This window comes from Drosophila grimshawi, unplaced genomic scaffold, assembly GCF_018153295.1.
Source record: "Drosophila grimshawi isolate 15287-2541.00 unplaced genomic scaffold, ASM1815329v1 contig_311, whole genome shotgun sequence".
Taxonomy (NCBI): Eukaryota; Metazoa; Arthropoda; class Insecta; order Diptera; family Drosophilidae; genus Drosophila; species Drosophila grimshawi.
The window spans coordinates 17479758-17583412 of NW_025063098.1; the positions used below are offsets into that span (position 1 = coordinate 17479758).

The 103655-nt window shown below is 37.8% G+C and overlaps 13 protein-coding genes and 2 non-coding genes across 22 annotated transcripts; 10 read left to right on the forward strand and 5 right to left on the reverse strand.

Annotated features, from left to right (window-relative positions):
• Positions 1-7984: 7984 nt before the first annotated feature.
• On the reverse strand, positions 7985-28928 carry LOC6567951 (ubiquitin carboxyl-terminal hydrolase 12A). Its single transcript, XM_001993903.2, has 3 exons — positions 28338-28928; positions 14503-14720; positions 7985-9590 (listed from the first exon to the last, which is right to left on the reverse strand). Exon 3 carries the CDS (start codon positions 9304-9306, stop codon positions 8008-8010), a length of 1299 nt encoding a protein of 432 aa, XP_001993939.1. The 5' UTR covers positions 9307-9590; positions 14503-14720; positions 28338-28928; the 3' UTR covers positions 7985-8007.
• LOC122322476 lies at positions 11482-12078 on the forward strand. The gene is made up of 2 exons (XM_043214764.1): positions 11482-11524; positions 11593-12078. Exons 1-2 carry the CDS (start codon positions 11513-11515, stop codon positions 11959-11961), a joined length of 381 nt encoding a protein of 126 aa, XP_043070699.1. The 5' UTR covers positions 11482-11512; the 3' UTR covers positions 11962-12078.
• Positions 15236-17462, forward strand: LOC6567949 (membrane metallo-endopeptidase-like 1). Its single transcript, XM_001993901.2, has one exon. The coding sequence runs from the start codon at positions 15313-15315 to the stop codon at positions 17359-17361; it is 2049 nt and encodes a 682-aa protein (XP_001993937.1). The 5' UTR covers positions 15236-15312; the 3' UTR covers positions 17362-17462.
• Positions 17944-20122, forward strand: LOC6567948 (neprilysin-1). Its single transcript, XM_001993900.2, has one exon. It carries the CDS (start codon positions 17959-17961, stop codon positions 20050-20052), a length of 2094 nt encoding a protein of 697 aa, XP_001993936.1. The 5' UTR covers positions 17944-17958; the 3' UTR covers positions 20053-20122.
• Positions 28759-30779, forward strand: LOC6567946 (O-glucosyltransferase rumi). The gene is made up of 3 exons (XM_001993898.3): positions 28759-28818; positions 29022-29275; positions 29332-30779. The coding sequence occupies exons 2-3, from the start codon at positions 29143-29145 to the stop codon at positions 30423-30425; spliced, it is 1227 nt and encodes a 408-aa protein (XP_001993934.1). The 5' UTR covers positions 28759-28818; positions 29022-29142; the 3' UTR covers positions 30426-30779.
• A 166-nt stretch (positions 30780-30945) lies between these two features.
• On the reverse strand, positions 30946-32182 carry LOC6567945 (E3 ubiquitin-protein ligase RNF4). Its single transcript, XM_001993897.2, has 4 exons — positions 31985-32182; positions 31763-31924; positions 31536-31701; positions 30946-31446 (listed from the first exon to the last, which is right to left on the reverse strand). The coding sequence occupies exons 1-4, from the start codon at positions 32030-32032 to the stop codon at positions 31118-31120; spliced, it is 705 nt and encodes a 234-aa protein (XP_001993933.2). The 5' UTR covers positions 32033-32182; the 3' UTR covers positions 30946-31117.
• A 30-nt stretch (positions 32183-32212) lies between these two features.
• Positions 32213-33191, forward strand: LOC6567944 (vesicle transport protein SEC20). The gene is made up of 2 exons (XM_001993896.2): positions 32213-32365; positions 32419-33191. The coding sequence occupies exons 1-2, from the start codon at positions 32285-32287 to the stop codon at positions 33019-33021; spliced, it is 684 nt and encodes a 227-aa protein (XP_001993932.1). The 5' UTR covers positions 32213-32284; the 3' UTR covers positions 33022-33191.
• Positions 33163-33432, reverse strand: LOC116805752. Its single transcript, XM_032739732.1, has one exon. It carries the CDS (start codon positions 33426-33428, stop codon positions 33198-33200), a length of 231 nt encoding a protein of 76 aa, XP_032595623.1. The 5' UTR covers positions 33429-33432; the 3' UTR covers positions 33163-33197.
• A 251-nt stretch (positions 33433-33683) lies between these two features.
• On the forward strand, positions 33684-35182 carry LOC6567943 (THO complex subunit 3). The gene is made up of 3 exons (XM_001993895.3): positions 33684-34013; positions 34073-34607; positions 34663-35182. Exons 1-3 carry the CDS (start codon positions 33924-33926, stop codon positions 35013-35015), a joined length of 978 nt encoding a protein of 325 aa, XP_001993931.1. The 5' UTR covers positions 33684-33923; the 3' UTR covers positions 35016-35182.
• An 18968-nt stretch (positions 35183-54150) lies between these two features.
• Trnat-cgu lies at positions 54151-54222 on the forward strand. Its single transcript has one exon. It is a non-coding gene; the product is annotated as a tRNA-Thr (tRNA).
• Positions 54223-54496: 274 nt separating this feature from the next.
• Positions 54497-54568, forward strand: Trnat-cgu. The gene has a single exon. It is a non-coding gene; the product is annotated as a tRNA-Thr (tRNA).
• A 4811-nt stretch (positions 54569-59379) lies between these two features.
• LOC6567841 (BTB/POZ domain-containing protein KCTD12) lies at positions 59380-62260 on the reverse strand. The gene has a single exon (XM_032740216.2). It carries the CDS (start codon positions 61874-61876, stop codon positions 61184-61186), a length of 693 nt encoding a protein of 230 aa, XP_032596107.1. The 5' UTR covers positions 61877-62260; the 3' UTR covers positions 59380-61183.
• Positions 62261-69416: 7156 nt separating this feature from the next.
• Positions 69417-77137, forward strand: LOC6567840 (glutamate receptor ionotropic, kainate 2). Of its 3 annotated transcripts, none has more exons than XM_032740142.1 (14): positions 69417-69531; positions 69587-69731; positions 70175-70338; positions 70594-71200; positions 71908-72065; positions 72158-72379; positions 72459-72665; positions 73482-73566; positions 73646-73922; positions 73986-74187; positions 75118-75340; positions 75423-75538; positions 76023-76169; positions 76842-77137. In XM_032740142.1, exons 2-14 carry the CDS (start codon positions 69626-69628, stop codon positions 77055-77057), a joined length of 2730 nt encoding a protein of 909 aa, XP_032596033.1. In that variant the 5' UTR covers positions 69417-69531; positions 69587-69625; the 3' UTR covers positions 77058-77137. The 3 variants fall into 3 exon arrangements, with proteins under 3 accessions (XP_032596033.1, XP_032596034.1, XP_032596032.1); XM_032740141.2 differs by having other exon boundaries at positions 69514-69531; positions 69597-69731; XM_032740143.1 differs by lacking the exon at positions 76023-76169 and having other exon boundaries at positions 69466-69531.
• Positions 77138-79454: 2317 nt separating this feature from the next.
• On the reverse strand, positions 79455-102813 carry LOC6567838 (probable basic-leucine zipper transcription factor R). The gene is made up of 6 exons (XM_043215222.1): positions 102753-102813; positions 101776-102519; positions 81185-81444; positions 80458-80656; positions 80238-80344; positions 79455-80148 (listed from the first exon to the last, which is right to left on the reverse strand). The coding sequence occupies exons 1-6, from the start codon at positions 102811-102813 to the stop codon at positions 80017-80019; spliced, it is 1503 nt and encodes a 500-aa protein (XP_043071157.1). The 3' UTR covers positions 79455-80016.
• Positions 82767-100785, forward strand: LOC6567839. 6 transcript variants are annotated; one of them, XM_032739768.1, is made up of 7 exons: positions 96857-96900; positions 96975-97173; positions 97235-97322; positions 97386-97749; positions 97904-98307; positions 99692-99772; positions 99838-100785. In XM_032739768.1, the coding sequence occupies exons 1-7, from the start codon at positions 96872-96874 to the stop codon at positions 99999-100001; spliced, it is 1329 nt and encodes a 442-aa protein (XP_032595659.1). In that variant the 5' UTR covers positions 96857-96871; the 3' UTR covers positions 100002-100785. The 6 variants fall into 6 exon arrangements, with proteins under 6 accessions (XP_043070776.1, XP_032595658.1, XP_032595667.1 ...); XM_043214841.1 differs by lacking the exons at positions 96857-96900; positions 99692-99772; positions 99838-100785 and adding exons at positions 82767-83130; positions 98507-99130; XM_032739767.2 differs by lacking the exons at positions 96857-96900; positions 99692-99772; positions 99838-100785 and adding exons at positions 85223-85246; positions 98507-99130.
• Positions 102814-103655: the final 842 nt, after the last annotated feature.

Below are 103655 nucleotides of genomic sequence, written 5' to 3' on the forward strand. Positions count from 1 at the left end.
GCGTCTTGGACACAATAGACACGCCCAGTTTACTTTTGGGGGTGGGGCACGGGCTGTGGGTAGTGTGGTTAATTGCGAAGACACAAAGGAAAATGCTCGAGACACTCGAAAATGCCGTGCACCCACCACACTCAAATTCGCAAAAGACCCATTCGGATTCAGAAAAGAGAAAGTTTGCTAAACAGCAAGGAAAGCAATGTGACTACACTGAGCAAAAACCAAGTGGACAAATATGAACTGCGTGATTTTGGTCAGTGTAAACAGGAGCAGCGCAACCGCAAGAAAAAGAGCTTGCAACAAGGAGGCAACTACACGCACAAGCACAAAATGGCTGCCTCGAGGAACAAGTGTGAGTAGGTGAGGGGTTAAGCCAACTGGCAGCTTGCCAAGTGGCAGACAAAGTGGCACAACTCTTGACGGGTGGACGAGGGGGAGTTGACTGGTTGACTGTTCATAAGAAAAAAACGAAAAAATAATAGAAGAAGAAGGAAAACAACGCGAAGCATCTCTTGCACTCAATCGATAAACGAAGAAATAATCATAAACAGGCACACAGCCCAGGCCCAGAGTGAGTTCTCGGGCATGCCGCATGCATTCAATGTTGCCACTGCCACCACATTTGGCACCCATTCTGGAAATAGACAAAAGTACAGCTACCTCAAGGTATTTAGCTGCTGCTAGCAATTAAGAAAAAAAAAACTTTAATGCACACACACACATATGTGTGTGTGTGTATGTGTAGGGTTCAATCACATATGGACCAAAAAAAAACAAATAAAAAAGGAAAACATTTTATGTGTTGGCATTTTTTTTTTTGTGTTGTTCTCCAGCTGGCCAAAAAGTTGTAGATACTTATTGCTGCCGCTACTAAATGCTGGCAGCTGGCAGCCAGCTTCAGGGCATGTCGATATAGAGAGTAGAATATAAGTTTCTGGCCTGATGCATTTTAGTTCAACGCACTTGTTGGCCTACATTGCTGCAGTTGCCAGTGGCCGTTGTTGCAATTGTTGCAGCAAAATGTACACTACACCCCCCATGCCACACCAACCATTCCCTCTCTGCTTGTGCTTTACCTCTATAGAGGAGTTTAGATTGCCAAATGGCAAAACATAGAATTGAAGACAGCCAGCTACAAATGCATATAAAACTATCTGCATCTGTAGCTGTATCTATAGGTGTATCTGTAGCTGTATCTATATATGTATTTGTATCTGGTATTGTTGTTGCTTGAAATTCTATTCTATTTTCTAACCGATTGCAATTAAGCAATCAAGCATTCGCAATGCGGAACAAATCAGCTGCAAGCAATGTGTCGATTTTCTTTTTGCATTTGCATTCTAGATGCCCCATCGATAAAGACTAATCCAATTGCCACAAAGCGAAATGAAGAAAGAAAAAAAACAAAAGCTCGAATGCATTTTCGCGCACACATTTCTTAGTTGGATGGATGATCTCATTTTTCCAGGCTGCAGAAAACTCAGGCGATTTATATTATTTTTTTTTAATATGGCCAACGCACTAAGTGCGTGTGTATGTATGTATGTATATATGTGTAAGTATATATTTGTATTTATGTATGTACCGTACGAGAAATCATTTAAGTTTGTCAACCGGCGGCGACGATAGCAAAAACAGATAACGTTCAAAGCCCCTTTTGTTAATCACACACACACACACACTCACTGATGCACCCCGTTATATACAAATCTATCTGAGACATATGTATATGTATGTTTGTTATGTGTGTGTATTGTATGTAGTAGTATTAATGCGTCACTTTGGAATTTAACGCGCTTTTCTCTGCTGATGATGATGCTCGCCACTCCATTCAATTACGTTTAACTATTATCTGCGAAAGCGTATCTTTTGAAATGTTATCTAAAGATATACATATATACGCTAATATGTAATATATATAAATATATATATATGTATTATAAAAAAGAAAAATAATTGCTTTCACAACAGACACGAGACGCGGCGTACATTTTCACGGTTGCACAAGCCCAAGGAGACTGACTGAGAGAAAAACAAATATGAACGTGCCGAGCTGAGCCGAACCGAAACGAACCGAATGGAATGGAACGGCGAGATGCGTCGTCCGACGACAACAACAACAAGAACAGGCAAAGTTAGCGGATGACTATAAAGCGACGAACGACGAGCGACAACCAACGCGACCAACGAACGATGTTGTCGTTGTGTGGCCATCTCTCCCGGCATGTCTGTATGTGTTTGTGTTTGTGTGTGTGTGTCAATGTGCATGTGCAAATGACACGAATGAGAAGCGCACGAAGTTAGCCGAAAGAGTTCCAATGATTATACAATGTGCATCAACGAATTAACCCCACCAAATGCGGAACAAGTGAGAAAAAAAATATCTGCAACAGTCGAAATTGGGCGAATACACTCGAAATAAATATGTAAGTAAATATCTATATAATAAAATGTAGTTATTTAGATTTATGCCTGGGCTAATGGGGCAGACCATAAACCATTTGCTCGGCTCAAGTGGAGCACTCGAGGCAATGAAAACAAATGAAGCGCTCAGCCGAGATAAAAACGAACCCTCTTTTGCCACACTCAAAAAAGGACAACACACAGCACACGCACACATCCACATCGTGAGGATCGTGATTGGATAGTGCGCATGTGCGCGTGCCTCGACTCAATAATAAAAACATCTGTGTTGTAAGCGGAACGGATGCAAGGAGGGGAAGGGAAAGCACTACAAACAGCGGCTGCAAGTGCTCATTAATGATGGCAACATTACCCAATAAAACTATTAGAAATGCGCATAAATTTAAATGATATCCAATAAGGGCAGCACAATATTATGGCATACTTGAATACACATTACATTCTATATATCTATCTATCTATCATTGGGAAATACATAAATAAACACAGCAGCGCACCCCGCACACCCTTCAAAAACAATAATTACTTCCCTCTCTTAACAACACAATTCGTTAACGAAATAATATTTGAGCATTTATGAGCGCAGCGAAACAAGTAAGTGTATTTTTATATATACGAATACTGAGTATCTCAGACGTATCTCTATGCCTCACAGACATTTATCGCTGCACACAACATGAAATAAAAAATCCACAATTTTGCCCGCACAGCCTTCAATTCCAACAATTCTTATGTGAAACAAACAAGTAAGAATGATGTAGTCGAATGCCTACTCGACTACGATATACCCCGGAACCCAGCTGATAAATATATTCTAGTTTTACTGTATCTTATCAGAACTTGATGAAATTTATACTGTTTATATGTATTTATATGTATATATCTTTGCGAGAAGTGGGCAGCTATCCATAAACTGATATGAGAACTTATATACCAAATATTAAGTCTCTAGCTCTTATAGACTCTGAGATCCGCGTTCATGCAACTCGACTCTTTGCCCTGATCAAGAATATATATGTTACATGCCTTTGCACAAAACCATTCTACCCATTTTACCCACTTTTAATGGGTTGAGGTTATAAACATACACAAGAAATAATCAATTTAATCCACCCACTCTTCGCCAATAATCATTAGTCAGCAGCTGATAGAAACAACCAGGGCGATAAATAAAATTTGATATAGCATAAGCAAAGCGAGAGAACAAGCACAAAAAACTTTTATATTGAATCAAAAATAAGTCATAGTCATAACTGCTCACAACTTACCAAGCCAAAATGTTGATTTCATCAAATTCTCATTTTACATGTTTGTTTTTATTCTGAGTAGTTGTTTTTTAAAAGATCTGAGAGCGGATATGTAAGGTCATACTCACTCATAAATCTCAAATTCTATTATGTACGAGCTATAGAAAAAATAAACAGATGCCCGCACTCGACGATAATTGCAGAATCAGGAAAACTAGCGAGTAAAAACTGAGAGAGTGGAAGCAAATACAAATAATTCTAGCATTCTTTTAGGTGCCGTACAAAAAGACAAAAGACGAGTAAATGGAAATCGTGTAGCTGGCACACAAGTAGAACAATAAGAAATAATAATGGCTATAATATTATGACAATCTGAAATTGTTTGACATATTTCAAAAATGTTTAAATGTCAAACATGGCGTGCCGATTTATATAAATTTACCAACTTGGTGCCGGGCTTACTCATAATCGAATTTTGCTTCTTTTTTTGCCACTTCCTGTGGCATGACTCATCGCGTGCATTTCAAAGTCATCTATGGCAAATCCATTTTCGCCTCCTGCTCCCCAGCCCGTGCCACTGCTTTGCTGAATTGGCGACAACAAGCCAGCGAGAGGCAAATTAGCGAAGAACTTTTGAACTATGTTCGACCACCCTCGGCTCGTTGGCCTCCTACTTGCCCAGAGTTTTAATTGTATCGCACAAAAATAAATTGTTTATTTGTTGGAAGAAAAAAAAAAAAAGAAAGCGAAAAAAAGACAAAACTGTGCATCGCTCAGAGTCCCACTTGGCTTGCGGTGGGTCTTTAAATATTGCACTTTGCTCTTTCGCCAGGGCTACGATTGTGACTCCATCAGCATTTTTATACTCTAAATCCAATACAAATGTGTGAAATGGATATAATGATTTTGGCAGGCAGACGGAGGCATCTATGACCAGATAAAGTATACATATTCTTGACCAGGATTAACAGACGAGTCGATATAGCCATTTCCCCTTGTATATCAGCTCATTACTATAGCAGAAGTAAGAAAGTAAATCTGAAAAGCTTTTTAAATTTGGCTATAAAACATGAATATATTTAATAGTGGCGTTCAGGGTATCTCGTAGTCGTAGCTCACCCGAGTAATTGTTTCAATTAGTGTTCTCTTATCGAATACCTCAACTATATAGTCACCTTTGTCATATCGTGATGTAATTTGTCAGTCAACAGTAATTAAAGTCATGAAAAAATACTTATTTAACTTGACAAAGAAACTAAATATCCTAGAGTATTGAATAAAGGGTCGTATTTTAATGACTGACAATTTGAAATACAATTTTAAGATGAATATTTAATATTATAAATTTAAAAATTTAACAAAAACTCGTATCAAAGCATACTCAAAATGAACCGTCAGCAATAAAAACCGGTTTGTTTTTAGCAAGTTTCAATAGTTGGAAGTCATCGAGGCGAATTACTATCGATTCTAGATTTGAAATTTGAAGTGCTTCGAAAAATATTTAATGACATACTTAATTTTGTAGCTGATCGTAATTATGTCAGCGCACAAGAGTGATAAATCCCACGGATGGTGGATGACGACACCAACTAAAAGGGGGGTGCGGCAGGAGAGGGGTGATTTGCACCACCAGCGAGCGCCACATGTGGTAACAAGCTAATTAAAGACATGATGATCGATTCTTCCAGCATTGAGTTGAGACTCAGAAGAAACTCAACAGTTTGATTGATATGAAATTTACATTTGTTTGCTTCGAATTCTTGACAAATTCGATACGAACCAAATTCAATACTTGGCAGTTTGTCGGCCACAGCTGCCACGCCTCAATTGCAACATATTGATACTTAACCACCGATTTGTGCATGTGCATGTCAGAGATGATGATTTATCTGTCAGGGGCACAGACTGTGGCACATGTTGCAACTTAGTCTTGACATGCCACAGCAGACTTTCCACACACACACACACACACAACGAAAATGTGTCATATATCAACAACTAGTAGGCATATGGCATATTGACAAGCCAAATACGTCAAATGCTTCAGATACCAAAAAAAAATCCCATCATTCCATGGCATCCAGTGAAAATTGCGTAAAGTTTTTCCTCAGCCGTCAAACTGAGTGAAAGTCTGTGCGTAATAACCGGGCCCATAAAATGCGGAATAGTCTACACGATCCATATACAAGATGCACAACTCAAGCAGCTAATCAATTCAGTGCGGCGGCGTTGCGGGGACCAATGCAACGGCGAGGCAACTAAACGACTCAGTCAGTGCAACATGACATGACGACAAACAAGCTTGACGCAGCAACAAATGTGCGCAACTGCAACATCGATTGTCATTTAGCTACACACACGCACGCACACACTCACAAATACGCGTTTTTAAATACTTGCGTGTGCGTCGTAAACTAATTTGTATATAAATTGGGCAACATTTTCAAATGTCAGAGTGAAAAACGAATAGCAACAACAACTTCAGTTATTCAATCGACTTTCAACCGGTTGTTGGCCACCATCCTTAGTTTTCACCACGACTGGCACTCAAAACTCTAATGAATAGATGAAAGGCACCCGAAGGCGCTAAAAACAGCAATAAAGTCAACATTAATAATGAAAAATAAAAGAGCGGCGGCATATTGTTGTCATTTATGGCTAATTAAGATTTATCGAAAAGAAAACATAAACAATTCAATTAAATTGAATTCTTTTTAGCATAACGAGCTGCAAAACTCCACTCCATATCGAAGACAAAGAAAATAACCAATAAGCAACTGGGAAACGAAACAAGACATCTGCAACAATCTTGGCTGGGCAGTGGCACCAGGTCGAAGACAAGCCAAATTTCCCTCGCTAGAATCAGAAACGATTTAAGTAGTTATCAGGAGACTACTCAGTGGTCTCTTGACAGGACACTTTTGTTAAGCTAGCTAAAATTTATTCAGTAGAAACTGCAGATTTTGTGACAATGGCAGTAAATCCCCAAAACACATCGCAGCGGATTATCCCAGAGCCCAGTTGTTAACTTGACTTGACACTTAAATGTAAGCATGCATATTAAAGCATACAGAATATGCTTCCTTTTGCTGAGAATAATGAGAATGTGTTTCTAATCCGATCTTCATGAAATTTGTCCAGTTGATCAATAATATTTAAAGTATATTAAATATAAATTGGAAAGCCCTGATCTGCGATGTATACGAGAAATAATATTCCAAATTTGAAGTATATATTCTCTTATAGTCTATCCATATCTATATCGACTCGACTGACGATCCCGATAAAAACTAAATACATTATATTATTATTATTCAGTTTGTCACACTTATTGCACATTTTTAATGGCTTCAGCGTATAATAGTAATCCTATTGGCATTTGCAGCTGAATCAGATTTTTTTCTCACTAAAACATGTTCAACATGCACGAAGCCAGTTATTCTAAGTGAACCTTAAGACAAAGCTCATTAAGTAAACGTGCCCTAATCACAAGTCCAATAATTATTTAAAACTAGGCTTACGACATAGAGTTACTCATTCCAATATGTAAACAGAGACACAGTCAATACACTGCACTGTGCATAAGCGTGTATTGAAGCAATGATGTATTGCTGATAAGATAATGCATAATATGGTCATCTGATGTGGCTGCATTAGCTTGTATTAGAAATCGCTAAGTTGAACGTCAGTCGGTTTATAAATGCATAAATCGGCGTTATTCTCTTCAACAGTCGCGTGACAAAGTCGTGAGCCAAGCCACAATTGTGACTAAGCTTAGAAAAAGACTTATGCAGGCTTGAGCAACTGGTGAAGTTCAACGGACGGATGGATTGGCCCACCTGCTACGAGCAGTAGACAACAACAACACCTGCATAGATCTATGGGAGAATTTCTATTGAAATGCAAAGCACGTAAATTATCTGGCTATTAGCGGTATTGACTACAGCCAAGCTGACTGGCGGGGAAAATCAAGAGATTATATTTCATCATCGTTTGCTATTCGAATCGGTCGGCAAGCCCCCCATCAATTGATTGCAATACTGACCTAGTGCAAGCGTCTATATAGTATATACTATCTATTATTTATCATAGTTTACAGCCCACTTCTGGGTAGTGTTCGTCTACTTGTAGTAGCCAGGGTCAATGAGCACACACTATTTTATTTATCTGATTTATTATAATAATTTAAAAATGTTGGCTTAGTGTATAACATTTGTTTTAAATCGATAATGAGAATAGTGTAAGTTAGCAAAAACTTTCAACTTAGAACTTATAATGCAATGAAGCCAAATATTTCCAATATGATTAATTTTTTCGGCAAATCAAAGCCTGTTTTTATTTATGCAGCGCAGTCACGCGATTGATAGAATAGAATGTAACCGGTCTCCGAGGATTTGTGTATATCGGAGGTGAGGCCATAAAAATCCTCAATGGTTGAGGCCTCAATCTTATCGACCATGTCATCGTCGAACAGTAGCCAGAGTCCGTGACTCTTCACAATGCTGATGTAATGGCCACGATTCGGACCCGAACCGCAATGAATAACGACAGCCGTTAGATCATATAGCCGATCCGGATTGACGGCATCGTCCGAGGTGTTAAAGAGCCGCAACTCAAGCGGAAAGACGACCCGATGCGAGACCTTGATGTGACGATTGAATTGTTCCATATACTTGAAACGCTTCAAGTGCAGCGCCAGTATCATTGGTAGCTTCTTGACACGCATGCGTTTCTGTGCCTCCTGGTAGCTGCAACAGTTGTCGCACTTGAACTTGTTGTCCGAGCAGAGGGTCTCGGTATTGCTGAAACAGCGCAAACAGTGCGTTATCGATGTATTCTGATCGACGTCCACCTGTAGATCGAAAAAGTTCTCATCCTTGCTGCTGACCGTCTCACAGTTGAGGCAACGTGTCTCCGATGTGAGTATACCCTGAAAGATCTCATGCACCCACGTCGGCTCCGTATTGGCGCCATTTGCCTGCACTACCGGGGTAGTGGTTGCCGTAAGGCCACCATCCAGTACACTTGTGGTGGCAGCACCACTCAATGAACCCGTCGAATTGCTGTTGCAATTGCCATTGGTTGTTGTCGAATTCGAAGTCGAGGTCGTTGTCGAATTAGAGGAGTTCGAGTTTGAATTGGAGTTGGTCGATGACTTTGCGGTAGTGCTGGTGCCGATCGATGCAGCAGCAGGAGCGGCAGCAACGGTATTCCCATTAGTCGTCTTGCCCGTATTACCCGTATTGTTGCGTTCGGCCAGAATGATCTCGTTGATGTGATTGATCAGGAAATTGAGAAATTCGTGCGCATCCTGTTGCATATAGTTGTCAAACTCCTCCTTTTCTTTGCGCAAACGCGTTATAAACTTCTTGGGCGCAATCGAGCCAACTTTCTTCTTTTGCGTCGCAATGCTATAGAAGAGATCCGCCAGGCACGAAAGCAATGTCTCTTTGGGCCGCTTATTTTTCGCCTTGTATTCGAGGACCTTCTCGCGAAAGGGCTTACAGAAATAGAGGGCCTGTAGCACAGAGTTGCTATAGCAGGTATTCCCAAAATTGACAAGCCCAAAGTAATGCTCGTTGGGCGGAAACATTTCCGAGCCGATCTCCCGCTCCAGTTGGGAGACATTTGCGCCCATGTTGGTGGCTACGGGCGCTGCCGCGGCACAGCGGTACAGAAAAGCCCACACTGTGGATGCTTTTTGGTTAGGTGGTCGATTGTTGTGCGATTAATCTATATCATTCATATATATATATATATTTATTTTTTGGTTGTGGTGGATGAGTGTTCGGTTCGTTATCGGAAATTATTGCTTTTGTTTTTGCTTTGTTATTTGTTCTTTACTTTTTTTTGGGAGCCTTGGCTCGATATTTGTCTACTGAGATTGGTTAGAAGATGCGCAAAACACTTTTCTATATTTGTCTGAAAATAAATAATTTTGAAGAGGGGATACACGTGAGTTTCTTTCGCATAACACAAACGACAACAAAATTAAAAATATTTTAATGTCTAATTTGCTTTCATCATTTGACGACATTAAAAACTAAGCATAAAACTGATAAAGTATATTACAACTAAAATTGGCATACGATAACAAAAAAATACAAAAAATAATTCTGCAAATATATATATATATATCCCCTCTCCAAAAGTATTTTCAAACAAAGTGTTTCACATGCGCATATTTTCAAGAGCACTTTTTTTTACAAATTTTTTTAATTACATCAATCATTTTTCTGTTCGTGAAAATATACATTAATTTTTTATTCTTTTGTAGCAATTTTATAAATTTTTAAATGTAATAATAATATACGAAAAAAAAAAAACAAATATATGTGAAATATTTTGAAAATAAGTGTAGTTAAGATGGTAAATTTGTCGATGACACACACACACACAAATTGATTATGGAGAACTTTAATGTATCATACCATAAGACGTCATACAAAGATGTAGGTTTTTAACTAGAACTCGGCAAAAATTCACTTTTAATACATAAACTATATTTTAAAGACAACTGATAGATACTCTGCCCACTATAGTTGCAAATATTGATTAAATAATCGCTGTTCAGCTGGTAACAACTCATTTCAATCTTTACGATGGATTGTACAACTTTCAGTGAATTGATAAAATAAGATCTTCTATGACTAAGCGACTAGCTAATGCTTAAAATAGTATCAATCCTATGTCGTCAATTGGTTTGGTTGGGTGATTTTTTTTTTTAACCGCTAGACGTACGCTGGGAAAATTCCGAGCAAGTGCAATGCCTCTCTGACGAGTGCCAATTTCCATTCCAATTATTAATGGCAACGAGCCGTCGTGTGCCATATGAAATGCACCAGAGACGTCGCCAAACTATAAAAGCCATAGCTTGCGCTTCGTATAATGCTTAGAATCAATTGCAAACTAAAAGTGAAAACATCAAGTGGGATTTATCAGTGAACAAACTAAAAGCTACCTAAAGCGATAAATAAAATCGCAGTTTTATTTTAACTACTAAACTAAAGGAGAACCTTTAGGACTACCTTCAAGTAAGGAGAAGCAAACTCAACTCTGCATCGCTGTTGGGAATTTGACACAAAGCTGGAGAAACAATTAATAACGGTAAACAATACTGAATACCTGTATGCATCTCAACACAAGAAAACCGTGTCTGGCATTAAGCAGTACCAAGCGGAAACAGTGAATCATCTATCTGGAAAACTGCTTAAAATTCTCGCCTAATGCTTAAAGGATACAAAAACAAAGCTAGTATTTGATTTCAAGATTAGCATTAAGTATGAAAATAACCAAAACGCTGTAATATCAAATTAAGAATGTGCCAAAAACTTTAACATTTAAATATGATGGTTCTTTGCTAAGTAAACAAGCTGAGCAATAAAATAAATCACTAAAAAGAAACTAATTAAATATGTTTTATTAATCACATTAGCAAGTAAGATCTGATGTACTTCACCTGCCTGTTTTTAAATATTCAAAAAGTATTTTTAAAAAGTGATTTTTATTTTTGTTTTTTGGAAAGATATGCAAATAAAGGCAGAGATAAATAAATTATATATAGACGTTCGATCAAATGCCACATTGATTTAATTGGGTTAATTTTCAAAGGTATTATTATTGAATCATTAAATGAAATCATCCCTACAAATGTGTCGTGCTTATCTTAAGTAAATCAGCTATGAACTTTTTCCAAACACAACTACGCCCAATTAATGAACTGGTAACGAGTATTCACTCGTTTGCACTCCCGTGGGTAATTTTATGCATTGCCAACTAGGCAAAATGGCAAGTATAAAACTAGCTGCGCTCTCAGATAAATTCTCAGTCCACCGCCAAGCAAAATGCAACCAGTTGTAAGTAACGAGATAAGTTTTCAATTTCAATTGAGCAGGTGGTTCTAATAGATTTTCTACCACTTCAGATTCTCCTCACTTTTCTGTTGAGTTGGTCGTCCCAAGGGATACAGCCACTCGAGCAAATGCGTAACTCGTTGGTAAAGTCAAATACAACTGCAACTGCATTCGATAAACTTTGGATAAACAAATCTACACCGATTTCACAATATGAGAAGTATAATGAAACTTTGACGGTATTCAATGCAATTGCAACAAATTTAACCAAAGCGAATTTAACAACAACGTTGAACCAGACAACAATTTTGACCAAGATAATACCAACATCAAAGCCGCTAAATTCAAGTATTGAAGCCACAACAATTGGCAATGATCCTCGACCACTTGAAATCGGAACAAGATTAAGCGCCAAACTATTAAGAATACTCACACGCTAAACTTGCGTTTTGAATACTTCTGCTTTAGTAATAAGATAATCCGAATGTTATTTATGTATCTATATTTAAGCTGAATCTATCTCCAATATACATCATTTCGAATTTATTCGATATATGACAAACAAAGACTATGATTTTTTTTAGTCCTAGCTATATCGTCTCTTGTACTTTTGTACTACCACCGCATCAAATACAAAATGGAGCACAAAATGAGGCGAGGCCTCAACTCCCTATTCCCAATAAAATTTGATTTTTTTTTATATTTTATATTGGGTAGTTTTATACACTTTAATTTAATTAATTTCAATTGATAGATGACTGCAGTGTATCGATAAGTATCGATTTCCAATAGTAATAAATTAAAAGCAGGGCCTTCAAATTGATATGTTACATACATTAACATATTATTGATCAACTAGACAAAGTTTCATCAATCGGATCGGATAACAAACACCCAAGTTATAGTCGAAAATATATTATCGTATTGATCTCACTACTATCAGCAGAAGTAAGCATTAGCTATATGCATGTATATAATTGAATGTGGAACGCTTTATAATAAAACTAAATTATATTTAACAACTGGGTTCAGGGTATATCGCAGTTGAGCTCCCTTGACTACAGCATTCTTACTTTTTGTCTTACCTGTCGATTTGTATTTTGTTTTAGATGGCACATTTCGGATTTTTACAATCCAAACTATTTACTCATTCAGTAAATTCTTCCCCAAATTCAGAATAGAAAATTGCAATGCTACGCCAACACACTCTGAAATGGATATTTTCAAACACCTGCTGTGAATTCATAGATCTAGTTTAGAGTGTAATGGGTAATTTATTGAATCGCTAATTAAGCAAGCGGTTAGTATAAAACTAGCTGTGTTGTCGGCTAACTAAACAGTACTCCAAGCGAAATGCAACACGCTGTAAGTATCCAAAGGTGTTGTTCTCAATTGCTGAACAGGCAATAATAACAATATTTACGTCCACAGATTCTCATCACTATTCTGTTGAGTTGGATATCCCTCGGGACACAACAGCCCCATGATATGAAGCAATGGAACTCAACGCTGACCGGTATGGAATTTCAAAAGATAGCTTCAGTTGAGCAATCCACAACAAAAATACTTCCCAATACGAGTTCAAGTTCATCTGAAGTCACCACACCTAAACATAATCATAATCAAACTGTGAATGCGGCTAAATCAAAGCATCAATCAATTGGATCTAAACTAAGTTTGAGTGCCAAGCTATTAAAACTAGTGAGAATACTGGGCTAATGTCAATTTTAAATACCCGTTATAGTAATACAAACAAAAAACGATTACAAATTAATAGCTGCAATCACCCAAAAATAATCGGGTACATTCCCAGACAAAACGATGGGATTTTTCTTTTAAGAACAATTGCAAGTTGCAAATTGACGTTAATATAGTTATTTGTACTGTTTAGTTTTTCAATCGAATTGTGAAATGTTTTCGAAAAGTATCAGTGATTTTCCCAAGATCTGTGTAGACGTGGCCACACGTATAGTAATAAAAACTCGCAATTACTGTCAATCATTGCTGCCGGTCAATGCAATGCAATTATGAATCGAGCTCAATACCAGCTCAATACTGATTTGCGAATATAACTGGTTTTTTGCCTAGCCATTCATTCAATACAAACTAACGGATAGAATTGTTGTGATTCGGAACTTCTCAATTGCAACCGGTCCGACTAGTTGCGAGTGCAAATTATCTGAGAATTATTGTAGTAAATATCGCATTGTATATATCAGAGATAGATAGAAATTCTATGCACTCAGTTCAACTTGACAACTGCAACTGGAATAATCAGTGGGTAGAAAAAGACAGTGAGTCGTGGTGGATAAGTACGTATATTTGTAAAATGTTACATTGTGAAATGCAACAGATATCTGTACAGTTGCTGTACTTTCTACTTGTGATTTGTATTGCTTGTATTGAGCACAATCATGCCGCCACCAAGGTCCTCTATGAATTCCAGTAAGTAACAACTCTGCAATAACAATAATAACAGTGACCTATTGATAATTGAAGTATTCGCGAGGCAACAGGCGAACGCAATGAAACCGGAATGCTCAAAACATCATCAGCGAACAACAATACAAGAAGTGAACCCGAATTGGTGATTACGGGTAAACGCACCTCACACGTAATCCTGCAATCCGGCAATGATGATCCGAATTCGGGCAATAGTGTCTACTTGGAGACGGCCTACTATACGGCCGATGATAGTGGCTATCATGTCACGTACAATTTTAGCATAGAACCTCTCGAGCTGGACACGCGACTCGAGGGCAAAACACTTAAAATAATTGTTGGCTAACATTTCGACAACAAGTTTAACAATAATAATAATAAAGAAGCAGACATCTGACTGAATATGATTATATAATAAGTGTCTATTGCCAAAATTCAAAGTGCATCTAAAGTTCGTTGAATGATGCATTGTGTAAAATGGCCAAGACCAATCAACATATTTATACAAATACAATAAAATAGTGAATTTAGTTGCTTACCGTTTTGTAAAGTTTCCTCTTAGTGTTGAATACGGATTGGATCTCTCTCGGGGTAATCTTCAGAAAGGGAATTTAACCCTTGCTCAATGCTCGTCACGCAATTTTCTAGACAAACACTTTCCGCGGCAAATTGGGCACAAAAACAAACAGATCATAGTCTGCTTAAATGAATGAATGGTTGCCAGTAATTTAAAAGTGTAGCAGAAGAATGCCTTTGCCTGCAAAGATATATATAGAGGAAGCAAATAAAAGGGAATCTCATTCATTATTCATATTCAAATAGGCTTAAGTGAGGAAAAGATTACTAATTTTAATTACAATCTATCTATGCATGTATAAGATACTCTTAATACTATGCCCAACCTTGGCCACTGAGAAAGTAGTAAACAAGCTCATTAGTACACATGAGAACCGAGAGCGAATTAGAACTAGAATTAGAATATAAAAAAAAAATGGAAAATAAAAAACTCGTGCTACCTTGTGGGTCAAGTGCGCGAGAGCAAAAACATTGAGATGCTCTGAGAGATTGGGCATGTTCATGTGAGTATAATAGCAAATAGCAATTGGGTCACTCGGATGGAGAAGAGTACAACATTTTGCTGGTACAACGATTAATAAAGCTAATTAATTAATCAAGAGGCAAACTGAATGCCTGGCTGGCTGGCTGGCCCGACTGACGATAAGCCTCCGCCCAAGTCAAAAATCGACGTAACGCTCAACTTGAGTTTAGTTTTGCGACGACAACTAAACGGAACATATCACACTAAAGAGCAGCAAAAAAAAAAAAAATAAGAAATATATATATTTGCAATGGAATTGTGGATGTGCCTGTTGTTGGCAGGATGTGCGCTTTTATCACTTGGCGCGACACAGCCGCTTGCCATCAACTATACAACGGATATCCTGCGCCTGGCCAAGGCCGCCCACATTAAGGCATATCTCAGCGAGGACGAGCAAAAGCCGTGCGATAATTTCTACAACTATGTGTGTGGCAATTGGCCACGTTTGCATCCGGCACGTATCAAAAATAAAAAGACCAACTATCTGGAGGAGTTGCAGGAGCTGTTTGTGCGCAAAAGTGCCGATATGTTAAAGACAGCCAGACCCGGCGGCGATAGCAGTGCGGATCGTTTATTAAAGAGTTTCTTCACCTCGTGCTATAATCAGGCAAATGACACACAATCGGCGCTGAGAACGCTGTTGCAGGTGACCGATTTTCGGGGTGGTTGGCCCGAGATACGGGTACCTTCGTGGTATTACTACGAATACGATTGGCTGCAGGTTATCGCGACGATCAAGCGACGGTTGGGCATCGACATAATCATTGGTTTGGATGTGATTCTCGATTACAAGGAGGAGCATATGCATCGTCTGAAGATCGGTGCACCACAACTACCGCTGGGTCATCGTCGTCAATATTTGGATGCAAGTTACCATCTGACACGCCTGAGATATCAGCGCTCAATTGCCGAGAAACTGCAACGTTATTTTCCGGAGCAATCGCAACGTTGGTACGAAGAGGTCTCTGATCAGGTGGTGGATCTTGAACAGCAACTGGCCAAGGGGTTGCCACACAATGCCGCATTGACGCTGGAACAGACGACACGACAACGTACGGCGGCCGAGATGAAGGCCGCATATGGCAGTTATGTGGATGTGAGTCGCTATCTGCAAATGATTTTCAATGATACGATGTATGTGGACCTGTATGAGACGCCCGAGGATTATCTATCGAATTTGGTGGACGTGATACGTTTAACGCCCAAAATGCAATTGGCCAACTATACAATTTGGCGTACACTGGACACCCTGGATCAGGCACGTGTCCCCCAAAATGTCCAGCCGGGCATCTGGTGTGTGCAGATGGTACGTGACCATTTCCCCCAGCAACTGGAGAGTCTGTTCCATCGCAACTACAACAATATGCAGATGATCAACGATTTGCAGTCGACATGGTCGGATATTAAGCGTGTCTTTCGCGAGCAACTGCAGGCATCCACAGATCTCCATTGGATGACACTGGAGACGAGACAACGGGCCATCGCCAAACTGGACGCAATTGAGCTGCAATTCCGTAATCATGACGAGACACAGCTAATCCGGCAGACGCATGGATTGCGTTTGCATCCAGATCAATTCTATCCAAATTTGGCTAATGTGCTACAGTGGCGCACACAGCGCCAGCTGGCAAAGCTGGTCGAGGAACCCCAACTGATGGATCAAGTGTACAAGGTGCCACACTATGAACTGACCAACAACAAGATGCAAATCCCGATTACTTTTCTGCAGGCCCGTTTCTTCTGGGATCCCGCCTATCCGAATGCGATCAAGTATGGCACCCTCGGAGTTCTGCTCGCTCGCCAAATGCTGCATGGATTCGATGATGTGGGCAGACACTATGATCGACACGGTTATCGCAACAATTGGTGGGATCCCATCTCGGAGGGTTCGTATTCGCGTCGCTCCCAATGCTTCCAGGAGCAGTATGCGATTTTTGAGGATTTCCACGGCAAGCCGGTGCACGATAAAGGACTAATTAGCCGCATTGTCGCCGATAATGGTGCGCTCGATATCGCATATCGTGCCTATGTCGAATGGCTGAAGAACACCGATGAGACCTCGACTCTATATCAGCGAGAACAATTGCCATTACTCGACAATACGCACAATCAACTTTTCTACATGGCCTATGCGCAGTTGTATTGTTCCGATTATCCGGAATCTGTGGAGATGTTTGATGAGCTGCCGGAACAGATACGCGTAAATACGGCTCTCTCCAATTCGGAGCATTTTGTGAACGCGTTCAGCTGCTCCCGCAGCGACAAGCTCAACGCTCGCTTCAAGTGTGCACTTTATTAACAACATACATTATCTTTATATATATTTATATATATATACTTATATTCAAACAACAAGTATAATAAAGCTTTTGCACATGTCTGTTTTTTTGCCAAGACGAACCCCAAAAGAACTTGCTCTGCGAGTCAGTTTTAAATTAAAAAAAAGTTAAATTCTACTCTTGTAAGATGAGCCCCAAAAGAACTTCCTCTGTTAAACAATTGTAAATTAAACCAAAGAAAAATACTAACCCCACTTTTATACGCTGTCTAGTAAAACTGCACAAGTCTGTTTTTAATATAATCATTTCTCCTATTCCCATCTGCAAGACAAACCTCAACAGAACTTCCGCTGTCAGTTGTAAATTAAACCGACAAAAAAATTCTACATTTCTCGCTGACTTACGCTCTGCCTCTCTCATTCTCTCTCTCTCTCTCTGGCTCTCTCTCCCTCTCTCTGGCTCTCCCTCTCTCTCTCTCTCTGTCTTGCTCCCTCTCTTGGCGATAACCCGCCTTGAACTCATAATCAGACTTATCAGCAACACTTTAAGTTCGGGCTTGGAGATGTACAACATTCGTGGCCAGTTGTTGACAGAGATTTACACAATGATGTAGCAGCATGTTAGCCGGATTCAAGATTGGGGCACTGATCCTGTTGCTGCTGCTGGCAGGCATCATCAGCTGTGCGCTGAGCAACGAGGATCAATTTCAGCGTGTCTTTCAAACGGCGGACACAGTACGTCAGAGTAAGTCGCAAGCGATGCGACGCCAAATGAATGTGGATGCAGATCCGTGTAATGATTTCTATGAGTTTGCCTGCGGCAATTGGAACACGGAGGAGACGCCACAATCAAAGCGAGTACAACGCATAGATAACGATTTGCAGCGACTCCTGAAGGAGACGGCACAACGCAAGGATAGTGCGTTGGCGCGACAGGCCAAGGATTTCTATCAGTCCTGTGTGGCTGCACCGGCTCAGAGCAGCCAAAAGAGCCAACAACAGCAATTGTTTCTCAGCGAGTTCATTCAACAGAATGGCGGCTTTCCGGCCGTACCCGGCTCCAATTGGCGTGTCTATCGCCAGGACTATGAATGGCCGCGAATAACGGGCGTATTGCGACGCAATTATGCCATGGACATTCTGATTGGATTGCGGATTAGCTACAACTATGCCAGTGTGCAAGAGAACAGCATCTATCTGACCGAACCGAGCACTCTGCTGCCCAACGAGCTGTGCAGCAATCACAGTCTGCAACGCAATGATTCCGCCTTCCGCGCCGTCGAAGAACGGGTGGCGACACAGCTAAGGATCTGGCTGGCGATGGGCAATGTGGAGTCCACGCGTCTCGCCACAACCATAATTAGTTTCGAGCATGAGCTATGCGGTGGCATGCACGATTGGGTGCCATGGAATTCGGATGATCGGCTCTACAATGCGAATTATACGCGCAAGAATCTAAACGAATTGGGACAGATTTACGGTTTGGATCTGGAGGCTTATGTGAGCAGCAGCCTGGGTCAGTCTGTGTACTCGCCGGTGTATATGACTGCACCGGACTACTATCGTCAGCTGCAGCGCACCCTGCAGGCACACAATGCCAGCCAGATAGCCAACTATGTGATGTATCGAGCCGTAGCTGAACTCACCTTTCCCCTGGATGACAATAAATCGACAACACGTCGTTCATCCTATTGCCTGGGCAGGGTGAAGAGTCTTTTGCCAGCGGCATTGGGGGAACTGTTTGCAGGTCAGTTTGCCAGTGAAGAATCGCGAGAACAGCTCGTGCAACTCTTTGCCCAGTTAAAGGATGCACTGCATCGCAGTCTGAGCGCCGATTGGCTGGAAGATGCAAGTCGACGTACTGCTCAGGCCAAACTCAGCCAGCTGGAAATCGGTCTGGCGAACTACGACAAACCGAAACCGTTGAAAGTGCAATTGGAACACAACAATTACTGGCAGAATTTGCAACAGATTTTGGCTGAGGTGCAACAACAGCAGTGGCAACGTTTGGGTGAGAATTATCCAACGCCAGCGGATGCAGTCGAGGCGTATGAGACACGCCTACAATATCGTCCGGTGCAACGGCGTATCGATATGTCGTGGGCGTTGTTGCAGCCACCCGATTACGATGCACGTTACGGTCAGGCTGTAATGTATGCCACATTGGGCACACAACTGGCCGAACAGTTGGCAACGGCATTCGATGAGTTGCATTGGTCGGTGGGTTTCCTCGAGCGTGATACTTGGGAACCGTTGACAGCTTTACGATATCGCAATCGCAGTGAATGCTTTAGTAGCCACGTCGATAACTATTTGCAGCACAATCAGAGTGCCACAGAGATGCTCATCCGGAACAGTGCCGGCTTGAATGTGGCATTCAATGCGTATCTCACGTGGCTGAACTATCAGGCGCCAAACAATGATTTTATCCGGCTCACAAGAGAAACACTGCCCGGCCTCAACTATTCGAATACGGCGCTGTTCTTTGTGGCCTATGCCCAGCAGCACTGTCAGCCCAGGGAGCGGAGAGAGCGGCGGATCGGTGGGAGACATGATGATCTACTCAATCTCACGTATAGTCTGCGCCAGCGGCACAACTGGACAAGATTGCGGGTGAATGGACCGTTGAGCAATATGTTCGATTTTGCTCGCGAATTCCGCTGCCCAGCCGGTTCAGCCATGAATCCGGCAGTCAAGTGTTCGATTTACTAAGTGGGCAGTATGCAAATCCTATGATTCTAACAACAATATTATAATAAAATAATATAAGAAATCCACTTTGCTTGATTGAGCATCATTTTTGTGGGGTAAATGCCGAAAAGTCCAACTCTACATTTGGCAAATAATATTAATACTAATTAATAATTATTTGCAATGGAAAATGATTTCCTGTTTATTGGCCTCAAAAAAAAGCCAAGCAAAGTCTCAATAATAAATAATTTGTAAAAACAACATTTTTGTTTAACACGAATATTTTGGAAAAGAACTTTCGTTTTACAGAAATAGCAGTTTGAAATAAGGGTTTGAACTGAGTGAGAAAATGGAAGCATACAGAAAATTCTTACTTCTGCTGATAGTAATTAGATCAATATGAGAACACATTGTCGATTATAATTTGAGCATTTCTTATCTCAATTTTATCTTCATAAAATTTGTCCAGTTGATCAGTAATATGTATATTAAATATTGCGCAGAAGCATTGCAAATTTTCGGAATGCGATATATATCGACATTCGCAAAGCAGAGCAAGTTTCGATCGAATGGCAGGTATTTACATATATAATAAATTGTATCCGATCCGATCACCTACGACATTGACCTTTAGCAATCAAAAAGGATGTATACCAAGTCTTTATCAAGATTGCACCTAAGCGCATGAAAGACTATGCTGATCAAGAATATATATTATATTATAATATACATAAAGGCGTTGCAAACTTGAAAATAAAATTGAAATACCCGCTAAAAACAAGGCAATCTCAATATATAAAAAAAAACAGATAATTGAAGAGTGGCGAGGTCGATTTTGTTTACTTCTCTCCAGACGCGGGAGAGAGCAGGCGATAACCCACTGTGTGCACGGACGGATTGGATTACAGGCATTGAGCGAACACTTGACCCAATTCGCCCAAGTTCAGGAGCGAAAAAAAACCACAAATCGCTTATCAATAATGACAGCTCGAACGAAGCTCAGTCGAATTTTTAGCGCTGTGATGAGAACTACACGAATTTGTGTGTTGATATTGTGGCAAGTCTGGCTGCTTATGCAAAATGTGGCAATTGCGCGCTACAACACCGTGAATCGCATGCCACAAGGCGGTCACTTTCACAACAATCATGACGACAACCGCCATCCGCTTGAGAGTAACAAGGACCGGAGAACACGCCAAACGATGGCCAGAGATATTAACAAGTATATGAATCTGAGTGTCGATCCTTGTGTGGATTTCTACGAGTATGCGTGCGGCAATTGGAGCCGCTATCACAATCGACAGTTGCGCGAGGGCCAGCTGATAACGGCCCAGCGTCTGGTGGAGCTGGGCATTGAGGAGCAGTTGCAGGAGCTATTGACACTGCCGCTGCCACCGCAAAATCATCCAAACGAGTATAGTGCGACCAGTGCGGCAAATGTGCGCAAAGTGCGCACCTTCTACGACGCTTGCATTGCCATCGAGGCAAACGCAGCCGAGCGTCGCCAATTTCTCATGAAAATACTGCGAGACCATGGCGGCCTGAGGAATATTCCGAATTCGCATTGGAAGCCCAACTATCATTGGTTGCAGGTGTTGGCGTCGCTGCGTCGCAACTATGGCCTGGATATATTGATTGGCCTCGATGTGGATCTCAATTTGCAACAGTTGCGCGGCAACAGTGTGTATCTGGGTGAGCCCCAATTAACCATTATACCGGCAGAGCACTGTAACGCTCGGATCACGCGACAATCGAACGTGCGTGACGAGATCTATGAGGAGATCCAGGAACAGGTGGCGGACAACATGCGCAACTGGTTCGCCATGGAGAGCGGCGAGGCGGCTCGCTTTGCCGGTGACATTGTTCGCTTTGAGTTCGAGCTGTGCAAGAGGATGCGGGAGCAGGAAATAATTCTTGTGCCGCCGGCTGTTGACAGTTTCCAGCAGGAAATGTTGCCTGTGGGACGATCGCGCATTGGACAGGATCGATTGCGACAACAGAATGGCGGAGCAGCAACTGGTAGTTCACTCTATCCCCGTATGACGCTCATCGAGCTGACCAGCAAACTGGGCAATTCGTTGGACTTTAAGCTGTACGTGGAGAGCATTCTGGAGGATACGTATAGTGATTATGTCTATCTGCGCTCTCAGAGCTATCTGCAGCATTTGGTGCGCACAGCAAAGGCGAACAATCAAGTGACTATTTCGGGTTATATACTGTATCGAGCACTGCTCGAACTCGATCAGCCACCGGTGGTGGAGCAAGCTATCCGTCGTCCGCGTCAGTGCGTCCAAGTGTTGCAGCGTCTCTTTCCCCAGGTGCTTGGCGACATGTATCAGCGGCATGTGCATCGTGACGATGCCCAACAGGACATGGAACAGATATTCACCGATGTGGTGAAAGCGTTCGAGCAGCAACTTCACGTCGACTGGCTGGACGAGACCGATCGACGAACGGCACGAACACGTCTCTCCCAATATCACATCCAATGGCCCGACTATCAGGATGTCAGCCTCGCATCGTTGCAATTCCTCAAAACCGGCGGCTACTGGCAGCGTTTGGAGACAGCGTTGCATTTCAATGCACGCGAACAATTGAATAGTTTGCGTGGCAATGATTTTGGACGCACGGCAACCGGATCGGAAGCAGTGAATGCATTTGAGGTGAGAGCATCTCTCGTGCAACGTCAACATGCTGTGCTTGTTGGCTGGGGCCTGATGCAGGCACCCTACTACAGCTACACCTATCCGCGAGCGATGCGATATGCGTTGTTGGGCCAACGATTGGCCAGTGCCCTGTTGCAGGGCTTCGATGACGAGGGCTGGAATCGAGATGCACAGGCGACGACACCGTGGAATGACATAACAATGTCTGGCTATCGCAATGTCAGCGAATGCCAACGTGCCCAGTACAGTAATTACTTGTCGAATGACCCGGACGAGTTTCGCAATGCGACGCGTCTGCGAGAGATTATTGCCGATGGCAGTGCTCTAAATGTCGCCTTCAATGCCTACTTGAATTGGCTGACCCTGATGGATCACAAGTCGAAGGCGCTCCTGTTGCGTGAAACTTTGCCCGGCCTGAATTTTAGCAATACACAGTTGTTCTTCATTTATTTTGCTCAGACCCGATGTTGGGCGAGGCGCGATGAGGAGCCGGCCTCGGAGGCATTGCCACTGATGCAACACACTCCACAACGCTGGGATGTCAACGGACCGCTGAGCAACTCGGACGAATTTGGAAGGGAATTCAACTGTGCCCTCGGCTCACCAATGAACAGCGGTAACAAGTGCTTAATCTACTAGCAATGTGCAACAAAACAACACATAAATGATAATGTAGACTTTAAGCAGATACAATTAGAAGGTCTAACAGGTCTTGGCAGGTGTAAATTATGAATTTGCTCTCAGGTTCAGAATAAGTGAAATGTTCTCAAGTCAAGCGCGAATATCGAATAAATATAATAATATTATACTATATTTTATTCCATTTTATTTATTGCCCTTGGGCTATTTCTCTATATATATTTCTTTTAATAATTAGAAAACCTTTTTTTTTATAGACATGCAAATAAAATATAACAAAAAAAAATATATACCTGAAAATCATAGTATGGCGATGTGCTTAAATCAGCACGATTTTTCTACAAGTGTGTGTAACAATTTAATCAATATTGGTCAAGATCAAACAGAGAATTTTCCAAGCTTCAATTGGTGCTGACAAAAATAAACAATACAAAACTGTTTATGGGCTGTGAATCCAGTCGTGCTCATAACATTTCCAACTATTTTAGCCAATTTTTTGGTGATTGGCCACACAGGGATAGAGTCCGACTCAATAAAAAGCGACAAGAACAAGAAATGACTATAAATAGGCTGGATTAATGGTATATCAGAGCGTCGTCAAATCGAATCGAAGCAGTTGAGCGTGGCAAGAGAGCTTTAGTTTCAACAACAAGCACTCGAGCACGCAGCGTATCGAGAGATGCAAAAATGAGAAAAAACAAGGGAAACAATATTGCCACATGTGCATATGCATAATAGCAACATATATATATATATGTATATCGATATATATTTATATATTTATACAGTACAAAGAGACTGCGTATGTAGGTCGTTGTTGGCCTTCAACTGTCAATCGATTACTGCAAAAGCAACTATATAAAAATCAAGAAGTACGCATTGCGTTTCTGACTCACCTATTTCCTATAACAGCAGTATTTTTAAGGCGAAGTAATGAATATTAAGTTGAATTCAATTTGAATGTCATCCGATTGTATGCCTGATGATAATGGTTTTAATTATAAGGCACACGTATTCTAATCGAAATAATATATAGATTCTATAAGCCAAAGTGTAGAAAGTGCAATCGATGTTTCAAAAATAAACTTGTGCCCCAGCCAGTTGACAGCCTAAGGCGATTTGATAAATCTACTACACACAAAATCCACCAATAAATCAACTATACCAAACAAAATAGCTGGAAAAACGAAGAAAAAAATACATATTCAAAAGGGAAACAGCAGCACTAAGCAAATGACCCAAATTTCTATCAAACTTGAAGTGGCAGCGAAACGACTCTTCGAATAAGAATCTCCCCCTGCACTTCATTCTAATGACGATCCCAGACTGGTTTCCCTCTGCTCTTGCTCTTTAAATATCGATGGGGTGTTTCGCTGCTTGGCTGACTTGGCACACTCAGAAAAAAGATCGCTCTGAATTTTAGAAAATATACCTAAAATGAAAATCATTAGGAAAACCAGAAATGTCCTCTAATTTTTACAAACAACTTCTAAAAATAAAAAAAAAATCGAAAATTTTAAGTTTTATTATTTATTTCTTGATAATAGAAAATATTTTTATTTTTATTATATTTGCAAAATGTTAACTCTCACAATTGGACATAATTTTTATAAAACTCAAAAAATTGTACCCTAAAATTAAGAGAAGAAAATCCATGTTTTTTTTTAAAGAAACAAGCGAACCTTTTAAAAATACATTTACTGAATATAAAGGTGAGTTACCATTGGTAAACAGAATGTCGATTTTCTAAAATTGAGGTTGATTATTTTGTCAGTGTATATTATATGCAATATAGATTATTAGATTTACACATTTTTGACCCCAAACATCTGGAATGTCTTACATTTGTTATAACAGCAGGGCGAACAGGTAAAAACACACAACTGTAAACAACCTAAAACTGAGCGTATAATTATAATTATTATTATTAATGTTATTATGGCAACCAACACATATGAGTGTATTTATTATGTGGGCGATGATGACAATTCTGACGGGTCTTTTATGGCGCGTAGATTCAGAAATAAATAAATGAAATTTTATTTCTGCATTCAATTATTTGTTGCTTGCTTACTGTGTACCAGTTAAAGTGTGCCCATATTTAGCAGCAACTTCAGCCAAAAACAGATTGTCACGGATATATCTATATATTTATGTACTATTTGCCATTACATATCATTATTTACAGTCACATTGACAAATATTATCTGCCATTGCCAAAAAAACATACAAATTTATTAGAGGTGTAAGTAATTCTGTGGTTAGTTTACAAGGAAATTGCTACTGAACCCCTAGAAAACAGCTGGCCGAAATAATGACCGAAGAGAGTAAGCGAGAGAGAACGAGAGAGCTCTCTCTTACACGAGAGCAAGAGAATGAAAGAGAGAGAGAGAGAGAGAGAGAGATAGAGGGGGAGAGAGAGCGCACGTACATATAATAATATAATGAGAAAAATCGATTTTTCAAAACAAACCCAACCTTTTTAGTGCATAAAAATGATTTTAAACTTCTTATGCTGATTATAATTCCAGTATGAAATGCACTTACATATATTAAAAGAGTAGATTATAACGCTGAACTGAAATAAATTCCGATATGATGAAGAAACACTTTGCCACGCACACTTGCCTTTTGTTAATTATAATTACACACGACTGTCAATCGATAAAGACTTCTCATGCGATAATTTATATATATACATATATTATTATATGTACACACATATATATAACTCCTTTGTTTAAAGCAATAATGAAATAATGTGCCACGGAAATTTCTTTGGCACTTGCCCTTAGATTACATTAGTTTTCAAAAGTGCACCAAAAGTGCTAGAAATGACAAACTCAACACGCTCTCTTTCTCTCTCTCTCTCTCTCTCTCTCTCTCTCGCTCTCGCTCACTCAATAAGTAAATGCGAGGGTGTGGGTGGGGGTCGATTCCGTGTGTGGTGAATTTCGTAGAAGGCGCGTTAAAAAACTGTATTCACTTATCGATTTGTCAATATGAGGAAAAAGAACAAATAAATAATATCTTGATTAATAGTTGAACATACACTTATTTCTTCTTTTTTTTAATATTTCTATACGTAAATTAAATAAACAAACGCACGAAAATCGACCGACAAGCAAAAACGAGCGACGAGCGTCGAGCAACCGTCGATGTGTGGCGCTGCTGTGTAACTCAACTCAACTCAACTCAACTCAAGACACTCTCTCTCGCTCCACACACACACACACTTCTCGTCTCTCTCTTATCTCTCGCTCTACCTCTCGCTCGCAACATAGGCAGCGACGTCGACAGATGCGTTTGCTTGCCACTTCCAGTCGCATAAGTTGTTTGACCAACATAAAAGCATAGAAATGCGCTCGACTAACGGAGCATTGACAGAGTGCGTGTGCGAGAGCGAGAGAGCACTACTTCTTAGTCACTGCACACAGTGTGTGGGAGAAGCGCGTGCTTGAAAAAAGATATTGAAATTGGAGCATTCCATGGATGGATGATGACACATCGACAGACAGACAGACTATCTGATAAGCACCGTTATAATAATTATTATTTTAAATACGTGCAGAAAATATAGAAAACTAATCTTGGGCAAATACTTTTCCATCTGATTAAATTTATTTGCAATGCATTTTTACTGAGTATGTAAAATTCCAAAATAATTCATAAATTTCACAGTGTAGTAGCAAATTTGACTTACAAGCAATTCAAAATACTAAATATATTTTCAATAAATAGATACTTTTATAAAATATTTAATTATTGCAATTCAAACATGTTCATTTCTCACATCATGATTTTAATTTTAATTACTCATTATCTGAGCTCGATCAAAAATACACCTGACGACAAATTTATCGCTCACCACGATGAGAAGGCATATCTCCAATGCGCAGACGCAAATCAGAAGAAGAAGAAACGCATAACTGCGATAAATTTTTTATGTTGGGGTGTTTCTTGCATAGAAATACATAAATACACACTTATATATATATTTAGTATTTATATTCATGCATATGCATAAAATGTGACACATCATTTCTTATTGTAGTTGAGGGCAGGAGCCTGGAATTGTGGGTTTGAGTCAATGGCCATTCCACAGGAATATGGCCGTTATGCCAGACTCAGACTACGCTCAGACTGCCTGTCTGCAGATAATAACGGCAATTAGGGAAGCAATCATTTCACATTTATATTTTGAATATGGCAACACTGGCAAAAAAAAAAACCAAAGAATTAAGAACTACCTTTGAAGTTTTTCTTAGCAAATGCAAATCACAATTTTTAGATATTTAGTGCTACTTTTTTATAAACAACTTTAAATGCGATTTTTGCTGAAGCGGTATTGAAAATGTTTTGGTTTCCTCATAGGGAATTGTTTATTCACAATTATAGGTGAATTGCGTTAACATTGCAATATATGTTTTAATTATAATTATATTTCGCATTTTTATTTATATAATTATTATTAGTATTGAAATCTTTGAATAGATGCAAAACTAATCAAAATCTCAACACTTAATGTCAATAATTAATTTTTTGGTCATAATAAATGAAAGTGCAAGCTTTTGAAATGCCTACAAATCAAATATCTCAATTTAGTCAGATAGGTCACGGAATTAAAACTAAAATGCATTTCCTTTTTTTAGTTAAGAAGCATAAAAAATGAAAGCAAAAGAAAAAAAAACGATAGTTTTGGGGAGAGTCTGATTGGAAAGATTTTCATAAGCTAGTGTGAGAAACGGAAGAAGGGATAAACAAAGAGAGAAGTGATAAAAACAAAATGCGCACAAGAAATCTTAGAGACAAGCGACAAAAATCGAAACAAAGCGGAACGGAAGCTGAGCTCAAAGCGGGAGCGAGTTAAATTAAATCACATCAAAGTGCGAGCGAGAGAGCAGCATATGTATTTTATAACTAATAATAAATGAGATAAAACACACACACAGAAACAATTGCACATGTGTGCGTTTGCACCTACAGGTTGATGGAATTTACCTCTTTCTTGCATTGAGTTGTGTGTTGGGCAATTATCTCAACAAACAACTGTGTCGACTGTTGCAGCTGCCAACGCCTTTGCCTCCCACTTGATGTTTTTTTTCTTTTTTGGCAAATTCTGCACTCCCTTTGCAGTTTTTCCAATTGGGGCGCGTTTCGTTTCAGCTTTCGTTGTTATTTTTCTTTTTCCTTTTGGGTGTTGCTTGCCTCCCGCTGTTCGATAATTTACTTTGATTGTATGTGTGAGTGTATATGTTTGCAGTAGTTATGTCAACTTTGATTGCTCTTTCAACTTTGATTCGCTTCACAATTTTGGTTTGTTGCAAAATACGTATGTATGTAAATTATGAACAATGGAATGAATAATCGCACACCCGCGCTTAATACGTTTGTACGTGTTTTCGATTTGGCCTGTGGGCCACACGCAGAATTAAGCGATTGCTAAATATAATAGCAAAAGTCGTTTGTCGTCCGAAATTTGGTGAATAAAATTAATAGTTTTACGCAAAAACTTTCGACGAAGTGTTGGTTTTTCTTTTCCTTTTAATTCGCACACACAGTGTGTACACACTGTTCGAGTGCTCAGCAGCAACTCTAGAGGATGAGCTGTTGCCAAAACAGTGCGACCAGAGTCCGAACACTCTCACAACAAAACCATTGATTTTGATCTACGTCTGCTTGCAGCTTCGCAAACGGTCCGCCACATTGCACAGCCGTTGAGTACACCCGAACGTCATGTTGTGCTTTCTGTGCTCAACTATCGATAACTTCCGATAACTAAAGCGGCCCATTGTTTACAACCAAAATGAACAACAATTTTGTATTACTTTTATTAACTATATTAATTATAAACTCAAGCTTGGCCAAGGAATCGACGCCGCAATGCAATGAAGATGGGGCGACAACATGTCTGGAATTGAACACAAATCTTAACGATAGTATGTAAAAATTAACAATTCTCTCAAAAAAACCAAATTAAATTTAATATTTGTAGAAATTACGCGCAGCATAAAAATAGCTGTAGACAGCTATGAGGCCTGCAGCAAGGATGCAAATGACGTCAATTGCACGTGCTATGCAGCGGGCATTAAACGCGATCTGGCGCCATACAAATCAATAGGTTTCAGCCGGCAAATGCTCGAAGATGCCGCCAAATACGGCACCCGCTACAAGATCTACGGTCAAAAACTGTTCCGCGAGGAGAATTGTTTCTTTCCCGCTCGTTGTCAGGGTATTGAGCACTTTCTGTTGGAACTGCTACCGCAGTTGCCGAACATGGATTTGGTGATCAACACCAGAGATTATCCGCAGCTGCACTCGAGTTGGTCGTCGAGTCGAATTGGGCCCGTCTTCTCCTTCTCCAAGACGTCCGAATATCGGGATATTATGTATCCAGCGTGGACATTTTGGGCAGGTGGTCCAGCGACCAAATTGCATCCAACGGGCATTGGACGTTGGGATCTGATGAGTGGCAAGCTCAAAGAGGTGACAACCAAAATACCGTGGCAGGAAAAGGAGCAGCTCGGTTTCTTTCGCGGCTCACGCACCTCCGACGAGCGGGATTCGTTGATTTTGTTGTCGCGCCAGCAGCCACAACTTGTGGAGGCGCAATACACCAAGAATCAGGCATGGAAATCACCAAAGGACACCCTGGATGCGCCGCCGGCAGAAGAGGTCTCCTTCGAGAATCACTGCAAATACAAATATTTATTTAATTTTCGTGGCGTCGCCGCCAGCTTTCGGCTGAAGCATTTGTTCCTCTGCAATTCGCTCGTCATCCATGTGGGCGAGGAGTGGCAGGAGTTCTTCTATCATCAGCTGAAGCCCTGGGTTCATTACGTGCCCCTCCACAGCTATCCCAGCCAGGCGGAGTACGTCCAGCTGCTCGACTACTTTAAAAATCACGATGTCCTCGCGCAGCAAATTGCTCAGCGTGGACATGATTTTATTGGGCAGCATCTGCGCTTCCAGGACATCAAATGCTATTGGCGCAAGTTGCTCAAACGCTATGCGAAACTCTTCAAATACGAGATTAAACCAGATCCTAGCCTGAAACGCATTGGCGGCGGCATCAGGAATGAATTATAGTACGCGATTATCCTTGAATATATCACAATTTTTGTTGTGGATTTTTATCATTTAGTAAATAATTTTTAGAAGTGCAAAAATAAGTTTAAAAATGTTATTCGGAGAGTACTAAATTTTGGTCATATATCTTCAATATATCAGAAATTTAACGTGGATTTTAACATTTAATATTTCCGCCCCCAAAAAAGTTATTCACTATTATTTATATTAATTTTTTGAGCTGTAGAATTTGTTTACTTTATTATGCATTAACTTTCCCCTTCTTGAGCGGGGGAAAAACAAAATCAGAAAAGTTATTCATCCTTGTAGAGGGTACTCAAACATATTTATTTATTTAAATATATGACAATTTTCACATAGATATTTTATTATTTATTTGCATTGTATTTAATATATCAATCAATATTGTTGTGCCATTATTATCATTTATAATGCAAGTCTTCCACAACATGCAGTCTGTACATGATGATCAGCATTACTAGCCGATTTTTTTAAGTGAATACAATTATATTGAATAAAGTTCAAACTAATTCGTTTATTGTAGTTATAATTTTGCTTATCGGAAATTAACAATACAAATACTGAGAAATAATCAAGGAACAACGCATTCGTTTGCCGTACATATATATGAATCGAATAAATGGCTTAAGTCTTTAAAATGAATGGATGCATAATGTGTGCGTGTGCCAGCCTTATATGTAAATGCGAAATATGGAGTTCCGGGAAATCTTCTTGTTGCACAGGGGGCACTTGTGTGTTGCGTGCTCGGCGGCTTGGATGCATATCTTGCAGAAGATGTGGCCGCAACGCGTGGACGATGGCTCCTTCTTCAGCACACTTTCCAAGCAAACAGGACACTTGTATGGCTCCTCGACGCTGGTGTTGCGCTTATCCACCTGTTGACGGCGACCGGAAGCTTCCGGTGTGCACAAATCAATGATGACATCGGGCACCAACGATCGGGCAGATCGCGGAGGCGGAGTATATACCTCACATAGATCAGTCAGATCAATCGTTGGACCTGTATATATATAAAATATACAAAATTAAAAATTCATCGAAGACATACAATATTTTTTATTGAAAATATATTTATATATATTTACTCACTGATAGTTTGAAAACGGTTGCGCGTAAAAGTGTTGAAATCGAGGCTTGAGTTGGAAGCATCATGCATAATGGAAGCCGTTGGCAATTCGCCACTGGAACGGCCGGCATAATCTGCCATGGTTGGGGTATTGAAGCTATCGCCCGAGCTTTCAGTGAGTCGCTGTGGCTATGTGAGCAATATTGGCATCACTTGGGGCACGGGCAATCGAAAAGCATTGCAAACTTACCGAAGTCGTAGAGTCCTCTATTGTTGATACATCCCAATAGCTTGAGTTGGAAGCATCATGCATAATGGAAGCCGTTGGCAATTCGCCACTGGAACTGCCGGCATAATCTGCCATGGTTGGGGTATTGAAGCTGTCGCCCGAGCTTTCAGTGAGTCGCTGTGGCTATGTGAGCAATATTGGCATTACTTGGGGGACGGTAATCGAAAAGCATTGCAAACTTACCGAAGTCGTAGAGTCTTCTATTATTGATACATCCCAATAGCTAGACATTTTGTTTTCTTTTATGGAAATTATTTTTACTGTTTAAAAAGCCATTGATAGCATAACTTTTTGAAACATTATAAACTTATCGCAAAGCATCTGTGCTCCGTTTATCAGTTATTAGTGTGCTACGATGAATGATATCAATGAACAGCTGTGTGCCGGCTAAAGTGTTGCAAAAGGCAAGCATATATCGATGGGCAGCCACACGTCACAACAAAACAATATTTTAGCTGGCCCGAAATAAAGCGAAAACTGGAAATGGACAAAGATAAATTTACACTGCAGTCGATACGACAGGATCTGATCGATAACAATCTGCAGGCCAAGGCCATAATACAGGTAACAAGAGCACAGGCAAAGTAAACAATATGCTTAACAGCATCTACTTCCAGGATATACTCAACAGTCGATCTTCGATCGCTGAACTGGAGGAACTAAATGAAGCCGGCAGAGCCAAATTGTCGGCGTTACGCAAGAATATCGAACGCTTGGACGACTGGGCACGCGACATGTCCGATCCAACGCTGGCCAACGAGGTGGACACGCATCGCGACCAGTTCTCCAAGACGCTGCAGGCATTCCGCAAGGCGAACGTGTCCACCATGCTGGAGATTGAGAAGGCGAATCGTGACGAACTGATGGCCATCACCGGCGAGAGTGATCTGAGACAGCGCCCAAATGCGGGCACGCGACATAATCGGGGCAGTCTGGTTTCCCAGGAAAACGATGTCACTGAGAAAATGTTGGCGATATCGCGCCATCTGTCGGAGACAACGCAAAAGAGTGCGGTCACACTGGAGAGCCTGCTTGCCTCCTCACAGAACGTGGAGGCGACCAACGATGAACTGCACAACACTGCCGGCAGCATCACTCAGTCAGGCAAACTCCTCAAGAAATACGGCAGACGCGAATGGACCGATAAAATGCTGCTTTTCTTTGCATTCTGCTTGTTTCTCGCTTGTGTCTTTTATATTGTGCAGAAGCGTTTGTTCTAAATGCTTACGACTATTGTAATTATTATTCTTCTATATGTGTAACGGGCATATGATGTCGGGAAATATGTGTAAAATGCTTTTCTAATCTAAGATTATGATTATTATATACTTAGGCACTTTTTAATTCAATTATTACACTTAGGCAACACAATTTCAATAAAAACAAGTCACTTAATCTAGTAAGGACATCGGGGAATATTGCCAGGATTTGAGAAGCCATTTGTGTTGACCATGCGGCAAATATCCTTATAGGATCGGTGATGCTGCTGCTGCTCTGGTCGGTCTCGGGATCTTTGAGGTTGTACGTAGTAACCCTGCTGTGATGCTGTTGGATAATAATACCCTCCTCTGGGTTCACTTTGAAAGAGCTGATCGAAAACACTTCTTCCTTCAATGGCAACACTCATCAGAAATAAACTAATTAACACAAATATAAATTGAATCTGCATCTCGGAACTTTTTTTTTTGATGCGGGAAATTAGAAGCTCACTGTTTGAATAAACGGAATTCGTATCTGTTATTCTACTTATGAGATTTTGGTAACCTTGGTCTGTAGTTGAAGGAAATTCAATATTAAAAACAACTGATAACAGAATTTATTCAAAAATTAAACTCTCACTCATTTAGACGTTTTGCAACATTGTGATTCAGTCGAGTGCACTTAAACAAATAGTTTAAAGTTAAAACGAGTTGCTTTTATGAAAGTGCTGAATATAATATAAATAATTTATAATAAACTATTATTATTATTTATTTATATTATTATTGTTTATTTAAAGTGCGCGTTTTGCAACACTGCAATGCCGGTGTGCAACAGCTGAGAGCTGACATTGTCACTGGAATTGTTTGTGTTTGGCTCACAAAAAATTGGCGGAAATTAGATAAATCAAACAATAAATACAATGAGTCGCAGCGAGCAGACTTTCGAGGATTTGAAGTCGTACTTTCGAAATCATAGCAAAGTACGCGAACAGCGGCCACATACCGCAAAGGTAAACCTAAAAAAACAAAAATTTTGGCTTGTTTTGTACATTTTTGGTCTTCTTTTTAGGTTCATTCGGTTTGCTGGAGCGCAAATGGTGGCCATTTGGCGTCTGGTTCGTTTGACCGGACCGTCGCCGTGTACGCCTTGGAGCGCGATCGTTTCGTCAAAAATAATGTATTCCGGGGACACACAGCCTCCGTGGATCAATTGTGCTGGCACAACACGCATCCGGATCAATTTGCCACCGCCAGCGGCGATAAAACGATGCGCATCTGGGATATACGAGTCGCCAAATGTGTTTCCGTTACAAATACCAAGGGAGAGAATATAAATATTGCCTGGTCACCGGATGGCAAAACGATTGCCGTGGGCAACAAGGAGGACTTAATCACATTCATCGATACGCGCACAAACAAAATCCGTGTGGAGGAACCGTTTAGCTTCGAAGTGAACGAGATCTCGTGGAACAATACCAACGATCTGTTCTTTCTGACCAATGGCCTGGGCTGCATTCATGTGTTGAACTATCCCAGCCTGGATCACCAATTAACGATTAAGGCACACACAGCCAATTGCATATGCATCGAATTCGGACTTACTGGTATTATAAATATATTTATATATATATATTTATTAGATGTGATTAAATTTTTCAGGTAAATACTTTGCGGCTGGTTCGGCGGATGCGCAGGTTTCGCTGTGGGATGCCAATGAGCTGTCGTGTCTGCGCATGATTAGTCGCTTGGATTGGCCGGTTCGGACGCTATCCTTTAGCCACGATGAGCGACTGATTGCGTCGGCTAGCGAGGATCTCTTTATTGACATTGCGTACACAGAGACCGGCGAGCGGGTGACCGATGTGCATGTTGACGCCGCCACCTTCACCGTTGCGTGGCATCCCAAACAGTATCTGCTCGCCTACGGCTGTGACGAGAAGGAGATCATCGGCGATAGACGACGCGAGGTGGGCAATGTCAAAATCTTTGGCTTTTCCGAACTGTCCAATTGAAATACATAAAGTAAAATAAGAATTTCTTTTTTTGATTTTAATCATCATTCATTCAATCAAATTCATCTCAAGCTAAATAATGTAAATGCTAAGTGAGCTAAGTGTAGCTTAAATAAAAATGTAACAATTGCATACAAAAAAACAGTTTGTCATGTGCAGGATTAAAGATTATAGACTATATAATATATACACATATCTATAGACTATAGATTATAGACTATATATAATATATATACATATCTATATGTCTTTAATATAACCCGGCATTTGTACAGAATATTCCTTTAATGATTTACGACAGCATTTTGAGTGGATTTCTGATTCGGTTCGATGGTTTATTTGAGATCGAAAATGCATAAATAATGCCCATTACTGAAACCCACTACGTAATTAAGATGTGGTCAATAATAAGCCAAAGCAATTTGCACACATTCCCACTTGGCTCGCATAATACCAATTATAAAGAATCACATGTCGACCACACCTCCTTTTAAGTACTTTCGATTGGGTGTGGTGTGTGTGCGTGTTAATTATGCTCATAAATACTGAAAATCCCTTTTGGCAAACGGCTCAGCGTCTGGCAATGTGAAGAATTTCATTGTTTTGGTAAATGAGTTAAGTTGGCTTACTGAAACAATGACACGCTGCATTCAGAGACAACGCTGCTCTCAATTAAAGCACAACAACGACAAATTTACTACTGCTCTGTGCTTTAAATGTATCAGAAAAATGTTAATTTCAAATTTAATTCTATTAACATTTACAGACAATCATTTTTGGCAAACAAATGGGAGAAATATATCAGAAGAAAGTATTTTTAGGTGAAATTTAATAAAAATATTAAATAATTGAATATTTATAATAATTGAGTATTCTCCAAAATATGTGCTTCGTAGTTTAATTTGCACTTGAAGCAAACTTTTGGTAGATTTGGCTCATATTCGATTTGCAATCAACACAAAAACACATTATTTAATTTTCCTCCATACGAAATCTCTCAGTGGAAATTACTTAAAATTCCAATTATTTTAAGCTGTTTTTGCAACGAGAATCAAACTGTTTCTAAGAACTTGTGTTCAAAGGCATATTTGTTTCAGTTTTCAATCATCAAAAATCTCAGTGTAGTAGTGAAGACGATTCAGCTTAAAACCGCGACATGCACAAAGGATTTAATTATTTTGCCCCTTAACGAGCAGCATTTTAGCTTTGTGTCTACTTAAAGCAAAGCACAAGAACATCTTCAATAAGATGCCAAACCATGCAAAACCAAATATAAAAAAAAACGCCCCAATTTGGCCAACAACAAAAGCTGCAACCGCAAGAGAACAAATGTTAACAGGATTCTCGTGTCCTTTTAATTAAAAAGCATTGCAATTTGCGAAATTTGAATTGCTCGAGTTTCAGTTTTGATTACTCTGGTTTCGCCTTGTTCTCTGCATAGATTCCTCATGTTAATTAATATTTCTGGCACACATAAAGTGAATATATATAAATATATATATACAAGGATGTATGTCGAACGTCTAAAAAATATCTATACGATACAGAGTAATTCGTGGTCGAACTGTCTACAGTTTCTCATTTTGACTCTTTAATAATTAATAATTTTTTAGTGTAAAAGCAAGCTATAAAAACTTATGTTAGAATATATAATAAAAACAATGATTATTGAATTTGATCTCTTTAGTTAAAATAAATTTTAACCTTTTTATTTATGTATAAATCATATTCAAAATATATTGGGATATTAAAAAATACTCTTAGCCTGGAAAAAACATAATTTAATTATTAAAAAAGAGGTCACAAAAAAGAATAAGGAAAAAAATGTATATCAAAAACTAAATAACTATGCTCATGCGGATCTTGATACGTCTTTTCAACATTTTAATTAAATAAACATTGTGTAAGTACAAAAGAACTTACAGAATATAGAAAAGTACTCATTATATCATTTCTTTTTCTTTCTTTTTATTTATTTATTTATTTTTTTTCAATTTAGAAGTTTATTTTTATGTGTTGCTGCATTGTATAAATTTATTTTCTAATAAAAAAAAGGCTGCCAAAAACATTTAAGTTTTCCATCCGATTGCTTTTACCAATTAAGTTTATTGCTTCAGGATATGACGATAAAAGAATCACACGCACACGCATTTAACATGGTAATTACAGGGTATAAGGATTTGTTATACAAATGCCACCGGATCTCAGTGTCAAGTTAAATTAATTCTTGGCTAAAATGGCAACGTTGCGCCTCCGAATCCGATATTCGAAACTCTTACAAATTGCACGACGGCAGTCGCCAGTTTTTATAGGCGGCTTCAATTCACTTTGTAAGCCATTCTACGGCAATAAAGACTCAAGTGAGTGCCTCTAATATAAAATTGAATTTAAATAAATGGAGTCGAGTCGAGTCGAATCGAGTCAAGTCGAGGCGGCCGTAAAAGCCAAAAGCACGACCCGCCGCGGTGCACACGTTCCGAATCTGATTTGATTTGTTTGCAGTGGCGAGGTATTGAACCCTCTTCCACCACTCCACCTGCCCCTCCCCGCAAGCGATCCTTTGGCCATGCATGGGAAAAATTGCGCCCAGCACTTAGCCAACATTTAATATGCAACAATCTTTGGCAGCAGCAAAAAGGAAGGCGTATAATCAACATCATCAGCATCGACAGCAGCGGGAGTCAAACAGCCCAAGGCTCCTACACTGAGGAAAATTGCGTAGTCAACTTGATATGACGAGCACTTAGAACTTAATTTAAGTATGATTTCAGTGGTCAAAAATTTGCAGTAAAGAATCAATGAAAATTCCATAAATCAATCTCAAAAAGATTTGCAAAAATAAATATGAACTTATTTTAAGTATTTTGACACTAAAAATGTATTAAAGGTTTTTTGTGTTCAATTTATATACATTATTCAGGCGTATATTTGATTAATTTTAGTACGAAATTTTTATCACTGCGCTTTGTAATAAATCGCTGTGTAAAAATGTGATACGAAATATGTGAATTTAATTTATTCATGCCACGCGCGCGATGTTGCAAGTAGAGCGGTAGACATTGATTAAAAATGCAGGCAGACTGCACTGCGCCGATTCCTGCTGCCTTTTGCCTGCTGCACACAAGTGTATGGCTCTCGTTTATCTCAAAGCCAAAGTACTAAGCCAAATTATGCAAATGTTCTTGGCATGTGGCTGATTAGGTGCAGAAATTGTCTACAAATTGGCAGCTTGCCTGCTTACCATGTGGGATTGATTTAGGCAATTAACAACCAAGCAGCTAGCTAGCCAGGTGTTTTAGGTGTGTGTGTGTGTGTGTCTACTGTTTGTAATAGCATTTAAGCCCATTCTCATGCTAACAATGTTTTTAATGTTCTTAATGGCCAGAAGCTACATGGTGTCTCTGGCAAATCCATTCGTTCTCTACACATATCTGTGCCACCCACAGATGCTGCTGCTGCTGCTGCTGCTCCTGCAACTTTGCCATGTTTACTTGTCTTTGATTGTGTTATTTTTCAGAGTGTTTTTTAAAACGCTAAACAAGAGGCAACAACAACAACAACAACATCACAGGTGAGTCTATTTAAGACATAAGATTTAAGTGCACATCCGGTATGAACATGTGTAATTTGAGGCATAAATTTACTGTATTATTATTATTCCAGGTGCCTGTTTGTTTTCGTAAATAAATCACCATAATTGCTCATTAAGCTTGTTATAGAATTAATTAAAGTATCACTTTAATTACAAAAATGAAAGCAAAGATTACAAATTAGAGCTACTACTAATAATTATTACATATTTTTCGCTTATAAGAAATATATGCTTAAGGTGATTAAAAAAATAATTGAAACAGGACTTTAATTTAAATAAAAAATATCAGTTTACGTACAAGATATTATAGACCAGGTTTTTTCTATTTTTGATTATATAGTTTGAATATACATAAGAACTACTACTAAGAATTATTTTAGCTTTGTTTGATCAATAATTATATATCAATTAGAAGCCTCTGCCTTTATATACATACTCGTTCAGAGAATGAAATAATTACTACTAATAATTATTTAATCTTGATGAAAAACTTGAAGTGCTGCTGCAAAATAAATGTAAATTTGTTAAATGTATCAACTAGTTGTAATATTACTTTTTATCATCATTTGGATCAATCATTTAAAATGATTTATTGTCTTCATTATATTGTAATCAACACTCAGATATAATAAATTAGTGGGGAAACCCACACGTAACTCACAGAAGAAGACATCTCTGACCGCATACATATTCTCAATCAATATCCTGCATTAATTTAGTCCGGCTTATGTATCTATCTCCATCTCTCTTAAATGGCAACTAGCAATAAAGAGCAAATTTTTGCCAAAGCAGGAGCTTTGCTGGAGTCCTGGCTGGCGTCTGTATCCTGCGGCTTCTTAAAGCGCTTTCTAAGGACTTTATGAAAATGTAAGCTCTGTTTTTGTATCACACTGCTGTGTGTGTACGAATGTGTCTGTGTGTGTTTGTGTATATATATATGTGTGTATGTGTGTGTGTGGTTATGTTATCGCACACATCGCCTGATTATCGTGTGACAATGTGAACGCAAAATTAAATCAGCATTTTCGCCTTCTTCCTCAGCCAAGAATGCGAATTTGTGTGCGTGTCTGTCTGTCTGTCTGTCTGTGTGTGTGTCTCTCTCTGTCTATGAGTGTGCGTGTGTGTGTCTGTGTGTGTGTGTATGTGTGTGCCACATCTGTGAAGGTCCGCAGCTAAGCAGAAGTTTTGCTTCCAACTGTTAAATACATATCCTGCCAGCTCCCAACTGGTTGAGTCATGTCTTGCCCCATTCAGAATGTCCTTGCCACAGCAGGCACAAAATGTTCTTGTTAACATTTTCTTCTTCTTGCTGTTGCTTGTTGTTGAGATGGAGAGACTAAAGTGTGAATTTTCCTTATAGCATTGACTACAGGAAGTCTCTAGGGAATTTGTCGTACTTTCGGTGTGCGTATTGAATAACATATTATAACATTTATTTGAGTAGCTTTCGCCCCTGTAAGTTTTATAATTAGATTTCTAATTGGAGAGTTGTAGTTAGAAAAATGTGTATCTAAAATTAATATGTAAATGAGAAGTACGAACACAAACTATATATTTCAACATTTAACCTTTCCGAATAAATAGACTTAATCTAAGACAATATGCCACTCTTACAACATTTGTCTTACTACGATTTGTAATTGAATTAAGAATACATTTTTAATTACCTTTAGCATTTCTAAAAAGTATATATAAATTAAAAGCTTTTATGAATTCCAATTAATGATAAGTGTTCAAATTTTTAAGATTTTCTTTGATTTCTTTGTGCACTTCGAAATAATTTCCAGGAAACAAAATCTAATTATTTATAATTTTTGACGATTCAAGTTATGGGACGTTAAATAATATCATTGAATTTTTCAGTTTAAATGGACTCACTTAAGTGCAGACCTGCAGCAAATTCATGTGCTGTATCTTAAGCCATTTACTCCAACTGCATGCCACCTGCTAACGCAATATAACAAGTCCATTATACCGCACTTGCAACATCTTGTGTCGCACAAATTGCAAAAATTCAATCTCGGTTATTTATGACTGGGGTTAATTCGAATGTGAAAATAAGACACAACTTGGGGCAGCAACTAGAGGCACCCACAACAACCCACACAAATTCGCCAACACCTGTGCAGAAAGTATTATCTATTTCATTTATATTTTTGTTTTGTTTTTCCTACGTAAGTGTAATGTTTTTAGGGTTTTTTTTTTTTTTTGGTTGACACGTGCATTGCATTCTTTTGTAGGAGAACACCTTTCCACGTATTTATTTGAAACTTGTTGGATGTCACTGTTTTTTTCAGAGCGCATAAAGGCGCTTTTTACAGCGTGTGTATCCTTTTTGCAAGTCGGCTTACAATTTTACCTTTGATTGCATTAGACAAAAACGTTTCCTGAGCACGTCCAAAACAGATATATACAAACAATGGGTTTTACCAGATCGCAAAACATCTAAATCTCTGCAAAAGCTTGACAACGCTATAGGGGCAAAGTTTTCACTTTTGCGATACCCTAAACTCATTAAATATGACAATAATAAAGGGTATATTGAAGTTGTGGAACTAGTTTACCTTTTTGCAATCGATAACTACAAATATCAATAAATATATATATCTGAAATTAATTTGTAAAAGTGCTCTAAATTTCTGGCATATGCCAAACAAATTGTATGATAAACACAGAGTATATATAAAGATAAATAATCTTTGGATTTGAAAGGGTATCTTTTAGTCGTACAATCTCAATTTGTGCACTTTTTTGCTTGCTTTTAGTTTTGTTGCCTTTGGCTTTCTTTGCCAAATACGATGTGAGGATATATATCGAAGTGTAAAATGATCCATGAAAATATAGAGAATTGGCATTGTATGAAGTAGCACTACTATTAATGTGACCGCAACTGTATGTGTATGTATGCAGCATATGTTGTACACAGAGTATTTATTAGTCGGACAATCTGATACATGAGCAAGAGTGCTCGAGCTCTTGCCTGCTTTTAGTTTTGTAGCCAGTACCCAAAGGGCTTGTCTTTGTGTGCCGAATGCTTGCTGCTACCTTTTGCTAAAATGACCTTCGGCTTCTCTTCAATTCACACTTAGATTACCCGAGTCTGCTTCAGCCAGCTGCTTGCCTCAAAAAGTAAAAATAAAAATAAAAAAGAAGAAAATCTTGTGTTGCCTCCGGGTTGCTGGGTCCGCAAATGGATGACCTAAGGTCCGAGGGGCTTATCTCAGGCAATACATTATGAGCACGTACATATGTATGTCGTATGTTGTATGTTGTATGTTGTATGTTGTGTGTGGGAGTGTACAGAGATGGGCTGGCATTGGGTTGGCTTAATGCATCGATGGCCAACAACATTTGAAAAATAGTGTGGAAATTTATTTTTGGTATGTTTCCAAGTGTCCTTATGGGATTTACACATTTGTTCGGAATTTGACAGTTTGCACTTCATTTAGTCCTATGCCTTGAGTGTGTCATTCGCCCAAATATCCGATGTACATAAAATTGTCCATTTCCGAAAAAACGCTCCTCCCCCTGCAGTCTCCTGTAATCTAAAAGTTATAATGAAAGGCACAAGTTGACCAAGAGTTCAATTCATTTGCCGGCGACGAGGCCAATTTTCTTAGGGACGCCCTCAACTTGTTCTCTCTCTGACTGTTTTTATATGAATTTATTGGTTTTGTGCACATCTAAGTGGATCAGCTTTCGTTATTATATTTTGTGTGTGTGTCGTTATTCAGCAGAATTCCATATTGTTATGTAATATAGAGCACATCAAGCACTGCTTAAATTGCTTTTGGCCTTTGTTAAAGCATTAAAGTATTGTACTAACATTTTGTTGACCTTGAAGTAGACATTTGCCGAAATTTATAAAGGATTTTGTTAATAAATATTAATATTTATTTATTTCATTATTATTATTATTAATGATTATTAACCCAGGCATCAAACTAATCGATTTAAAGGCAAAATAAACGCGAAAATAAAAAACTCTTTAAGTTCACACAAGTTTTTCTTTTAACTTTAATTGCTCTTAAGCAATCCAATTAAACTTGCTAATAAACCTGCTGGCAAAAGTTTGAAGTTGCAATTGGGTTAAATGAGCGTAAAAATAGATATTTCATAATTATGGAACCATAGAATTATTTACATTTTCCCCTGTTTGTTCAAGTCAACATCAATTCATCATAAGGGCCATAAATTCGATGACATTGCAAATTACGATGGCAGCAAGTTAAGCCAAAGTTTGAAAAGCTAGCAACTTTTCGCAAAATTGAATCATTAGTCTCTTGCGGAAAATCAAACTAATTAGCGGAACATTTCCATAATAATGTCGCCAAACGCCGAAACATAATAAAGCTAATATGATATTTCAGTTAGTCAGCATAAAGACCAAGTTGAGAAGAATATGTTAATCTATAATGCACTGTGATTAACAGAATGATTCGATTTTTTTCTTCTTCATATGTTTATATATTATACATATTTATACATATATATTTATACTGAGAATAAGACGCTAATTTTAGTTCAAGTATAACAGGTTTTAAGTACTATTTGCTTATAATATTTCAAGCATTCATTAAGGAAAGCAGCTTAACAAAGTTTGTAGTTGATTTGTGTTTAAGATTCCATTTTTTATGTTCGGAATAGTTTACTGTTGCAAAAATTAAACGATAATTTTTAGAAATCAACAAAATATTATAAAACGTTCTAGAAAAGAAGTCTGACAACATTTTGTTGTGAGTTTATTGCTATTAAAATAAAAAGTTAAATTTTATAAAACGTTTCTAGTGAAAGAAGTTGCAGAACTTTTGTACTTCTGTAACTTTTGTAGAACATTCTATATTAGTTTTCTGAGTGTACACATATAGTTCATGCTGAATAAACACAGCCTTCCAAGAAGCGAATGTGTCTCACAACGAAGAAAATGCTTTGGGGCATGTGTATAATGACAAATGTTGACGGTATTTTATGAACTTGTGTGTCTCTGCTGTTGCCATGCATGAGATGGCCAAATAGCATCTATAAAGTTGGCCTGCCCTGGACTGGCCTGCCCAGTTGCCAGTTGGTAAAATCAAAGTTGTGACCCGCAACTGTAATGGGCTTTTGTTGCCGTTGGTGTCGTTTGGCAAAACCCACTCAAAAGTGAAAAACACAGGCATTGACTTTCTGGCACGAAACTTTGCCATTTTGCACGAAATGCTTTTAATCTGACAACAAAGTTGCTTAGCAGCTGGGAGTGCTAAGCCAAAACTTGCTGTTAAATTTTTGTTGAAATGTTTTCCAATTTGGCGCCCCAAAAACATTTAAGTTGCCCTTGAACCGGATGAAAGGATATATTGTTTTTGCTTGTAAGTATAGACTTTTGTGTATATGTGTGTGTGTGTGCATTTAAATGAAATCCAATTTCAGTTTGTTTTGTTTCGTTTAACAATGTGAAAACAACTACAGGTTTTTATGTGTACTAACTTTTTTTACGCAGCAAAACGAATCGAAACAAAACGGTTGAGCAGCATTTAAGAGTCTCATACTCGAGTAAGGTTGAGGATGTAACGACGTGTATAAGTAAAACTCAAGTGTTTGCCAACAGTGCTTATAGTCTCTTCACAGAATCCTTGCATAAATGCCTCTTCACTTCATACTTAAGGTCTTAGAGCATCACAAGCTGTCTATAAATACTGGCCCAAAGCAAACTTAGCTGCCAAAAAAAAAAAAACAAAAAAAAACAATAATTAAAAATGAATGCTCTCGCTGTCAAATAGAATTGTGTAACATGGCATTTTTTTTTTTTTTCATTTTTACTCTCAATAAAAATTAATTAGCGCTGCGAGTCTGAAATGTTTGCCTTAATTATGACGCCGGCCAACAAAAGTGTGGGCCAACAAAAAGAAAATCAATAAGGCAGTCAAGCTTTCTTGGCAGACCCAAAAACGTTAAAAGACGACGCGTTTAAAATATAAAATGCGACATTGTCAGGCTTAAAGTGGTTTTTCATTTAATCCAGCAACTGAATACCCTAAAGCGGTAAGCTCTTCAAAGTATTACACTGGGGGTTTTTCATCTTTGCAATTGCAAGATTTTTGAATTTATGTATAATCTAGCCAGATAAATTATTCTTCATATTTTTTTGCAAATTAGCTGAACAATTGAAATGCATAAGTTCCTCATTTTATTTAATTGTTTATTTTAGCTGCTTGGCACAATTTTAGCAGCAATGTCCGTGTCCAATTAAAAGTCATGAAAATATTATAATTCTTGTGCAGCTCAAGAGGTCTATGCACTCAAAAAAAAATCGGCAAGTAAGTGCTCAGCTAAGATTGACAATCAATATTCTAATTTATGGCACGTTTCTTATCATTTTCTGATGATTAATTGACGATTTTTCATTATTTTGAAAGCTCTCAATTCTATATCAATTCCGGTACTTTCATAAAAAAAGTAACTCGACTTAAGTTACAAATCTATGTTCTAAAATATTAACTAGAACTTTGTACTTGGGTCAATAATAATAATAATAATAATAATAATAATAATAATAATAATAATAATAATAATAATAATAATAATAATAATAATAATAATAATAATAATAATAATAGTAATAATAATAAAATTAATAATAATAATAATAATAATAATAATAATAATAATAATAATAATAATAGTAATAATAGTAATAATAGTAATAATAATAATAATAATAATAATAATAATAATAATAATAATAATAATAATAATAATAATAAAAAGAAAATCTTTGGCATCAAGATTGATTTTTATATATTTCAAAACATTTTTATATACAAATTGTACTTCAACTCTTATGAACACCGTCATAAACATGGTATTTCTCTGAGTGTTGAAACTCTTGGCATCCGGTTGCTGTTCGACTCTGGCCGTACTGGATGACTGAATTTGAATTTCTAATTATTGCTGGGCCGAAAGGTCTTTTGTATGCAATATAAAGATATAGGCAGTAAATAAAACGAGAGAGTATAGATGACTTCGATAAGGACAGCCAGAGACTTGTGGCCAAATTATTAATGCTGTGCGATGGCAGAGATCAAACAGATTTTGCTGGCGGTCAGGTGCAATAAGTAATTTCGAAGCAAGGGAAATCTTTGAGGCTCAATCAGTTTATCGATTTAATGCTGGCTGTCATAAAACGCAAAATGTGAAACTCGCTCCACCAGACAAAACAGCATAAAACAAACGCAGGATGGGGACTCACTGTACGCCATTTCCACCTACCTGACCTCTTCGTGCTTCTTCTCTGCTCCTCCTCCTACTCTACGTCCATATCCTCCGAATTTTGTTACCCTTTTCGAGTTGCGTTCACAGAGGCTATAAAACTTCTTCCCGCCATGGCCGGTGACCTGCGCACCGTTGCGTTTTACACAATGCGGGTGGAGAACATTATGCCTCCCCACTCCCCACTCTCGACCCCCCTCCCGCTTCCCATGCCACGCAGCTCCAGCGTTGACCCTCAACCTCTACACTCAACCAGCAGCTTGAATCGTTTTCGAACAGAAAACCTAATACATTTTTTTATACCTAATGTGAGTCATTTTATAAAATTCGATGCTGTGCTGAATATCTCCAGCCTGGCGGCAAATGTGAAAGGATATTTAAAGGTCATGCAACGGATGCTACCTTGAACCTTGAACTCATCCAGAATACATCCAACGGGGGCCGTCCGATAAGCACACTCTCTATTTATTGATTGACCATCACTCTTACCCAGTTGCGAGTAATTGAAAAGTTAAGGCCACATTGAAGTGATTTGTTAATATTATAAACTGCGTAAACATTTGCTGCTGGGGTGTCCTGATTATGAAAGGAGCATACGGGAAATATTGCTTAGCTGAAGACGTTAAATTAAACCTGTCTAACGGCGACACCAGGTGCTACACAACAACGCTGGGTGTCTCGCCCTCCCCGGGTGTCTTCCTCTTAGACTCGGGCATACACTTAATGATTTATTGGCCATATCTTGAATGCGTGGCAGGCTCAAATTTCATAAAACTCTGCCGTTCATGGCTAAATAAAGAAACAATGTTTCCATAGGACAGCTTTTATTTGTGGATACGACAAGAATCCGGGCAAAAAGCAATTCAGTTGGAGGTACACCTTTCTGAAATTCTATTCTTGGAGGCTCACTAAGTTGATGGCATTAGCCTTATCATTATTCAAAAATGTTCATTTAAATTTCAGCTTATGTGCATAAATAACAGAATAAAAATAATTCAAACAACCTATTTTTTTTTATAATACAATTTAAATAAAATCGTGCATTAGTAAAATTAAAATGAAATTTTTGAATTTCTTAAATTAATTTCATGTAAAGGCTTGACTTCTTGCATGAATAATAAATATTATTCGGTGTGTCTTTTAAGCTATTAATGCTTTATATAAATTTAATTTTATATTTAACTTAATTTAATTCAACAAGTAAACTTAACTTTTTCATAGTATTTCAGATATATTTTGTGTGGTTTTATTCAATTTGTAAATGTTTTAAATGAATTTAATTTAACAAGTAAACTTAAATTCCTGCATAAGTACTTTATATTATTTTGTGGTTTTATTCAATTTATAAATGTTTCAGTTAAATTTAGTTTAATAAGCGAACTTAACTTCCTGCATAAGTATTAACTATTATTTTGTGGTTTTATTCAATTTATAAATGCTTAAAACCCTATTCGGACAATTTGTATTATATAAATTTAAATTGAATCAATATTCACTGATATCTGCTTTTTCATCTACATAAATTGATTTCGCTGTCAACATTTTTAATTAATTTTTGCTACTTTTTTGGGTCACGACAAATTGGGTTGCAATTTAAATGATGTAATTTGATTTTAGTTCAACGTGGCCAAAATAATTTTTCCATTTGTGGCACAGATAATTTGGTCCCATGAAAATAGGCATTTTAATGTAATTTTTAGAAAATTGGTTCAACTAATGGTCCAAGCTGGCACGTGGCCAACAAAATGCACTTGCATTTTGCACAAAGTCCAACTCACTTGCGAACAATTCGAGCTCAAAATGGACCAATGGATATGAAATTCCGATTGGAATGCAATATATTGAATATTTGTCGAGATACCTGCTTGCAATTGACCATTACAAATTGTGGCATTCAACAGCAGCAATTGCTTGAAATTACTTTCTACACATCGATTTTTGTGGCCGTTGAGCTATTTGTCTATATATAGAGGTTGAGAGGGTGCAGCAGCAACCAATGAACGGATATTAAGTCAGCTATAAAAGATGACAATGGTAAAAAAAAGAATATATTGTAGCTCTTGAAACTAACACGTTGCTATGCAATTGACAGAGAGCTGCCGCCCAATTCAGCCGACTGAACTCTTGTGCACTCACTAAAAAATCTGCACTGAGAAAAATCAAATAAATTAAAAAAATATTGACGCACTTGAAATTATTTATCAGAATTTTTTTTTTTGAAAGATGTCAAGTGATTTTTCGTAAAGGAAATTCAAATCAAAAGTTTCTACTTTTATAAATATAAATGGCCTCATTGAGAAGTTGTTGCCCACATTCAGAGTGACGTTTTTGTGTCAAGTGCAGTTTCCATGGTGCATTTCTACTTCTATTTGCTTCAATGATCGGCAGACAATGCAAAATGTTGTAGTATACAGCAGCAGTAGAACTCTGTCAAGTGAATAATATTTTTTTTGTGTCTGTGTACTTTGCGTACTGCAATGTAATAAATTGAAAAGAATCAACTTGCTTTGTAGTTGAAAGAGGCAAGTGTTGTCCAACAGGTGAGATTATTATTAAAGTGAACAAGTTTTCATAAATCAAAGAATCGACAAAGTGAAACGAAATTAACTTCCTCATTTCAAAGATGCCACAGTGAAAACGCCTACACACAACATATTCACACACACACACATACACAGATGTGTATGTGTGTGTATTTTTTTACTGCGTGATTTATGCGTATTTGGCTGTGCCAAAATACCGTTAAAGCAGCTACAAAAACAATCCAATGGGGAAAATTTAAAATTTATGTGCTTTCCTTTATAAATTGGAAAACTTTGTGTATATATACTATATATATATATATATATATATATATATATGTGTGTGTGTGTGTGCGTGTGCGTGTATAATGCATATTAATATGTGTGTATCCTTGCTCTTTGATATCCAGCTTCTTCGCTCCAGCATTGTTTTCCTTTGTTTTCCTGACTTTGAGACTTTTGTTTTTTTGAGGCTGACTTGCTGACTTGCTGCCTTGCTGCCTTGTTGCCTTGTTGCCTTCCTGCTTTTTAATTTGCCTTGATTTAGCATTTGGATTCATGACAATTTGAGTTTAGATTCAAGCTGCAGCACCTTGTCAACGATTTGGTTGTTTTTTTCTCCTTGTATCCTGTCTCGACGTGCCTAAATGCGACCCGGCTTCCGTTTCCGTCTCCGGCGCAGCCATTTTATTTTTCTTCTATTCATCCCACAGCCTTCTATTTATACATTTGTATTTGCTTAACATTTGAATAACTTAAAAAAAAAACAATTTTCATATTGAGAAATCAATATTAAAGAGTTGTATAATATATGTATATGCCAATATATGGTTTTAAACAATTTCTTTGCCAATCCTCTCAATACGTCTTAAGAATATTGTAATGAAGTTACGCAAAATGGAGGACAATCAATTATTCTCCCATATGCACGGCTCTGTCTGTCTGTGTGTCTGTGCGTGGTGTGTATGTGTGTGTGTGCGTGGTGTGTGTGTATGTGTGTGTGTGTGTGTGTGTGTGAAAGCGTGTCGCTTGCAGTTAATCGAATTTATTAGTCCTGCCATTTGTTATCAACCCAACAAAGTGTACACTCTACAGGCCATCCAACAAATCTTTCCCTCTCTCTCTCTCTCTCTCTCCCTCCCCCCACCCTCTCTCCGCTCTCTCTCCACTCTATCTGCCCTCTCTCTCCCCATCTCCCTCTGTCTCTCTCTCTCTTTCCCTCTCCATTAGCTGTCGCTCAAGCGCCAACAATAGGTTCGTAATATTGCCAATGGCTGTATGTCAGCGACTGAGTGGATGCGTATCCCTACACTCAGAGAAAACCTCTGTTATAAATTCAAAATACTGAGATCGAATTTCAATTTGTTTTGTTGTTTAAATAACTACTCAATAATTATCTTTACACTTATTTTAGCTCAAAAGTTATTCCAAATTCGACTGCAAATGTGACTTAAATATCAACAATTATTCTTAAGTCAAGTGCAAAGTTTAATTTTCAGAATTTTTTAACTTGCAATAAATCACGACCACTTTAAATAAATGCAACAATATAATAATATAATACAACTGCCTTTAATTAATTTATTTATTTATTCAATGTGGACTAGCAAACCCAGATATAAAAATCGTTAAAGTTACAATAAAGTAATTAAGTTAATAATTGAGAAAGAAAAAATAGTATAAACGTTTGCATTTATGACTTACAAATAATAAAAATAATTTTCAAAAAGTTCGTTTTTTATTATTATTTTTTTTTACTGAAAGTTTCTAGTGTTTTTTCAAAGTGTACTTTCAAAGCCAGTTGCCCGGCAAAGTCGCTACGCTAATATTTATGACCATGTTCTTGCGGCATTTGTTAGCGGACATGCTTTGTTTCGCGTATGTGGCCAAACACACGACTATATACAATATATAACACAGCCATCAGCTTTGTCTTTATCATTGTCGTTAGTACGAATATTAACGGGAAAGCTTCCCTTTGACCCCCACGCGCACATGCCAATAATTCAGGTGCCATTTGACGGGACGAAGGCATTTAAATAGACTGTCTAGCTGAATGCACATAAAATGTTTATGACAGGCCAGGTCACATGAAGCGAACTTTGACCTTAAGCGATGCAAGTTATTAATAAAACTCGACTATAAAAGTCCCTCCAGTTAAACTATACTAACAAATCGAATCGATTTTAAAAGAGAATGTATTCGTTGACCTTAAGAATAATTCTATATCTGTATTTAGAATAATTCTAAGCCAGTATTAAAATTTAAAATGAAGAAAATTACACATTTAATTTGAAACGCTATCAGTGTATTTAAGTAGAACCTTCTTTTGATATACCCATGCGGATCAGGCTATTATAAATTCAGTGCCACATTCAAATATTCACAGAGCGAGCCGCAGACAAAAGTAGACAATGGTTGTTCCATTTTATTTGCGAGGCGTCAATGTCAGTGTCCATGTGTCCTGCCACATATGCCTCTGCCTCTCCGCCTACTGTCCATGTATCTGTGTGAGTGCCTGTGTTTTGTGTTTTCCTTTGTGGTTTTGTGTGCTTTGTGCTATTTATGCTGTTCACTTGTTGGTCTGCAAAAAAATAACAAAAAAACTGAAGCGAATAGTAGAAAACAAAGTCAACGTTGAAATAGCTCGTAATTTCATTATTCAAATACAAAAAACACAAATGAATAGTATATATATGTATATATATATATAGTATGTGCCTGTGTGAATGCTAGCTCAAAGAATACAAATGACAGACTGGCTGAATGACTGAACGACTTGCTGACCAACTTGGTCACGTGCCTGTGCCTGATTTGATGTTATCTTTGATGCACTCATTTATTAATTTACTGTTGCATTCATTGCGTCCTTCCTCTGTTAAATGTTTTACCTTTTATTTTTTGTTACATCTTTGTTGCAACTAATGAAATTCATTTAGTGTTGCAACAAAGGGTAAATAAACTTGGTTCAGTTTGGATGTGCTTTGTTATGTTTATTTGTTTGTAATTTTACAAAGGTTTTTAGGAATGCCATAAATGCTATTCTAAAATTCTTCCTTTATACACAGTTGTTAGTGTTTGGTTTTTCAACAACAAAATGTACGCACAGCACGGAACTTTAATTAATTGTCCTAATAAGGATTAAACTATCTTAATGCAAGTAATTCGCGAGAGTCGACTAACCCAAGTCCTTACCTATCATGAGTGCTAATTATTGCTAAAAGTCAACTGATTTTCATCATGGTTTGACCTTTGACTCAATATTATACTTATATTTGCAAACGCTAATTCGGACTTTAAAAGAGATAATTCCTATTGTAATAATGTATTTTTTGTTGTTAAACTAATAAATATATATCAAGTACTTTTGGAAAAATAATATAATATGAAACTCAATGATGACAAAATCAGTCGATGCTCACTAAATATACATCTAAAATGATTATATAAAGATTACTGGACCGTACCGGAACTGTTTGGTCCTTTCTCTTTGGGCTTATCCGCTTTCGTCTATTCATTTTAAACCAAAAGCATTCATTATGCTAATTTTATTAATCTGTGAATACCACAGCTTTTATCAAATTGCTTTTCGTGCCTCATCAAGCATCGTCATTCATTATTTACGCTTTTACTTACTCTCTTTCTCGATGAAACACACTCTCTATATATCTCTCTTTCTCTCTCTCTCTCTCTCTCCTTGTGTTGTCCAAGTATCCTTGACTATTTGTAGTTCTTCTTCTACCTCTGGTCATGCCTCTTTAGTGAACTTCTTTGGTATTGCGGTTGGCGATTTCATTTCTTTTCACGACTTTTGATTATTTTTGCAGCCGAATTTATAGCCGAGCATTAATAAATAAGTATTCCGTGAAACTTTTGAAATTTAATTGGGTGTCGAAATGTTTTCAATTTACTCAGCTTGGCTGGAAATTCGACTACTTAATGTATTTCGAAATGCAGACCGAAAACGATGATTTTGCTGACAGATTTGTTACCAAGTTCTCAAACAATTTAAGCCTGAATGTTTCTCCAGCGAACTGTAACAGATTTCGATTAGATAAGAGCAACAAATAAAAGTGTACATATAACTAACCTTGGCATCTAAATTAACTTTGTCTTCAGTGTTCTATCCTTCAACCTGGGATTAATTATCGAGCAAGGAATGAAGGAAGCCAGCAAATACGTCTAAGAGAAATTAACTTATTGAACTAAAGTGGAGTGTGCACACAAAGAAAAAGTATGCATTTCATTGAGGGACAGAGAAATAAGATTCTGTATTACGCAATTTTATTTTTGCAATTTAGTTGGACTCGGTGAAATATAGACCACATTTTAAGTTTGAAAAATATTTTAATTTCACTGTAAGCTCCACACTTTACAGAACTCAATTTTAAATATACAAAATAAATAAATAATATATCCTTAGATAGTTTTTCTTTTATATGTATGACAAATAGATATATTTCACGGTGTAGCTTTACTTGGATAGTCTCTAAGGTACACAGCATTTTCAGTGCTACGGAGTAACTAGTAATTAATACTGCCCCATAAAATGTTGCAAGTTTTTCGCATCGTGAAACGGAAGCCAGAAACCATATTTACGAGTGCTTTGCATGAAAGTTTCAAATCACTTGATTAGCAGCAATTAATTTGCTCGCTGCGTAAATCACTCAAAAAAAAATGACTAAGGAGGATGATGATGATGTTGATGATGTTGATGATGATGACGTTGGTGGTAAATATTGTATGTGCAAGTACTATTAAATTCGGTGTTGATTTTGACTTGCGGGACTTGTTAGGGCGGGTGTTTAATAGCTCGTTAGCGTGTCTCGCAGCTAGTTGTTTGGCTGGCTGCCTGGCTGGCTGCTAGCTCGTTCAATTTGTAACTAATAGGATTGTCACTCATACATGCACATACACATACACATACATATCTTCGTCTTCTCACATGTCAAATGGTTACAGCGGGGGAGGTAGGGCTTTTGGCACATCATTCATGTAGCTCAAACAATTGTGTTATCGGACAAGTGAATTTGTCATGGTGCTAATGTAGAAACAAAGTCAATGCTAACAAAGAAATGCAGGGGACCCAGAGAGACAGAGAGAGAGAGAGAGATAGAGTCCAACAAACGTGTGAGGATGTCCATTGAGTATTGAGTATAAAGGATTTGAACAACAAAATTTGCATGGCCTTGCTTTACTCGGGGGACAATTCGGAAAGCTGGCCAAACGTTTTAGCAGCCGCCTGATGGGCAGGAAGTGCTTTCAATTTGAGTCTGCCACAAAAAAGCATTTCCGCTTTTGCATTTCATTCAACAAGTCAGGAATGGTTTTTATTATTTTTTTTTCCTTTATAGTTGAATATACATTTGTACTTCAGGCAATTTATAACATAATGTTTGAATGACAATTACTAATGACTAGTTTTTGCTTCATTAACTACGTAATTCTTATCACTTCAAGATAAATTCTGTAGCGCATTAGTTAATTACTGATAAGTGCACAGCATTACTCAAATTTGCCATACAAATGTATTTATAAATTTTCCTTTTTTTTTGTTGTTTTTTTTTATATATATATATATTTTGAAATGTGTGTATATAGAAAGAAATACATAAATGTAGGCCTTTTTGCGTTCAGAACAATTTCCAGTAATTGCGCACGCCTATCTCTCAAAATTTCTCTCTCGCTCTCTCTCCCAATTTTGTGTGCTCAAAAAGGTTGGCTCGCTCAATGGGTTGATTTGTGTACGGTATTGAGCGGCGCTCATCGCATCGCCTCTTTAGCTCAGTGGTAGAGCGTTGGTCTCGTAAACCAAAGGCCGTGAGTTCAACCCTCACAGGAGGCAGTGTTGAAATTTCACTTTTTTCAATTTATTTTTAAAACTTTAACTATTTGTATATACTTATTTCATTAACTGTTTAATTATTTGAAGCTAAAAAGATGCTTGAATATATTCGGTGGTGTTGAAGTTGAAATATTTCCACTGCGCATGTCGATTCTGTTTGTGCTAATAAGAAAGATCTTTGAAGAGTGTTGCTATCTTTGTCTGTCATTCATTATCACATTCCGGTTCTACACGTCACAATTTGTGTTGCTCATTCGGCAGCGCTCTGGTCAAAGCCTCTTTAGCTCAGTGGTAGAGCGTTGGTCTCGTAAACCAAAGGCCGTGAGTTCAACCCTCACAGGAGGCAACAATAGAAATAAGTAATTTTTTTTGTTTTTCTTCTTTTTTTTCAATTTAAAAATATGAAATATGAATTAATGTTATGTCTATAAGTGAAATCTGATGTTTTTACTTTATTATACTAGATTCATTTAATAGGACGGAAATAATTGTTGAATACATTTGGATCGTCAAGTGGAGGACTGGAGAAAAACGAAAGTGTGTCGGGCACATAAATAGTTTCTTATGCACAATTATTTTCCTCAACTGCTGTTTTATGACCAACATATACAGATACACATTCACACACATTTAGGCTCATACATATGCGAAAGCATTGGGCACGTTTAGGCCTTTAAAACTAATGGCAAATAAGAGTTGTAAGTAGGGTTTCGGACTCTTCTATACGCTTGCCTCGTAAAAACAAATATGTCTGACCAATGCTAGTGCCGTTGCAAGTGTAAGTTTATGTCCAAGTAGGTGTCTGTGTGTGCGTGTGTGTGCGAGTGCGTGCTTAACACACGCAATGACATTCGTTGTGCGTCGGATGTGGGGGGCCAAAAATTAAGGCAAATGTTTGTGACGCCATTAAAACCGAGAACTAGAAGTAGAAAATAAATTCAAGCATGCGAATAAATCGGTAAATACCCACGCATTTTTACATATGCGACTAGCCAGCGTTGGGAATTCAGTTCCCTGCTGCAAATTAATCCACGGCTATTTTGTGTGGCACTTTTGTATGCCACACGAATATGTTGTGAATTAATTGCTTTCATTTTGGTTTTCTTTACGGTCACATGTAAATTTGGCACGAGAACAAGGATCAATTTACTAAATTCTATATGACAACTAATCCATCTTATATACATTTACATTGGAAGATATCCCCGTGGAATAATTTTAGCAATATCTAATAACAATATTAACAGGCTACACATGCTCTCAACATGACGTGCCCTATTTTTTTGTTTGTTAATTAATAATTAAGAGTGATAGAATGCGCAATTCATCAGTTATATTTTGACGCCATTTAGGCCTTGTTTGAGTGATGGATTAAAGGCAACTGTGACGCTTTTGACTTTTTCAATTAAAAAGTTGCCTGATGCCATTAAGTCGGCGCTCGACATTAAAACCCAAATTAAGCTCATCATATTAGCAAAGTACACCTTACCGGGAATGCTCGGCCAGCAGCTTAGGCTTTGAAGCTCACATAAGGACATAATGAAGTACCCATCTTGACATTGAGCGCGAAGGGCTTTGCTGTAAATTAATGCGGTATTTGCGGCCCACAGAAAAGTGGGCCTCATGTTCCACAAAAAAGGGCTAACAAAGCGTCAGACGAAGGGCACCGAAAATGTGCTTATTCTGTACCCCATCTTGGCGCTAAATGAATTGACATAAATTTATAGCGACTTGCGCCTCGACCTAGTCAAAATTCGTATTTATGAATTAATAAGGCAGCTGATGGAACCTTGTGCTCGGCATTAGCCTGCCACAGACCCAACTTGGGGAAGGGTCCTTGTGGCAAAAACTAATTGAAGGTGACAGTTTGACAGACGCAGTTGAAAGCCCCTTTTGCTGATTCTCGAGCTGTTGCTCCTGATAACGATGACAGACGTAACTCAGAACTCGGAGCAACACGAAGGCGATGAAGAGCCCCACATAGTATTATGAACTTTAGCACGAGGCAAAGTTAACAACTCGCTGCTAGCCAAATCAAATCAGAGGTAATTTAGCGTAAAAGACAAAAAGCCATCATTTCATTTCCATGCTGGCAAGAGACTGTCTTGGCTTCCCCTCATCTGTCAGTCACTAAGTCTGTCTGTACTCTAAATTTGTGGGCGTGGCATCGCTGCACGTCATTTACATATACAGTCAAACATGCCAAAGTCGAACTTTCTGTAAACCCATCGCAATTGAGGCAAAATGAAATACAAATTATATGCATATCGAGGGTTAGCACAGAAATCTCTAGAGAAATTTTCAAAGTTTTCTTTGGCGAATTGGAAATTGATTCTGCTGTTTCTGTTGCTTATTTTTATATTTGTCTGACTGATACCAAAAATTATTTGGTTATATATTGATTGATATATTGTCAGGCCATAAATAGACAATATTCATTATAGACATTACGGGGAAATATTTATTATTATTAAATTAGAGATTTGTGGAGCTGTTCAAAGCAAAACGAAAACAGTTTATATGTATTTTTAAGTGGAATATAATGTGTCTTACCTGAAATTATGTGCTTGAATATAGATTGCAATAAAAAGGCAATATTTATTATAGGCTATATTTTGTATTGTTGAATTAGAGCTTTTATGTGTACATTTTTTAGAGCTGGAACGGAAATAGTTGAAATATTTAAATAGTTTTTGCCTTAATTGCAAAACACATTTGCTGTTTATTTTAGACTACAATATTTGATTGGCGATTCTGCGAAATGCATGAATTAAAAAAATAAATAATGAAATGATTATAAACTATTAAAATATACAAATATCAATTGGTTTATTATTGATTATTATTATTATTATTATTAGTGCCAATTCTGAGATGCAAATTTAACAATTGCTGACCACATCTCATTTATTTATTTTCTTTTATTTTATGTTAATTATGCTCAAAGTTTTATTTTCTTTGTGGCAGCTGAGTTATAGAAGTTCAACTGTGTTTTTGACCCCCGTAGAGGGTATATATATATATATATATATATATCATTTTTTTCTTGCTGCACGCTTTGCATATTGTGTTCGGCGCTGGGCTTATAGTCAATAACCAGAGCCCAACCAAAAATAAAAATAAAATAAAGTAAAGGAATACGTGAGACGTGCCAGGTAGGATGCTTAGTATGCAGGTGGCGAGTAATGCGCCCACTTCGACCCACCCCTCCCACCTCAACACACACACACACACACACACACACACACACACACACACACATACACATACACACACACACACACACACTGTTTAGCTGGCCCTTGTCTGGCCAGATTTAAAGACGCAGACGATTGCATTTGCTCCTTGTCTTTGCACTTTGCCCCATTTGCTTTGACTTGTTTGTGAAGCATACTTCAACACACACACACACACACACACACACACACACACACACACACACACACGCTCGCTGTGAGAAGAAAGCATTTGCCATTTCTCGTTTAATTTCAACATTTTTTTGTGCTCGTCATCGTTGTGACTGCCGCTGCTGCTCCTGACTGAAGGCAGTAGGCGTGCCGCCAAAAGGAATTGAAGTGAGCCCTTTGTTTCTTACCCGCTCACTCGTTGCCCGACTCGCTGTTGCTCTTGCTCTTGGCTGGGGCTGTGTGTAAGTAAATGATTGTTGTTGCCTGCCTTGAATTTAAACAAATGCGGAATTGTTGTCGCTTTTTATTCAAAGGTCGCCATTCATTCATTTTTATGCCTTTCCAGTTATTTACTTTGTTCCTTTTTGTTCTAAGGCATTTGACTGCCTACGATATTGTGTGGCAGCCATTTTACTTCATGCACCTTCTGAATGGCATATTGTTGTTGTTGTTGCTGTTGTTGCTGTAGCATTATTAATGCATTTATAATATTGTAGGCTCCTTCTTCTATTTTACGATGTTATTTTCATCAATTTTAATGGCTCAAAGGTTGTGCGTACCTTTTTTTATTGCGTCAGCGAATTTTGTCGGGCTTGCTATGCAGGAGGGAAGGGATGGGTTGTTGTTGCTACAATTCAATGAATAAATGAAATGTCATCAGCATCTAATTAACAGAATGAAGAGGGTGCCAATTATTTGAAAAACCTCACAAGATGATCTTTCCCACTTATCTTTAATTAAGTATAGACAAATTTATGTTTACTCATTCAAAAACTGACAACTTTCAACTGAATATTAAGTCGTAATCAGCACTTGTTTAAGTTAATAAATATTCAAAACAAGCACTTTCATTTTATAGTTATCTTTATTTGTAGTATATTTTTGTATTTTACATAGATTTGGTTTGTCGCACTTTGTTTGTTGAGTTTGTTTGTCAATCCACATTGCGCTTATGTTCAAGTTCATAATACGTTTACTTTTGTTAGGTAAAAGTTGATATATATATGATATATATATATATATATATTTTATAATTTATTTACTTTGTTGTTGCTTTCATTACGTTCGTTCAATGCTCACTGAACTTAATACTAAACATTTATAGATAATTCAGTATCGACAATTGGTTTAAATATATATATACGAATACGGTCTAAGTTTTCCTCAACATAACTATGTATATAGTGGGGCTTAATAGTTGCTTTCCTTTTGTGTATAATCCCAAACATTTTGCAATAATATACATTCAATATATATATATATATATATATATATATATATATATATGAGTGTGTGTGTGTGTGATTCTCATACGAAATGAAAATATTTTCGATTTATACAATTATCGTTTTATAATTTCAATTATTTGTAGTAGTTCCACATTCAAGCTTTTGATTGGCTTGCATAGCATGCAAACATTTATAATACATACATTTATGTAAATATTTATTTGGGCTAATGAAAAAATCATAAACAGAGAGAAAACTGCATCACAATGCAGTATTTTGCCGTATTACGTTAATTTCAGCGAGATAACAATTTCAGCAAAGATTTAATCAATTGAACAACAAAAATTATAATTGGCCATCATTGATAGCAATAAATTGATTGTTCCACGGAACATCGATCTATTTTTATATTTCGCTATCTTTTACTTATGAGCTTATTGAGTTCAGCAAATTTTTTTGGTATGTATTTGTGTAATTTTAATGGAAGTTTTTTAGGTAATGTTTTTTTTGTTTTTGGCAATTTTTATATATGATCGAATCAGAGCGGGCCAAATACATATTTGATTATACTTTAATACTTTAATACACTTGAAAAACGTTGGAAAAACTAAGGTAACAATTTGTTAAACCACGTAAAATCGTAATCGTCTTAAGGTCATATTCACATTTAACTTGGCAAATTTTATTGAAGATATTCAAGCACAATCATGATATTCCAAATCGTATAAGCAATGCGAATTTTACTTTCAAAATCCATTAAATATTTATCCAATCCGCAACACAGCTTGATTCAGTTTCTTTCCTTATGTTAAATTGATCAATGCCACTTTTCAAGATTTTTATAGATGACAGTTTTTATTTTATTTACCCTTGGGATAAAATCGTGTTCCTGATATTGATTTTATGTGTCTGTTTGGTGTAACGAGTGTGTAAGATAGTCGTAGCAAGTGTGTAAATGAAATGTTGCTGGAATTTCTTTAACGAGAATTGTTATTGTTGTTGTACTATGCGATAGATTGAAATCCAGTTGCTATTTGAATAGTTTTCGATAATTGAAATTTGAACTATTTTTCGAGGACATATGTAATCAAATTGGCTAATAATACACTACATTTACCATTTATCTTGGCTTTCAATTCAGTTAATCATCCTACAAAGTTTAACAATTGTTTTTACCTTTGTGTATAGTTATATGTAAGTACTGAGTTCTTTTTTATATATTTGTTTAAGAAGTGACCCGTATTTAAATAGTTCTTTGTAGTTGTATTGGTAAGTTAGCTGATTAATTCTTATAGTTTGACTAGACCTGGCCCTACTTATATAATTATAAATATGTTGCTTTCTTTTTTTTTTAAATTTATTTCTAGATTTCTTCAAATTACGTGTGTTTCCATATGCTTTAAATACTCGTTTATTTGTTCAAACAAATTTCCCCATATTCATTTTCAATTATATGTATTAATTTTATTGCTGCCTTGTTTATAATCCGGTTGGACTTAATTCAATATCATTAATTAATTTGGGTTGGGCTGTTGCTTTGCTAAATTAGAGCTGGCAATTGGTAAAGAAACGAAATTCTCCCTGCTTGAAACATTTTGTTCTTGTGATTTCGCTTGTGGGGATTGTTAGTTTCAATTGTACGTTAAAAATGTTCCCATTGGAATATAAAGGTGGGCTTAAATCATTTTAGATTAAATGTGCATATCGATTCGTATCCTTTTGTCAAATCTATCTTTAACTCTATTGCCACTTTGGATTTCAACTTTGGTAAGCTTTTAATATTTCTTCTGATTACGGTGTTATTACACAAGACTCCCAGTACACTCAGAAAAAAATATATAAATCGCCTTGTACCGTAATTAATTTTTTAAGCATCAAAACGGCTGCGCTTTCAAAAATGTGATCTCTTTATGAAACACATTTTTGATAACTAGAAATGCAACTCTGAAATTTTTTGAAAATATTTAAATTTCTCTCCTGCGTTTTAAAGTTTGGTTCATTTAGAAACTAATTTCGACCTTTATACTAAAAATACCCTGGATATTATATTTCTTAAGTTCTAAACAAATTTATCTTTGAATCTCGAAATGATAAGCCTGGTTCTTAGCATACTTGGCGACTACCAATCTTCTAGGTCACATTTTTTTCTGAGTGTACACGCCGCAAACTACAAGTGGTCTATTTGTTTGGCATTTGTCTCGCGTTAAATAGTTTGAGGAAGAAGAGTTCTAAATTGGAATACTATGATATTTCAACTGTGTATCACAAACATAAGGAGAGCCAAAGGGAAAAGAGGAATAAGCTGACGACGCCGTCGTCGCTGTTTTAATCCCGAATGAAAACGAATTCATTGTAATGATTCCAGCGATTCTCCTCCGTATCCACGCCGGGCTTGGGCTCGGCCGCCGAACCAGCCGTGCCGGAACCGCAGCTGCCCGCCATGCGATAACCGTGATCGTGCAGATTATCGAACGCCTGCTCGATGAAGCAATGCTTGAGGAAGAAACGTGACGTATACCGATCGGGACCACCATGATCCGGATCTCGCGACTCGTTCAGCGTATCCATAAACACCTCACGGCACTGAGCGACCCGTCCACAGACCAGAATGCGCGACAGCTTGCGGAATTTCACATCGGCCAGGCCATCCTTGCCGAACTGAAAACTGCCGCGATACCCAATCGTGATGCAGCCCGGTGGCCGGGCATCCCTATCGCCCCGTATATACTCCAGCATGGCCGTCAATTTGAAGTGTTCCGCTTCGCGTTGGAGCCGCTGGCGTTCGCGGAAACCCTCGGGCAGATGCAGTGCCTTATCGCGCAGAAAGTCCAATATGTAGCGGAAAAGGACGCCATCACGGTCCACAAAATAACGGCCCTTGCTGTCCTTGGCCAACGATTCGCGACCCTCAGCGCCAGCGAACAGCTCGTAGAGCAGTGTCCCCTTATCCTGCAGCAGTGTTGTCAACGTTGTCGTATAATGGACACCGCCAACATTTAGCTCCACAATTTCAGGCATATCGGTTGCTTAATGCTCTTCAGACTGTTGTTGTTGTAGTTGTTGTTGGTGTTGCTGTTGTTGTTTACCACCTAGTTAGTGCAGTTGATACAGTTTGTTTGTTGTTTGCTTGTGGCACATATGGGTGGAGGCGTTAAGGAGCACTTTGAATGCCTTGCGGTATCTACACTCACAGGACTTTCTTTTCACACCGTGATTCGTTTCCTGTTACTGTTGTTGCTGTTGTTGTTGCTGTTGCTGTTGCTGTTGTATGCTTTATGCGTCGCGCTGTTATCTACCTTGAATTTTGAACGACCGTTTTATGTTTTATGTTTATTGTATTTTGTATTTGTTTATTTTTTTGCTGTCCGCTTCGCCCGTCCGCACTCGCTGAGCTCTCGTGTCGAACTGGCCTCCTTGCTGCCTGATTGTGCCACTAGAGCGACTCTCGCTGGTGTGCCGTCCAAATGTGTGTGTATTCATTGTAGAAACTTTCATCAGAGTGAGAAACAGAGAGAGGGAGAGAGAGTGCTCCAGCAACAGCGCAGTTTGAGAGTGAGAAATATAGAGAGATAGACAGAGAGAGACAGAGAGAGACAGAGAGAGAGAGAGAGCAGCGCGAGAGTTGCGCACACGTTGCATTTGTTTTGTTATTGAATATTATTTTGTTTAACAAGTGGTTAAATTGTTCTATGTACATTAATATATATATATATATATTTTGGGCATGGGCATCTGGGTGGAATATAACCTTGACTGAATGATGTGCACATACGTGTATGTGTGTGTGTGTGTGTGTGTGTGCATGGATGATTAATGAGTGTGCTTCAATGCCAGCCCCGAGTGTATGCTGCAAGAACAGTTAGTGTTGCATGTATACTCAACACTCATACGCACTGTTGCCCCTCGCAGTTTGTTGATCGAAAATACTTCCACTATCAATGCCCGCCTGCCTGCAGCAAGACTAGCCAGTGTCTGTCTAGAAGAAATGTATTTTGTTATTGCAGAAATATTGAAAACAAAGATCAATTATTTCCTGCTCTTTGTTCTTCCTATTGCCCCAAGTCGAAATCTTGTGGCTTATTGTAATCTGTATTTGATTGTGAGTGCACAAACTGCTCAGTTGTTATTTTTATTTTTTGTTTTTTGTATTTGTTTTTGGATAACAGGCGCTGACAATTCAACACCTTGGCACTGACATTTGTCCGTTTACCCGTTTACCCGTTTACCCATTTGCCCATTTTGGTCATGGCTGAGGGCAGCAAACGTGCCTCGCACGACCAAACGCAACTGGTTGGCAGCAAAACAGCACCCTTCCACTTGCTGCTGTACTTTTTGGCTGGCTGCCAAGTGGACAGACGATATATGCCTCGTTGCCTGCCTCGCTGCCTGCCTGGACTTTCACGTTCCACGCTCACCTGTGGCACAGGCACAACTTTGGCTGTGTGTTAACAATTCATGTGCCTGTTGACAGACACTGAGCATTGCCTTTGCGACTCGACTCAACTCGACTCGACCCGAGTCGACTCAACGAGCATCAGTTCGAGGGCACACGGTGCCGCACGGTGGCGCAATATTAGCCCCAGCTGGCCAACATAAAAATAGGCAATGAACAGCACAAGCAACCAACCAACCAACAACAACAACAGCAACAACAACAACAGCAACAACAACAACTAAACTTAACAAAAACTAAACTAAAACTAACGCACCAACATCATCAGCATCAGCAGCAATGCTGCTGTTGCTCCTCTTCTGACGCAATAACTTCGTTTGTACGTTGAACTTTACACACACACACATACACACACACACACACCCGCACACACACACACACACACCCGCACACACACACACACACACACACATACGCCTGCACACACTTCTAATTGAAGTGAAAACTTTCAGTTGAGAATATATTCGACACTGAAGTGAAACAGTGGTTTCTGTTTTAGACTCAGCTGCGGTCGCCAATTTTTTTTTTGCTGTTTTTTATTATTGTATGGCAAGCGACCCAACCAAAAAACCCCTTTTCCTTTTTAGATGCGCGTCTCATTTGTTGTTTCTGACTTGTCTGCGTCCTCGCTGTCTCGGTTCATTTCCGCTTCGTACAGCTCTTCCTGCTGCTATTGCTGCTGCTGCGGCTGCTGCTGCTGCTGCTGCTGTTGCTACTTGTGGTTGATTCCCCACCCTGCCACCTGTTTTTGGTTGGCACGTCGCGACTTCGCTTATCAGACGCCTGTTAGGCTCGGTCACCTCCGCCTCCTCCGCTGTGCCGGCACATGGGCATAGCTAAGATCTCAGCTAGTGCGAGGGGACATCACAATCAAACCCTACCAGACAAATCCTAATAAAGCTTCAAAACTTAAAACATTTTCGATCCAAAATGATTGATATGTATTAAAAATATATATTTTAAATAATTGAAATGAGTACAGAATATAATATCACGAGATAAATGCAAAGAAAAAACTTAAATTAAGCATAAAATAACATTTTCAGTGATTTACGCATAATATTTGTTTAATTTACTATAAAAGCAACCTCCTTTAATACTTTTTTACAGCAATTGATTTTCAATGACTTTTTTGTTCAAACTGTCATAAATTGCATATAAACTTTTTTAAACATGTGAATTTCAATGTGAATTTAGTTAATCAACATTTACAAAAAATTTAAAAAAATTGCGGAAAAAGTTAAATGATAAAAAAACTTTGCATGGAAAAAGTTTTATTTGCTTTAGTTTCAGGGCAAATATATCTCGTCCTGCAGCACATTATATAACCGGATAAAAACGATAAAAAATTAGATAAGCATTTAGTAGAAAACATTACATTTTGAACTATATTGTGATTTATTTACAATGAAAACATTCTCCTCTTATCGACTGCAAGCGTGCTTAAAACTTTTTCATCAATGAATGTTCTTCAACCTACTTTATTTTTAACACTTTAATAAATTTTACTTTAATGTGAATGCTTTCAACTCTATTAAATATGAGGATTTCAAAATTCCGTTGAGGAATTACAACAGTTTGAAAATATTTCGGAAAAAGTTTCCAGCCAAATAACTTTGTTTGGAAAAAGTTGTAGTTGCCCTACTATTTAGGGGGTATATGCTGTTTGTGTTTATTACCCCCCTGACTACGCCCATGCCCCATGCATCGTACTCAAGTTTCGTGCGGTTTTTGGGAACACATTAAGATGGCAGCAACAATTTACGCGCCATTACACAGCACGTGTTTTATGCACGCAGGCGAGAGCGGGACAGCAATAGACAGGGAGAGAGAGAGAAAGGGAGCGAGAGAGAAAGAGAGGGAGAGAGACAGAGTGAGGCATCGACAGAGCAAGGGAGGTGGTGGGAGGAAGAGGGAGAGGGAGCAGAGTACATAAGTACTTTTGGAGGCTAGTATGAGTGCGCTGCTCTTATGCTCTTACGTCTGTGGCTTATGGTTTACCCTGACTCCAAACCACCCAACCACACCCAAAACCCCCCCCCCCCCCTCGCCATCTCTCTGTCCATACACAAAACGCAATCGTTGTGCAAACGTCCCCCAAAGCTGAATGCCATTTGGCTGCCTGGAAATTGATTTTGTTTGCCTATGTGTGTGTGTGTGTGTGTGTGTGTGTGTGTGTGTGTGTGTGTGTGTGTGTGTGTGTGTGTGTGTGTGTGTGTGTGTGTGTGTGTGTGTGTGTGTGTGTGTGTGTGTGTGTGTGTGTGTGTGTGTGTGTGTGTGTGTGTGTGTGTGTGTGTGTGTGCGTGCGTGTGTGTGTGTGCGTGCGTCTGTCATGTAACATTTTGTTGCGACAACGCGCCAAATTGTCACTTCACAGTGGCAAAAAAGTAGCTCACGTGCCACTTATTTTACGTTTTGTTTACCTTTGAGCATTGTTTTCTTTAGCTGCCAAACACGACATGATGAGCAGGAGGATGTCTAATCATATTTACGCCCAGATACCCATCAAAAGTAAACACTTGTCTTTTCAAATGCACTCGCACCTCGCCATCGAGAACTTATTCCCCAGACGATCATTCTCTAGCTCAAATCACATTGAGTGGAGTGAAAATTACACACACTTAACTTAAGAAAAAGTGTATTGTTTAAAAGTACAATGATATATGTATATAGGTATTCGGCATTGATGTAAAGAAGTAAACTGTTTAATATTCTTAACAAGAATATATGTACTTTCTGACATTGGAGATGCTTCCCTATGTTTACAATAGATACACACATACTACCTTTTCAAGAAGATCTCATACTGCTCCTCCTTTTATACCGACTTAAGATTATCCATACATTGAAGCATTAGTTATTTCCATCCTTTCAAATGGGAGTTTTTCACTTAGCATCTCCTCCAAAGAACACGCCACAGCAGCAATATATTAATTGAGCACTATGCATTTATAAAATAGAAAAGTATATATATATATATGTATATTACATTCCTATATATATACATTTTTTATATCTTTCTCCAACTCGAAAATTTTTATCTAATTTAATTTAGGCAAGTTCAAGTTCGAAAAGTTCAACTGTATTTCTAAACTTCTGGTTCATCTGGCTAGCTGGCCATAAATAATTGAAAAGATTCTTGCTTTTGTTACTCAATTTTGTTTGTCAGTTGCACCAAATGCAAATCCGCAAAAATAACAAATCTGGTCACTGATTGGCAACAAATGGATTTCCAAAATAGCATTCTCAAGGTTTACTACTGTCAATCAAAACTTTGCTGCAAATTGGGAATTTGATTTTGTGCAACGATTTTGGTCCAATGCCAATGCAAATTTCAAGCAGCGTTTGTCAACAACGCAAAATGCCAAGACAACCAATCACCAAACACAACGACAACAACCACATATAAAAACACACACAAATCTTGCAGCTCTTAAATATTGACTCAACTAATTTTGGAACAAATTACAATTGTTGATATTGCCACTGATGAAAGCGGAAGGGAAACACCGATTAGCTAAGCTATTGATTTATTGCCGGTTTGAAGACTGACTGCTCTTGATGATTGTGTATTGCGTGTGTAGAAGAATTGCAACTAGGCGATTGATGTCCGCCAGAATCGATAAAAGTAATCAACTCAAGGCTATTTGTGCTCAAGAGAAGGAATCATTCTGTAAGTAATTACATTTTTAACTAGAGGTGTAAGTAAAAGTTTTAAAAACTCAGAGCAAAGAGAGCATTGAGCAATAAAAGCCATAAAGATGTATACATCTAAATCTAGATGAGCTATATATATATATATATATAATATTATTTAAAATCGCTTGGAATCAATTCAAATGAAGTGTTTTTCTAAGCGTGAGAGAAACTTAATTGAAGACTCTCTTAAGATACTTAATTTATACAATAAATAAAACTTGTTGTCTTGTGCAGTATTAACTTGAGCTTTGCATTTGCTTAAATTTAATAGATTTAAGACTCTTTTATTTATTTACAACCAGGTTATAATTAAAAATGATTGAGCAATGGCTACAAAGTTTTTCAGCTTTTGTATTTTTTTAAATTTATTTTAAATTGCAGTTTACTGTTGGATTGTAGATTATGATGTATATTTATATGTTCAGTAATTAATTTATACTGGATGTTGGAGGTTTCCTTTTATTTTTATTTTCTTTATTCTCATATTTTATTTTGCCTCTAGTTCTTCATAAAACAACATGATATTTACTTTTAGTACAACTTTTACTTCTACTTTACTTTTATGTTTTACTAAAAACTAGATTTTTCTTTATCAAATCAAGATATTTTTTTAGCTTATAAAAATTGCTCAGTTCTTTTGTGAAACACTTCGTTTAAATGTATTCTTTGCCAAAAATGCTAAATTCGAAATATTCTCTTGGTTTTTTTTTGTGTGTGTGATGAGTGTGTGAGGGTGGATACACGGGATGAGGGGGGTGAGAGTGCATGGGCTTACTTGCCTGTGTATCCTCAAGATAGTCGTATTCTGACTGCCTGCATGCGCCGCTGCGCACGCGAGGAATGCAAATGTGCGCCGGGCTGCTGGGCAATTTAACACCATCCCAGTATGTGCATGTGCCTGTGTGTGTGTGTGCGAGTGTGTGGGTGTGTGTGTGTGTGCGAGTGTGTATATGTGGCGTGAAGGCGCCGCAGGGAAGGACGCGCATGGCAATAGATTTAATGGCACTGCATGAAGACTGCATGCTGGCATGTAAATAAAAAATGCATTAGTATGCAGCGAATGGCAACAAACAAAATCGAGGCAGGGCATGCCTGCCACATTATTTTTATAAGAAAGAGCAAGAGAGAGAGAGGTAGAGAGCATTGGATGAAAAGAGGCAGACACACAGTTTGTCCTGGTGTGTTATCGCAGAAGCTGATTTTTTATTGCATTCAGCAACAGTTTGGCTCAGTGCCCATCCCTTCTTCTCCACGTCCAACCGTTGCAACCACATTTTCACGTTAATGTTGCATGTTGCAATTTTGTGCGAAGGACATTCCCGAAAGTACTTGTATATAGTACGTGTTTGAGTGTATATGTGTATGTGTGTGTGTGTCTTTATGTGGCATGCCTTATGCTGCAAATGACTATAAATAGACGCATTCGTTATAAAAAATAAGAGACTCTCTCTTTCCTCTATACACAATTTAAGTGGATTATTCAAAGCTGACAAAGTTAATGCTTCTGAGTCTTGAGCCTGACCCAGCAGGCAGCACACAAACTGTCCTACTCACAATAATATTTGGTAGCAAGCTTAAATTTGCGTCAGCAGTTTGATTTCAAGCTGAACTGTTTTGGGTGGAAGATGGAAATAATTCTGTGCAAGATTTCAAGTCAAATTCGAATATTCTTTATTTGATGTAATTTATTCTCGATCTTAAAAATAACCCTTAATAAGTAGCTACATAAGTTATTGAATACAACATAATACATCAATTAATTACTTTAATTAAAAGCTACATATATTTTTCAAGCAATCAAGTTCATTTGGAAAATTGTAATTTAATAAATATTTTTCAATTTAGTATTATAAGTTTTAAGCCATAGGTCAGACATCTCGTAAAATCCAAGTCTTTACTATTATAAGTCGTACATGTCATATTGTTAAATATTAAAAGTGTGAAATAATTATTATTATTAAATTTTATAATTTTTAAATTTAGCCACAAGCTATACTATATATATTCGGGAGAAGTAATCTAGAAGACCCCGTGAGACCAAGTCTTTACTTATCCTAAGTCGTAAACATAATTTGCATAGATATACACAAACAAACAGGGTTAGATCGACTCAGTTTTGAGATGGGATCAGACATGCTTCCTTCCGCCTATGAAATATTTTTTTTTTACCCTTTTGTACCCAATTTGAATAGGTTTTGGCTATAAAAATACAATTTAATAAACCTCTGAAAGTATTGAACATATAAATTCCAATAAGTTAATCTGAAACTGAACTAATCGAAATATTTCAAATCATTGCAGTTTACCTCAAAGTCTTTGCGGCGAATTTGCAAGTGGCTGCAATTCGAATTTGCCTTAATGCTTCTTCTTATACGTGGTACGATTTGATAATCGCCGCACGTATTCACAGTCATTGCAGACACAGTCGAAACGCCAACATAAAACTATAAAATTAATTTAGTACAACCATAAAAATTACGCAAAATAAAAAGAAATTTGCCAATTCAATAGCAATTGTTGGGTAAGTGCTCTAAGGCAATTAAAGAATTTATTTGCAATTGCATTTAACGCTGCAGTCAAAATCAGAGATCGCATGCCACACAAATTCTCCGGAGATGATGATGGACAGAGGGGTGTGGCCCATTTGGGTAATTTCGTTGCTTTTTTTGTGGGCATTCACAAATCTGGTGGACATCTGTCGAGCCGAGCGAACCAATGTGGGTGAGTTTAACAACGCGAACATATTGTTCCACGCAAAAAAAAATAAAATACTGTTATGCAATGGAAAATTGTATATAGCGCCATGCAAATATTGCTGGTATTTGGATGCTTCAATGTATTCTCGGTTGAGTGGCACTATGTGTGTGTGTGTGCTCATGTGTGTTTGTATTTTTATGCCCCAAACGAAACATATGGCACAACAAGCATCATCAGTGGGCATTCTGTCTGTGAATGCGGCGAATTGGCCGCATTTTTTTTTCTTTTTCTTAGCCATGCGGCAAGCAGAATTCGTAAACAGAATTTGCATAGCAAAACAGAAAACAGACCGTAAAAACTATGAATAGCTTTTATTTGTACCTCGTCGATGTGTGTGTGTGTGTGTGTGTGTGTGTGTACATATGCCTCTTGTTTTTTTTTTTTGCTGATTTTCTTGTTTATCTCAGGCCTTATCTATGAAAACACTAATCCTGATCTCGAGAAAATCTTCCACTTGGCCATTGCCAAGGCGAATGAGGAGAACGAGGAACTCAAACTGCATGGCGTGGCCGTAGCCATTGAGCCAAACAATGCCTTCGAGGCGTCCAAAAAGCTCTGTAAGATGCTACGGGTAGGTCTGGACATTTACATATATCCTACACATGCTTTAGAATGTAAGGAGTTGGCCTACAACTAAAATCTGCATGAAAATTGCCAACTTATTCTGATTTTTTTATAGCAGAAATTCAACACTTACAAAATTTCAAGAAAATCTCATCAAATTCAGAGATCCCTAAACAATATAATGTTTAATTTGAATATTCTTTGCGCTTCTGCAGTGTTGCACAACGCAATAATTCATAATAGTTTTAATTTTTTTTTATAGCAAAATCTGGTGGCTGTATTTGGACCGAGCACAAATCTTCCGGCTCGTCACGCAATGAGCATTTGCGATGCCAAGGAGCTGCCCTTTATGGACACACGCTGGGACTTTAGTGCACAATTGCCGACAATAAATCTGCATCCGCATCCTGTGCAATTGGGTGTGGCGCTCAAGGATCTGGTGACGGCGCTGGGCTGGGAGAGTTTCACCATTATTTACGAATCGGGTGAATATCTGGTGACAGTCAATGAGCTGCTGCAGATGTATGGAACGGCTGGACCGCCGATAACCCTGCGACGCTATGACCTTGACCTCAACGGCAATTATCGCAATGTCCTGCGACGTATACGCAACGCAGAAGATAATTCATTTGTCGTGGTCGGCTCAACGGAGACGCTGCCCGAGTTATTTAAGCAGGTGCAGCAGGTGGGTCTGCTAACCAGCGACTATCGCTACATCATTGGGAATCTTGACTGGCACACCATGGACCTGGAGGCCTACCAGCATGCGGACGCCAACATAACAGGCCTGCGTGTCGTTTCGCCGGAGCAGGAGCAGATCCAGGAGGTGGCCAAGGCATTGTACGAGAGCGAGGAGCCCTTTCAGAACGGTAAATCAGCATAATCTTCGTTTTATTGCCCATTTCAATTTCGCGTAAATTGTGTCTGTCCCTTGCTGGGCAACTTATGCAAAGCCACACTGAAAAAAATTAAATATAATATGACTTTGAATTTAAAATATAGCCATAAGATTCTTATAACTTAAAAAACTACATTTTTATGGAAAACGTTCCTAATAGGCATTCCCACAATTTTTTTCAAAATTCAGATATTTTATTGAAAGTTGACGAAATCAAGTATTTTTTAAAAATAATAAGTCCCTAAATATCAGTACCAAATTCTTTTATTGCTAGAAAGTAAAACTTCTACATATTTAGATATATTATTAGTTATTATAGTTTCAAAATGAACCCAATCAATTGTTTTTAAACTAATAAATCCCAAATTATCACTGACAAGAATAATTAATTCACTTTCACGTTTCAGAAATGCTTAAATTTGTAGAAAGTAGAAATCCTAGAGATTATTTATATTTTATTCGAAATAGTTTCAAGATGAAAGCAATATATTTTTTCTAGAGACTCAGATGTATTAGCTCATATTTTTTGCAGAGTGCCGCAACCATCCACATAAGCACATACATATAAATAATTGAATCCTCAGGAAAAATGATAAATGCTAATTTGGCCACTAAAGCATTCATTTACGTTATCCCTTATGGCCTTTACACCGCTCCCCACCGTGTCCTCAATTGCAGTGTCGTGTCCTCTGACCAACAGCATGGCCCTAATCTATGATGGCATACAGCTGCTGGCCGAGACATACAAACATGTTAACTTTCGGCCCATGCCCCTGAGCTGCGGGGACGATAGCTCGTGGGATAAAGGATACACGCTCGTCAACTACATGAAGTCGGTGAGTGATGCGAAAAATATGGCAAGAATACGGTTCATAAAACATAAATATATATGTATGTACATGCATAAATATATGCATATTATGTACAGCTGACGCTCAACGGACTCACGGGCCCCATTCAGTTTGACTATGAGGGACTGCGCACGGATTTCCAGCTGGAGGTCATCGAGCTGGGCGTCTCGGGTATGCAGCAAATTGGCCAGTGGAGCACCGACGGCGGCTTCGAAATGAATCGTCCAGCTGCGCCGCACACCATCGAACCCGATATGCGCTCGCTGATGAATAAGAGCTTTGTGGTTGTCACGGCCATTGTAAATATCTACAAAAATAGTTGATACTTCTTCATTTTTATTTATCAATTCATGCATGTTAATTTCTCTGTGGATACAGAGCGAACCGTATGGCATGTTAAAGGAGACGTCTGAGAAGCTGGAAGGCAACGCTCAGTTCGAGGGATTTGGCATTGAGTTGATTGATGAGCTGGCCAAGAAATTGGGATTCAGTTACACCTTTTATCTGCAGCCGGACAATAAATATGGTGGACTTGATCCCAAAACTGGTGAATGGAACGGCATGCTACGCGAAATAATAGACAATGTAAGTGCCTGACAATCTGGGGAATATGACCATAAATCCAATCGATTCCGCCCAACGGTCATTTATATCAATGAGCTTCCCGTTAAGTCCCCTGTGCATTAGCAACGGACATCAGTGAACATCATCGTTAACATAATTGTGCCACAACCATATCTGCCACCACCCACTAATAAAAACCACTGCTGTGTCATTGGAACTCTCATCGTTACTGTTGCTATCTACACTTGCGAAAAATATCTAGTATATAATAATATTTAAATGAAGTCTCTGAAAAATGTGTCAAAATCAATCAAAATCCATTCTAGATCATATAACCAAATTAGAAACGAGACGGCGGATTGAATTACTGTGTATATATATATACATATATATATGTGTGTGTGTGTGTGTGAGTGTGGGTGTGACTGCATGTGTGTGTGTGTGTGAGTTCAAGGCTATGTCAATTCTGGTTAGCTGTCGACCAAACGCTTGACTGCCTGTTCATTCATTTTACAGTAATTGGAAAAAACGTCGAAAATTCAATTTGAGAATATAAAATTAAATTGAATCTGAATCATTTATCTTAATAGTTGTCAAAGCCATGATTGATTATATGCACAAGCCGTATAGCATAACGTAATATATTCATTCAGCCAACTACCCATAATCCATAAAAAAGGGAAAATTAAAATATGAATAATTTATAAATCTGGCCAGTGCGTATGCGCAATATTTGCCTATGCATTGCAATTTGCATTTGAATAAACAAATAATACAATATTGAGAGCGAGGAATGGTAATTGCAATAATGCAATATGCATACCAATTATTAATTAGCGTGCTGACATGGGCATTACCGATTTGACCATGACATCGGAGCGTGAGAGTGGCGTCGATTTCACCATTCCATTTATGAATCTGGGTGAGTACACTCAACATGTGCATTCTACATATTCTTTCGCGTAATCTCGTCATCCATTATCAACTTTCAACATTCGCAGGCATAGCGATTTTGTTTCGCAAACCAATGAAGGAGCCGCCAAAACTGTTCTCGTTCATGTCGCCGTTCTCTGGCGAGGTCTGGCTCTGGCTGGGCTTAGCTTATATGGGTGTGTCAATCAGCATGTTTATACTGGGGCGTCTCTCTCCAGCGGAATGGGACAATCCGTATCCGTGCATCGAGGAGCCCACCGAATTGGAGAATCAATTTAGCTTTGCCAACTGCCTTTGGTTCTCGATTGGCGCCCTCCTGCAGCAGGGCTCCGAGCTGGCTCCCAAGTGTGTCGCTTCTAAACGTTTTTATTTGACATTGCTGTGACAAACTTTTTACTTATTTTTCAGAGCCTTTTCAACGCGCGCTGTGGCCTCATCCTGGTGGTTTTTTACGCTCATTTTAGTATCCTCGTATACGGCCAATCTTGCTGCCTTTCTCACAGTCGAGTCTCTCGTAACACCCATCGAGGATGCCGAGGACTTGTCCGAGAATAAGGGCGGCGTCAATTATGGTGCTAAAAATGGTGGCAGCACCTTTACCTTCTTCAAGGTGAGTCACTTGCTACAATCACGAAATATTTATGAATATGGCAGATCCGTATATTTCTTACAACTTTGAGGTAACAGGAATAACAAGAATTGTTCTGAATTTGCAATACAAATACAATCTTCAAGTTCTGGGGGATATTATTACTTTATTTTATTTTTTTTATTTAGTGGTGGTTTGGCGCTTCAGCTTGATTTCCTGCTGCACAGTGGTGATCTGCTCGAATAAACTCTTCCTCTTTGCGGCAACTGTAAGGATCTGAATCGTCGCCACTTGGGTTCAGTTAGGAGAAAGGGCGTCTGTGACAGTGTAGGATAGCGGGTACCATGTTGACCATAAGCGAGTCATATACAATCCCAAATTATCCGAATTGGCTTCTGATGTAATCGGTGCAAGCTCCCAGTGTCTTTGAATTCATTCACGATTTAAGCATGATTATCAACCCATTTCGTGCCATCATTCTTTAAATTGGCATCGGACTGGTTAACTGATGTGAGGCCATTAAATATGACAGAGTAGGTGACCCAAAACCCGCATTAGATGAATCAGCATCAGGTAACATGGACTGTTAAGCTAACTGTTGAGCCAACTTCGTGCATTTCGAAGCTTTTAGTAGGGCATCAGAAGTAGTTTAGGTAGCCTTACCCAGAGTTCCATTCAGTTCCTTTATGAACAGAGTGAAAGTTGTGCCACCCCGAAACGATGTTTTCCAGCAACCTGGTGCGACGCCGAATTGATCTTGATAATGATTATCTAATACGTTTTCTAAAAATGAAAAATAATTTTGAAAAGAGTAAATAAGTGTAATAAATTTTGTAATTTTGATTAGACACAAGAGTTACCACTTTTAAAAAGTATTTCTCGTAAAGCAAACAAATTATTTCGAAACACAAAAGAATGATTAGAAATGATGATACCGTTTTGTGCTTTAAGGACGCCAAATATCCGACTTACCAGAAGATGTACGAGTTCATGAAGGATAATCCCCAATATATGACGGACTCGAATCAAGAAGGCGTCGATCGCGTTGAGAACACCAATTACGCATTCCTCATGGAGTCCACGACAATTGAGTATATTACCGAAAGACGTTGCACACTGACTCAAGTGGGTGCTCTCCTGGATGAGAAGGGATACGGCATAGCCATGCGAAAGAGTAAGAAATTGTGACAATTTCATTTTGATTGTATTGATTGTTAAATGTGAATGCTACTTTTATTTTTTATTTTATTTTCTAGATTGGCCATATCGGAATGTCTTGAGCCAGGCAATACTGGAGCTGCAGGAGCAGGGTGTGCTGACCAAAATGAAGACCAAATGGTGGAAGGAGAAGCGTGGAGGCGGCGCCTGCTCGGTAAGTGCTCATATATCCGAAAAGGAAATTTGCCTCTCCCCACGGATATGTGAATGTAAATGTGACTGTGAATGTGTCTGTGAATGTGTCTGTGTTTGTGTCTGTGTGTATGTGTGTGTGCGCAGGATGCAGGCGGTGATGCGGGTGCTGTGGCCCTCGAGATAAGCAATCTGGGTGGCGTTTTTTTGGTGATGGTTGTGGGCGCCGTCTTTGGCGTATTTGTGTCCATGCTCGAGATGCTGCTGGGCGTCAAGGAGCGCTGCACTGAAAACAAGGTACACAACAACCCAATTGCTTTTTCTTTCGAGTTATCTTTATTTTTTATTTAGCGACCCATATGCTCGCTTAACAATGTATATTTGACTGTAGTTGGCCTGTATCCCTAAACACATACACACACACACACACACACGCACACCTACACTCAAAGAAAGCAACACCTCGTTATGCTCATTACTATTTCCTTCGACACCAATGAGTACAGGAGGTAGCCGATTCGGATGCGTCCTCGCTGGGCTTTGCCAATTTAGGTGGCGTCTATCTAGTCCTGTTTGTGGGCAGCTGCTTCGGCAGTTTTTACGGCCTGATTAACTGCGTGCTCAGCGTCTGTTGGACCGCGCGAGAGAACAAGGTTAGCGGTTGGTGGGTGGAGCAATTGGGGCTCTAAAAATACTTTGTATCCATAGACTATGTGTGTTAACAGCTAGACAAGCTCCTCCGATGCGTTCGATGGGTAGCTTATTGTATCGTCACTAAAACTGGGCATGCGAAAGGCTGATTGTAGCATAAATAACGATTAAATATGTTGCAACAGCTACTCCAACAACGACTTATGAAGCCACTTGAAATACGTGAAATACAGTCAAACTAATTTTGTTATTTTCTAACTCAATTTACATACTTAATTATGTACTTTTGAATATTAACCCCCTCAAAATATCTACGTATACTCGTTTTGAGAGTCCGCTTCTCTAATTTTTAAACTTGAACGTAAATTTCATTAAATTTAAACTTTGTTGATGAATTAAAAAGTAACATTCTTTTCATTTAGAAATTATTTGAATTTACTAAAACCTTATATACCTTTTTCTTCACAATTTTCTAACGCAAATCCAAGTTACGTACTCTTATATATATATATATATATATATATTATTATATTTTATTATATATATTTTTTACACATTTCAAATTTAGAACCAATTGCTTTGAATGGCTAATAACTGTTACATATTTATGCTTTATGCATGCTTTTTCATCCAGGGATAACTGAAAGCTAATGTGTTGTCTTATATACAAACAGGTTAGCTTGAAGGAAGAGCTGCTAGACGAACTGCGTTTTATTATCCAATGCTCGGGCAACACTAAGGCCGTAAAATATCCAAAAACTTCCGGCAGCAGTTCAGGATCGAGCAGCAGATCCAAGTCGAAGGGCTCATCGCTGTCTGTGGACGATTTACCAGAGGATCCATCCATGGCCGATGTGGAGGCCGTTAAAGACAAGCGTGCCAAAAAATAGGCGACATCGAATTTTAGTACATACTCTCTTCGAAGTTGCCATTCTATTCGAATAAAGTTTCTGTTGAGCTTTTTACAAAACCCAGCACATTTTTTTCCGATCCAAAAGCTCACCAACATAGCTTTTGTAACAAGAAGCTTGTTGTCGAAGCTTTAGTATGTTAAGCTTTCACACAAGATTTAAGGTCTTGCATCGAAAAGCACTCGTATTAGCTGAAATACAAATAATAATATGAAAAAGAAGACAACAGCAAAACATTTTGTATCCTTTTGAATACCAATATATTTAATAGGTTTTTGTAATATTGCATATACGAGTAAGTATATTGACTCATATGTAATAACATTCACAATATCATTGGTTGTATATCTACTTTCCATTTCTGGTAGACACTTAGATATTGAAAAGGTAAAATTGTACGAAGTTTTCGTATATATTTTTGTATATGTTTAAGTATGTTAGGTCTATGTTAGTATATAATACCCCTTGTTTTTTGGTTTATGTTTATGTTTGTATGTATTTGTTATGTATGTAAGCTTCTGATGTGTATATAAATATGTATATGTAAATTGTATAATACAGGTTTAAATATCCACTGGAGTAAGTATACACTAGCTAATATACATATATATATATATATGTAAATACACTCGAACACACACACACACACACTCACTCACACCCACATTCACACCCATGCAAAAAGGACTAAGGAGGCGTACATATATTGCTAGGAATTTTCATACATTTTGATTAATTTGTTTGTTTTTTCCGTTTATGGTAATTTACTTCAAACATTGTTTAGCGATTTTCCATAGTTGTGAAAGATTTCTTGTTTAATCTTCAATATTAAATTCATTTTATTGATTCGCCAACTTGAATTAACTACGATAACTTGGCACAACAACAAAACTGATGAGTCTAAATAATAGTTCTACAATATTTATTGCATTTAATATTGCAACAATATACATATTTTAAGCCATCAGCGCACTCATTTCAATATAAATCTTTGAATGCGTTTGCAGCACTCGATTTATTATTGTTGTTTAGGGTTTGAAGTTAATTACATATTTAAGTTTGCGGTTTCAACTTGTGGTTTACATGTGTGAATGGTGTCAATTGCATTTTAATATGCATAAGTAATTAAAACATTGCATACAACTGAATATTCATTGCTTACAGAGTTTACAGAATTGAATATTTTAATCTAGCTCAGATAGTATTAAGGATCTACAAATTAATCAGTGACAAATTGCCGAGACTCGAACAATCTTTTGGGATCTACTGCTGATTATTACAAAATTATCTAATTGGATTATTCGTTTTAATAGATATTAGATATTAGGTGTAAAGTGTTAGTTGTACTTGTTGAATTTATTTTGATTTGTGTGAGTTTTTGATTTGATATCGAATACACTGCTATGTCGGACAGTGTATCTCGGTGGGTGTATCAGCGTTGTAGTTGGATAGCGTAAAGTTAGAGTAGTTCCAATTGTTGTTGTTCCTTTCAATAATGTGCAAAAAAATGAGTTGACAATTTACAAATCACAATAACCAGAAAATTATATTTAAATTGCCATACAGATTACATTTGATTTAAGTGCCGCATAGATTTCATAGTTTGATATTAGGCATCGTTTTACATAAAGTGCATTTTGGGTGGCAAATTATATTGTGTTTTAGTTTTGCAAACATATCGCTTAGGCTTAAATTGAATTCAATTAAAATTAGCATTTTTGCATTTTTGTTTTCATTTTAGTGGTGTAAGCTCGTAGAGTTTGTCATTGGTCTCGTATAAAAGTTGTATTAGCATTGTGTCCTCTTGTTAGTACTTTTTTGTGGGTTTGATTAAAGCTATAATATATAGTACACAGATACATCCATTAACGGCGATTTGGATTTAATTATTCATTTTATTTTTGTTCGTGGGGCGGTATTTATTTATAACAAATTGCATAGGACTTAAAGCTTTTGTAAAATACACATATATTAATACACATTTAAAGCGTTTCCATTTTGTTTGTAAATTAGTTTTGCTACAAAGAGAGTTGGGAAAGTCAAGGAACCATAACAAATGATCCTGAGTTATTTAACTTGAATATAGTAATTAGATATTTCCGCATAAATTTGGTGTTTCCTTCAAAAAGTGTAAAGAAATGTTGTTTCATTAAATTTTTGGGAACATTTCCCTGATATTGTCTAACTATATAAATATATGTATATGTATATATATATATATATATTTAAGTATGTATATGAATATAATTGTTTTTTGAGTTGGGTACACATTTTTTCAGATCATTTGGAAAGCAGAAAAATGAAGCTAAGAACCAAAGGATTTCTTAGCAAATGATTTTTGTTTCTTTGAGTTGAGTATTTTAATTTTTTATAAAATTATATGAAGTATCCGCTTTATCAGATATCATTATTCGCATTTTTAGTTATTTTCTGTTTTCTGTTTTCTTTTTATATTCATCTCAAAAAGTCATTAAAATAAATGCGTTTCTTTTGCTTGTTGGTATTCTTAGTGCTAAGTACCAAAGTGTATCTGTACCCAAGTAGTATTTAATCTGATGTCGTAAATAGTATTGCGGTAGTTTGTAGTTGTCAGTAGTTTACTTCTATGGTGGGGTATTGCGTGTAGTTGTTAGTTTGTATGTTAGTTAGTTAGTTAGTTAGTTAGTTGTTCTGCCAACTATTATGGCTAAAATTACCTAAAGATTTGTGTCTAACTATTCAAAAAGTTAACATCGCCCATTCTCCAGAACATCGGAAGAAGTCTTTCAAAAAATGTTAAACATTTACGGAATGACAGAGAAGACGCATGTGAATTTCGAACACACAAACACACGCACAACACTCCCATCCTGCGTTGGGCTTGTGTATGCAGTCCTGTCTATGTGTGTCCCTCTCAAATGACACTCATGCGACGCCTGCCATTTCCGGAGGCCTCGGCTCAGTTAGAGTTGGCCAGCGTTTCGTGACACACCTCCATATAGTCTGGGTCGTGCATAATGCCCTTTATCATGTCCTTGAGCATTGTGTAACGTGGAAATATCGGATACATCTTTGAGCTGCCGTACTCTTCCTGTTCGGATACACAAACATATACATACATACAACAGAGACAATGAGGACAACTTTTTCCATGAGTGGAGGTCAGTTCACTTTGCTCACCTTTAGCACGCGTATCAAATGCCGCAAGCCCAGATATTTTTTCAGCAAACGATACAAGTCATTAATCAGCTGTGTGTTCTCCAGCTCTATTTGCGCCGTTGTCATGTCTGTTGGGGCAAAGAGAGAGACAGAGATAGAGAGAGACAGAGAGAGAGAGATGCTGTTAATCACTGTTCCCAGCCGAGTCGAGCCAGCCGGCTAGCTGCTGTTATCAACTTACGTTCCAACCGCTCCATGCGCTCCCTGCGCTCCGCAGCCTCCTCGGCAAGTCGAGCCGAGGTTTTCACACCCTCGCCAGACTTTTGAGTCTTTTCCATAATTGAACAGGCTCGCATTACGTACGAGGGTACGGTTTCCTGCTTCTCCTGCCTTGGTATATCCACTAACGTCCAGTACTGGGTCTCCAGCCGTATCACTTCCTATTAATAATACATGTAATTTGCACCATCAATATTTATCTTTGCTCCAAAAAGCAATGCACACAGAAAAATAAATGGACCGAATGGGAAATTTGAATTGTCAATTTTTAATATAAAAACATTTAAACAAAAACCAGTCATATTATGACCTTTTTAATTAATTTATTTTTTTGTCTGACTTGAAGTCAGCAAGTTTTATTATTAATTTGAATCTATGGAAATAATTTTATTGTTAAACATTTTTTAAAATTAAATTATCGCCTTTTAATTGGAATATTTTTTGTGCAACTTAAGATTCAGAAATAATAAGAAATTTCATAGTTTAGAATTTGGTGTATTTAATTCTTTTGGCATGATATTTATGACACATTTCCTGTATTGTTAAAAGCTTATTTACGAATTAGTGAATGTGGCTTCTGCTTCCTTTTTTAAATTGAACAGACAAATTTTTATTCTCTTACTCATACTCAGAGCCACAGTGTCGACATATTATTTATTGTTTGAAGCCAAACCCGCTGGAATACGAACCTTTATCATTAGCTTGAGCATGGGATAGCGCTGAAAGATGTTGCGATGGCTCTTCGAGTCGCCGTACTTGTTCATGAGGTTGATCAGTGCCTTCTTCACTGTGTCGTATGATTCCTCGAGGCGCAGGCGTAGCGAGCGCAGGCGTTCGTTGGTTTCGATGACCTCATCGCGTGTCATGCCACTTGGGGCACCCTCGTCTTTAACATCTTGAACGATGCGGCGCACGCTTTGCGTGAATTTGCCAACAAAATTTGTGGTTGCTATTGAGTAGAGTAACCGAAACAAAGAACAATGTCTCATTAGAATAACATATCTCAACTTTGCATCAAAATAATAAAAATAGAATGTGAGGAAATTGCACGAAACACTGTCATTCAATTGGAAAAATGTCAGTAGACACATGCATTAACCATTCATTTTATTCTGCGATTCAAGCGGAAATTATTCGTCTATAATTGAGTCGAACGATTATGCCATGATGAATCGCATTAAAAATAATCATAATTTGCAACTCTTTAAAAATCTTCGTCTTGCGAATTTGAACCCGCGACCCCTCGCACACTGGCCAACCCTCTACGCACAGCGCCAATGCCGTCACAAAATGTTGCGCAGCTAGGGCGCATTTTCCTACATTTCTAAGGTATTTTTATATATTATTATAAAATATAAGCAACATAAATACTAGAATTGAATTCTAGTTATTCCTATAAAATTATATTTCTTTTTGATTTTAATAAAGTTTTCACATAAAAAGATTTTTTAGTTTTTATCTTCTGTTTAATGAAAATATTATCAATATTAAGGTAACTAAATGTTGAAGAGTTTAAAGCTTTAGCAAAACATATTATTATTTTATTGTAATTCGAATGCGAATATTCACGATACAAGCAAATGCATACAATTGATTTTTATTGACGAATGAAAAAGAGTCGAGGCCTTTGGAGAGCAGTAGTTAGCATACATTATCACCTGCATCGTTAATGGCAATCTATTCAAATGCATATAAAACGTGACATATTTTATAGCCTTGATTGGACGTCTTCCAAAAAGCTCGTATAAATGTTTACTTGAGTGTAAATATGGCAAGCGAGGCATTTCAAATGGGATGGGCCAGACATAACTATACAGTGCATCCATAAAGTACTCTTCAGCATATATTTATTCAAGTGCAGTACGAATACATACTTTACATACTGTAGATATCGCATTGCAAGTATTAGTCATCCTGCATCACAAAATACAAGACCTTTGGACTATCTCGCAACTGTGACGTTGTCGGCAAAGCATATCAGCGAACTTTGGACTTTGAACTTTTTTGAGCACAACCAAGTTATTCACATGGGGAATTCTAAATAATGTAAATAAATACTAAATGCAGCTGCGAGCAAAAATCCTATTTGCAAGAATGCCTCCACAAAGAGCATAACTCTCAAGGAGAGCAAATAACTGGCTGTGCTCTCTTCGCGGGCTCACAATCGAATAAGTGCCGGGCACGAATAATTATAAGTTCTTACACGCGGCAGATCTTTTCAGTTTCAAATACAATATCCGACAGACAACACAGCCGACGGTCGAGCGAAACCCGAATCGAGTGTGACAACGAAGCACAAAAAGCAGCATAAATAGACTATAAAAAAAAAACAAATAATACGAATGCGAATACGAATTTAAATACGAATCTTCAAGCATATAACGAACACGCGTAATATAATAAACGGCAAGTCAAACAATCAACGATCGAATGTTTTATTGATTTAAATTGCCACAGAAATCATTTATAATTCATATATATGTTATAAGACAGACGGCAGCAGACCGCCGTTCACCAATACACTCTTCAAGCACTTAAAACAAAGGGAGAGAATTATTTCGAGAGAACCAAACAGTGAGACTGAGAAAAAAACTCCAGCACTTCTGCAGTTAAAGCAACAATAACCAAGTACGAGGTAAGCAATATGAACTGTAAAGAAACTGTGATTTATGTGTGTAAAATTTAATTGCTAAGAGATCTCCTTGACCATTGTTCTTAATTACATTCATTTTTATTTAATTTTTTTTAATGTTTTGTTCACCTTTTGATAACAGTTCACCTTCATTGTTTGTTGTTATGTTTGAAATATGCAAGTATATATATAAGTTGCGAGTTATCAATGTTTGTATGTTTGTATTGCTTGCGCACGATTTCTGCTGATTTGAATTTTAAGAATTGTTTATGCAACTTGTTTTTTCGCTTCTCTATATATACACATGATATGATCTCATTTTTTTTGTTGCGATTATACGCTGGCAATCGGTGTTTTAATTGTATCGTTCAGTTTGTAACGTAAGTAGTAGTCTAATTATATGCCAACAAGTGTCTGGAACAATCTGTTCGTTTTTCAAATGTATAATGCATTTTAGTTGCCATCTATATATCCATCGGTTTCGATTTATAAGGGTATTTAATCTTCTGTGTAGTAGAGCTTAGATGTGGCTTAAGTTTATTGTTCCTTATTGATTTGTGAATCATGTTATTTTTGGAAATGTGATCTGCCAAAAACTGTTATTTCCATTTGGGAACAAACTCATCACAAATTAAATCCTATTAATTCTATTCGCTGCGGCTTAGATGCTGACGTCAAGAGAGTATATCTATATAAATATAAGTTCCACATTTTTTCACGTATCTTACGTCAACGACCCAGTGGGCATTATTAAAAAGCTACCCATTTTTTTGCTTATCATGCAATTAATATTTAAACAGTTTTTGAACAGTCAATGTTGAAGTGTGCCTATTAAATGTGTACTATAAAAGTTGAATTTCTACATGGAAGTATCAATGCAATAAAAAAAAATAATCACTTAAATTAATATTATTGATAAAAACAAAAAAAAAAACCGGTGGAAACTGGTGTCGCTTGTTAAACTTGTTTCCCTACGCCCCATGTGCGAATCTAGACCAGTCCGAGACCAGGCAGAGCAACTGCTAAAGTACATCAGTTAGTCGGGTACAGTTCCCGATCGTACGTGCAAATATGCATCATCTGCGCAAAGATTAATGTTCAGGGTCTCTATGGAGATATGTGCTTTATGATGTCTGTGCCGACTCAACCGTTGCGATCAGTGTCCCACGTAGTTTGTTTTAGTATCATGGGTCCGACAATTTCCCGTTGAGGCACTCAGAGAAAAGAAAGGGAAAGTGGTGCACCAGCTGTGTAAAACCTAATATTAAGAACATATTTAGTGTTCCATGCTAAGCATGATTGCTTTTAGTTTAAAACAGTTGCTTCCTAAAAGCATATTCAAATATTACTTAAATCAAGAAATTGGTTACTTGCAGCTACATATTTATTTATAATTGATTGATTAATATTCATTTCAAATTTTGATTAAGATTTTAATCTACTACCTCAAGTCTAAAAGTAAAGATTTGATCTTAAAAGAATTACTTATGCTTAATTTGGAATAGATATTCGAACCTCGAAGACAGACAGCTAGATATTTGATTGCGGATGACTTGCACACGATTTTTCTCTGAGTGTTGGCAACTGTTATCTCTCTATCTGTCTCTCTCTCGCTCTTCCCCCTTTCGCGGCTCTCACGACCTTGTTGGCGCTCCCACGACTGCCAAGTGCTGGCTGCACCCAAAACAGTTCGACTCCACTCCCATCAGTGGGTTGGCTGATATGAGAAATCAACCTGCAAATGTTTGACTGAGCGGCATTTGTTACTCTAAATGCCGTGCTCCCCAACAATGCTCGCACTGAGCGAGTGAGCGACTAATGAGCAGAGCGGCTTTTGTTTACCTTTAGCTTTGCCGTTGCCGTTGCTGCTGCTGCTGCTGCTGCTGCTGTTGGCACTCCTCCCGCTGCCTTCGACGACACCCAGTGTAAACCGGTTGTTGCTAATTTGGCCAAAGCGTACAAGCAAGCAAAACAAGCAAAAAAAAAAACCAAAAGCAACAAAAAATAAGTATACAAAACATACAAAAAGTGAGCATTGTGCATAAAGTTTTGGTTGTATTGTGTATGCGTACATATATGTATCTATATTTTGATGTATGTGTGTTGCCTCCACACAAAAGTAAGTTGGACCTCAAACGAAACGTGTCTCCAGTTCTTTTTCGACTTAAACACTTCGCTCCAGTCTCATTTCGTGTTTGACTGCAGAAGCACTCGTGTTGTGCGTCGAATATTCAAACTTATACTACAAGAAATACTCGTGTTTGTGAGTTGTGTCGAATGTTCATACATTGTAGCTCTAAGATACTTGTATCCATTAAACCTGGCAGCAATTAGTTCTGCTGTTTGCACACAATTAAGACTCTGTACGTGGATGTGAATTTCAAAATATCGACAAGTTTTTGGGGGAAATGGTTTTTGAGGTTGAACTTTGTGTGGCCTTTGTGCCAGCATGTTTTTTATTGGTCCAAAAACATCTTTATTAGTTTTAGTTCGTTGTGATACCTACATATGTATATCGAATATTGACAATGGTATATGTATTTGAGTTTTTTTTTTTTTAGTGATTTATTTTATTTTATGCTTGTTCAAGTTCAACCTATTTGCATTTTGTACTTTTTGCTCACCCGCACATCATTTATTGGATAAATATATCTGCCGAAGCAACGAATTTGTTTATATTTTCTGTGTTTACATTTTGCGTTTTTTGTTTATTCGTTTTCACTTTCAGCTTTGGCATTCAGTGTTCAATCATTTTTTTTTTCTTATTTTATTTTTTTCATTTTGTTAATACCCTGGAGCCGCTTTAAATGGGTTAAAGGGGCTTTGGATGTACAAACTTTTCATCCGTTCGTCTGAATAAAAGTTGTTCGGTTTCCATTCCACTTTCTTGCTAATTATTAAACTTATTTTCGTTGAATGTTTTAATGTTTGGGTTTGAGTATCTCTGCCTAAGATTTACTGCGAATCTTCTGGTCGAGTTACCTTTCTGTGTTCATTTCGCTGAGATTCTTTGGGTTTTCACATTCTTTATGCTATGACGCATTTTTAGCCTTATCTTGGCTTTTGGGTTTTCACAATTCTTATTCATCATTGAACTATGACAAACAAATAACGTGTATGGGCAAACATTTTAAAAGGCGCGAATGCTAATCGATAAACATTCAAATACAATGAATCAATATTATCATAATTAAATAGTATTACTAAAAGTTTTACACCCCAGAAGCTGATTTACGAGCAAACTGTTAGTTTCCCATTGAAAACCGCAGACACGTGCGACACATCAACAATACTACCATAAACGGTCAACCACAAAAATGTACTGTCGACACTTAAAAATAGTAATCGTTATTATATATATATATATATATATAGTTCTACAGCAAGTCCAAAAGCACACACCTCCATAAATTACGATTTTTCATTACGATTCTGAATAATTATTCATCATCATTCGACCCTCGGGAATTGTGAGTAAAGATTTTAAAAGGTGCCGGCAAGAAGACGGAAAATTCAATGACGTTCTCAAAGTTGTGTCTAATACTAATAATAAGGAAAGCGTCAGTCAATAACAATGTTTATTACGATTAGCATACTGGTATTAAAATCGTTAAATACCACATAATACATTTATATATTGGCCGTTGTATGATCATCATAATCACTTACGAGCTAATTAACGAGTTTTGCAAGTCATTTCTATAATGAAATTAACATAAAGATTAAGTATATTGCCAGCTCTAATGCAGAGAAACAATGAACGTTTAAGTATATATATATATATATATGTATGTTGATATGTATGTATGACCTGATGTCATTTTCAATTGATTGCACATTCCATCAAATACACCTAAATAAATGCATTTAATTAAAATACCAAATTACTGGTTATCTATTGTTGCTGTCTGTGATGCGAATCAATTTCGAATCGATATTTGAAATAGGTGTGAACAAGGCTCATTCCTGCAATAAGTGCGAATCCAAAACCATTTGCAATTAAGTTTTGTGCACACATGTGTGTGTCATAAATTGGGTGCAATTAAGCTGGCCATCTGAGCACCAATAATAACAATAATTGTGCGAATAATACTAAAATCACAGTGCGTGTCGTGGCATGTCGGACATGAGAGGCGAACCCAAAACGACACCCCCTAATGAGCATTAAAGTTAAATTACGAGTGATAATCACAAGCCTTTATTTAACTAAAATGGCATATTGTACATCCGCTGTCAATTTGCGAATAAGTACAATTTTTGTTTTCGACTGGATACTTATAGCATCTTTCAACCTAATTGAGATCTCGTAGATTTTGGTCACGGCCAATGCACAAAGAAACGGAAATTACTTGGGTTAAAAATATTTCGATGAACAGCATGAGCTCATTGGACATGAGGTAATTCTTCAGCGTACTGAAGTAATCTGTCAAAGATCACAAGTTGATACAAGATTTAGAAAGTAGCGAGAATCCACGGCTGTGATGAGTGCCTAAATGACAGCTGTCTGTTAAAAATCACAAGCAAGATCTATCTTTGGCACGCAGACATTTATATACCGTAGCTGAGTGGACTCCAGCAGCGCTCAGATTGCATTTGCTTAAGCTCACATCGAACAAAAGTACTATATAATAAACCTTTATATTTTTAAAAACAATTTCCAACAGAAGTTTACACCACTTTTCATACAAGTTTCTACTGCTTTCCTAAGATACATTTTCCGCCATTATGCATGACTCATATGGTTAAAAACAGTCAAAATATTTTAATTTTCAAGAAAAGCGGTAAATGCATAAGTTAAAACAAACAATTTTTAAGAGACTCTAAAGTCAAAAAATCCAAAAACCGATCCAAATATCAAGTAAGAACGTTCCTTATTGCTCGGATTGTCAAATTATTGTGCAAATAAACAATGAAAATGCGAATGTCAAGTTTAAAAATCAAAACATGAGATTCTGAGTTTTGTATGTGTGCACAATATCAAAGACAATCAATTTAGAAAAGTTAAGTCTTAGAGAGATGAAAGCTGTAAGAGAGTTTATCGGGGCAAAAAAATTGATTTTCATTCAAGAACTTATGCTCTTATGCCGACTATATATATAGAATTAATATAGAATTTAGTTGAATGATGTTGATAAATTTTGTTTGTAATATTCAATAAATTAGAGCACTTGTAGCTAAAGAGTTTAGTTGGGATCGCTTAGCGGTCATCTCTGGACCGATTGCTCATATGACCAATCTTGCGAACGGCGAAAAATATATATTCTCTGCCGCAAGAATACAGATTAGCCAAAGTAAATATATTGGGCTTTGATGCTGATGAAAAATATGTTAGATATATAAATTCTGATATATTCCTGAATATTTATATTTTTATTTGTATGTTTTTCATGTGAATTTTAAGATTTTTGAATATAAAAGTTTTCTTATTTCGGATTTCTCAATATATATATATTGTTCACATTTTCGCTATTTATCTTCTTAATCATCCAACTAAGCGTATGCGTAATGCTTCGTTTTTTTTTATGGTTTTTTGCTTAGCTCTATCTCGTGTTAGTATGCGGAGAACATGGCCCACACCCCTCCGTTGTTTCGCATCAATCAACAAACTAAATGAGCGTACAAATGTAACGACGCCTCACAAATCCAATTCGCACGTGCTTCTGCCCCTTTGATATCACTGTGTGTGTGTGTGATGTGTGTGTGTATGTGTGTGTGTCTTGGCCTCCCATTATGCTGGGGAAAACTAACTGTTTGCTCAGCGCGTTTTAATTAGTAGAGAGAGAGAGAGTGGCAGAGACCTTTGTTTCACTAATTGACCGCATTAGGTGACATTCACAGTTGTCAGCAGTTAGCAGTCAGTAGTCAGCTGCCACGCCCACTTACACACTAGGAAAAAAAAAGCAAATGAGGCGTGCCAATGATTGCCTGGTCACATTTTGGGTTTATCGCGTGTTTGATTTATTGAATTCGTGCGACATGCCCCTGCATTGAGATTGAGGTAAATTGACTGACGACAAAATGCAAACTGCAGTCGTGACACACGAAATGATTTATGATTTATGATGATTTATTTCCAGACCGGCTTTGACTCGTGGGTGGCAGCCAAATGTCGCACGCTGTAAATGCCGGCCATTTATAGATATCCGTAGAAATTGATAGTTTTACACACAGATTAGTCATATTGAATATAGCTTGACTGAGAACTAGTTGGCGGGTCTCAGCCCATTCGGTAAACTAGATCGTGCAATTGTCTTTACATCAAAAACATATTCCAAGGAAAAAATGTAATAAAAAGGCTGGGTACAATTTACGTTGAATCATCAGCGTGTTTGTCAACTTGTTGGCCCCTAAAAACCAGCTGTTTTACATAACAATCAAGTTACCTTGACAGTGGATATTGGCAGTAACTAACTGCCAACCTCAACACTGCTGAAGCCTACACAAATGTGGGCTGGCAACCTGTAAACCAGTGAAGTCACCTTTTTTGTTAACCAAACTGGCCACAATAAATGTATCCTACGGATCGACCAGTATGAGATGAATACTTTCACTGTTTCTGTCGAAGAGCAGAGACTATAAATAAGCTGCTGGCTGTCAGGCATAGGGTATGTGGTCAATATTATCCAATGGGACGTATATGTCACATGTTTGTTTTTAAATTCAATTGGCACATAATTTCTTTAGCACTCAATGCAATTTCCTGTGCAGACGCCACATTGAGTTCCACATATATGGCTGATATTTACTTTTTCCTTGGATTTATTGTGCACTGCTGGCCAATGCCTTCGCGCCACTTGAAATTTAATGTGTAGACTTTTTTTGTATATGGCACTCAAGGGATCTGCTGTCGTATACACATATATTATAATATATTTATATACGTACATAGTGAGTGCGCAGTGTAAGTGCTTTTCCATATTTGCCTCGGCTCGGTATTTTCATTAAAACTTTAAGTCACATTTGCTGCCGTCATTTGATGCTTCTACTTTGCATTATTTAGGCAACTGCTTCCACAGTGGGGCAAACCTCAATACAGACGTTTGAGCACGCATATTTGTATATTTGGTTGTGCGTGTGTGTGTGTGTATGTGTTATGTATGTATGTGAGCAGGAGCTGCCAGAAGTCAGTCCTGGAGGTTTGGCAGACCCAAAAAGCAGCACAAGCAAACAAAACCGCAACAAGGCGAAAAAAACAGCAAAACTTTCGCTGGAGTCAGCTCAAGCTACACTTGCAAAAAAATATGTAATCGAATCTAGAAAATCGCACCAGGATCCGAGGAATAACTCTGATTTTTTATGAAACGATTTTTGAATCCTACAAAATGAATTTCTTAAAAGTATAATTCTAATCAATTATTTAAAATAAAAAAAAAAAACGAAAAATAAATATAATCATTATAAAATGAAATATACAAATGGAAATTCTTGAAAGTAAAACCCGAATCAATTTTTATAAATTTATACGACTGAGAAATAATTGCTTTCTCAAAAAATAAATAGATAACTGAAATTTAATGAAATTTTCGAAAATAGAATAAGAAATTATACATAAACCATATATATATTTTCCTGATATAAACTTCAATACCCGAAGAACAGCAAATATTAGGAAAATATATATCCAAAATAATTTCTTCATTATTAAATTTATAAAATTTACTGAAATTATCAAATTGAATATAACAATTTTGAAAAATATACCATTTTATTTATGATAAGACATATTTATTACCAAGCTTAGCATTCGTTTTAGAACTTTACTTTCTAAAATGGGCTCTGCTGCCATTTGAGATTTTTTTTTTTAAAAACTATAACACATTTTTGCAAAGTGTAGTTGCAATCTTGTGTGAGCGAGCTGTTCTTTGAATTTGGATAAACCTGAACTTGCCCTGCGTAGTTGACGCCAAATGTGAACCTCTGACACACACAAGAGGACACAGACACACTCACTGAGAAAAAAGCCGACAGGCTGGCAATTGGATACACAGCTTGACAGAAAGCAATAGCTGAACTGTGTGTGGCATCAACCAAACAACAACATCGATTGATAGATAGACAATAATTACAATTGCAACAACAATTTTGGTTCATTGTGCGGTAATAACACACAGGCGTCGCACAGTGACAACAGCAATCAATGCTCAACAATGCAAACTAAACACTCAGATACAGATACACACACACACACACACATGGAGAGACACAAAGCCACTCACAAACAGCAGTCGAGAACGCAATCAGGCAGCGAGACAAATTGACAGACAATTTAGCTGTCAATTGTATGTCGCTCGTTTGGCGGTCGCTGGTTGCTGGTTGCTGGTTGCTCTTCGCTCAATGGCTGTTCACAGACTCCACAGCAGCCGATTGGCATTAATTTAGTACGTCCAGCGTCCAGCGTCCAGCGTCCCGTGTCCTGCGACCTGCGTCCTGTGTATGCATGCAAAGCAGCACACAAAATGAAAATGACCATTTGATGACCGTTAAGCTGCTTAAATCATGGGGCCAAAACTCAGCTTTCACTGGCGAGTGAATAGGCAGCAATTCTTTGTCTTTGCTTGAGGCGCCTGCCAACATTGCCATTAAGTCAATTGGGCGTGTCTTATTTATGTATAGTGGCATATACACACACACCAACACACACACACACACACACAATATCTTTGACTTTCACTTGGCCTGCGTGCTAATCAGACAGATTGCCCAGACTAATCTGAATTGTTGGCTATGCAAACTAATAAATATTTTGTGGCGCCACTTCAAACTGGCCGCAAGGACTGAGCCTTCCCAACCAAATTCCCAGTGCTTAAACTCTCAATGTTTTTCATTTTATTTTTCTTTTTGGCACACAATTTTGAGAATTTGCATGCTGTGCTGCCGCCGCCGAGTGCATATAATTTGGTTGCCCGACTCTTTCGGCTTTTGGCCTTTTTGGCCCAACTTTAGCAATTAGAACTGCAGATCCTGGGTAAGTGGTATTTGTGGCAACCAGCCCAGCGCCAGTCCTGTCACAACGAGCATGCTTGCTAACCGAGCAACTTTGACAGCCACTTGTAGCAGCTGCCACAGTCTCCCCTTGCCACCCATTTGCATTTACTCATAGTTGTTGCTCTCCATGCTTCAATGTTGTGCCGCCCCCCTCCGCCTGCCTCATCAACATTGTAATTTCGTGTGCGGTCTGTGAAAATCACATGTCGGTGCCTTAAACTGTGTTACTCCCAGTTGTATACAGTTTATCCCATGTTGGACAGCGTCGAGATAACAAGAGTTATGCCAGTCAGGAGTAATATAATCGCTATTTAAACATTGCTTAAGTATTGTTTGACTCATTCATAAACTGAAAATGTGGAGAAAAATCTAGAATGAATTCAATTTGAAATTTAAAAGACTTCAGTTCGATAAACATTGTATGAGTCATGTTTTCCCTCAGATTGATTTGCAAAGTTGCAGCAGGTTCTTTAATATAATACTCACTAGCCTCATATATTTTTAATGATCAGACTCAAACTGTACAATGGTTCTGTACAGTGCATTGCTCCAGCAAAGAATGAGAATTTGCTTTTGTATTGTTTTTCACTTCTGCCCCATTTTACGAACGTAATGCAAAGTATATATATAAATATATATATATATGTGTGTGTGTGGCACACATAAAAAAAGAAACAAAAAAACATTTTTAACAATAATAAGAAAAGTTGGCAGTTTTTGGCCCGTGGGCCAAGCTCCCAGTCAGATCAACAACAAAGAACAGAATATAAGCGAAAAGGCAGCGTGCATAATTTAAACCCAAGGAACCATGAAAACCAAAGAAAAAAGGCATTCATTTTTCAATATTTGCTTATGCGGACCACATTGCAAATAGCACATATCCCAGCAAAGAGGAGTGTATTGGACTGCCACTGTGTCAGCGCATTAAATAAACGCAAAAGCAAAAGATGAAAAGCAGAAACAAAACCTATGCCAAAAAAAGAAAGAAAAAAGAAAACTGACAGTAGCTGATGGCGTTTCTTGGAAAAATGGGTGCCATCGATCGTGCTACGTATACGCATCATTGAACGAACCAAATCTCATTAGGCAGCACAATGGCATCGCATAATTACAATGCAACAGCGAACAAAACTGTGATGTGTGCATTGATTGGGCTGCAGAAAAAGTCTTAATTATGCCGAAACAGAAGGTGGCAGCATAAACACTGCACTGAGAGCCGCTGAGCTATTAAAAGGGAATTTAAATGGCATTTGCATTGCTGCTGCAACAGCTATTATGTGAGTTTCTGGGTATATGACAGGACGACACTTTGACACATGAATAGAACCAAACAAATGCGGCAAGGATAACGTTGCTGTTGCTGCTGCTGTTGCTGTTGCTGTGGCGCTTGCTTTTTCTTTTGCCGTAGTCGGGCATTGTAAGCTACTTAATGTGGGCAAAGGTATTTAAATTCACGTCACGTGCTTTTGGCACAAACTGTTTGCTGTATTTTTTGTGAGAAATGAGCTTATGCATCAGCATTTTAAATTAAATGTTTTTTAGTTAAGTCTGCTTTAGTTTTCATTATGCACGTCATCAAAAGTGATTGCCTTGCCAAAAAAGAAAATATAAATATTTTTACCTCGCTGCATATTTTTTATTTACACACGGATTTGTTTACTTTTAATCACTTTTGGCAATGTGTTTTGTTTATTTGACATTGATGAGCTTTCCTAGACAAATTCCATGTTTTCAATTAACTCTGATTGACATCTCAGCCTGTTTGCGTAGCTGAAAAATATTAAAATCGTTGCCAAACCGAATGCCGAATACCGAATACCGTGTCACCTTTAGGCCGCCCGATTTACAAGCACTGTCCTGACCACGACAATGTCCTGGCTCATAGAGCCAGTCAACTATTCATTCAGATAAGCTCTGCCACAGAGTTCAGAGTCCGCTTCGTGTAAGTCACTGTGCAAACAGTGTGATTATCGTCATCGCCATCGCCATCGCCATCGCCATCGCCATCACTCTGCCAGGTGGTAGCAAAGAAGTAGTTGGCCAGGCACGAGGACACGCTTGACTGGCTCGGCCCTTGGCGTCATTTTGTGGCAAGTGACCAGTTTACCACCTAAATGGTTACATTACGCTCATTTGGCCAAATTGCACTTGTCCTGCTACACAGTTCCATGCAACAAGCCAAGCACGGACGTGTGGCCCTGCACTCTCACAAAATTTTATGAATTTAGAAATTTAATTTGTATTTTTTTGTTATCAAAAAGTGACAAAAACATACTTTCTTATATTTAACTTACGATTCACCTTTAATTAAAATTTCAGATTAGATTAAATATTCTTGCAAGACAACATGTATTTGTATACATTTTCGAAAGCATTTCACAATTAAAAATGAGATCATGATCAATATTTAGGGAATTACTCATAGCGATTTCGTGTTGCTGCGCAAAATTTTTTAGCTTTTAAGTGTAATTTCAAAAAGATAGAAAATATTTTTTTTAGTGTAACCATATTGTCTGCAATGCAGCTGTATGTGTGCGTTCGTCTGGTAGTTTGTTAAAAGTTTCTTGGTCGCTTATGAAATACAATTTGCCTGTAGGTCAGTCGACAGGTGGGTTCATTGGTCAGCGGATCGCAAGGCAAGTGGCTGATCGGATGGCTAAACACTTAACCACTCAATTGAGTGTTGCCCCCACTTCAGTCCATAAATAATTACTTAAGTGGTGAATGGCCCACATTTTAGTAGCCTGATTATGCTTCACGTATGACTTATGTTCTATTAATATCATATTTATGGGGTGCTCCAGTCTGACAAGTCCTTGTACGACATTTATTGTATTTATTTGTGTTACGTACTTAAACTGATGAGTTCAGCTAAATTAAGTGCGTGTCTACTAATTCTCGAAAATCGGTATTAAAAAATTCACTCAATTTAAATTAAAGCCTCTCAACAAATAAATATGTATATTTATATCTCGATAAAATATTCATCAAACTAAATATCAACAAATAAAAAATGCAATAAATTAAAATGCAATAAGGTTTTACAGGACAAAATTAAATATCTTTGCACTTTCAAGCCAAAATTTAATTCTAAATATTATTGTGCATTACAATTCAATAATAATATTAAAATTATAAAAATAATACACAAATTGTTCCACTTTTTTTAAAAAAAAAATATATCTGAAATAAATAAATTGCTGAAAATAAATCCTGCTCAGTTCGTAAAGCGAATTATTGATTTTATTTATTTTCTCACAGTCAGCAAAAATGAGAACCGCAGTTGCCCCCTTTTGTGGCACACTTCATTGGGTTTAATGTTTTGCATATCGAAAAGTGTTTCCATTATTAACTTATGTGATACAAAATTGCCGTTAGACATGCTAAATTGTAAATGGACAACCAATAAAAAAATGAAAACATATATTTTGCCAACTTTGCGAAAATTAGAATATATTTTTATATCCTGAAAAATGGATAAATGGGATATAATAACTTTTTCTATAAATTACCTTATTTAATTCTGTTAACCAGCTTCTTTTCTATCGATTGCTTAAGATTACTCTAATAGAATTATCTTATATGTATATATATTAAAAAGCAGATAAAAACCAGGGCAGAACATATGGAACTTTTAAATGGTTTTCTCAAGTGGGAAGAAGTATTTTCATTTTTCTGCTGAAAATATGACTTGCGGCTTTTAGCGATTCTCAGATCTCATATGACGTAGATCATGTTATCACTTTAATTAACTCTTTGGCAAAAGATAAGGGTAAAGCGTTTCCCCTTGGTATACTCATTGTATTACTAATGCAGTAAACAAAGCTATCAATATTTGTGCAGGTGATAAAAAACATTATTGTGTATGTATATATGAGTCAACTTTACGTGTTGTCAGCCAGCTTGTGAAAGTACTCGAATCTTCACTGAGAATCGATCATTTTTGACAGTGAAAAAGAGTGACACTTATACCTTACTCACCTTAATGATCACAATATATTGAAATTAACAGGAAAAATATTGTGTCCTAGATCTGTTATGGGGCTTAAGCAAATTATTCACCAATTAAAATTAATATTATATAGAATTGCATACATAAGTACAAATAGAGCAGATCGTCGGAAATTCGTAATTCTAAATAAATACAAATGTTCAATTGTTCCAGGGTATATATAGTATATATATACATATATATATGACGTGCTTATGACGAACATATTCAGCTGCCCGTTTTTCTTTAAATTGAAGCGTTTTCGCCTACCATGAGCTCAGTATCGATTCGATCTCCGAAGCGCATCGACATAATAACACATCAACATCATATATAAGAAATAATAATTGAAAAATTTAAATTCGAAATTTTAAAGAAGTCATACAATTTCAAAGTGAGTTAGTGAAAACTTGAAGTTAGACAAACATTGTTGTAAGTTTTTGAGGTTTTGACTATTGTGTTTGGGCTTCTTCTTCGTCTTCGGGACTACCAAGCAAAGTTTGCGTGAAAAAGTCTAAACGAGTCTGGCCACTTTGGTTATATGGTAAAGTGCCGTAATAATTTCAAGCTACTATGCTAGAAACACCAAACAGATGTCAAAGAAAAGTAAACGAAAAGTTTACCGCAAGGCAAAACATGCAGCTAAACAAAGCTAAGAAAAATTGCACTAAAAGTTGATGTCTAATTTAAAGCAAACTCGAGGCGTTGCCAAACTCCGAAAAGTAAAACCACAACAAAATTTACAGCCACAAAAGTTTGCTACTACGAATGGGTCGGGCGCAACTAATTAAGATTGAGTTCGTACAATAAAACTTGGCACTGTGCTCCTTCAACTAACCAATGATGAATCTGTGCTCTCTGTCAATTGTAGTAACCACTCCAAGCCACACCACAGCAAACACCCCAAAAGACCAAAGGATATGAAACAAAAGAGGCAAAAAATAGCCGGTTCTGCACTTCCGGTCCTGACTCTGACTCTGCTGCTCTTTGTGGCCCAAGCAGCCAGTCGACCCTCCACAGAAAATGAAGGAGACATTGCATCTCTGCCACCGGATGCGGACAATGTTGAGGTAAGTAGCCGGGCACAGTTCTTGATACAGTTACAATTTTAACATCTCTGCATCGCTGCAGTTCCATCATGTAAGAGTTGTGGACGGTGTTATGCACGAGGATCACCCGGTGGTCATGTACAAGGAGGACTTTGTCAACGAAGATTATGGTAAGGTTATTTGCATTACACATCGATTTATTGAATATTGATTTCGTATTCACTTGTACACAGATCCCAGTAAGAACGAGACCAAAACTTTCCATCCAAAACTGTTCAGAGGCGACCAGCGTATTCGGCATCATCGTTTGAAATCCGCTGCGAAGCAATTGAGGATTGAGGAGCCAACGGAGAAGATTGTCTTTGATGTGCTCCCGGAGACACCATTAGTAATGGACGATGATGACTCTGCCGCCGACAACTTTGAGGTTGCCCAAGTTGTGCAGCCTTCGAAGGAGGATTTGCCTCAAAAGTATCCCAAAAAATATCACAGTCGCCATCGTCGTCACGCCGACAATCCCTACTATCGTCACTATTTGGGCCAACAACGCGCACTGCTAAACAATGCACCCGTTGAGCCAAGGCCACACTATCAGCGGTAAGTACACTTAAACAAACCAAATCCAGTTCTTAATTAGAAATGAGTTTCGTGTTGAATTTCTTTGCAAAAAAATGTAAAACGATTCAGTGAATAATTTATAAATGGATTTAGATTATCTGGATTGATTTAGAATAAATAATTGTTATTACAGTTATACGGTTCGTGGAAACCGTCCAAAGTATAATGGAAAACTGAGCTATTGGCAAGCCCGAAAACCAAATACCCCAACAGGTATCTCTTTCGGAACGCGTGGCGATTTTGACGACAATGACCTGTTTCACAATTCGAATCCGAATGATGCCGACTTCTCAAAATTCAAGCAGCCTCGGCCAGATAGGAGACAACCGATAAGTGATGGTGGCTTTGGAAGTGGATTTGGTGGTGCCTCTGGTGGTGCCTCTGGTGGTGCCTCTGGTGGTGCCTTTGGTGGTGCCTCTGGTGGTGCCTCTGGTGGTGGCTCTGGTGGTGGCTCTGGTGGTGCCTCTGGTGGTGGCTGGCAGTCACCCCCTCCCAGCTGGCAGTCACCCACTCAAGAAAGTTCAGATCGACAAGGACGTAAGTATCAAGGCATTCGCAACAGCTACATAGCAAGTTATCAGTTCATATGGATATATCATATCATCAAAAATTGTATATAACATTATTCTGGCTTTTATTTTTTTCTATTTTGCTGTGGTTTGATGCTTTTGTGGCTTTCTCTATCTCATGCATCTATCTTTTTAACATTCATTCAATCGTTCTTGTTACGTCACAGCACGCACAACCAACCGGCCAGCAAATGCCTGGCCAGGCCAGGGCCCCACCCGCCGACAAAGACCAACGCGACCCATGGTGACCAACGCACCACCGTCGACCACACCCCGACCGCCCCATCCAACCGCAGCCAAGGTGTCCACCTGCGTTTGGGCAATTGTGAACTGTTGCTCGCAGAACAGCAATAAGATACGATACAATTGCTTTGAGTCATTCGGTTGCCACGGCGCCTTCTGGGACGTCAATCCTTGTGCGGACAATATACGCGATAAGGCGATCGCCTCTCTAACCAGTTAACAGCTTTCACGGGACTGAATCCTGCCTTAGATTTAGTAGCATTTCGTTGGGTGGTTTTTCAAAAGTATTTATATCTATCTATATATATAGATATAAAAGCAACACAGGAAAATAATCTTTATTTATTTAGAATACATGGTTCAAGCATCTGAATAAACAGTATTCTTGATCAACACTAAAAACATTACGGCTTTTGCTCAAATGAAAAATAAATAAATATATAAATATATGTATATATATACATAATGTGATATGTATGAGCATTCACTAGTCTGGTAATTTGTTATCTCATTTTCTACTGCTGCCAATAAACATGTTCAACTCTGAACTTAATTGCTTTTTACTAACTGGTCGCCGTTTAAAAGCAATAAGCAATGGACAAGTGCACATGCTCCGCTCAATTATAGTCCTGTTTATAGCAACATAAGCACTTATCTTTAATTAACCACATAAACATTTCTCTTCAATTCACTATCTGCCACTACATCATTGAATACTTTGCCACTCCACTGACAGGTCACAAGCTGCAACAATTAAAATCGACCCTCTGTCTTCTTGTTAAATGTTTAAATACTCACGCGAAATTCGCAGTACGCAAAATTCCACACACTGAGAGAGAAAGAGATAGAGGAGCTTCAATTGTGTGGATCTTAATTAAAGTAAATACGCAACAATGTTATCAATTTATAGCTTACAATTGTTATTAAGAATAAGTGCATGGTCGGTCGACCAAGCCACATTTGTTCAGTGGAGTGTAAATAAGTGAAGTTTCAATTAATTGAATAAATAGACATAGCACTCACACACTCAGTACTAACACACACTCACATATATTCTTACACGCATGCGCTCATAGGAATGTTAACATTTTGGTCCCTCTTAATTGCAGTGCATTTTGACTTTACACCCGCGGAGCCGCAACGACAGTCACCCGGTCGGAACAATCCGTTGCGGCCGGTGCCACGGCAAGGTGAGTCACTTGCACTCTGCCACTGACGTAGTGAGAGTAACTCAATCGTTTATGACTATTTATAGATACCGTGATGTATCCCACGGATCCCGTCCATGATTCAGGCAGTGCCTGCCATCGTGCCTCGAATTTGTGCTGCGACCTCGCTGATCTGAGTGCTTTGTATGACTGTTTCAGTCGTCAGTACTGCGATTTGAACATCTCGGAAATAATCTCATCTTGCTCCTAGTAATCTCATGCTTGCCACTTGACCACCTCAGCGTGACGTAAACCTATTTGGTCTCCCCTTTTCTTAACCATACTTATAATTAAGCCGTGTTGTACTTGGATAGTGCACACTCAAAGTATCTGCTGCAAAAACCGATTTATTTTATTTGATTTGGCCTAATACTATTTTATTAAACACCGCAATTGTATAGAAAAACCGGAGTCTAGTCTGCTTTGCCGTTTGCTCCACAATGCTCGATATATACTATCTTTACCCATTTATACTTATAAGCTACACAGAGAGAAAAAATCTTCATAATATATTTAGAATACAATAACTTTCGTCCCGCAATTTGTTGTGGTTTTAAGTACAATTTCAGTAGTCCGAATCATCAAGTATTTTAGTAATTACGTATTTGTGAATAGCAAAAGACGCCTGAAATAAGTACGATTTCATCTTTGAATAAGCATTTTAGAATTATTAAAGATTAAACCAATAATGGTAGTTGGGTTTAGGATTTATTTATTTGTATATTTCAAATAATACGACATTATTAAGTATTTTAAAACTATTTGTAAACGATTTTTTCAAGTCGAATTGCGAAAACCCAATTTCAACATCATTTTAGTTGGTAACTTTTCTCTCTGTGTGCTTCTTACTAATATACTGCATACAGGTGCATGCTTTGCATGTTTGTTTATAGCACATATACCATCTTAGCTTAGCATTTATATGAATACTTGTGTTGTGGGATCATTGAGACAATATAATATGATAATAAATAAAGTTCAGTCCACCGGCAAAAACTGCAAGTAACTTGATGTATTTTCTATTATCTACTTATCAGTAAATGATGATAAACATTGTGCGTTTGGTTTCAGTGTGTGTCTGTTTGTCAATCTTTTTCGTATTTATCTCGCTGACATCTAGCATTCTCTTGGATGGCAAGGAGTTTTGTAAGCCGCACATAAGTCCTTAGACAGTCGGCGACAGTTTGCCAACAAATCTCAGTTGATTTAATTTGCCAGAACAATGTCACTTGCAATGCTATTTACCAAGCTACGCACAAGTCCGTAAGGCGATTACTTTGTGGTTACTGTAATGCCACGCCTACATCGCCCACCATTCTGCCAGGCTTAATTGATTTGTGTTTGTGTCCTTTCAACAAAATGCTGTTACTTAACTGACAACACAAAACGAGTCTTTTGAACGTTTACAAAACCGGAATGCGGAACCTTTTTATGTTTTGTGAAAACATTTTTTTCACATCCATTTCATAATTTATAGATTTAAATACATATTGAAAAGAATACGTTTTTAATACCACACACATCCTACGTGGTAACGTCAATGCTCAAAATAATAAAAATAAAAAATATAACAGATTTAAGTCTGTCATGCGAGTTTTTAAGATTAAAAGCTTATTCATTATTTATGTCTAAAGAAAAAATCGGAAGTTTTTTGAAATAAAAATAAAACATTTTACTTTATGTCGTGTCAACTGCGTTATTTCCTATCCAAATGGAAATTTGATGAAAAGGAAAATCATCTGGCAAATATTATTAGTTATATGTTGTATTGGTCAAAGCTCAGTACGAAAAGTACCCAGTAACCAGTCGATTTAGATTATGAGTAGTATGATTATTAAAATATATAAACCATTCTAAAATCGATACTTTCACTGTTGTTCACCCAAACCAATTAACAGGCCCATTTTCAATTTTTACATACAACCAAAATAAATGCTTTGTGGTCGAAGTTTTTAAATGATATTTTTAGTGTTAGTATTACTTACCACTGCCGCTGTCATAGGAACGTGAAGTGGAGCCACTCGTATTTGAACGTTTAATCTCACGTCTACCCATGCTGTCTCTCTCTCTATCTCTGTCTCTATCTCTGTCTCTGTCTGAAGTTTGATGATGTGCCTGTTCCTGTTCCTGTTCCTTTTGCTGTTGCTGTGGGTAGCGGTGTGAGGTTGAGGTTGTGTTATGTGTGTTGCTGGCCACGTGGCACGTGGCAAGAAGTGCACAAGCTGTCGAAGCGGCCGCTTTCGCAACCGCAGAACTGTAACTTGAATTTGCTGCTGCTGTGGCTGTGGGACTATTGCAGTTACCGCCACTGCACGGAGTGCAATTAAGCGACGGTGTGGAGGCGGTGGCGGTGGCGTTGGTGGTGGCGTTGCCGGTATACCGACTGGCCAACAGCGAGCTAACACTGCGAGTGGTGGGCGGGAACTCAAAATAGTTGACCTGCAGCTGATTGCCAAGCAAATTAATAGCAGGCTTGGTTGCCAAGCTGCTGTTGCCTATGTGGCTTGAGTTGCTGCTACGCCTGTGCTGATGCTGTTGATGCTGTTGATGCGGATGCGGATGCGGATGCGAATGCTGTTGATGATGTTTCTGAAGCTGGCTGCTGGTGCTGCTACTGCTGCCGGCTGTCGATTGGATTTGATGCGGCGTGGGCGGCGGCGGGGGACAAGCGTTGTTGATGCTGCTGTTGCTGGAGAAGGACGATTTGCGCAGTGATGATGGTCTTAACCCTTTGACAGGGTACAATGGGTACTATCGCCCGGCAACGCGTACCCAATCGCGGTGGTCTCGATCACTGTTGTACCAAATGCCTGCAAAATAATGAACAAAACAAACATCAGTTATTGGTCATCGTCGTCGTCGTCGTTATAATCGCACCATCGATAAGTAAGTTAACAATAATGTCAGATTAAAGGCAAAGTGCACTTAAAGCGGACTTAGCGCATGACCAGCATACACATACGCCCCCCGACCACGCCCAGCATCGTAAAAGGCAGGCCATTAACCAAGCCAAAGCAAACCATTGGGGACATCGTCCGAGCATTAAGGACAGTCAGTGCCAATTTTACCAAATATTTGGCACATGAAATCATTTTGCGGTAATAAAATTTCACGTCCCACGGGGCGGATCATTGATTTGCTGTAAAGCTCCGCACAACCACAAACTGACCACTAACCATGCCCACACACACACACACACACACACACACACAGACACATATGCTCTGATGCGCTTACAATTTGCGCTTAATGGAGGCTTAAATGTATTGAAAGAGATTTGATAGTTAAATATGGTCAGCAAAGTTGTTCATAAACATCAAGTAAGTATTAGTAAAAAAGTTTCATATTAAATTTTAATGAAGCTTTAATTAAACATTTGCTGCTCACATTGAGAAAGATAAATATGAACTGAAGTTGAAATAAGACCGAGCATTTTCTTTGTTTGTTTCTTTTGAATTCGGATTTCGAAGTTAACAAAAAGCATTTCTTGCTCGCAGTGCAATTTCACTTCGAAAGCAATTTTCTTAATTCTTCGACCTTTTGCTGAGTGCAGTCCATAATTTAATCAAAAGACAGCATTCCGGTGAACGAGTTGTACAAAGTGAAAGGACAGTGAAGTACTTTCTAGATATTTAATACTATTTGTCTCGGCAACAAAGCGCTGAGCAGACCAGTCGAATTCATTCGAATTCCACTTGAGCAGTCTTCAAATTGCAGCAGCTTACTTCAGATGACATCTTATCTTTTATGTGGCAAGGACGAGAGCTCATGGGAAATGCTTTCACAGATGGAAAAAATCAAGCAAACACAATTCAGGGGGAATGCGACGCAATGGGAAATCAGGAAAGCAAATACACATCAATAA

Bases quoted from the DNA above. Each gene is read 5' to 3' on its own strand.
- LOC6567840 (XM_032740142.1), top strand. From the start codon at position 69,626: ATGATGATGGACAGAGGGGTGTGGCCCATTTGGGTAATTTCGTTGCTT. The intron at 72,380-72,458 runs GTAAATATCTAC...CTGTGGATACAG, and splicing joins TTGTGGTTGTCACGGCCATT to AGCGAACCGTATGGCATGTT. The intron at 73,567-73,645 runs GTGAGTACACTC...CAACATTCGCAG, and splicing joins CATTCCATTTATGAATCTGG to GCATAGCGATTTTGTTTCGC.
- LOC6567949 (XM_001993901.2), top strand. From the start codon at position 15,313: ATGGAATTGTGGATGTGCCTGTTGTTGGCAGGATGTGCGCTTTTATCA.
- LOC6567839 (XM_032739766.2), top strand. From the start codon at position 96,872: ATGGGTCGGGCGCAACTAATTAAGATTGA. The intron at 96,901-96,974 runs GTTCGTACAATA...TGTCAATTGTAG, and splicing joins GCGCAACTAATTAAGATTGA to TAACCACTCCAAGCCACACC. The intron at 98,308-98,506 runs GTAAGTATCAAG...GTTACGTCACAG, and splicing joins AAGTTCAGATCGACAAGGAC to CACGCACAACCAACCGGCCA.
- LOC6567945 (XM_001993897.2), bottom strand. From the start codon at position 32,032: ATGTCTAGCTATTGGGATGTATCAATAATAGAAGACTCTACGACTTCG. The intron at 31,925-31,984 runs GTAAGTTTGCAA...TTGCTCACATAG, and splicing joins TAGAAGACTCTACGACTTCG to CCACAGCGACTCACTGAAAG. The intron at 31,447-31,535 runs GTGAGTAAATAT...ATATATATACAG, and splicing joins CAACCGTTTTCAAACTATCA to GTCCAACGATTGATCTGACT.
- LOC6567944 (XM_001993896.2), top strand. From the start codon at position 32,285: ATGGACAAAGATAAATTTACACTGCAGTCGATACGACAGGATCTGATC. The intron at 32,366-32,418 runs GTAACAAGAGCA...ATCTACTTCCAG, and splicing joins AGGCCAAGGCCATAATACAG to GATATACTCAACAGTCGATC.
- LOC116805752 (XM_032739732.1), bottom strand. From the start codon at position 33,428: ATGAGTGTTGCCATTGAAGGAAGAAGTGTTTTCGATCAGCTCTTTCAA.
- LOC6567841 (XM_032740216.2), bottom strand. From the start codon at position 61,876: ATGCCTGAAATTGTGGAGCTAAATGTTGGCGGTGTCCATTATACGACA.
- LOC6567948 (XM_001993900.2), top strand. From the start codon at position 17,959: ATGTTAGCCGGATTCAAGATTGGGGCACTGATCCTGTTGCTGCTGCTG.
- LOC6567951 (XM_001993903.2), bottom strand. From the start codon at position 9,306: ATGGGCGCAAATGTCTCCCAACTGGAGCGGGAGATCGGCTCGGAAATG.
- LOC6567838 (XM_043215222.1), bottom strand. From the start codon at position 102,813: ATGGTTTGCTTTGGCTTGGTTAATGGCCTGCCTTTTACGATGCTGGGC. The intron at 102,520-102,752 runs GTATGTGTATGC...ACCCTGTCAAAG, and splicing joins GCTGGGCGTGGTCGGGGGGC to GGTTAAGACCATCATCACTG. The intron at 80,657-81,184 runs GTTCGTATTCCA...TATTATTAATAG, and splicing joins TGCTCAAGCTAATGATAAAG to GAAGTGATACGGCTGGAGAC.
- LOC6567943 (XM_001993895.3), top strand. From the start codon at position 33,924: ATGAGTCGCAGCGAGCAGACTTTCGAGGATTTGAAGTCGTACTTTCGA. The intron at 34,014-34,072 runs GTAAACCTAAAA...TCTTCTTTTTAG, and splicing joins AGCGGCCACATACCGCAAAG to GTTCATTCGGTTTGCTGGAG. The intron at 34,608-34,662 runs GTATTATAAATA...TAAATTTTTCAG, and splicing joins CATCGAATTCGGACTTACTG to GTAAATACTTTGCGGCTGGT.
- LOC6567946 (XM_001993898.3), top strand. From the start codon at position 29,143: ATGAACAACAATTTTGTATTACTTTTATTAACTATATTAATTATAAAC. The intron at 29,276-29,331 runs GTATGTAAAAAT...TAATATTTGTAG, and splicing joins GAACACAAATCTTAACGATA to AAATTACGCGCAGCATAAAA.